Source organism: Mobula birostris, chromosome 7 (genome assembly GCF_030028105.1).
Source record: "Mobula birostris isolate sMobBir1 chromosome 7, sMobBir1.hap1, whole genome shotgun sequence".
Classification (NCBI taxonomy): Eukaryota; Metazoa; Chordata; class Chondrichthyes; order Myliobatiformes; family Myliobatidae; genus Mobula; species Mobula birostris.
In genome coordinates, this window is record NC_092376.1 from 145,810,481 (window position 1) to 145,932,376 (window position 121,896).

At 39.9% G+C, this 121,896-nt stretch overlaps 1 protein-coding gene across 1 annotated transcript; it reads left to right on the forward strand.

Moving 5' to 3' along the window:
* Positions 1–35,969: 35,969 nt before the first annotated feature.
* Positions 35,970–120,712, forward strand: LOC140200485 (polypeptide N-acetylgalactosaminyltransferase 10-like). The gene is made up of 12 exons (XM_072263880.1): positions 35,970–36,389; positions 59,815–59,920; positions 78,718–78,856; positions 85,978–86,144; positions 97,820–98,005; positions 98,625–98,808; positions 100,818–100,935; positions 105,341–105,448; positions 108,692–108,913; positions 110,160–110,276; positions 111,521–111,670; positions 117,860–120,712. The coding sequence occupies exons 1-12, from the start codon at positions 36,258–36,260 to the stop codon at positions 118,022–118,024; spliced, it is 1,794 nt and encodes a 597-aa protein (XP_072119981.1). The 5' UTR covers positions 35,970–36,257; the 3' UTR covers positions 118,025–120,712.
* Positions 120,713–121,896: the final 1,184 nt, after the last annotated feature.

A 121,896-nucleotide genomic window follows, 5' to 3' on the forward strand; every position in this document is an offset into this window, starting at 1 on the left:
GCCAAGGCTGCATCCTTTTTCCACACCTTTTTAACGTCTCCACTGAGATGATCATGAGACTGGCAATTCCAGACAGCACTGGCACTAAAATAGGAGGAAGAACCACCAGTAACTTGAGTTACGCAGGTGACACAGGCCTGCTAGCCATAACAGAAGAAGACCTACAAGCACTACTCAATAATGTTGCAAAAGTCTCTGCTGAATTTGGATTGCTGATAAATGGCAATAAACATAGAAACATAGAAAATAGGTGCAGGAGTAAGCCATTCGGCCCTTCGAGCCTGCACCGCCATTTATTATGATCATGGCTGATCATCCAACTCAGAACCCCGCCCCAGCCTTCCCTCCATACCCCTGACCCCCGTAGCCACAAGGGCCATATGTAACTCCCTCTTAAATATAGCCAATGAACTGGCCTCAACTGTTTCCTGTGGCAGAGAATTCCACAGATTCACCACTCTCTGTGTGAAGAAGTTTTTCCTAATCTCGGTCCTAAAAGGCTTCCCCTCTATCCTCAAACTGTGACCCCTCGTTCTGGACTTCCCCAAATCGGGAACAATCTTCCTGCATCTAGCCTGTCCAATCCCTTTAGGATCTTATACGTTTCAATTAGATCTCCCCTCAATCTTCTAAATTCCAACGAGTACAAGCCCAGTTCATCCAGTCTTTCTTCATATGAAAGTCCTGCCATCCCAGGAATCAATCTGGTGAACCTTCTCTGTACTCCCTCTATGGCAAGGATGTCTTTCCTCAGATTAGGGGACCAAAACTGCACACAATACTCCAGGTGTGGTCTCACCAAGGCCTTGTACAACTGCAGTAGTACCTCCCTGCTCCTGTACTCGAATCCTCTCGCTATAAATGCCAGCATACCATTCGCCTTTTTCACCGCCTGTTGTACCTGCATGCCCACTTTCAATGACTGGTGTATAATGACACCCAGGTCTCGTTGCACCTCCCCTTTTCCTAATCGGCCACCATTCAGATAATAATCTGTTTTCCTATTTTTGCCACCAAAGTGGATAACTTCACATTTATCCACATTAAATTGCATCTGCCATGAATTTGCCCACTCACCCAACCTATCCAAGTCACCCTGCATCCTCTTAGCATCCTCCTCACAGCTAACACTGCCACCCAGCTTCGTGTCATCCGCAAACTTGGAGATGCTGCATTTAATTCCCTCATCCCTCATATAAGTTATGGTGATAAGCAAAACTGCAATTCAAGCTGACGTCTACACTGGAAACGACAAGATCGAACAAGTGTCCTCCTTTAAATACCCTGGTGCAGAACTAAATGACACAAATGAATGCAGCAAGGAAATAAGGCGAAGGCTAGCAACGGCACGCACAAGCACTACCAAACTCTGGAACATCTGGAAAGATAGATCTGTGAGCACTGACACCAAGATACGCCTCCTCAAGAGTCTCGTCTGGCCAGTAACCGTATTTGGCTGTGAAACATGGACTCTCAAAGCAGCTGATGAAAAGAAGTTGACAGCATTTGAGATGTGGACATACAGACAGATCCTCAGGGTGTCATACATTGAAAGGAGATCCAACAATTTCATCCTAGAAAAAGATTGGCATGAAACTAATACTTCCGGAAACCGTTATCCAAAGGAAACTTTGCTATTTTGGACACATCTCAAGAACTGATGACACACTGGAATGCACTGTGCTTGAAGGCGGAGTGGAAGGACGCCACTCCCGAGGCAGACAGAGGACAACCTGGATCGACAACATCAAGGAGTGGACCAGCCTCACCGCCAGAGATGCAAGAGGTTTGACTGCCGACAGATCGCAGTGGAAGAAAATGGTCGCCGAGGTTCTGACAGAGTACCGAACATGATGATGATGATCTGCAGTTTGTAATGGTTTTCATTCTCCAACACTAAGATCAATTTCTTAAGTTCTCATATTTTGACAGTCACCAATTTGACCAAGGATTCAATCTCAATCATATTATTTGTCTGAAACAGTTTTTCTATCTGTTCTGCCAAGGCTTTTCGTGTTGTAGGATTGGGGCTAAATGATCATTGTGTCCTCTTTGTGCCTCAACTCTTACAAGGCTTCACCTGATGATTCCAAAACACTACTCAAATTCTCCTGTGGTCGAGTCTAAACTTAAGTCATTTAACTTCCAATCTACAGACTGAAATTACAACAAATTACTCCCCCACATGCATACAATCTTCAATTTCCACTTTGACTAGCTTCAGTTCTTTCTTATTCCTTCCTTGACTCCTGCATATAGTATGTTCCCTAATGGGCTTTATAGAGAAGTGAAATGCAGAGTAATACATTAAATGACTTCAAAATCTGATTTAGTTGCCCAAATGTGCTCGGTGATGCAGATACAGTGATGCCACATTTAAGTGCATGTGCCACAACCTGCACAGGCACCAGGTGTTGAACCAGCAGTTAATGAAGATAATGACATCACATCACTCCAATTCATGCTGCCAGTCACCTGCTCAAAACAAAGCACTCCTTAGATAGTAGAGAATTTGAAAACAAGAGAAGAATTTTAACACTAAGTTATTGCTGAATCTGGACCTATACAACCAGATGGATGGTGCATGAATAGGAATTTATGTGGCAGCAATCTTGAATTTATTTAAGTTGCAGCTCAGCTCTGAGATAACAAGCAAAAGCACGATCTTCTCACCCTCTACTCAGCAACACTGTTTATTAATTTAAGGACATTTCTTCAATTGTGCTCTGTGATTACCCTTATACTCCCACCTAACACATCCTCTAAAACCCCATGATGCCTTTGAGTGAAGAAATGAGAGTATAGGTGATAATATGGAATCTGGGGTGTTTGCAAGGTCAGATAGCCGGACTAAGGTTCTCCATTATCTTGTATTGAATGGGTAATTAAGTGAATAAGACAGGATGAGAGGTTTGGGAGCGTTGCTAAGAAACAGAGTTCTTATGCTGACATGATACAAATTAGAATTTGATGCCTTGTTGATAGGGTTGAGTTTTTTTTCTTCTGTTGAACTGTAACAGTTAAGAATCAAACAGATGCAGAACCCTAAATGTATTTATTTAAACTGAAACATTTTTTTTTCTGGACAAACATGTCTTACTTAGAAAATTCTGAACTGAATAAGGCTTGAATCTGAAATAAGCTTTTTAATCTGCTGTGTCTTATCAAATGTAGGCTGCAGTTCCTGAAGTTTCTCCTTAAAAGTTCAACTTTTCTTTTCTTTACTTTGTTCATCACTGGGCAGAATTGATTGTTTTTGTTTTCATTTCTCTTGGCCCACCAGAACAGCTGTCTTCTTTTCCATTGTTCAGTTTCTCCACTGTCTAGAATGACCATGTGTTGTTGAGTAAGGCAGATATCTCCACCAAAACACTTTCCTCAGGGAGCTTGAGCATAACAAGCCTTTGTCTTTATTTATCTTGGCCATACTAACAGTGTAACTCTGGAATTCTGATCAACTGATGTTTATAAATGACTACTTTGGCTTTTGATTTGATATCAACCTAGCAAGCTAGACTTTGGAAAGAAGCTCATAGACTTGCAACATTATTCTGTTTCACACTTTGCAGATACTGCCCATCCACTTGAGTATTTCCAATCTGTTTTGTTTTATGTTGCAATTTTACTTCTATTGTGATAGATGGACATCATTTGCTATTTGTCATTCTAAGCCTGCTAACCCGGGATATTAAGTCTATTCCTTTCTTCATTTTACTTTTTCAGACACAAAATGTAAAGAGAAAGGACGACATCACCAATTTCCAATAGGAATTCTGCCTTCATTTTGGACTGCTTCTGCTGCTAATATAGCAGGTACTAACATACTTCTGTCTCATCAAGAGCTCAAAGTCTTGTTCCTTCATTTGACCGTTATGAATTCTGTTTGTTCCGGAAAGGGAATGTGGTTTGCATGAAGCCAATCATGTCATAAAGCCAATTGCAAAAGGTATCCAAAAGGCAAATGGGACATTGGGCTTTCCATTAATCTTTTTCAGAAGAGAACATCAGTACAAGATGGGGTTGGTGTGGGGGAGTGTCAGCTCTATACAGTTGATCATAAGGCCCCATAGGAGTCTAAGAACACTACAGCACAGAAACAGGCCATTCATTCCACTTAGTCTGCGCCGAACCATTAATCTGCCTAGTCCCATTGGCCTGCACCAGGATCATAGCCTTCCATACCCCTCGTATCCATGTACCTATCTGATTTTTTCTTAAGTGTTGAAATTCACCCCGTATCCACCACTTATGTGGGCAGCTCATTCCACACTCTCTCAGTGAAGTGGGTCCCCATCATGTTCCCCATCATTTCACCTTTCACCCTTAACTCATGACCTCTAGTTGTAGTCTCACCCAACCTCAGTGGAAAAAGCCTGCTTGCATTTACCCGATCCATACCCCTCATGATTTTGTATTCTTCAGAATAACATTCCAACTCCTGTACTCAATGCATAGATTTATGAGGCCAGTGTGCCAAAAGAGTTCTTTACAACCCTATCTGCCTGTAATGCCACTTTAAAGGAATTATGGATCTGTATTCCCAGATCCCTTTGTCTACCACACTCCTCAGTGCCCGTACTCTCACTGTGTAAGTCCTACCCTAGCTGGTCCTCCCAAAGCACAACACTTCACACTTGTCTGCTTTAAATTTCATCTGCCATTTTTCAGCCCATTTTTCCAACTGGTCTCGATTACGTTTGCAAGCTTTGATAGTCTTCCTCGCTGTCCACTATCCTGGTGTCCTTGAGACAGGTCCTTCTGGCCCTTCAAGCCACACCACCCAGCAATCCCCTGATTTAATCCTAGCCTAAACACGGGGCAATTTACAATGACCAATTAACCTACCGATCGGTATGTCTTTGGACTGTGGGAGGAAACTGGAGCACCAGAGAAAACACATGTATTCATAGGAAGAACGTACAAACTCCTTATAGGCAGCAGCGGGAATTGAACTCAGTTTCATGTATTATAAAGCATTGTGCTAACCACTACACTGACATGCCTTCCCTGATCATTGATATAGATGACAAACAACAATGAAACCAGCATCACCAGTTCCTGTGGAACACCACTAGTTACAGGCCTCCAGTCAGAAAGGCAACCATCTACAACCACTCGCTGGGTTCTTCTGCAAAGCCAATGTCAAATCCAGTTTACTACCTCACCTTGAATGCCAAGCGAATTAACCTTCTTGACCAACCTCCCAAGCAGGACTTTGTCAAAGGCCTTGCTGAAGTCCATGTAGACAATATCCACTGCCTTGCCTTTATCAACTGTCCTGGTAACATCCTCAGAAACTCCTAATATTGGTCAGACATGATCTATGTTTGAATTCTCCTTCATTTGTCTGCTAGAGCAAATTCATGTCTTCTTATAGCCCTCTTAATTTCTTTCTTAAGTTCTCTTGCACTTCTTATACTCCTCAAGAACATCATTTGCTCCTGCATGCCTACACCTGCTATGCATCTCCTTCTTTTTCTTAACCAGGGCCTTAATATCTCTCAAAAACTAAGGTATCATGAACCTGTTAGCTTTGCCTTTTATTCTGACAGGAACAGACAAGCTCTGTACTCTCAAAATTTCACTTTTGAAGGCCTCCCACTAACCAAGTACACCTTTGCCAGAAAACAACTTAACCCAATCCACACTTTCCAGATCCTTTCTGATGTCATCAAAATTGGGCTTTCTCCAATTTAGAATCTCAGTCCAAGCACCAGACTTATCCATTTCCTTAATTACCTTGATACTAATGGCATTATGTTCATTAGATGTAAAGTTTCCCCCTACACAAACTATTATCACCTTCCACCTTCCCTGTCTCTTTCCCTGGTGGAGAGTTCTGTGTACTGATTAAGGAAACTTTGATGAACACATTTGACAAGCTCTTTCCAATCCAGTCTTTTTACAGTATGGGAGTCCCAGCCAACATATAATTATTATAGAGGAAGGAATTCCCCTGAATTATGTCACCTTTAAATTTTAAATATATGGCGGGTTGTGTCACAATATCTTTTGTTATTGTGATCTTGGAAGTTTGAAGGGTAATATAATTGTACAATGAGTTGATACCCTGATAAAAGCAAACCCTGGATCAAGTTCATAAGGGCAGGGAGGGAAGCAGAATCATTTGGCTACAGGAGATTAAATGTTAGCCCAAATATCTTACCACAACTATAACAAAGATGATTAATAATGTCATAGACATGTGTAAGGTATACATTCTCATTGAGTTCCATAGCAACAGGAATTCAAACATTAATGTATTAAACATTATCTATAAATATTTTTGAACGATGTTCAGTTGTGCAATTTATCAATTTTCCCTTTCATTTTCTCACCTTCTAGTTATGAAGATTTGAATCATGCTGGAGTAAACTTTTGTCGGTATTGAGAATCAGAATCAGGTTTATTATCACCGACATCTGAGTGAAATTTGTTAACAGCAGCAGCAGTTCAATGCATTGCATAATCTAGTAGAGAGAGAAAAATAATAATCATAATAATAAATAAAATAAAACATAATAATAAATAAATAAGTAAATCAATTTCGTATATTGAACAGATTATTAAAAAATGTGCAAAAACAGAAATATTGTAAATTTAAAAAGTGAGGTAGTGTCCAAAGCTTCAAAGTCCATTTAGGAATCGGATGGCTGAGGGGAAGAAGCTGTTCCTGAATTGCTGAGTGTGTGCCTTCAGGTTTCTGTATCACCTACCTGATGGTAACAATGAGAAAAGGGCATGCCCTGGGTGCTGGAGGTCTTTAATAATAGACGTTGCCTTTCTGAGACACCGCTCCCTAAAGATGTCCTGGGTACTTTGTAGGCTAGTGCCCAACATGGAGCTGACTAGATTTACAACCTTCTGCAGCTTCTTTCGGTCCTGTGCAGTAGCCCCTCCATACCAGACAGTGATGCAGCCTGTCAGAATGCTCTCCACGGTACAACTATAGATGTTTTTGAGTGTATTTGTTGACATGCCAAATCTCTTCAAACTCCTAATAAAGTATAGCCACTGTCTTGCCTTCTTTATGACTACATCAATATGTTGGGACCAGGTTAGATCCTCAGAGATCTTGACACCCAGGAACTTGAAACTGCTCACTTTCTCTCCTTCTGATACCTCTATGAGGATTGGTATGTGTTCCTTCATCTTACCCTTCCTGAAGTCCACAATCAGCTCTTTCATCTTACTGACGTTGAGTGCCAGGTTGTTGCTGCGGCACCACTCCCCTAGTTGGCACATCTCACTCCTGTACGCCCTCTCGTCAGCACCTGAGATTCTACCAACAATAGTTGTATCGTCAGCAAATTTGTATATGGCATTTGAGCTATGCCTAGCCACACAGTCATGTGTATATAGAGAGTAGAGCAATGGGCTAAGCACACACCCCTGAGGTGTGCCAGTGTTGATCGTCAGCGAGGAGGATATGTTGTCACCAATCCGCACAGACTGTGGTCTTCCAGTTAGGAAGTCGAGGATCCAATTACAGAGGGAGGTACAGAGGCCCAGGTTCTGCAACTTCTGTAAATTTTCAGTTTACAAAGCACAGTTTGTGAGATCTTGCAGGTATACCAAATGATTTATTATTTTACCCTGTCATGCTGTAGATGCACTTTTTAAAATAAATGAATGTGACTTTCCTTCCATTTCAAACAGTTGCATTAATTAAAGCATAGATGATTTCACATACAAATAGGGATTTTTTCATGTTAATTCATACTGTAAAGTTGCCAACTTATTTCCCTTTAAATATCACTATGGTGTGCTTATCATTGAATAGCTATCAGCGAGAAGTCCTGATTTCTGTGATATTCATCACGGATAACTGTGATTCTTTACTGCAGCATGCCTTGATTTTCTTCCAACCCCCAAAATTTGGAAGTCTTTATATCCAATTATTGCCACCTTCAAAATTAATTTAATGCAACAGTTTGAACTGGAAGGAAAATCACATGCATTTATTATAAAGAAGTGCATGTACAGCATGACAGGGTAAAATAATAAATCATTTGGTATATCCGCAAGATCTGGCGAACTGTGCTTTGTAAAGTGTGAAAATTTACACGAAGATTAATGTCTTTTTTATCTCCCCTGAACATTAATTTTTTCACTGGAATCAAGCAGTTCACATAATGTTCACCATGGGTAATGTCATCCTCTTTTACTCTATCACTGCACAGATTAGCACTGCAGCAGAGATGAAGACAGCTGCAGCTCATCTGAGAAGGAACTGGATTGATTTCCTTAGTGGCATCTTTAAAGCGTGGCACAGCATGTACAGGGAGACTATTGACAAAATTAACCCCAGAGGGAGAGAAAAAAACACAAAAGTTAACTTTTTAGAATCAGATTTATCTGTTCCAGGGCTCCATGGTAGTGTAGCAGTTAGCATGATACTGTTACAACTCAGAGTGTTGGATTTTGGAGTTCAGTTCTAACTCTAGTCTCCCAGGGACCGTGTGGATTTTCTCTGGGAGCTCCAGTTTCCTTCCACAGTCCAAAGATGTACCGGTTAGCAAGTTAATCGGTCCTTGTAAATTGTCCTGTGGTTAGGCTAGTGTTAAATAGGTAGTTTGCAGGGTGGCATGGCTTGTTGGGCCAGAAGAGTCTGTTCTGCGTTGTATCTCTTAATAAATAAACAAGCAAAATAAGTAGAAATGTGCATGCTTAAAGACATCAGCTCCATTTAGTTTCTTGGTGTTCCTTCATATGAATAAGTTTATTTATTTTCAAAGCTGCAGTGCAGTAACCACAAAACAGGAGGCAAGGACAATGGTAGTAATGATTATATCAACATATTTTAATGTAAGTTATATTTTCATTATTGGAAATATTATTTGCCCAAACTAGCAACTGCATCTCTTATAATAACTACACTTCAAAAGTACTTGATTTCCTGTGCTTGAGGTCACATTGGGTTCTGGAAATTGAGGGTTCTTATATATATATATAATAAGGGGCTTTCATTCTAAAAAGGAGTACTTTACATTTAATTGAGATTGGAAAAAAAAGCTAAACTTATAGTTGTTTCTAATGGGCTATCTTAACATCCCTGTCATGTCTTGTTGAGGACTATCTTGGATGATTCTTGCTTCACATGATTAAATAGAATATTGGATGCAGAATAGAGAAAAACACTGGCACTTTACTGGAAGGTGGTATTTGGTATGAAATTGTTCACCAAGTTGTGATGGTTCATCAGTTAGGATGACACACATAAAGGTTTAAATCAGAGAGTTATTTTAGAGTTGGTAATCACTGCAAAGAACCAACTAACCCCCTTGGTTTGTAACTGGAGTAAGGCATTTGATAAAGTGAATGTGAACTGAGTGCCCAGTGTCAGCTCATTGAAGGGCCTGGAGTAAATTACATTGTGGTTCAGTAGACTTCACAAGCCTGGGTTGGGGGGTGGGGGAGGGGGTTGAGGAGGGGAGGGTATCACTACCCCTTTTCCACAGGACTCAACATTAGTTTCTTCAAAAATTCAAGAGACAGAATGATGTTCATATTATATAGGGCAGGACGCAGTCTTGAATGAGTACTCTCAAAGTCCAAGTTTGCCTTTGCTTACCAAGTAGGGAACTCTTAAAGCAGCATTTCCCAGTCTGCATTCCCAAAATCCACACTGTTTTATCATTTGCAGCACTCAAATGCCTTAAATGTACCTTACAGCCATCAACCTTGCAAGACAACGCCAAACCCAAATAAATTCACAATCACTGTACTTTTTCTTGTTATTAGACCTATGATCCTTTGGTCACGTCTTTCTAGAAAGGACTCCAGTTCCTGGCATCTTGTATTAAACATGGGCTAAATTAACACTGCAGCTTAAGAATTCATTTTGAACACCTTGTAGGCTTCCATCAGTCAGGAAAAATCAACTCCATATATTGTTGAAAATTCCCAACCGTTAATCGTGTGCAGTATTGTGCAAAAGTCTAAGGCACATATACATAACTAGGGTGCCTAAGACTTTACTGTACAATACTGTACACCGGTTAAAATAGGAAGATGGTTGGGAAACAGAAATAAGAATACTTAGCTTTGTATTAGCTCTGTAGTAATAAGTGTTACTTGGTAACTGGAAAAACATAATATACAGAACTGTGCAAAAGTCAGGCTCTCTAGCTTTATATGCATTGTATAGTGCTATAACTTATGAAAAGCAAAACACATAAAATACTGGAGGAACTCAATAGATCAGGTAACATCTGTGGAGGGAAATAGACAGTTTTGGGCTGAGCCCTTCATAGAAGCTGCCTGACCTGCTGAGTTCCTCCAGCACTTTGTGTGCATTGCTCAAGGTCTCCAGCATTGCAAAATCACTTGTGTCTGATTTATAAAAATGCTCCCTAAGTATTTTATAGAAACAAACCCTTTCAACCCGCTTCATCCATGCAGATCGTGATGCCTTTCCCCGTGAGGCCTATATTTCTCTGCTCCTTTCCTACCTGGACAATCACCTTTTAAACACTGTAATGTATCTGTCTTCACCACTTCCACCGCCAGCACATTATAGATATTCACTGCCCTCTGCGTAAAAACAAAATTACCTCAAAAGTTTTCCCCTCTCACTTTCATCCTGTTTTCTCTGGTTCTAGACTCACACACCCAGGAAAATGTTTCTAATTATCTATCCTATCTACATATGTTCTTCATACTTTTGTAAACCTCTAAAAGGTCAGCCCTCACCTCTCTCATTCCAGTGAGAATAAACTCAGCTTAGCCAGTCTCTCCACAGTTCTCCATTCCAGGCAAATTCTTTTCTGCTCTCTTTATTCCTATTACATCCTTTCTGTAGTGTGTCAATGAGAAATACAATATTCTAAGTGTGGTCTAACCGATGTTTTGTACCACAGCAAGATAATTCTCCACACTTATAGTCAATAAAGACTTGAATTTATATAGTTCATATCTTGGATATCGCAGGATATCCCAAGTACTGTACACGTAATCAAGTACTCTCTTGGATGATGGTGCAGCTCTCCCTTTGTATTCCTTTAGATGTCACCATAAATTTTGTGCTCAACATGAACACGCAGTCAATTACAGATGAGAGCATGATAGCTGACTGAAACGCACTTTGATACTTTTACAATCATGACAGATTTAGATTATTGCAGCCTTCAGCAGAAAAGAACATGGTTTAAGGAATAAACACAAGAAAGTCTGCAGGTACTGGAAATCCAAAGCCACACACACAAGATGCTGGAGGAATGCAGCAGGACAGGCAGCATCTATAGAAATGAATAAACAATCGACATTTTAGGCCAAGACCCTTCTTCAGGACTGGAAAGGAAAGGAGAAGACAGCAGAATAAAAAGGTGGGGGAGGGGTGTGGAGAAGGAGGATTGCTAGAAGGTGATAGGTGGGTAGGAAAGGTATATGGCTGGAGAAGAAGGAATCTAGTAGGAGTAGATTTGAGAAAAGGAAGGAAGAGCAGACCCAGGGTGATAGGTGCGTGAGAAGGGGTAGTCAAGGATGGTTTGAAGGATTAGTGAAGAAACAGTTATTAGACAGTCCTGTTTGTTCACCTAATTTTAGGTTCAATCAAATTATAAGTGAGATTAATAAGAAGACCAGATTTTTGATGAATGTGCACTCAGGTTGCTGTGTAAAAAGTTACTTTAGAAGCTTTTAGCACTTCAGTATTTAACACTTGAGATTAAATGATTTTATTTATATAATTTTAATAATATCATTGTGACGGGGTCCTGAATTACCCCTATGAACTGTGCTCATTTACCCCTATTATCTGTGCTTTTGAAAAGAGAGAGAGAGTTATTTAACACCAACAACTTGTTTTTAAGAGAGAGAGAGAGAGACGAAGACTGCTCACAGGTTGGTTATACTTTCCTCAAGGACATCGCCAGCTTGTACATGTCTTACACAGAGAGAGGAAGGAGGAGTTATTTGAATGACAGTTGATGCTCAGCACAGGAAGATAAAATAGAAGGTCAGATGATAGACCTCAGGCACATGCTTTGGACACTGAATGAGCTTTGTTGTGCCTGGAGGAAAAGTGGGTTTTTGGAGGATCGATCAGTCGCTCTTGCAGTGAAAAGGAAAGGGGTTGACTGGTGGGGAGTTGTCCATGTGTCCACCCTCGCCTGGGTGATAGCTCCACCACAGAAAACCGATCCCCTTTGTTGTGGTCAAAGTCAGTGACTTTTAAAGGATTTCGGAGGACAACGAGAAGATCAACGGCGTCAGCTCACCTGAAGACTCAAATCTCTCCCTCTCTCTCACCATCAGTACTCAATTCAACCCCACGAACTGAACTGAACTGAACTTTACTCATCATTGTAAGACTGTATCTTTTTACCCCTAGACTTGAAGAACCTTGGTTTATCATATATATTTCCACATTTATTGATATACTCACTTATATATATAATCATTGTTAACCTGTTTGATTTATGTACATTTATATTACTGTATTGCATAGGTAATAATAAATATTATTAGTTTATAGCAATACTGGACTCCAAAGTGTTTTCCATTTCTGCTAGTTCTTTATTCCCGTCACGGGGTACGTGACATCATATTGAGTTACTTTTTAGAGCAATATACAGTACCTAGGAAAAATATGAAACTGGTTCCTGTTCATTGCAATTGTTTCTCTTTAAATAAAATGTAGACTGAATATTTTGATTTTTATACACATAATCAACAGTGAACATTTATACCTTTCAAAGACTGAAATGATCGTCCCATCCAAAACATCTTGCATTATCATCCTTTCGAACATTCATATTTTTATCATTTGCTTGGTACAGGCTGAAGTCAATTGAGATTGAAAGTGACTACATACAAACCTAGCCAGTAATTGCAAGGTCATGAAAAATCAAAGACAAAGGCGGGTATGCTGAATATCTAAAATAAAACCATAAAATGCTGAAAAGACTCAGTAAATCAAGCATTTTCTGTGGAAGCATTAAGAGTTAATATTTCACTTTGAAGACTTTTTGTGAAAGAGGGAAAACCAGTAAGTTTTAAGTTGCAGAGAATGTGAGGAGGGGTGGGTGAAATATCTCTGATAGGGCAAGGAAAGGGTGACATGGGACTTTCACCTTCTCTGCCACTTAAAATCAACTTGTTCTCTCTCTTTCCAAGTGCCCATGAAGAGTACTTTACCTGAAGCATTAATTTGAATAGTTCCCCACAGAAGTTGTTTGACCTGCTGAACTTTTCCAGAATTTTTGTTTTTTTTTAAACAGAAATTAATGACCTAAGCATGGCTATGTGCAACTAATGGGTTAAACTGTTAACTTAGCTCAGTGCTATTTTTATCTTATCACTAAACAAATTTTCTGATTGGAAAATAATGAATAACTTCAACTACATGGTATATTCCAAAGAAAGTTTTCTGCCTATTATTGCAGTACTTTCTTAATGCTTAATATTTCCTTCATGTTTCTCAGCATTTGAAACTTGCAGAAAAAGAGGAATGGCTCCTTGGGTCATTTTGGTCCATGGCAGAATTTGTAACTTACACACTTTCCACAGCATCTGTATATCCATTGGTTCATTTGGTGCTCCTACTCCCTCTCCCAAAAATTCTATCATTTTGGGTCTTGCTCATACTTATTAGCCAAGTTCTTCTTCTGGAATAATGACTTTCAAAGGTTTATAACCCTTTATGGGAAGAGATTTCTCCTCAACTGGATTACTAAAAGTTAACCTCTCATCTTCAGCTGAGGGAAACAATCTCGCAACATCTATCAAGACACCATGTGCAGATATCCCTCAAGATACACAAAATCTTAACTTTGAAGTAATTATGATGGGTAAAGAGTCCAGGATTCAGAACTAGTGCTGTCCCACTATCACCACTGGTTCTGAATCCTGAACTTCCTACCCATCAGAGTCAAAGGAACAACTTCATCAATATGCAAGCCTTGCCAGCACCATAACCTTAACATAAATAAGAAAAAAAATCTTCCTAACCATATTACTTTTTAATGTTCACTCCCTATACCAACTGATCCCCCATCAGGAGGGCTTTAGAGTTCTCCACTTCTTTCCAGATTACAGAACCAACCAGTTCCCCTCTACTGCCACTCTCCTTCATATGGCAGAACTGGTCCTCATCCTCAGTAATTTCTCCTTTGGCTCCTCCCACTTCCTTCAAACCAAAGTTGTAGCCATGGGCACCTGCAGGGGTCCCAGCCGTGCCTGCCTTTTTCTTGACTATATGGAACAGTTCATGTTCCAAGCCTACACCAGCATTGCTTCCCAACTCCTTCCTATGCTGTATCGACAACTGTATTGTTGTTGCTCTCTGCTGAGCTTGTTAACTTCATCATTTTTCCTCCAGCTTCCACCCTGACCTCAAATTTACTTGGTCCATTTCCGACACCTCTCTCCTCTTTCTTGAAATCTGTCCATCTCTGGAGAAATTTTATCTACTAATATCTTTTATAAACCTACTGAGTCACACAGTTATCTGGATGATACCTCTTTCCACCCTGTCACTTGTAAAAATGCCATCCCCTTCTCTCAGTTCCTCCGTCTCTGCCACATCTGCTCTCAGGATGAGGCTTTTCATTCCAGAACAACTAAGATGTCCTTCTTCTTCAAAGAAAGGGGCTTCCCTTCCTCCACCATCATTGTTGCCATCACCTGCATCTGTTCCATTTCGTGCACATCTCCCTCACCCAATCCTCCCGCCACCACAACATGAATATGAATCCTCTTGTCCTCATCCACTACCCCTCCAGCCTCCACATCCAGCACATAATTTTCCATCAATTCTTCCATCTCCAACAGGATTCCACCACCAAGCACATCTTTCCCTCTCCCACCCCCACCACCCCCACTTTCCACTTTCGGCAAGGATTACTCCCTAAGCGACTCCCTTGTCCAAGCGTGTCTCCCCACTGATTTCTCTCCGAGTACTTATCCTTACAAGCAGAACAAGTACCACATCTGCCCCTGCAATTCCTTCCTCACTACCATTCAGGGCCCCAAACAGTCCTTATAGGTGAGGCAACACTTCACCTGTGAGTCTGTGGGTGTCATCTACTGCCTACAGTGCTCCTGGTATGGCCTCTTGTATATCGGTGAGGCCCGATGTAGATTGGGAGACCAAAGCATTGAGTATTTTCACTCTGTCCGTTAGAAAAAGCAGGATTTCCCAGTGGCCACCCACTTCAATTCTACTTCCCATCCCATTCTGACATGTCAGTCCATGGCGTCCTCTACTGCCAGGATCAGGCCACATTCAGGTTGGAGGAGCAACACCTTATATTCCACCTGGGTAGCCTCCAACCTGATGGCGTGAACATTGAAATTTCTAGAACTTCTGGTAATTGCCCACCCCCCTCTCCTTCACCATTCCCCATTCCTGTTTCCCTCTCTCACCTTCTCTCCTTACCAGCCCATCACCAACCTCTTGTGCTCCCCCTCCCCTTCCCATTCTTCTTTGGACTTCTGTTCTCTCCAATCAGATTCCCCTTTCTTCAAACCTTTATCTCTTTCATGAATCAACCTCCCAGCTCTTTACCTGCCACCTTATACTACATCCTCCCCTCCCCCCACCTTCATAGTCTGACTCCTTTCCCATTCCTTTCTAGTCCTGATGAAGGGTCTCAGCCTGAAACACTGACTGTTTCTCTTTTCCATAGATGTTGCCTGACCTACTGAGTTCCTCTGGCATTTTGTGTGTGTTGTTTTGGATTTCCAATATCGTGTTTATACTTTTCCATTATTATTCTGATCAACAGAGAGTATAATTCTATTCTATTCAGGGCTTTAATGTTATCACCACATTGCAATCTTGAAGAATGAGACCATTTGTGAGAAGTCTATGGCCAACCATTCAACAGTGGAATCACTGTTCCCAGCTTGGTGAATCCAATAAGAGTCTTGCTCATAGTCAATTCCAGGAGCATTTGAATTCTTTTTTAGTAGTGACCAAGTAGTTTAAAATTCTTCAGTTTGGCACATTTCATAATTGCAAATAGTTTTTTTTATTTTCAGATGGAGTCTCGACACATCTGATGTTATAAGTAATAGCTGCAATGGTAAATGAATTGATTGACTTTAGAGAGAGCAATAATCATTATCAATTATCAATACTGTATTGTCATTTACTGCGAATTCCATGGAGAAGTTAAGGACTTGCTAGAATTCCAATCATTTACATTTATACCTGTACAATTATTATGGTGCAGAAGTAATTGCTTTTGAGTTGGTTTTCAGTTAAATTGTTTCTTAGCTTTACTGTTTAACCCATTGGTTATTGTCTTTATTGGTTGTGAAATAGGGTAGACTTTTTGTTATTTCAAAAATAGTAAGCCTACAAAGAATACATAAGGAAAGACAAAATAAAACCCATATTTACGTGAAGATTAACCACATTCTATCCCCATTCATGAATATAGCCATAAATAGAATATTTTGCATTGTAACTGGAAGAATGGAAAATTTATGTCCCTTTTCATTTTAAATGTTACAAAATATTAATCGTTCTGGACATGTTTCTGTTATTTTACAAATGTAATGGAAATTCAATGTTAAAATATATGTCATTGATTTAAGACAACATAATGTGGATAATAGTTTTATTAGCATGTCTAGAATGATTTAAAGTTGTAAATAAATAGATTGGTGACAGGTTGCAAGTGGGCTTTGAAACTCTAACAGTGACCAGGTGTTGAAATGGGGACTGGAGACTGCCACAGATTGGAAGAAGGAACAATAAACTGGGCAGTTTGTGGGATAGTGTTCACTTTCTGCCACTTACTGAAGCAGTCGCCAGAGACAGGTAGACATTGTGACTGCTGAGCATGCCTTCTCTCTGTGTTCCTTCCACCGTAGAATTACTATTGAGTCCCTGTACTCTTCAGTCCTCTCAGCTCCCTAGGATTGACTTATTTTCCATTTTTAACTTCATGATGAATTGAAGTTACAACCAATTCCTGGTCTGACTCCTCCCTTCTGTTTTTAGCTATGTCTTAATCCATACTTCATTTGGTTAGTTATACCATCAGAAAGGCAAACAGAATCTTACCATCTAAAAAAGGTGGCATTCTGCCATTATGCCAGTGGTATCTGAAAAAAAGTCCAGCAAGTTGTATTCATCAATTCTTTCCTCATACTCATTTTAAAAAAAAATTTCAATTCTTATCCATTTCACTGCTCTTTCGAATATGCTCCTGAAAGTCCTAATGGCTCTTTGTGTAGGGTTATTTTCCCAAATGCTATTTCACTAGCATTTCACTATTTTGGTAATCATTTCAAGTTTATGTCCTCTAAATACTGATGCATATACATGCTTTGAATACATTTTCTGTTTGACAACATGCCTTATAATTTGAACACCTATTGTAGAACTCTTTGAACATTATTTGCTCAATGGTAAGGACCTAGTATTTCTTCAGTGCTCTCTCATCAGAAGAGCCTCACATTCCAGTAATCATTTTACTGACACTCTTCTCTAATGACTTCATAACTTCAACACATTCTCTCTAAGGAACAGCCAAAATGTATACAGTTAGCAAAGATTTAATACTTTGATTTACAATTCTGTACCCTAATTTTAAAAAATTCTAGTTGCATTTGCATGTACTTTAAAATTTTTCTCCTTATTTAAAAGTATGCATATTTGTACAAATATGTTTCCTTAAAGCATTAATGATTTTTTATTCCATTTACCAATTTATCTCCTTTGCATTTTTCTTTTCTCCTTCAGCTCTACCATTGCTTTAGTAAAAATATTTCCCAAGTTCTCCATCGGTACTAATCTTTATATTCTTGATCTCAGTTAATCCTCCCACTATAAGGAGATTCTTTAAACATAAGTTAATTATTTTGAAGTGTTTTGAGTTAATATTCCAAATAGAATGTTAAATTACTCTGCTGTCACCCTGGTCTTTTGTTCCTTTTCATCCTATTCAATCTGATGATGCCACAGCCATTCCTCGTGTAATCACTGTTAATATTCTGTGTCCATTCCTTTACTAATATAAAATGTATGTCCTCCACTAAACTACTGACCCTTCTGATGTCCACGATTCATTTGTCCACACGCACAATATTGTGTCATCTGCAAAGTGGGAAAAGTTGCTTTTAATCCATTTATCAAAGTCACTTTGATTGCCCTGCCCAAGGAATGAAACCTTTGTGAACATTTCTGGGGTCATTGCTACAAAAGAAATAACAATTACTCTCTCTTCTATCTTAGAATTTAATTTCTTTTCTAATTAAATGGAATGCTAATGAGGAGATTATCACAGGACCAGCACTTCCTTAGTTAATTCCTTACCCTTCTTTGCCAATTTATGTTCCTCTCATTAGCTTCTATTGCAGATCAAGTTGCAGCTAAAAAGGAGAAATAAATTGACAATAATGACAAAATAATATGAGCTCTAACAGCCAACTTTTCCCTTTGCAAGTATACGATTTTCTTTGCACTTACAATACAAATCAGCTTTATTCCACACTAATTTTGTTTAGTCATGAATGTTTGAAGGTGTGCATCTCCTTTCAACATCTGATATGGCAAGTGGGGTGCAGATTCTCAATAAGAGTGGAAACACACCATTCATGCCATGTACAGGCATGGTGACAGAAACTTATAAGCTTTCTCTCATTCTTTTAAACTCCAATCAGTAGAAATCCAGCCTGATCATTACCTCCATCCCAGGATCAAGCCGGTGAACCTTCTCTGTTCTATTTCCAATATAAATACATCCTCCCTTAAATATGAAGAAAAGACTGTATGGAAGACTCTAGATGTGTCGGTGTCATTTATTGCATCTGGTACTCCTGTTGTGATCTCTTCTACATCGGCGAGACCCAATGCAGATTGGGAGACCGCTTCATCGAGCACCGTTGTTCAGTCCATTGCAACAGCTAGGTTCTCCTGATGGCTAGTCCTTTTGATTTTACTTCATATTCCTGCATTGACATGCCCGTCCATGGCATCCTCAACTGCCAAATTGAGGCTAGACACAGATTAGAGGAAAAGCACCTCATATTCTGCCATGATAGTCTTGAGCCCGATGGCATGAACAATGATTTCTCTAATTTCTAGAAATACTCCTTATTCCACTGGTTCCATAATTCCATCACTTTACCCATTCCAGTCTTCTCGATCTGCCCATCACCCACCTGTTTCTCTCCTCACCTCCTTCCCTCTGTTTCATGTTCCACTGACCTCTCTTATCAGAGTCCATCTTCTTCATCCTTGTGTTACTTCTACCTGGCATCCCATAGCTTCTCACATCATTCCTATGCTCTTTCCTCCCTCATCTGCCTATCACCCTTCTCTCCTGGTTCCACCTTTCACCTGCTGGCTCTTGCTCTACTCCTTACCCTCACCCTTTTATACTAGCAATAAGTCATGATAAAGGATATTGACCTGGAAACTCAACCGTTCACTTCCTTCCATAGATGCTGCATGACCTGTTCATTTTCTCCAGCATTTTGTGTGTTTTGCTCAAGATTTCCAGCATCCGCACTCTCTTACACCTCTAGATATATTTACACGTGAAATCCACAAACAATATTTAAATTATCTGATTCCAATAAATCAGTTGATGTCAGAGGTTGTTTATTATGATTGACAGAACTCAAGATCCCTAGGATTTTCATTGAAGATTCCATCAATTCTTCAATCTATATTCATTATTCTATATTCTTTATATAGGTTGAATCATAGCCATCCAGTGTTTGGAGTGTAATTTTCAATAATCAGAATTAGACTTCATTATAATTTTGGTTGACCAAAGGCATCGCTTCCTCTAAGGAACTGGAATTAATTAATTCCTGAAGACCCTCCAAAACTTATAACATAAAATAAATTATCCTATCCTAAGATAAATGATGTGAAAAGCAAGGTTCTATATCCATGTGAAACATAGTGTACAATTTTCATTTCTGAACTAGGGTGGCAGAATTAGTGAGCATATTTCATGGGTTAAATATGAAAATATAGAAATGTTTAAATCATTATTTCATGTACAATTTTTAAATTTTATTGTCAAGTCTGCACAGGCAGGCACTTTCCAGTCTCCACCCAGCTAACAGGAGCCACCTGCCACTTGTTTCCAATGCATCACCTGCAGCCTATTTATTAAACCCAATTCTCATCCACATTCCTTATTCGCCCATCAAACCAGCCAGCATTAACCAGTTGCACCTAGCCTTCAGTTAACCTGTTGGTAGCTCCCAACATTTGTCCAGAATGGGCCTTGGAAGAATAGAGACATTGGCTGATGGGGAACACTGAGCTCTTTCTAATCTAGACTGACTACTAGAACCTCACATCTATTCAAAAGATCTGTCAACTCAACCCATGTCAGGCTTCTTCAAGCACTTTAACTTCGCCATCTCCTACCTACCTGGCTCCAATTACACTAAGGCAGACAACCTGTCATGACAGTTCGACCCAGCGGAAATGGAGATTGACCCCCAGCCCATCATTCCATCCTCTCAGATCCTCACTCCAATCATCTGGGACCCTGAGAACCAGACCCACCAGCTCCTATAGCATAACCCTGCTCCAGCCGACAGGCCTGACAACCGCATGTACATGCTGGTGGCCATGCACCCTGAGGCACTCCCATGACCTCCCTCTGGTCAGCAAAGTGTACAACAGACTCAGGATTTTGGGCAGCTCTGTTCTTGGTGGCCCACCGTGACCACAGACGTACGCAGTTCATTGCTGCCTGCCCTCAATGTGCCCAGTCTAATTCCTCTGAGCTCCTGGAGCCCCTTCTGGTCCCTCAACACACGTGGTGCCACATTGCCATGGATTTCATCATGGGTTTGCCAGCTTCCGATGTTGCCACAGCAATCATGACAGTGGTGGGCTGGTTCTCCAAGGTGCACCACTTCATTGCCCTCCCCAAACCTCTGCCAGCTGCTGAGATGGCGGCCCCGGTTCTCCAACAGGTAGTTCACCTCCATGGCTTCCCTCAAGATATTGTGTCAGACTGGGACCCACAATTTGTCTCCCGCCTCTGGTGAGCCTTCTGATCCTTCCTTCGCACCGCGGTGAGTTTGTCCTCTGGCTATTATTCACAGTCCAACTGTCAGTCAGAAGGAGACTATTAGCAAGTTTCTGCAATGCTTCACTGCATCTAGCCCCTCCACATGGATGAAGTATCTGCTCTGGGCCAAGCTGTCCCACCATCTACACACCTCCTCCGCCACAGGGATGTCGCCTTTTGAAGTGCTTCATGGCTACCAACCCCTGTTGTTTCCCACGGAGGGGCCAACAGTGTAGGTCCCATCCACCTGGTTTGCCACTGTCAGAATGCTTGGAAGAAGTCTCGGAGGGCCATCTTAACTGTCAGTTGTGTCTAATGCCATCAGGCCAACCACCAGTGCTGTCGAGCCAGACAACTGCAGGCTGGGGACTGTATCTGGATGTCCACCTGAGATCGGCCCCTGCACAACAACTCCTCTCTTGGCCTGCTTTATTGGATGTCCACCTGAGATCGACCCCTGCACAACAACTCCTCTCCTGGCCAAGTTCTTGGCCTGCTTTATTGGTCCCTTCATGACTTCCCATCACATTAGTGCTTCAGGTGCCACCGTCCTTCAATATCACGCCTCTCTTCCATGTGTCCTGCCTCAAGCCCGTGGTCCATGGACCACTTAATCCATTTGAGCCTGAACCTCCAGAACCTAGGATGGTGGAAGGCGGTCCAGTGTATACAGTTCACCGGATGATGAATTCACATCATCATGGATGAAGTGTGCAGCACCTGGATGCCTGGGAAGGGTATGGCCTGGAGGAAAGGTCTTGGGTGTTGTCCAGTTTCATCTTGAATCCATCACTCATTGAGGAGTTCCACTAAATTGATCCAGTTCATCCTGGGCCATTGGGTGCTGGCCATAGGAGAAGGGTTGGTCCTGTCAGGCCTACACAGGCAGACACCTCCCAGTCTCCACCCAGCTAACGGGAGTCACCTGCCACTCATTTCCAACTCATCACCTACCATCTGTTTAAACCCAAGTCTCACCCACAGTCCTTGTTCTCCCATTGAACTGGCCAGTCACTCCTCACATTCAATTAACTTGTTGCCTTTTCTGTTCAGTATAAATTCTCCCTTGTTTTATACCCCCCTCGTGGCTTGTTATTTTGAAGTTTATTAGTTAAGTGTCATTTACTGCTAAATTGTCTCTGCTGCTTTGCTTTCGGGTCAGGCCTCCTCTATGTTTCCTGACATTTATCATTTATGGATGTCTATCTTCAGGGCACCTTTCTTTTTATATATATATATATATAAATTTAAAAAGTGTGTGTACATATACACACACATTTTTTTATTGTAATGAATTAACAAATTAACTCATCAGATTTGAAAGTAACTTCAATGTCTGTTGTTACTTACCAAAATCAAATTGGGAGTAATTTGATCTTATTGTTTGAGATATTCTGTAATGTCGTTGTATTGAAATATTAAAATTCACTCTTTCATTTTCCAAGATTCAAGATTGTTTAACGTCATTTCCTGTACAAACGTGTAAAGGAGAACGAAGTGATTGTTACTCCAGACCTGATGCAGCACAAAAAAACACAATAAGATAAAGAATACAAAAATAAAATGAAAAACGATGAATATAAATGTATAACATAGCTTGTATCCGTAGATTGATTATATGATCATAAAGTGAGGCTAGGCTGTACATCAGGTGACTGACAGGAAATAATAAGGTAGTGGTGGAGTTAGTGAATGCAGGTGTTGATCAGTTTCAGTGCTTGGGGAAATAACTTCTTTTGAATCTGATGGTCTAGGCGTGCTGCTACATCCTTCCTGATGAAAATGGGACAAACAGTCCATGAGCAAGGTGAGTGGGGTACTTCATGATGTATTGTGAACTCAGTAAATGTATTTTTCACATTCTCTCAGTGCAATGTAAATCAGAACATTTTATAATGAGAGTTGAAAAACTTTTTAAAGTTAAATGTAGTTTGCATAGCTTTTCATTTGGATAGAAGTAAAATATCTTAAAAAATATCTGTACAGGGTATCTATTGTACAAAATACTGCTGCTAAGTTGCATTAATTTTCTATATCAGCTGTCATATGGAATCAACATTAAATCAATTCAAATGAAATTCAATTTTATTTAAATTTTGAACGTTGTTTAAATTCAAACATATATTTGAATAGCACCTTTAACACCCTATGGTACTTCATTTCAGACAAAACCATCCACAAAACAATCACAAAAGCCATAAAATCAACTCAGTATGGAGAACACTGCATTAATAGAGGTCACCAACCAATTCTTGAAATGTCAGAATAGAAGAGACAGCAGCAACTTTCAAAACTCTTTTGAAATAGTTATTGCATCAGAGTTGGATGCCTGAATGTTATTCCTTCATTCAAAGAAGAAAACGTTCAATAAGTGTAGTTCTAAAGCAAAATATGCAGATAGTGGAAATACTCAGACCACATCTGTGGAGGGAAAAACAAGAGTTAATGCTTCAATTTAATGACCGTTTATCTGAGCTGTTGTGTTTCATCATAAGAATTGGCTTTTAAACACAAAATTTATCTGGTTCTGAGTTTCAATGTTTGTCCTGTTTACATTCATTGTAAAATCACCCTCATCTCGACTGATGATTTAATTGTCGACTGTTTACTCTTTTCTATAGATGCTGCCTGACCTACTGAGTTCCTCCAGCACTTTGTGTGTGTGTGTGTTGCTTGGACTTCCAGTATCTGCTGATCTTCTCCTGTTTTGTGTGTTGATGATTTAAACGTTTCCTTTCCATCAACTTGTTTTAATGGATTTCATCTGTCATTCTGATGCAAACTACTTTGAGGTCATTAGTGACCTGGAAGGTCCAGCTTCAGTGAAAGTTGCAGCACACTCACAATGCTGCCAAACTTTATGGTAAGTTTTACCCAGATCTTAGTTTTTCTTTGTTACCTGTCTTTCTCTGATTCCTTCCATTTCAAGAAAAGACTTATTATGTTAAATTCTTTGTAAGCAATGCTAAAGATTTACTGTTTACCTCACAAAATGGACAGAGAAATGAACACAGATTGACACAAGTATTACAATTGAACCATAAACATTGGCTTAGCAAGGCCTTCTCATTCTGTATTTTTCCCAGATGTCTTTTCAGATCCTTTTCCTGCACAATTTCACATATAACTGCTTGGCTAATTTTGTTCCTCAGTTTCTTAAAGCCCTGAAGTTAGGGCATTGACATCCCTTGATAAAAGTTAACAGATTATCTATTTTGCCTGGTCTTGATGCAACTTCTCAACTTTCTTTTTCTGCATGCATGTATCAATAGCAAGGCTGATTGTTGATTTAAAAGCAATGTTTTAGTCCTTACGTTTTTTCACATATCTTTTTATTTCCAATGCATGCTTCCACTAAAAAAATATTTCTGTCTTTCACAAACAGCAAAGTGAAACTATGCCACTAAGATGCATGCTTTACTCTAAGGCTTTAAATATGCAATAACTTTAAACAACTATCATATTGCCAGATTTTATTCTGAGATGAAGTTCCACACCATGTAGGCACAAAGGTTTATCATGCTCACATTGAGTATGACTGGCAGCAGTGGGCCATAAACCTGAAAAAATTGCAATGTTCAGCAACTCCAGATATTTTCTAATGTCTCTCTCTACTTGTTTTCAGATGGAAATTGGAAATACAAACACAGATCACAAATGTTTGTGATATTTTATAATCTTCACTCTTTCTCTCAGTTTTTTCTCATCTGTCCGTGATCCTAATCCTTTATTGTCAGAGTGCCAGTTAGACAAAAACAAATCACATTACCTAAATATCATTTGGATTTTCAACTGACAGAAAATCTATCATTTTGTTTGAAAAAAGCAACAGAACATGGTTTTGGTTTTCTCTTACAGTAACAGAGAGGAATGTGATCTCTCCTTACGAAGCAATTGGTGGAAGATTGAAGGAATTTAGCATATCAAAATTGTTGGATGACTACCTCTCCTCTTAATTACATACATACAGTTAAACTTACTTGCTGGACAATTCTTCAGCTACAATTTAGACATTACCTACCAGGGATTTTTCAGTAACTTCTACTACATATGTCCTAAAATAGCATTTGAGATTTTTGGATGACATAAGGTCCAGGGTACACATTTCAAGTGTTTGTTTCTGGATACCCACTAAGAGGTGCTTGGGAAGACAAAGACAACTGCACCCTCTTTTGTAGTGGGCCTGCAATTCATAAACACAAGCATTTCTGCAGGTGAGGAAAATCCAGAGTAATGCTCACAAAATGCTGCAGAGGACCTGTCCTGGGCCCAGCACATGGGTGCAATTGTAGGGAAGGTGTGGCAGCGTGTCGACTTCCAAAGATGAATAGTGGAGAGTATATTGACTAGCTGCATCATTGCCTGGTATGGAAACACCAATGCCCTTGAATGGAAGATCCCACAAAAAGTAGTGAATATGGCCCAGTAAAGCCCTCCCCACCATTGAGCAAATCAACACGAAACATTGTCGTTTCCATCATCAGGGACCCCCACCACCCAGAACATGCTCTCTTCTAGCTGCTGCTATCAGGAAGAGAGTACAGGAGCCTTAGGACTCACATTACCAGGTTCAGGAACAGCTATCACCCCTCAGCCATCATCTACCATGAACCAATGGGTGTAACTTCACTCAACTTCATTTGCCCCATTGTTTAAGTGTTCCCACAACATATTGGCTCACTTTCAAGGAACTTCATCTCATATTCTTGATAGTTATTGCTTATTTATTTATTACTATTATTTCTTTCTTTTTATATTCACACAGTTTGTTCTCTTTTGTACAGTGGTTGAACGGCCAAGTTGGTGCGGTCTTTCATTGATTCTGTTATGGTTATTATTCCATTATGGATTTATTGAGTATGCCCACAAGAAAATGAATCTCAGTGTTGTATATGGTGATATATATATATACTTTGATAATAAATTTACTTTGAACTTTGAACTCAGCAGGTCAGGCAGCATCTATGGAGAGGAATAAACAATGGAAGTTTCAGGCCACGACCCTTCACCAGGACTCACTGTTGTTACTTAAAGGCCATACCTTTTCATGTCACTGGATGAGTGGCTTCAGAACCTCCACTGTCCCCTGGTTATGAGTACATGTTTGTTTGGTTTGATGACATGAATTAGTTTTAAAAGCCACAATAAGCTGACAGTACACTTCATCGCTTAATTATAACCGAGAAGAGGGAATAAAAGTCTCATTTCTCTATTCTTGACATTTGATAAAGGTCAAAAAGATTTCTATTGGTAATATTCTAATATCCTGTAGATAGGCACCAATAATGCATAGTGATCAGCGCAGGGTGCATCTGGTAGAGCTGTTCCCTCAGAGCTCCAGTGATCTGAATTTACAGTCTATTCGAGTGGTATTTGTATGTTCTGCTGTGACAGTTTGGGTGTCCCTGGGTGTCTCGTTTTCTCCCATATCCCAAAGTCTTGAGAATTTTAAGGTTAATTGCCTGCTCTAAATTGCCAGAGTTAAATGTGGAGGGCATGAAGTGGGAATTATGTAGGATTGGCTTGAAGGGCTGAATGGCCTACTCCTGCACCTATTTTCTACGTTTCTATGTTTCTATTAATGTAAACAGCTGTGTACAGACTTGGTGAGCCGAAGGGCCTGATTCATGTTGGATGACTCCATGATTCTAATGCCAATTGCCCTGGCATATGCACTGAATTAAATAAACCTGGAAAAAAAAATCATAAAATGAAAAAGTTCTACTGAATGACACGAAATGCTATATTGAAATCTGCTGTGCATTTTAAAAAAAAGGAAGGTGTGAGTCCAATTTTAATTTTAAGCACTGAACTGGCAGATGGCAGCTTGATTTTACCTTAACCAGACAATGCAAGTGAGAGATCAGAGTCAACAAGGCCCTTGATTATAATCGGCTATTTTCCATGTTTAAAGAATGTTGACTGGCAGCTTGCCAACTGGGAGAGTTGACACGCAAATTTGAAGTCCAGTCCACAAAGAAAGAAGCACAAAATACTGAGGAGGTGTTCCTGGATTGAGTCATTTATATTAAGTGTGACATTACAGAGCAATACTATTGGTAACATGCAAACAAAAATACTTATGGCCTAGGCTATGAGGTTCCTTCAAAAATGGCAACATGAAGATACAGTGAGTGGCTTGGTGGAGTGTGAGAGTTAGTGCTAAAAAACACATGGGTTCAGTCCCCATTTTGTCTGTATGGAGTTGGTTTTCTGCTCGGTTTCCACACTTTGCTCTGGTTTCCTTCCAAGAAGTGCTGATTGGTTAATTAATTGCTGTAAGTTATACCTTACTGCAGGTTAGTGGCAAAAAAGAATCAAAACAGTATTGCATGAATGTCAGACTGTTTAAGTTGAAGAGGTACAGGGACACAAAGGTATGGAGAATGGGTTAAATGGATAGGTTTTTTGGGATCTGGCATATACCTGATGGGCTGAAGGGCCTCTTTGTATTTTGTAATAAGTAGAATGCATAAGAACATTCCCTGAAGGATTACTGTTGGGGTATATGAATTCATGTGAACAGCCATTTTCCTGTAACCTAAACTATTATTTCTGCTACTACCTGATCTCTTGAGTGTTTCTCTATTTTCCTTTCTGAGCTCCAGTACCTGCAATATTTTGCTCTTGTACCATTACTGATTTGGATCTGCTGCATTCAATATGAATATATCAGGTCTGCAGCCCACACTCTGCCCATTGGAATCTGGAAAATATGTTGAGGTCCCACAAAAGATGAAAGACTTCCAAGTTAAATATTGTCATTATGATGAATAGCCTCATTAATTTCAATCTATGCTCAAAAATCAGAATCAATTTGGGTGAATTTCATTATAATTCAGATAAAATTGGAATTTTAACAAATGTTTTTCAGGTATAGGTCTGTGTAGGGAATACATTAAATTAGAGCAGGGAGCCTAACTGGAAAATTTACCATAAGCACACCTCAATTATGTGTGCTTAGAAAGTGCACTACTCTCTCTATACTCATGAATGCATAGCTAAACTCAGCTCAAATGGCATCTATAATTTCGCAGCTAACACCACCGCTGCTGGCAGAATCTCAGATTTTGACAAGGAGTGAAACAGAGTGGCAGGTTGAGTAGTGTCATAATAGCTACCTCACACTCAACTTCAGCAAGAAGAAGGAATTGATTGTGGACTTCAGAAAGGGTAAACTGGGAGAACATGTATCAGTTCTCATTGAGGGGCTGGCAGTGGAAAGGGTGAGTAGCTCTAAGTTTGTGGTGTCAGCATCTCAGAGGATCTGTCCTGGGCCCAAAACATTAATGCAATGATGGAGATTTGGTATGACACCCACAACTCTTCATAAGTTTCTATAGAAGTATGGTGAAGAGCATTCTGACTGGTTGCATGGAGAGCAGAGTGAACAGGATTGCAAAGGGGCTCTAGAAGGCTGGAGACTCAGTCAACTCCATCACAGGCACAGTGTTCCCCGTCATCTTCAGGAGCTGGTGCACAAAAAGGCAGCATCCATCATTAAGAACACTCAACTTCTGGGCCGTACACTCTTCTCATTACTACCATCAGGGAAAAGGTACTGGAGCCTGAAGACCCACTCTCAGTGGTTCCCCTCTGTCGTCATATTTCTGAATGGCCCATGGACCTATGAACAGTACCCTATTCCTCCTTTCTTTGCGCTATTTGCACTCAGTGGCCAGTTTATTAGGTGTGCAGCTATACACCTGCTCTTTAATGCAAATATCTAATTCAGCCAATCACGTGGCAGCAAATCAAAACATAAAAGCATGCAGCCATGGTCGTGAGGTTCAGTTGTCATTTAGAGCCAATATCAGAATGAGGAGGAAATGTGATCTAAGTGACTTTGGCCATAGAATAATTGCTGGTGCCAGATGGGGTGGTTCAAGTATCTCAGAAACCGCTGATCTCTTGGGATTTTCAAGCACAATGGTCTCTAGAGCTCACAGACAATGGTGTAATAAACAAAAATAATATCCTGTGAGCGGTTGTTCTGTGGCTGAAAACACCTTGTTAATGAGAGAGACCAGAGGAAAATGGCCAGACTGGTTGAAGCTGTCAAGAAGGCAATAATAACTCGAATAACCACACGTTACAATAGTGGCAAGCAGAAGAGCATATCTCAATGTGCAACACATCAGTCCTTGAGGTGGCTGGGCTAGGTATTTCCTGTACCCAATAAAGTGAGCACTGAGTGTATTTATTTTGTAATTCAAAGTAATTTTATCTCTGCACTGTACCATTACAACAAAACAACAAATTTAATGTCATATATGACAGTGATCAAAAACCTGGTTCTGATTCAATTTCATAAATGTTTTGTAGAAAATAGCCTGTATTTTCAGCTAATCTAATACGGTGCAGCAGCCTATTGAAGTCCGGCTGCTTTTCCTGACATGTGAGCTGAAAGTTGGCATCTATGAAGAGGAAATGGTTTTCTAATACAGCAGTGGCAGGGAACCAGTTATGTATCGATAATTTTTAAATCAATTACATCCTAAACATATACAAACTACTGTTGTTGCTGTTTGCACAATTTATTAGTAATAACTTATTTCTCAAGCATTTTTCATTCAGACAATGGAGTTCAAAGTGCTTTATGATGGGATAAAGTGCAAACATGAAAATAAAAGACAAAAAGATTTTATTTAAAATCAAGCTTAAATAAATAGATTTTGAGCAGGTGTCAACTGAGTCTGACCTCTTCTCGTTATAGGTATTGAGTTTCACAGTTTAGGAGCACAATTCAAAAAAGCTGACCTGCCAGTTATCTTTTGAGTGAAATTGTTTAAGTTTAAGAGACCAGCAGACGAAGGCCAGAGAGCTTGAGCAGGATTGTCAAACAAAAGCAATTCTGTGATATACCTCAGAGCTTTAAAACAAATAAGATAACTTTAAAATCAATTCTACAAGATACAGGAAGCCAATGAAGAGTAAATATGACAGGAGTGATATGCTGTCTCTTCCTGGTTTTAGTTAAAAGTCTAGCAGGGACATACTGAGTGAGTTGAAGTTTGTTATTAGATCACTTTAGGAGGCCAGTTAAAAGTACATTGCAGTAATCTAGTCTATTCGAGATAAAGGCATGAATTGGTTTTTCAGCATCATTATGTGACAAAGTTCTGCTCTCAGTTTGTTTTACAGAGGGCAGATACAGTATACGGCTTCCTGAATCTTGACTATTTGGAGTAGCTTTTTAAATACTACCAATTTAAGTGAGACAATGAAGTTAAATAATGTGAAGATAAATTTTCTTCAGTTTTATTATAATTAACAAAGGATTAATAAGATGCACTTTTTCAGAGGGGAAAATCTTACAATGCTACATTATACAAAAACAAATAAATTGAACACTAGCATTGTTGTGAAATAATCAGTCAGTTAAATATTTTAGAAGATAGAACATGGAATGGAAAAGCAGTAAACGGAATTTTGGCCAACATGTCTCTGCTAGCCATAATGCCAACTTAAATGGCACATCAACCACATCTTGTCTATATCCCTCAATTTCTATCTGCTCATGTGTCCATCCAAATGACTTAAAACTGTTGCCATCACTTCCCTTTGGCATCACATTCCAGGTACCTACAACTTACTATGTAAAAAAAAATCTTGCCACATAAATCTCCTTTAAATATTCCCTCTCTCACTTTAAAGCAAAGTCCTCTAGTATTTGACATTTCCATCCTGGGAGAAGGACTCAGACGTCTACCTGTCTCTGCTGCTTATAATTCTATATATTTAATTCAGATCGCCCCTAACCTATCATTTCATGTAAATCCCAAAAGTGACAAATTTAAGGTAAATTTAAGGTAATCTCATTTTCAACATTATTTATTCTAAACCGAAAATGTGATGGTTTGAAATAACAACTGCATTGGTTTTGATCTTTGACATTGCATTTTTTTATTATTTAAAATAAATTAAAATTTGTGGGAGAGGAAACTTCATTTTCTTAAAAACTAAATTCATGCTGAATTACTTAATGTAATTTTCCATCTACTTTCTCAACAAGGTAAATGATTGCCAGATCACACAGTGAATCAGTAGCAAGTAACATCTTATATTGAGAGATAAGATACAGACTAAAAACAGAAATAAAAATCCTTGAAAGCATGATTTCTATGGGCAAGGAGAGAGTTTAAAACAGGCTTCTGCTGGTTTGTTCTGATTGTGTGTTCACGAAGAAGAGAGGGCTCCAAAGTTCTGCCTCCAGTGACGCTGAAGGCATCATGAATTGTGAAAAAGTGTCTTTCTCCTTGACACTGTCATTGTGAGAGTGAAAATCTTATATCTGAATTTATTTTTATTTAGAGATACAGTGCAAAACATGACCTTCCGGCCCACCGAGCCCTGCTGCCCAGTAACACACCAACATAGCCCCTAACCAAATCACAGGACAATTTACAATGAACAATTAACCTTCTAACTGGTACGTCTTTGCACTGTGGGAGGAAACTGAAGCACCCGGAGGAAACTCACATGCACACATGAAGAACGCACAAACTTTTTTACAGAGGACGCCAGTATTGAACCCTGACCTTTGATGCCCCGAGCTGTAATAGTGTTGCGCTGACCACCACACTACTGAGGCGCTTGGAAGAAGTGGATTGTGGAGGGTCACAGCGGGAGGAACATAGGTAAAGGGTCAAGTGCATCTCTAGGGATTGAGATGGCCTCTCTCCACAACAGCTAATTCCTCTTCTAGGTCTATTACAAGTTAATTTATAATACAGTTGTGTGAATGGCATTGACAAGTAACAGCTAAACATGTAGGAGTGCCAGCTGAACATGCTGCACATACTTCCATCTAAGGAGAGGTCAGCACTTTTGCCCATTTCTGCCATACAATAATACCAAGAACCTCTTTTTTCATTTACCATCCTGAGGGAGTTCTGAGCTAATTGTCCAAGTGGCATCAATGATGCAACTCAGTCCCATCTCTAAAAGAGATCTTGAAGACTGCCCCAATCCAACAATTCAAACTTCTATGTCAAGGGACTAAGCATACATGGTAGCTTCTGTCTTGCAATCCTCCGTTGCACACACCCATGAACTTGCCCTGTGCTTCAGGACAGGCTGCCATGCTGTTCCAGCATATATTCATTGTTCTGTATGATCGGATAATAATCTACTTCACTCAACCTATAAGCTTAAAAGGTATGGAAAACACTATTCTATTTAAGTTTCTGGACAGAATGTGGAGGCAAAAATCTAACAACCACTGGAGAAAAGATATGTAGCAATGGTAGAGAGCATCATGTTCTTTTGAATGGTAAATTGAATTCAACCTCAAAGTTCTCCTTATGTGTGTCCATCCAATTCTGACATCTTGAGCAGTCCTCAGGGTCGAACATGAATTGTTTCTACTCTAGCCTCGTGGGTTTTGAAATGACTCACAGGGAAACACGTGCTGCAGATGCTGAAGTTTGGAGCAACTCAGCAGGTCAGGCAGCATCTGTGGAGCAAATTGGACAGCCAAGACCCAGCATCTGTTTGGACGACCCAGGGAAGTAGGACATGGAATGGCAGATGATACTTAACTTGGATGAGTGCAAAGTGATACAGTTCAGTAAATTAAACCAGGGCAGGGTTACACAATTAAAGGTAGGGCCCGGGAAAGTGTTGTAGAACAGAAAGGATCAGGGGTGCAGGTACATAATTCCCTGAAAGTATGGTGAAGAAGGCATTTGCGATGACTGCTTTCGACTAAAGTTCTGGTCACCCAGCTACAGTAAGGAAGTCATTAAGCTGGAAAGGGTTCAGAAAAGATTCAAAAAGATGTTAGTGGGACTGGAAGGCTTGGGTTATTAGAAGAAGATGGATAGGTTTGGACTTTTTTCCCCTGAAGCATAGAAAGCTGAGGAGTGACATAAAGTGAAGATGAGCATACGGCTCACACACGAAATGCTGGTCAGGCGGCATGTACAGAGGGGAATAAACAGTCAACATTTTGGAACAAGAACCTTCATTAGGAATGGCCTTTTCCCAGGGTAGGAGTGTCCAGAAGACATGAGAGGGGAATAATTTTAAAGGAACTTGAGGGGCATCTTTTTCACACAAATCGTTGTGAGTTTATGAACTGACCTGCCAGAAAAAGCAATGGGCGCAGGTACAATTACAGTGTTCAAAAGACATTTGGACAGGTACATGGATATGAATTGTTATATGGGCCAAACACAGACAATGGGACAAGCTCAGATAGACATCTTGGAGTACATGGACATACGGGGACAAAGGACTTTTCCATGCTCCATCCCTCTATGATTCTATTCAAGACAAGCCAAAGACCAATGTTTTATTGACACTTAGTAAAAAACCTAAAGCCTCATATGTTTACATTAACAAGTCAATATTGATTTAGGGTTCAGTTTACAATCGTGATCATATGCAAATATTAAAGAATAAAATTAGAATGACCTTGATCCTGAAGTAGAGGTTATTCCGTTTCCCATTTATTCTGTAGATTAGCTTTGCTCCAGCAGGAATCTTAGTGAAGCATTCTAGCACAAGAAATACTGAGCAAGTGTTTGATACCATCTGCAGTTGAATTGGTTGTCTTGGATCTAATGATTAAGATGTGTGATGGCATGGAGTGCATACCATCATATGCATTATAGGATTGAGATGAACTTCTGAGAGTGGTCTACCTTTAAAGGATATTCCACAGGCTCTTTCAATCAACTGAGTCAGAGGCTTTAGTAAGACCAGTAAAGGCCACCGGTTGATATTTGTCCCTGAGTTACTGCTGGAGCAGTTGCATGATTTGATGTCTCTGGGCCTGAACTTGATGGAATACATAAGGATGAGGGAGGGATCTCATTGAAACCTATTGGATACTGAGAAGCACACACACAAGCTGTTGAAGAGACTCAGCAGATCAAGTAGAATCTAAGTGGGAGGGATCTAGACAACGACATTTCAGGTGAGACCCTTCATCAGGACTGGAGAAGAAAGGGGCAGAAGCCAGAATGAGAAGATGGTGCAGGGGGAGGAACACAAGTTGGCAGATGATAGGTGAAACCAGATGAGGTGGATGGGATGGGTCGGGTAGGGAGAATGATCTGAGTGTCTGGGAGAGGATAGGTAAAAGAGTAAAGGGCTGAAGAAGAAGGAATCTGATAGGAGAGGAGAGTAGACCATGGAATAAAAGGTAGGAGGTGGGGATCTGTAAGGAGGTGATGAGCTGGTGATAAGGGTTATGGAGGAGAAGAGTGAGAGGGCCACCAGAATGAGAGAAAACAAAAAAGGAGAGGGGTAAACAGAAGGCGGGTGTTTGCCAGGAGACAATTCTTTATCTTCTTGTAAGCACCCCCTCTGTTTCCCCCCATCTCCATAGATACTGTCTGATCTACTGAGTTCCTTCTGTATGTGTGTTGCTCAAGATTTCAAGCATCTGCAAAATCTTTTCTGTCTTGGATTCTGAGAGGCTTGGACAGAGTAGGTGCAGAGAGGATGTTTCCATGAGTAGGAGAGTCTAGGATTTCACGGCACGGCTCCCTTCAAATTTGAAATGAGAAGGAATTTCTTCAGCCAAAGGGTGGTGAATCTTTGGAACTCTTTGCAAAAGATGGCTGTGGAGGTCAAGCCATTGGGTGTATGTAAGGCAGAGATTGCTTGGTTCTTGATTGGCATGGGAGTTAAGGATTACAGGACGAAAGCGGAAGAATTATGTTGGAAAAAAATCTGCCATGATTGAATGGTGGAGCAGATTTGGTGGCCAAGTGGCCTAATTCAGCTCTTACATGTTATGGTCTTATCAAGACCTGTTCTTTATTCCTTTAAATGGATAGAATTCACATTGTAACCCAGAAAGAAAATATTTGGCAGCTGGTGAGAGGCCTGTGATAACTTTTCGCAATCAGACTTGCCTCATTTCTTGCAGAAAGTCAAAATTATGGCTTATATTGCTCTTCATAGATGTGGGAGGAGAGGTTGCAAATATGTGTTTTAAATTACTTCCCACTGGGCAGGGATATCTATCCTTGGGCATTTATTGCTTGTAAAGTGGTATATGTCAACTCTACAGACTTAAATATCACTCTGTTGTCAAAGCTGAGATTCCCTGACATTGAATCATCACAGGGAATGAGTCAAGACAGTTGGGAAAGGGCATATTCAAAGCACAAGATAGTGGTTAAACTTTCTGCGAGGACAAATCCCTGACTGAATGCAAAAACGCACTAATAAATTATTATGGGTCTTGGCGCGTCATTTCCTTTAATTATATCCCTCCCCCCATAAAAAGCCTGGAAACACCTTTGATACATTGAAGGCGCTACGAAAACGTAGTTGTTATTTTACATCAGCTGATTGGTGGAAGCGAGCCCCCTATCGGATATTCAAACAAATGCACTACTGTACCGTTTACAGTAGCGTACTATAAAGTTAAACAAGGATGGGACAGCCATGCTAAAATAATCCCTGTTGATTTAATGTCCGCGATTTCGCAACTGAAAGTGATTATGGTATCTACACAAATGTAGCTTTACATATACACAATTTGCTTTATGTTGCTGTTTATTATGTTGAAAAAATGCCGCTTGTTTATTTACAATCTACGAGATGGTATTAAAACTTCCAAAGAATAAAGTTTTATCTCTGCGGTAGGTAGACCTTCGGCATTCCAGGAAACCCTGCCGGTCTTCGCCTTGGCACAGAAACGCAACATTTAGTGTACTTATTTTATCTAAATGTTGAGGGTCACCCGTGGATTATAGTTTGAAAGCAATTTCTGATACAAAACTCTTCCGGAGACCGGAATCGCCGCTTAAAGGACCGGTTGCTACTGCAAACACTAAATTTGAGAATGTGAGGTTAAACCTTTCCAGTCTGGAGATGCCATGTGTGGGTTAAATGTGACAGACAACAACCCGAAACTGACACGCCGCTGTCTCCGCCTGGAGCTCACTGACACTCGGATCACTGCCTCGGAACCTCCTCCCACCAACCAGTTCTGGGGGACTCAGTCCTCAACGACGTTGGTAAGGGACAGCTCTGTCGCTGCTTTAAGGGAGAATGTGTTACACTGGATATTAAACAATGAAATTAGATAAGAAGAATTTTAAATCCAGAAGAATGGAGGCGGCTACATCGTCGCAACAATGTTTCCTGTTTGACGCGTTTCCCCCGCCCCGATGGTAGCAGTCGAGCGGAAGTCCCTGAATCAGTCAGTTGCTGCGAGGAGCTACAGGGAGAAAGTTGGCACATTATTGCTGAGTGAAAAGTCTTGTTCATTTTAGGCATTGGGAGATGAGGCGAAGGCAAAAGAGGCTTCTTCAGGCGGCTGGCTTAATCATTCTCACTGTGGTGTTCGTGCCAAACATCGGGCTATGGTCTCTTTATAAAGGGGATCAGCTAACGAGCGCAGCTGAATTGGTAAAGGTAAAACAACACACTCACGGCTACCTGTTCTTTGCTTTGTCGCCGTGTTAGTGATCAGGGTCGTGAATGGAGGTAGGGCTAAATGTTAACTTTTTCTTGCAGCCTTTAACTGTTTTACTGTTAGCCTTAACAAGCTAGCAAATATATTTTGCAACAAGAAGTCACTGACCAAAGTTATGGCTTTGTCTTCAGTGTGTTTTAAAGACTCAGCATTTTAGGTTATCGATAAACAAAATTGGAGAAGTACTTAAACATTTTTTGAAGTTTTGATCTTGAATCCAAAGGAGGGTGCTGTCAGCTGGCTCGTCTCCCGATGCACCTAGGAGGGGAAAAATGTACCTGTATGATTCATTTCCCAGATCCTGTTAAGTGTTTAATGGTAGAGCAGTGGCTTTTGAATGTTTGTCTATGACATTTTGTAAAAGGGTGCTAATGTTCTTTTAGACATTCAAAAAAACTTGATGGAATTTCATGGGATTGAAAATGAAGTGGCGTGGAATTATTGCCCTTCCTGGTTCCATCCTCTTGTCTTGTTCGGGAGTGAAATTTACTTCAGTCTCCTGAGAATTGTAACGTTGACGATATCTGAGAGCATTCAGATATCTTCTGTTTGACCCATAAGCTCAGGATATTTACCATGTGCTCTTTCTTATGCCAACACATCTCCACGTTAAGATGAAACACTCTCTCTTGCCTGAATAATTTTATCGGGTCTGAGGGGCAGGCAAGAGCTGAGGTTGATTGATTTAAAAAAAACAAAATCGTTTGGAAAGCTTGTTCTGTGAAGGAGGATCAATCTTGGTTTTATATAATAGCTTACCAAACCTTGCTGCTTTTAGTCAATTAAAAGCATTTCAACTGTGAAATAGCTGTAAGCTTAATTACATTTTATTTAATAACTAAATACATTATGTGTCTGTTCTGTATAGCGTTTTTAATGTAATAAATTGGTAATTTTTAACAGAAGTGTTAAAAATTAAACTAAGCAATATCAATTATAAGGGGATTATAGGGCAGGTGACCAGAACCTTTTCAAGGATGTAAAGTTTAAAGGAATGTCTTTAAACAAAGAAGTGAATAACATTCCAAAAAGGATTCAGTGGTATGAATGTAGTCACCAAGAATGTTGTGAATTTTGATGGAGTAATTTTGAAATAGGTCAGTGATGGGGAAGTTGCAAGACTGTGCATATTTCAGTTGCAGGAGTGGAGGAAATATCAATTTGGGGAAAAGTAACACTATGGAAAGGTTTTAAAATGAAGGTCAAGGAGGTGATGTAGATCAAAGAACATACAGAAGATTGAATAGGATGTAGTGTGAATGAGAACACTGGATGGAAGCGGGTAACAGGGATAAGATGTTGACAATCACCAAAATAGTGGTATCATTAAGCTAATTATATATATTCTAATATTGTGCCTCTAATATTAACATCTTAATTCATTATTATCGGACCACGTCGAATGGCATTTTTTTACCCTTCTCCACTATCTCCCTTCTATTGCAGGCCAAGGTTGAAGCATTGAATCTGTGGTTAGACTGAGTTTCAGGTTCAAGTAAACATTGTGTGAAATTTTACCGGTTATGGTATATTAAACCTTTAATGGAAAGCCTAGCTTAGTAAGAGCTGTCAGAAAGTTTCACAACATCCAATTTATCTTAGTGAGCCAAATAAATTAATTTCCAATTCATGGATAGGGGAGGGATTGCAGAATTAAGATATTGCAAACAAGATGAACAGACTTTTTATGTTAATAAAAAGTCAGTTTGAATTCACCTATGTAAGTTTTTGTAGTTCTGTATGAAAGGGAATAAAAGTGAGCTTATGGTGAGAGAACATCAAGATAAAACTGGTGACCGTGGAAATTAAGATGGATCTAACTTTAGACAAAAAAGTACAAAAAAGTTTTCATGCAAATTGCCATCAGCTGGTTTCTATTAATGTGCTGTATTGTAATTGAATCACAATAGAGGAGTGGACTGCTGTCATTAATACATATTGCCTTTTTATTAAGTATTTTACATTTTATCGCTTGCTGCCAATTAATTTATTATTACAAGTTCTGAAAAAATAACGATGTAAAGCCTTGACAACAGTGTAAGATTCTCAATCAGAGTACATGTGAAGTTTGCCATCTGCTAAGGAAAACAGTCATAGCATAAAGTAATCCTACTCTATGGACATAAATATAGTCAATCATTAATTACATTGTTTGCTCTTCTTTCCGATTCCATGTACCACAAGATGAATATAGAATACTAGTTTTGGTGCCATTGTAGGTGAAAGAAATTACAAACTATTGTCAAAGTATCTGGTCTTAGAAGCCCAGAGAAGAGACTTTCTTCCACTTGTACTTATTGCATGTTGATGTTTCATGATTGACCCTGCATTAATGTTTGGTTTGGGTTAGTGATGTCTCATTAGTGTATTTCACTGAAATCAGAATGTTGCCTCCCCATCCATAGCTGCCTGATTCTCCTTTGGCATTGGGGCTTAAATACCTTAGAAATAGTTCAGAGGTGTGAAGGAAAGAATCTTGGGATTCTTCAGTCTTGGTGTTTTATAGAATTCCACGTAATATTTGGATAGAAAAAAATAGATTGGGTCCAAAGGCACAGGTTGAAAGTGTGAAAGGGCAAATGTATGAAAATATCAGCAAGTGTTTCATTTCGTAGAGGGACAGCAGTAATTTAAATAACTTATTTAAATAACTGTAATAAGGAAAGAGGACCAGGTCGAGACAACAGAGACTTATGGAGAAGAGGAGTTATAAGCCGTGACTTCCCTCTCTCATTATGGACAATGTGAGATCGCTGGGTAATAAAATGGATGAGTTGACGGTGCTAGCCAGGAGTCAGAGAACATTTTGAGAGAGCAGTGTTATGTGTTTTATCGAAATGTGGCTGCACGAGGACGTACCCAACCAGAACTTTCCCATGGAGGACTTCCAGACCATTCAGGCTGACCGGAAGTGCACTGAGAGCGGTAAGCGTAAAGGAGTTGGGGGCTTGCTGTTCTGGTTAACAACGGATGGTGCAATCCGGGTCATATTACGATCGAGGAACATGTTTGTAGACCGGATATTGAACTTTTTGCTGTTGGACTCCGGCCATATTCCACCGAGATACAACACTGGGCATCACGGGAGGTTGTTCCTGCCTGTGGCCATTGAACTTTGCAGCTACTCCCGTGGAGAGTCAGACACCCTGAGCCAATAGGCTGGTCCTGGACTTATTTCCACCTGGAATAGTTTGCATATTGTTGTTTGATTGTTTGTGGTTTTTGTATTGCTATATTTATGCTCTATTCTTGGTTGGTGCAGCTGTAACAAAATCCAATTTCCCTCGGGATCAATAAAGTATGCCTGTCTATCTATCTATCTAACTACAGGCAACTCACTTTTCTCTTTGAATCAGAACTGGCTACTTCTGCTGTAAGTGAAAATGAAAAACTTTAGATGCTGGAAGATATCAACAGGTCAGGCGGCATATGCGGAAAGAAAAACAGTTGACATTTGGTGTCTGGCACATTTGGGTGGCACGGTAGTATAGTAGTATAGTGGTTTGCGCGATGCTTTACAGCTCCAGCAACCCGGGTTCAATTCCTGCAGCTGCCTGCAAGGAGTTTGTGCATTCTCCCCATGAAACACGTGTGTTCCTCTCGGTGCTACTGTTTCCTCCCACAGTCCAAAGACATTCCGGTTGGTAGGTTAATTGATTGTTGTAAATTGTCCTGTGATTAGGCTCGGATTAAATTGGATGTTAACGGGCGGTGTGGCTCAAAGGGTTGGAAGGGCCTGTTCAGCATTGTATCTTAATAAATGAATAAACTAATAATAAAACAACCAAGAAAGGGATGGACAATTTAGCTTAGATATAATTAGTTGCCAGCAAAAATATTTATGGTCATGATTCACAACTAATTTAATAAATAGCTACTTGTGGTTGAGTTGGAAGGATGAGGTAAAAATCATTAAATTGCCCTTAATCTGAACCCACTGGTGATTTGTTAATTATATATTGATTTTATTTTGCAATTCTGGTGGAACTGCTTATTTATAAACAGTTATTGATTGTCTGTTTATGGCTAATTGCAGCTAACTCAGTCAGATTGGTAGTGGAAGCTGAACCGATCCTGACTAGTAGAGTACACTGGATCCTTTTACTGCTTGATTTTGCAGACCACCACTGAGAAAACCCAGTCCACAATCTTTGGGTACAAAAATCTGCAAAGTAATTGTTATAATTTTCTTAGTATATGAAAGTCTTCCATATATCTGGGAGATTTGCTACAGTTCATTGCACAGAATTCTTTTGTAAGATTAAAAATCATTAGAAGCAGTTTTTATAGTACTGTATTGGGGATCTAGACATCTGTTTTACAGCCTATTTGGTACATTAAAACAGAATTGTGGAATATTATAACTGTAAGCAGTTTTCACAAAAGAAGTTTACAGAACAGTAGAGGCCTCACTTTCGTCTCCCTTCACCCGTAACTCAGTGAGTTCCACGCTTGTCACAATGTCGAGCTCTTCCGTCGCCTCCGTCTCTGAGCCCACTTGTTTGGCAAGGGTTCCACACCCCGTCAACTGTCTCCAACGCTCCTCCTCCTCTTGGACGCCACGCTCTGGACCTTTTCATCTTGAAGTCAGTCCTCTCTCCTCCTCCAGTCTTACGCCCTGTGAACGCACTGCTCTCTACTCTTTCCGCACCAATCCCAATCTTGCCATCAGACCTGCAGACAAAGGTGGTGCTGTTATGTGGCGCACGGACCTCTATCTTACTGATGCCAGGCAACTCTTGGACAGCTCCTGATACTTGCCTCCCAAGGACGCTGCTCCAGACCAGCGGAACACTGTCTCTGACATCATTACTGACCTCATCCACTCTGGGGAACTCCCATCCACTGCCCCCAAACTCCTATTCCGTTAGCCCGCACTGCTCGCTTCTACCTTCTACCCAAGATTCACAAACCGGACTGTCTGGGTAGTTATATTGTGTCTGCCTGCTCCTGCCCCACTGAACTCGTGTCCTTGTATTTCAGTTCCATTCTATCCCCCTTGGTTCAGTCTCTTCCCATCTACATCCACAATGCTTCTTGTGCCCTTGATCTCCTCCATAATTTTCATTTCCCTGACCCTGACTGCCTCATTTTCACCATGGATGTTCAGTCCCCATCAAGAAGGTCTCTAAGCTCTCTGCTTCTTTCTTGACAAAAGAACTAATCAATCCCCCTCCATCACCACGCTGCTCTGTCTGACAGAGCTTGGCCTCACCCTGAACAAATTTTCCTTTGGCTCCTCCCAGTGTCTCCAAACTTGAGGGGTGGCCATGGCTACTCACATGGGCCCCAGGCATGCCTGACTCTTTGTTAGCTACGTAGAACAGTCCATGTTCAAAGCCTTCCCCGGTTATACACCCCAGCTCTTCCTCCATTACATTAATGACTACCTTGGTGCTGCTCCATGCACCCATGCTGAGCTTGCCAATTTTATCAACTTTACCCCCAACTTCCACCCTGTCTTTAAATTCACTTGGTCCATCACTGACACCTCCCTCCACTTACTCGATTTCTCTCTGTCTCTATCTCTAGAAACAAACCATCAACCAACATCTTTTGTAAATCTATTGATTTGCATGGTTATATCGACTATACCTCTTCCCATCCTAATTCCTGTAAAAATGCTATTCCCTTTTCTCAGTTTCTTTGCCTCTGTTACATCCGTTTTTCCAAAACACAGATTTCCATTCCAGGATGTCCTCCTTTAAAGAACAGGGTTGCTTTCCCTTACTATTGATGCTGTCCTCACCCACACCTCCTCCATTTCCTATAGATCCTCACTCACCTCATCTTCCCACTGCCTTAATGGAGATAGAGTTCCTTTCATCTTTACCTCTCACCCCATCAACCTCCTCATCCAACACATTATCTTCCACAGCTTCTGCCATCTCCAAAAGGATCTTACCACTGAAAATTTCTTTATGTCCATCCCCCTCCCTCACCTTTGCACAGGGATTGCTCCCTCTGCGATTTCCTTGTCCATTTGGCCCTTCCCACCTGTGACCCGAGTGCAACACCTGCCCATACACCTCCTCCCTCACCTCCATTCAGGGTCCCAGGCAGTCCTTCCAGGTGAGACAACAGTTCACCTGCAAATCTGCTGGGGTTGTCTATTGTGTCCGGTGCTCCCGATGTATTTGTCAATGTGGGAGTGGAGAGCAAGTTTGTAAATTGGTGGGAGCAAAGTATGTTTGGAATGCTGAGGGTGGAGTGCCATGGGAGGGGTATGGGACACGTTGCAGAGGAGTGACAAAAGTGGGGCTGGCATGGTACAGGCACACCCAGCCCTGAGACACCAGGCAAGGTCATCTGATTCCAAACAGTTGGTTTATTGGTCTCTCTGGTGCTTCCTGTTCCCTTCCTCCACCCAACCATTATTTCCCTCTCCCTACCCCACCTTCCCACTCTCAGTCCACAATACAGACCCCTGTCAGAATCAGGTTCATCATCACTCACGCGTGTCGTTAATTTTTTTGTGTAGCAGTAGTACAGTGCAATACATAAAATTACTACAGTACTGTACAAAAGTCCTGGGCACCCTAGCTATAAATATACACAAGACTTTTGCATAGTACCGTACTTGTGCTCCTAGCAGCACGCGCAAAGCTGAAGGGACTCAGTTTGTCAGGCAGCATCTATGGCGTGAAATGGACATTTGACATTTTGGGTCAAGTTCCTTCATCAGGACTGATGAACAGTTCGACCCAAAACGTTGACTATCCAGTTCCCTCCATAGATGGCTGCCTGACCTGCTGAATTCTTCCAGCTCTTTGTGTGTTGCTTCAGATTTCCAGCATCTGCAGTCTCATCTGTCACCACTTGTACTCCTAGTTTCCCCTGTTCCATGACACTTCTGAGGGCTTTACTGTTCACTCTATAAGTACTACCCTAGTTGGATTTTCCAGTTGGAATTGCCAGTCCTCAAACCACTTGCATTGTTGATTAAGATCCCCTGTAATTTCCGATACGTTCTTCACTGTCTACAGTAGCACCTATTTCAGTCTCATCTGAAAACTTACTAACCAAGCTTTGCACATTCTCATCTGAATCATTTGTATACACAAAGAGCAACAAAGCCTCCAGTCTGAGAAATAACCTTCCACCATTGTACTTTCTTCTTGAACTCTTGCAGTTATCATCCCTGGAACTGTGCCTGAAAGGACATTTAACAATATAAGCAACTCTTCCAGTTATTCCCAGGGAGTGAATGAATGGTACCATGATGGGAAGAAGGATGGTGGGAGACTGCCTCCAGGGATCCAAGAGACCAGGACAAACTGTTGAAGAACAGTGTGTGTTGATGATATGTTTGTTGTGCAAGGGAACCTTGGAGACCCTTCAAGTATATAGCTGGCTTTTAAAAGGAAGACTCCTGAGGATGCTACTTGCCCAAGCACTTTAATTAATCTATATTAGCAGCCGTGTGACAGCAAAGTTCAAAGCAAAGTTTATTATCAGAATACATATGTGTCACCGCATACATCCCTGAGATTCTTTTTCTGCAGGCATGCTTAGCAAATCTACAGAACAGTAACTGTAAACATCAGGAATATAAGCTGAAAATGAACTGTGCAAATACAGATAATACTGTAAGTAGATAGCAATCAATAACAAGCATGAAATAACAATATAAAAGAGTCCTTAAATGAGTGTAGTTATCACCTTTTGTTCAAGAGTCTGATGGTTGAGGGGGAGTAACTGTTCCTGAGCCTAGTGATGCGAGTAATGAGGCACTTGTACCTTCTACCCGATGGCAGCAGCAAGAAAAGAACATGGTGAGGGTCTCTGATGACCAATGCTGCTTTTCTATGGCAACGTTTCATGTAGACATACTCAATGGTTACGAGAGTTTTACCCTTGATGTACTGGGCCAAATCTGCTACCTTTTGTGGAATTATCCGCTCAAAGGCACTGTTGAAAAATTAAAAACCACTGTAATCCATTTCATAAAAACAGCTCCTGTATATAATTTTAATTTAATGATACATGTACCACATCCCTATAACAGTTAATCGCTGCTGAGGGGATTTCTTTTCGCTTTTCTTTTAAGAATTATAGTTTTGTTTTCGTTCTTTATAATCTACTACCTATGGAACAATTGTATCTACTTACAGTGTTTCGAATGAGATGGCAAAAACTATTTTATGCATGAGGTAGTTGATGATAGTTCTTAGTTTTATAATTAAAACATTTGGGTTAAACATCTGAACACATTCTACCTCCTGGTTTAATGCTGGTGCAACTTTTTTTTTAAAAACCCAGTGATGTCTCCAATAGGCAGCTGTGTATCAGAGAAGTTAGGGGCATGTCTTTTACTTTTAATCCTGCTAGTGATGTTGTCTTGTAGTTATTATTCCCCCTGGTGGTAACTTTGAGCTTTGTGTAGTTCATTTGTTGCCTTAAAACTTCATACCAATTCTGCTCCCTATTCAGTATTCATTGTTGCATTGTAATGATTGTAAATTGAAGATATTTTACATTAGAATATGGATTATATCATTAAATTATTCACTAAAGCATTAATTCAAATATGGGTATGAAATGAGTACTAGCCTGCCCACTTTTAATGCCTCAAAAAGGCAGCATCCATTATTAAGGACAGTCGTCACCCAGGGCATGCACCCTTCTCATTGCTACCATACGAAGGGAAGTACAGGAGCCTGAAGAGAGACACTCAACATTTTAGGAACAGCTTCTTCCCCTCCACCATCAGATTTCTAAATGGACAATAAACTCTTTTTGTGTGACTTATTTAATTTTTTAAATATATACAGTGCCTTGTGAAAGTATTCAGCCTTTCAACCATTTCTTCACAAAAAATGAGTATTACAACCAGGGATTTTGATCAATTTAACTGAGTACTTTTACTTGTGAATTACATGCTCCTTTTTTTCACAGTAGAGCACACAAAAAACAGGGAAAATTGTAAATCATGAAAAATTTAAAATTCAAAAACTGAAATAATCATCATTTCAAAAGTATTAATTTCCCCTTTGCTCAGTACGTAGTTGAACCACGTATAGACTGCAGCTATTACAGTCAGTTGTCTTTGGATTATTCACTATTAGCTTTGCACAACATGATGGAGTAAGAAGCCTCCTTGCAAAATGCTCAAATTGTACGAGGTCAGTTTGGGAGTGGCAGTGGATAGCAATCTTGAGGTCTTGCCAGAAATGTTCAATCGGAAAATTTGAAGAATTGCTTTCTCCATATATGTTGGAAATGCTCAAAGGTTCTTTTCTGTTAGGAGAGTTACCTCCCACATTTTATGAAGCTTCTAATTCTTTAATTCTTAAAGATAAAGACCCTACTGATGGCGCTTCATATGGACCTATTTCACTATTAAATGTGGATGCTAAAATTCTTTCAAAAATAATGGCTAATCGACTGGCAAACATTCTAGCTAAAATTATTTCTCAGGACCAAACAGGTTTTATAAAAGACCATTATTCCTTCTCTAATACTCGGAGACTGTTAAATGTTATATACTCATCCCTTCCTAAGACTCCACAATGTGTTGTTTCTCTTGATGCTGAAAAGGCATTTGATAGAGTTGAATGGAAATACTTATTTAACGTTTTAGAGAAATTCAACATTGGTACTAATTTTACTAAGTGGATTAGAATGATATATAAAAGCCCTATTGCCACTGTTATTACTAATAATTGCAGATCTTTTTTTCGACTTTCGTGGAGTACGAGACAAGGATGCTGGTTAAGTCTCCTGTTATTTAGTTTGATATTGGAACCTTTGGCTATTGCACTTCATGAAGCTAAAGATATTCAAGGAATTTCCATTAATGGGACTATTCATAAGATTTCCCTTTATGCTGATGATCTCTTAGTTTATGTTTTGAATCCTGAAGAATCCATTCCTAGTTTATTGAAATTATTAAATGAATTTGGAAAGTTTTGAGGATATAAATTAAACTTTAATAAAGGAATTATTTCCTTTAAATGATTCTGCTTCTATATATGATGACATTCCTTTTAACGTTACGGACTTTTTCAAATCTTTAGGTATTATTATCACTAAAAATTATGGAGACCTTTACAGAGCTAATTTGGTTCCCTTAGTAGATTTTATGAAACAAACATTTTGTAGATGGAATCCACTTACACTTTTGTTAGCTGGCTGAATTCATGCAGTTAAAATGATGATTTTACCAAAATTTTTATATGTATTTCAAAATATTCCTTTTTTTTAACTAAGAAGTTTTTTGATCAGGTTGATTCTATTATTTCATTTTTGTTTGGAATAATTAAAGACCAAGAATTGGAAAATATCATTTACAAAAATCAAAAAAAGGATGGAGGTCTTGCTGTGCCTAATTTAAGAATGTGTTATTGGGCGGTTAATATATGTTATGTGTGTTCTTGGTTATATTGGACCGATAAAGATGAACAACCACCTTGGGTTGATTTGGAATTGAAAGCTGTGAAACAATTTTACTTAATTTCGTTATTAGGAGCCTCTTTACTTGTACAACTAGCCAAAATTTCTATTCTAAATTTATATCCTATGATTAAGCAGTCATTACGAATTTGGTACCAGTTTTGTAATTTTTTTAATCTTAAAAAATTTAACCACCTTAGTTTAATTTATCAAAACTATTTATTTAAACCTTCACTTAGTGATCCTACCTTTTTACTTTGGAGGAATAAAGGAGTTTATTCCTTCATGGATCTGTTTCAAGAAGGTTGGTTGATGTCTTTTGAGAAATTAGTAACTAAATATTCTCTCTCACACTCATATTTCTTGCAATATCTTCAGGCCAGACATTTCTTACAAGAATATTTAAGTAATTTTCCATATATACAAGATTCTGACCTGTTAGACATTATTTTAAAAATGAATCCTTCAGTGAAAGGTTTTATTGGAAAAATTTATAATTTACTATTACAACAGTATAATTATCCTTTACTTAAGATTAAGCAAGATTGAGAAAGAGAGCTTAACATGACTTTGATAACAGAGGATTGGTTGCGAATTTTGAAGTTGGTTAACTCTTCGATTTGTGCCAGTCACTCTCTAATTCAATTTACAATTGTACATCGTTACTATTTGACAAAGGAGAGACTGTCTAAAATATTTCCTGATGTTGATAGTCAGTGGGATAGATGTAAAACTGAGACGGCTACATTGACACAAATGTTTTGTTCGTGTTCTGTATTGAAACAGTTTTGGAAATCTATTTTCTCTATAATTTCTAAAGCTCTAAAAATTAATTTACGACCTAATAATCTGACAATTTTGTTTGGTATAATTCCTCAATATATTCACGGTATTTCTATATCAGACCAACATGTAATTGCATTTGTCACATTATTGGCCAGAAGGGCTATTTTATCAAAATGGAAAGATGCCTCTGCTCCCACTTTGACACAATGGTTTTCTCAGGTGATGCTATGTCTTAGTTTGGAGAAAATTAAAGTCGAACTTTTAATCCTTGATTTGATTTTGAGAAAAGGTGGGGTTCTTTTGCCTGCTACTATCATTTGATTTGAGTTAATTAAGATGGTCCCCTTCTGATTCTTGTGTAATTGGATTTGGTTGGCAGATTGATGTTTTTCTTTTATGGAAGCTTGTATGGGGTATAGCTCCGGGGTTGTGCTTCCAATAAGTTTTTTTTTCCTCATTTTTTTTTCGGTTAGTAGGGGTTTTCTTTGTTTTAGTTAGTAGGGGTTCTTTTTTCCTTTCTTTTTAAAAACAAATATAGTTTTAACATTTGGTTTTTTCTTATTATTATTGGTATACTGTTTAGCTCGGTTAATCAGTTATCCTGACGAAGGGTCTCGGCCTGAAACGTCGACTGCACCTCTTCCTAGAGATGCTGCCTGGCCTGCTGCGTTCACCAGCAACTTTGATGTGTGTTGCTTGAGTTTCCAGCATCTGCAGAATTCCTGTTGTTAATCAGTTATTTGATAATTTAACTCTTATTGTACATATTGATATGTTGATTTAATGTATTTTTTAATGTTTTTTTGTTGATTTTCAATAATAATTAATAAAAAGATTTAAAAATGAGAAATGTTCAATTGGGTTAAGGTCAGGACTCTGATTGGGGCACTCAAGGACATTGATTTTCTTCATTTGAAGCCACTCCATGGTTGCTCTGCCAGTGTGCTTTGGGTCGTTGTCTTTCTGAAAGACGGATTTCCTCCCCAGTTTAAGCTTTCTGGCAGAAGCTAACAGGTTTTTTATCCGGAATCTCCCTGTATTTAGCAGAATTAATTTTCCCCCATCAATCTTGACCAGATTTCCAATGCCTGCTGCAGAAAAGCATCCCCATAGCATGATAGTTTATTTTATGCATTGCACTGTATTCCTGCCACAAAGCATCATATTTCACTGCATATGTCAACGATAATAAACCAAATTCTGATTAATATCTAGATTTTATCATTCACCAATTATCAAACTAAATAGCAAATCTATTAGATTTTAACACATGTTAAACAATTTAAAAATTAGCAACCCCATTACCTTTTAAGAGAAAATCTGCAGATGCTGGAAATCCAAGCACCACACACAAAATGCTGGAGGAACTCAGCAGGCCAGGCAGCATCTATGGAAAGGAGTACAGTCAGCGTTCTGGGCCCTTCAGCAGGACTTTTTAAAAAAATAATTTAGTTTGAGACCCAGACATCACAGGCAAGGCCAGCATTTAACACACATCCATAATTGCCCTCGTGAAGATGATGGTAAGCTACATCCTTGAACTCCTGCAGTACTTTTCGTGAAAGCTCAATTGCTTTGGACATGTAATATATTTCCAAGACAGTATTGAGTACAATTTGGAGGACAACTTGCATATTTTGTTCTTGTTGGTAGACATCATGGGAGATGCTAACTGTCAAGCTAAGTGGTACATGCTTCATTTGCTGAAGCTGCACCCATCCCAGTAAATGGAGTGTATTCCAGCATTCTGCAGATTCATGTCTTGTGATCTGGGATATTGGGAAGTAAAACACTTAGTACAGGAGATTCAGCTCTTAATCTGTAACCACTTTAGTTGAATTGAGTTGTTAATCATTGTTGATTGTTGTTGACTCGGCGATAGTAATTCCATTCAGTGTTAAGGGTTGGTGTTTAGACTTTCATGTTGGAGATGGTCATTGCCTTGGGATATTGCTGGCAAAATTTCAGATACTGACGAGAGGGTGTACAAGAGTGGGATATATCAGCAGGTTGAGTGATGTTGCAGCACCAACTTTGCACTCAGTGACAGTAAGGACAAAGAACTGATTACGGACTTCAGAAAGGGTAAGAGGAGGAAACATGCATCAGTCCTCATAGAGGGATCGAAGTGGAAAGAGTGAGCAAGGAGAGCATTCTAACTGGCTGCATCGTTGTCTGGTGTGGGGGCGGGGAGCTACTGCAGAGGATCAAAATAAGCTGTAATCTTAGCCAGTTCTGTCATGGGCACTAACCTCCATAGCATCCAGGATATCTTCAAGGAGTGATGCCTCAAAAAGGCAGCATCCAACATTAAGGAACATCAACACCCAGGACATGTTCTTTTCTCATTGGCAGTAATGATCAGTGTCAACAATTCAGTACTTTCTAAAAGCACCTTCAAGGATTTGCAAATGTCCATATATTCCTTAGAACTGTTCAATATATTCCTTGGAACTGTCATTTTAATGGATTGCCTTTTCATATTTCTGTAATCTTTATCTTCTTTCTGTGTATCTTCTTTCTACAGTATAGTTCTGTGTTAAATTTCATTTACCGTTTATCAACCAGCCCAACTATGTCTTCTCAAATTCCTTTAATATCTTGCTCACTTAAAAGCTTAATGTGATCTGTAAATTAGCAAATGTCAAAATAGCAGTGATCTCAAATTTGCCCTTGGAGAACATCTGATTTTCCTTCCTAAACCTACAAAATAACCGATTCGCCCATCTTCTCAGATTTCTGCATTTTAAAGACAATTTTCTATTCATGTTGCTGGGAAACCCTTTAATTCCATAGATCTCAATTTTGCTAATTAGCCTTCTGTTTCAGAATTTATCCAACACCTTCTGAAAAGTTGACATTAATTGTATTCCCATTATCAATTTTCCTGATTACTGCATTCAAAAAAAATTGGATTAGTCAAACATGACTCGCCTTGTGTGACCCGTGCTGGTTCAACTTCATCCGTTCAATTTTCTTCAAGTAGTTTTAATGTCTTTGTGGATTTATTGTTTCTATAAGCTCCCACGCTACCAGACTTAAATCATAGGGCGTATACTTAGCTGATGTATGCTTGCATCCCTTTTTAAATATAGATACTATATTTAATATATTCCAGTCTTTGGCATCTCCTCTGCATCTAGGAAAGAAGGAAGAATATAGCTATCTCCAACCCACCTCCTGTCACATAACATTCCATTTGGATCATGTGACTTGCTTTCATGGCTGCTACTTTGATTTTTTGAAAAAAGTTTCTTTATGAATCTCCTCCTCACTGCCCCAATCTCTTATACTTTATATATTCCCTTTTATTGGATTCTGGCAGCATCCTCTTCCTTGGTAGAGGAATATTCATTATTATTCCAGCTCAGTGTTTGCCTCCTTGTATAGATTTACACCAATTTACATCGGTGGAGCGCAAGTGGAATAGGTCAAAAGCTTTAAGTTCCTTGGGGTCAATATCACAAATGACTTGACTTGGTCCAACCAAGCAGAGTCCACTGCCAGGAAGGCCCACCAGCGCCTTTACTTCCTGAGAAAACTAAATAAATTTGGCCTGTCCCCTAAAACCCTCACTAATTTTTATAGATGCACCGTAGAAAGCATTCTTCTAGGGTGCATCACAACCTGGTATGGAAGTTGTCCTGTCCAAGACCGGAAGAAGCTGCAGAAGATCGTGAACATGGCGCAGCACATCACACAAACCAATCTTCTGTCCTTGGACTCACTTTACACAGCACGCTATCGGAGCAGTGCTGTCAGGATAATCAAGGACCTGACCCACCCAGCCAACACACTTTTCGTCACTCTTCCCTTCAGGAGAAGGCTCAGGAGCTTGAAGAGTCGTACGGCCAGATTTGGGAACAGCTTCTTTCCAACTGTGATAAGACTGCTGAACGGATCCTGACCTGGATTTAGGCCGTACCCCCCAAATATGTGGACCTGCCTCTCGGTTTTTTTTGCACTACCTTACTTTCCATTTTTCTATTTTCTATTTATGATTTATAATTTAAATTTTTAGTCTTTGCTATCAATTTGTACTCCAGGGAGCAGGAAGCGCAGAATCAAATATCGCTGTGATGATTGTACGTTCTAGTATCAATTGTTTCCTTCCTTGCTTTCCACATGCTGTCTCTACACCTGTAGTACTTCATGCCAACAGGTAAGAGCTCACCGAGTTTAAAAAAAAAAATAAGGTGCTGACAAGCTCATTCCCCTTCAAAACAACTTATCTGTGAAAGTTGAGGACAATGACTGAATATTGTAGTCATGGATAGTAGACAGTGAGGAAATGTGCCCAGCTTCCTAAATTTAAGGATTGGGAAATGTTTTCCCTGTTGAGAAGAAGGTGTCAACAGTTTGCTTTTTCTAAAGGAGATAAACACTGGTGTGTTGCTTTTAGTGTTTGCCTCATTTAAGAGAGAACTACCAACAAGTATTATCTGAGTTCAACCTGAATCCATCTGTGGATCAGGTATAGGAAGACAGAATAAAACCAGCCATAAACCCAAAGCTCACCCATGAAGGAGTTTGCTTTTGTCTGCACACCTTTAATTAAATCTTTATGATTGGATTAATACTGCTGTCATTGACACATTACGCTTTTGGCCAATGTATTCCTCCAAACCAGATCCAGCGTGCCTCTTTCTCTGTTGGATTAAAAATGTTTTGATCAAGAAGTTTGCCTTAAAAAATATTTTGAACTTTCTTCATCCTTTGCCCTTCTATACGAACGTTGTATCATTCAACATGCAAGTTATTGAATTAACGCAATAACCACATTACAGTTCTTCTGCACATATGTCCTTTTCTGTAGACTTTTTCCTCTATTTTTCTCTTACTATTCAGTGCTGTAAGAAATTTTTGTCGAGTGACAGCTCCGTCTTTGATTTTTCATGATGATCAAATGGATTCTATACTTCTCAAGGATACCCTGTTCTTTCAGCGCTGGAATATTTCTCTTAATATTAATGCCTCATCTCTTTTTCCACTTCCCTATCTTCTCCAAACACCTTGTGTATCATCAGATATTATGTAACCATATTTCCTCTTTTCTGTTTTAGCTATGACAATTACAATACAATTCTAGATAGCAATTTGAATTTTCAGCTGCTTGACCTTATCCACATCACTTCGCATTTATGTACCTGCATTGTGAATTGTATTTGTATTGTTTTAGTGGCCTGCTTCCACCTTTTAACACTCCCTCTCCTTGCGTGTTAGTCCTCATTCCTTTTACTGCTGGTAATCACCTTCAACTCCAACCTCACCAACTCTCACCACTCCTGCAGCACCCACTCCCCCAACTCCACGTACAGCAATATATCAGCAGCTGAGATGGGAGAAACCATATGGCATGAACTGCATGCAGTGATGTGATCTACAGTGGCCAAGACTGCAACATGAAAATATCCTGCAGCTTCCCATCCTCACATTTTCCAATCTAATTACTAGTAACATTTCTCGCTGTTAGTCTTTCTGCATAACAAGTTCTCGATCCATTTTGAGCTAAAATTGCTTGATTTCACGTTTTGAATCTTCATTATTTTATTCTTACTTTCAGTTCATCAGGGAGATATTTTGCTTTGACGTGTAGGGTAGATAAATAACGAGGTCATCCAAGAAATAGATTAGAATTCTACACATAAATTGATAGATCATAGATTTTCTAAAATGACAGTGAAGACAAATTATGTATTTTCTAGGCTAAGAACATGCCACATTCCATAGGTCTGAAATTGCATTTGAAAAGTCCTCAACAGGTGCGAAAGGGTTGATTTGGAAGATTCGTTTTACTAAGATTCTGGGGAAATGTGCAAATTTTACAGGAAGAATGAGTGAAGCAAATTAAGGTGCACTGAAGGTCTAATGGGACAGGACATGGCGTTATAGATAGACTGTTGGCTTGAGCTCTGAGGCTACTTTTATTATGAAGTGAGGAGATGTATATCAAATGTGTTGAGTGATGTAAATCTTCAATGTCATAAGTAATGAACTAGTGGAATTACTGGAGATCTTGCAGGTAATAATTGGAAGCCCTCTCCTTTGAGCCTCCTTTGTATTTTTCATCAGCATCATCACTGATGTATCTCAACGCCACATCTTACCCTTCATTTGATTCCTTCAAAGTCCACTGCCAGTCCAGGGATTTCTGCTCTGATGCAGGTAATGGAGACGGTATCCCAAATGATGATTTGGCGTACAGGAAGGAGATAGAGAGCCTCGTGACATGGTGCCATGACAACAATCTTTCCCTCAATGTCAGCAAAACAAAGGCACTGGTAATTTACTTTATGATGGGGCAAGGTGCATGTGCTCTTGTTTACATCAATGGCACTGAGGTTGGGAGCGTTGAGCGATTCAAGTACCTGGGAATAAACGTCACCATTAGCCGGTCCTGGTAGAAACACGTTGGTGCCATGACCAAGAAAGCTCACCAGCACTTCTAGTTCCTCAGGAGGCTAAGGAGGCCTGTTCCTTTTGACACTCAATTTTTATCGTGACCCATCCTTTCCAGATGCACCACAGCTTGGTATGGCAACTGCTCTGCACACGACGGTAAGAAACTGTGGATACAGCAGAGCACATCATAAAGACCAGCCACCCCTCAATGGACTCTGTCTATATTTCTTGCTGCCTTGGGTAAAGAAACCAGTATAATAAGACATAAGAGCAGAATTAAACCACTTGGCTCATTGAGTCTCTCCGCCATTTCATCATGGCTGATCCAATTTTCCTCTCAGCCCCAATATCCTGCCTTCTCCCCATATCCCTTCATGCCCTGACCAATTCAGAACTTATCAACCTCCATCTTAAACACAACCAATGTCCTGGCTTCCACAGTTGCCCGTAGCAACAAATTCCACAGATTCATCATACTCTGGCTAAAGAAATTCCCTCTAATCTCTATTCTGAGGCTGTGTCCTCCAGTCCTAGACTCTCCCACCATAGGAAATATCCTCTCCACATCCCACTCTATCTAGGCCTCTCCAGGTCCCACTCTATCTAGGCCTCTCCAGGTCCCACTCTATCTAGGCCTCTCCACGTCCCACTCTATCTAGGCCTCTCCATGTCCCACTCTATCTAGGCCTCTCCATATCCACTCTATCTAGGCCTTTCAACATTTGATATGTTTCAATGAGATCACTCCTCATTCTTCTAAATTCCAGCAAGTAAAAGCCCAGAGCCATCAATCACTCCTCATTCGACAAGCCTTTCATTCCTGAATTCATTCTCATGACCCTCCTCTGAACCCCCTCCAATGTTGGCACATTGTTTCTTAGATAAGGGGCCAAAAACTGCTTATAATTCTCCGTGAGGCCTCACCAGTGCCTTGTAATGCCTCAGCATTACATCCTTGCTTTTATATTCTAGTCCTCTCAAAATTACTGCTAACATTTGCATCTACCTTCCTCACCACTGACTCAACCTGCGGGTTAACCTTTATGAAATCCCACTTGAGGATTCACAAGTTTCTTTGCACCTCGAATTTTCTCCCTATTTAGAAAATGGTCTATGCTTTTATTTCTTCTACCAAAGTGCGCAACCATACACTTCCTGACTCTGTTTTCCAATTTCTATTTCTTCGCTCATTCTTCTTATCTGTCCAAATGGTCCTGCAGCCTTCCTGCTTTCTCAACACTATCTGAGCCGCCACCTATCTTTGCATTATCCCGCAAACTTAAAAACACAAAGTCATCCATTCCATCATCCAAATCTTTGACATGCAACATAAAAAGAAGCTGTCTCAATATTGCTGAACACCACCAGTCACAGGTAGTCAACCAGAAGAGGCTCCCTTTATTCCCACTCTGCCTCCTGCCAACCAACTACTGCTTTATCCATGTTAGTATCTTTCCTGTAATTCCATGGGCTCTTATCTTGTTAAGCAGCCTCATGTGTGGCATCTTGTCAAAGGCCTTCTGAAAATCCAAGTACACAACATCCACTGATTCTCCTTTGTCTATCCTGCTTGTTATTTCAAAGAATTCTAGCAGATTTTTCAGACAAGATTTCCCCTTGATTTTTCCCTATTTGAGTATGGCCTTCAAGTACCCCGAAACCATATAAGACCATAAGACATGGGAGCAGAATTAGGCTATATGGCCCATTGAGTCTGCTCCACCATTCAATCATAGCTGATTCTTCTTTGTAAAATCTCCTCAATTGCAGTTCCCTGCCTTCTCCCCGTAACCTTTGATGCCATGTCCAATCAAGAAACTATCAATCTCTGCCTTAAATACACCCAATAACCTGACCTCCACAGCTGCATGTGGCAACAAATTCCACAAATTCAGCTCCCTTTGGCTAAAGAAATTTCTCCGCATCTCTGTCTTGAAAGGATGCCTCTCTATCCTGAGGCTGTGCCTCTTGTTCCAGACTCTCCCACCATGGGAAACATCCTTTCCACATCTACTGTGTCTAGGCCTTTCAACATTCGAAAGGTTTCAATGAGATCCCCTCTCATCCTTCTGAATTCCAGTGAGTACAGACCCAGAGCCATCAAACGTTCCTCATATGATAACCCTTTAATTCCTGGAATCATCCTTGTGAAACCTTAATAATTGACTCCCAACATCTTCCTAGCCACTGCAGTCACCCTAACTGGCTTATAATTTCCTTTCTCCTGTCTTCTTTACCTTCCTGAAGAGCAGAGTGACATTTACATCCACTCGAGACATTCCCTCTTCCTCCCCCCCTCCCCATAAGCGGTAGATACAAAAGCCTGAATGCTCATATCACCGGGCTGGTGTACTATGCTGCTGTTTCAACACTATTGAGTGGTCCCCTCCCCTAGTCAATAAGAATGGATTTTTTGACCTCACAGTCTACCTTTGCCACTCGTACTGCTCTACACTTTGTACTGTAACTCTTTATTTTGCACTCTATGATTGATCTAAAAAGCGTGGATTGGGACAGGTTGTTTGTAAACACAAAATAATCTGCAGATGCTGGGATCAAAGCAACACTCACAACACACTGGAGGAACTCAGCAGATCGGGCAGCATCCGTGGAAACGATGAGTCGACGTTTCAGGCTGGAACCCTTCGTCAGGACTGGAGAGGGAAGGGGTAGAGGCCCTTCATATATACCTCATATACCGTCTAGATAGTCTCCAGCCCCTTGGTATGAACATAGAATTTTCCAACTTCCGGTAATTCCCTTCCCCTCCCTTCCTCTATCCCTATTTCACTCTGCCCCTCCCCCAGCTGCCTATCACCTCCCTCATGGTTCCGCCTCCTTCTACTACCCATTGTTTGCCTGCCTATCACCTCCCTGCTTCCCCTCCTCCACCCCTTTGTCTTTCAAATTACTGGTTTTTCAACTGGACCTACCAGCCTTCTCCTTCCCACCCTCCCCCACCTTCTTTATAGGGCCTCTGCCCCTTCCCTCTTCAGTCCTGACGAAGGGTTCTGGCCCGAAACATCAACTCATGGTTTCCAAGGATGCTGCCCGACCTGCTGAGTTCCTCCAGCGTGCTGGGGCAGGTTGTCCTCTGGCAAGGATGTGATCGGTAAGTGGGAAGCTTTCAAACGAGAAATTTTGAGAGTGCAGAGCATGTATGTTCCTGTCAGGATTAAAGGCAAAGTGAATAGGAATAAGGAACCTTGGTTCTCAAGAGATATTGCAACTCTGATAAAGAAGAAGAGAGAGTTGTATGACATGTATAGGAAACAGGGAGTAAATAAGGTGCTTGAGGAGTATAAAAAGTGCAAGAAAATACTTAAGAAGGAAATCAGGAGGGCTAAAGGAAGACATGAGGTTGCCTTGGCAGTCAAAGTGAAGGATAATCCAAAGAGCTTTTACAGGTATATTAAGAGTAAAAGGATTGTAAGGGATAAAATTGGTCCTCTTGAAGATCAGAGTGGTCGGCTATATGCGGGACCAAAAGAAATGGGGGAGATCTTAAAAGGGTTTTTTGCGTCTGTATATACTGAGGAAATTGGCATGAAGTCTATGGAATTAAGAGAAACAAGTAGTGAGATCATGGAAACTGTACAGATCGAAAAGGAGGAGGTGCTTGCTATCTTGAGGCAAATCAAAGTAGATAAATCCCCAGGACCTGACAGGGTATTCCCTCAGACCTTGAAGGAGACTAGTGTTGAAACTACAGGGGCCCTGGCAGATATATTTAAAATGTCGGTGTCTATGGGTGAGGTGCCGGAGGATTGGAGAATGGCTCGTGTTGTTCCGTTGTTTAAAAAAGGATCGAAAAGTAATCCGGGAAATTATAGGCCGGTGAGTTTGATGTCGGTAGTGGGTAAGTTATTGGAGGGAGTACTAAGAGACAGAATCTACAAGCATTTGGATAGACAGGAACTTATTAGGGAGAGTCAACATGGCTTTGTGCATGGTAGGTCATGTTTGACCAATCTATTGGAGTTTTTCGAGGAGGTTACCTGGAAAGTGGATGAAGGGAAGGCAGTGGATGTTGTCTACATGGACTTCAGTAAGGCCTTTGACAAGGTCCTGCATGGGAGGTTAGTTAGGAAAATTCAGTCGCTAGGTATACATGGAGAGGTGGTAAATTGGATTAGACATTGGCTCGATGGAAGAAGCCAGAGAGTGGTGGTAGAGAATTGCTTCTCTGAGTGGAGGCCTGTGACTAGTGGTGTGCCACAGGGATCAGTGCTGGGTCCATTGTTATTTGTCATCTATATCAATGATCTGGATGATAATGTAGTAAATTGGATCAGCAAAGTTGCTGATGATACAAAGATTGGAGGTGTAGTGGACAGTGAGGAAGGTTTTCAAAGCTTGCAGAGGGATTTGGATCAGCTGGAAAAATGGGCTGAAAAATGGCAGATGGACTTTAATACAGACAAGTGTGAGGTATTGCATTTTGGAAGGACAAACCAAGGTAGAACATACAACTGAGGAGTGCAGTAGAACGAGGGATCTGGGAATACAGATACAAAATTCTCTAAAAGTGGCGTCACAGGTAGATAGGGTCATAAAGAGAACTTTTGGTACATTGGCCTTTATTAATCAAAGTATTGAGTATAAGAGCTGGAATGTTATGATGAGGTTGTATAAGGCATTGGTGAGGCCGAATCTGGAGTGTTGTGTTCAGTTTTGGTCACCAAATTACAGGAAGAATATTAATAAGGTTGAAAGAGTGCAGAGAAGGTTTGCAAGGATGTTGCCGGGACTTGAGAAACTCAGTTACAGAGAAAGGTTGAATAGGTTAGGACTTTATTCCCTGGAGCGTAGAAGAATGAGGGGAGATTTGATAGAGGTATATAAAATTATGATGGGTATAGATATAGTGAATGCAAGCAGGCTTTTTCCATTGAGGCTACGGGAGGAAAAAAAACCAGAGGACATGGGTTAAGGGTGAGGGGGGAAAAGTTTAACGGGAACATTAGGGGGGGCTTTTTCACACAGAGAGTGGTGGGAGTGTGGAATGAGCTGCCAGACGAGGTGATAAATGCGGGTTCTTTTTTAACATTTGAGAATAAATTGGACAGATACATGGATGGGAGGTGTATGGAGGGATATGGTCCGAGTGCAGGTCAGGTGGGACTAGGCAGAAAATGGTTCAGCACAGCCAAGAAGGGCCAAAGGACCTGTTTCTGTGCTGTAGTTTTTTTATGGTTTCTATGGTTTTACTATGTGCTGCCTCAATTGTAATGAATTGATTTGTGACAATAATACACTAGTAACAATAAGGTGCAGGGGGTGTTAGAATTAGACAATTCGGCCCACAAAGTCTGCTCGGCCATTCAATTTAATGTAACGCAGTAGGAAACCACTTCTTAACTCTTTTTTGCTTGTCTAAGTTATATAATATTCAACCTATACCTGTGCTTTTCTAATTTTATTTTTGATATAATTGCCACAAGTTTGATATTTTCCTAATACAATGCAAATATGATGGCCAGCTCTTGTTGCTTGACCAACTAGTTGCAATTTGTTAACAAGGCAAAAACAACAAATATTTACAATCTGGAAAGAAGGGAAAACTGCAGACATGGTGCGTCACTAAGGTGTTCATCTTGCAACAGATCATTGAATTTTATGTTTCATGCCAGAATTAGCTAGATCTCTTATGGGTTTTGTCATATATATTGGGTATCTAGCAATAACTTGCTAACTGAGCATATTTAAACCTACCAGTTGAATGCATCTATCAATATTATATTGCCTTGAACTAACCTTTTTCTTTTACATTTTAATAAGGGGTTACCAATCAAGCCAAGACAAGATGCCATTTTCATTGGTGAAGAGTTAAGGAAGAAAGACTGGCATGACAATAAAGCAATCATAGCAGATGCAGCAAGAATGGGTATGTACTAAGAAAACTATTCAGTTATATCGCAACCTTTGTGTTTAATTAAGTGCGTTCTCATGGCTTTGTTCACAGCAATTAGGAAAAGGTAGTTGGGAATTAAGGAAAGAGGAATTGTAGAGTTAAAAAGGACTAATAGTTGAAGACAGGTAGAATTTGGGGTTAAGGAGCAAGGCAGGGATGAAAGGAAATGAAAGCAATGTGATGGGAGAAAAACAGTCGGTATAGATCTAAAATATGACATGCTGTTGGAGATTGAAGATTGAGTGGTGAGGGAGCGAGGAATTCAAATAGAAATGGTTTTATAGTGATTAAACTTTCAAAGTTTATTTACTGTTGATTTTGAAAATAGAAAGGGCAATAGCGTAGTGGTTAGCACAATGCTTTACAGTACCAGCGACCCAGGTTCAATTCCCGCTGCTGCCTGTAACGAGTTTGCATGTTCTCCCTGTGACCATGTGGAATACTTCCGGTTTCCTCCCAGTGTCCAAAGACATACCAGTTGCTAGATTAATTGGGCATTGTAGATTATCCTGCGATTAGGAACTCAGCAGGCCAGGCAGCATTTATGGAAAACTGTTTCGGAGCTTCTTCAGGACTGGAAAGGAAGGGGGAAGATGTCTGAATAAAAAGGTGGGGAAGACCTTGAGAGTTGCGTCAGACCATTGATTGACATGTCGGAGTGGGGATTAAAATGCTTGGCGACCAGGAATTCGCACTTGAGGAAGATGGTGCAGAGGTGCTCGTTGAAGTGGTCCGCCAATTCATGACAATGTAGAGGAGGCCGCATCAGGAGCACCAGACACAATACTCACCAACGTGGTAGAGGCCGCATCGGATCTCGGCAAAAAATGTCGACTATTTACTGTTTTCCGTAAATGCTACCTGACCTGCTGAGTTCCTGCAGCGTTTTTTATGTGTTGCTTTGACTTTCCAGCATCTGCAGGCTTTCTTGTGCTTGTCCTACGGTTAGGCTAGGAGTAAATTGTGGGATTGCTAGGCGGCACAGCATGAAAGGAAGCAAGCTGGAAAAACTAGAAGTGCAACAGAAATTTGGAAAAGGAATTCTGAAAGATGCCCAAAACTAGGACTAAAACCAGGTTTGGGGATTTGGACTAACAGTTAAAATAATCTCAGCATGGCTACATGATAAACATGAAAGACCACATTTGCATGAAGGGAACATTGAAAGATTCAGATGTAGTCAATACAGTGAATTCCAGTTAATTGGGATACCTCAGGACTAGTACATTTTGGCCCATTTAAGCAGCAGCCCCAATTTGCCAAAGTTTCATGGAAGTAGTTCAAATATATTTAAAAAAAAGACAAGTTACCATTTACCTGAGTAACAATTTATGTATTTAAAAATACAGAACAGATTAGAACACTTTTAATACCACTACAGTGCTATAAAACTGTGTATTAGTTCCTAATAATTATCGACAGAGGATTTCATCCAGTGTGTGTTGGCATGACCTTTTGATTGATGGTAAATGAACAAAATCAGCACAGACAATGGACTGATTTCATATAATGCTATCGACAATTATGTTCTCCAAATCTTCATTTTCATTATAACATTCAAAATGATTGTTGATACTTTCAAATTATTCCTAGCTCCTAACTGGTTCAAGTAGTGAAATCATTTCATTTTCATTCCTGGCCATTTCTGGCATCTCCAAGCTTGAATGTTCGAAACTGCAATGAGCAAAACAGTTCTGAATTTAATTCCTGAGTATTTCTTGCCAACTATCAGTGATAAAAATCTCTGCTTTTTAAATACAAGCACACGTAGCTGATGTTAATTAAAAACTTTTTGCTCTAAGCATGATGCTATGTCTAACAGCCACACAAGTGCACGTCTGACGCTGTTCAGAAACTGTTCAGCAGCAATCTCCTGCCCCATTAAGTGGCATAGTCCCTTAAATAAATAGAGGGAATACTGGCTATTTTCTCAATTAGTTTTTGTTCTTGAAGACTTCTCTCACATAAGCGGCTGCCCCTATTAGACAATGGCCCAATTAACTGGAATCTACTGTATACTAAAACTAGTCACAACATGTTCAAGATGTAGCGATGTGCTACACACAGACCTAGAAATAATAACACGCAGTCTGTAAGTCGCACCCGAGACTCGTTTATTCAAACTTCGCGGCACTGGCTTTTAAGCAGTTCCCTTCCAGCCCTCTCCAGGCGGAAATGACGTCAGAGGTGCATTGCAAAAGTCTCTCCCTGCGCGTGGGCTATTTTGTGAGCCGGTTTCGCTTGTGTAAAAAGTGGGTCGCCATATAACAACCCCCCCCCCCAGATCCGGTGATAAACCCCCAATGTCCACAGTCTGGATCAGTCTCTGTTTGGACAGTCTGCCTCTGCGCCGCGGTGCCTGAACCTCGACCGGCTGCGCCAAGTCCACATGGGCCGGTTTGAGTCGGTCCACCGTGAAAACCTCCAATGTCCAGCAATGTGCACCAATGTCCAGAACATACGTGGACCCGTTGTTACTGATCACCTTGAAGGGCCCCTCGTACGGCCGCTGTAGCGGTACCCGGTGTGCGCCCCTTCGTATGAATACAAACTTACAGTTCTGCAGGTCTTTCGGTACGCAGGTCAGGATCTGTCCATGCTGTGAAGTCAGTACGGGGGCCAGGTTGCTGAGCCTTTCACGTAGTCTGTCCAGGACTGCTGCAGGTTATTCCTCTTGCCCCCTTGACGCTGGTATGAACTCTCCTGGGACGACCATGGGTTGCCGTACACCAGCTCGGCCGAGGAGGTGTGCAGATCCTCTTTAGGCGCTGTGCGGATTCCAAGCAGGACCCAGGGAAGCTCGTCCACCCAGTTAGGCCCTTTCAGGCGGGCCATGAGAGCCGACTTCAGGTGATGGTGGAAGCGTTCCACTAGTCCGTTCGACTGTGGGTGGTAGGCAGTTGTGTGGTGTAGCTGTGTTCCCAACAGGCTGGCCACAGCCAACCACAGGCTGGAGGTGAACTGAGCGCCTCTGTCGGAGATAATGTGGGCCAGTATCCCGAAATGTCCTACCCAGGTTGCAATCAGCGCTCGGGCGCAGGAATTGGCGGTGGTGTTGTTGAGTGGGACCGCCTCTGGCTATCTGGTGAACCAGTCTACCATAGTTAGGAGGTACCGCGCTCCTCGTGACACTGGCAGGGGCCCCACATATCCACATGAATGTGTTCGAACCTCCGGCGGGTGGGTTCGAACTGCTGCGGCGGGACTTTGGTGTGCCGCTGCACCTTGGCCATTTGGCACTGCATGCACGTTTTGGCCCATTCGCTGACCTATTTGCAAAGTCCATGCCACACAAACTTGCTGGAGACCAACTGGATAGTTATCCTGATAGATGGGTGCGCCAAGCCTTGTATGGAGTTGAAAACTCACCGCCGCCAGGCTACCGGGACGATGGGACATTGGGGCGAGGTTGGCCGGTAGCCACGTCACACAGGAGGGTCCTCTCACCTGGGCCTATGAGGAAGTCTTGCAGCTGCAAACCCGAGACTGCGGTCCTGTAGCTGGGCATCTTGTCATCTGCCTGCTGTGCCTCTGCCAGTGCTACATAGTCCACCCCCTGGGATAGGGCCTGGATAGCTGGTCTGGAGAGTGCGTCCGCCACGACGTTGTCCTTTCCCGAGACATGCCGGATGTCCGTCACGTACTCGGAGATGTAAGACAGATGTCGCTGCTGGGGGGCTGACCAGAGATCGGACAACTTCGTGAATGCGAAAGTCAACGGTTTGTAGCCTGTGAACGCGGTGAACGGCCTACCTTCTAAGAAGTACCTGAAATGCCAGATTGCCAGATATAGTGCCAACAGCTCCCAGTCGAAGGCACTGTACTTGAGTTCGGGTGGCCGTAGGTGCCTGCTGAAGAACGCCAGGGGTTGCCAGCGCCCCTCAATGAGCTGCTCCAGCACCCCACTGACTTCTGTGTTGGATGTATCCACTGTGAGGGCGCACCAGCATCATGGCGTCTGCCAAGGTTTCCTTGGCTTTAATGAAAGCGGCCGCGGCCTCTTCATCCCAAGTAATGTCCTTGCCTTTACCCGACATGAGGGTGAACAAAGGGCGCATGACGCGGGCTGCTGAGGGGGGGGAAGCAGTGGTAGAAATTCACCATACCAATGAACTCCTGCAGGCCTTTGACTGTGTTGGGCCAGGTGAAGTGACGGATCTCGTCTACCTTGGCAGGTAGAGGTGTTGCCCCATCTTTGGTAATCCTGTGGCCCAGGAAGTCGATGGTGCCGAGTCTGAACTGACATTTGGCTGGGTTGATCGTGAGGCCGAAATCACTCAGGCGGGAGTAGAGCTGGCAGAGGTGGGACAGATGCTCCTGACGACTACTGCTGGCTGTGAGGATGTCGTCCAAATAGATGAACGCAAAGTCCAGGTCGCGTCCCACCACATCCATTAGTCGCTGGAACGTCTGTGCGGCATTCTTCAGGCCGAACGGCATTCGGAGGAATTCAAACAGGCCAAACGGGGTGATGAGTGCTGTTTTGGGGATGTCTTCAGGGTGTACAGGTTTCCCCCGCCATCCGAAGGTAAAGCGTTCCTATGAAATGGTTCTTAAGCCAAAATGTCGTAAAGTGAAGAAGCAATTACTATTTATTTATATGGGAAAATTTTGTGAGCGTTCCAAAATAACAGTGACATATAGTAAAAGCAGGAATGATATGATAAATACACTGCCTATATAAAGTAGAAATACTTTTCCACAATCATTGCCCGCACTGTTATCTGTAGCAAAAATCTCACACAAGTGCCGTTGGCAAAAACACGGCGCAAGGTTGCATCGCCTCTGATCTGGACCAACAGTTACGTGTCGGGTGGCACCTAATTAATTAGCATGTTTATCTCAGCTTCTTTCTTAAAGATGTACTGTGTACCTCCCGGCTACCGCTGCATTCTCCGCGAATCGGTATCTGTCCGCGGCCTGTGGGTTGGGGTGGTGGGACACTGGGGTGTCATCTCGTCGTCGTCTGTTTCCATTAGGGCAGGCAGCTCATCTTCTCCTATGACTGCCCGCCTCGATGTCGAAGGTCAAGGTTCGTCGTCTGCTGTGGCTGATGTGGAAGGCTTGCTTGACTGCTGAGCCTCGCGCATTTTTCTATCATACAGTTCTTTGTAAGCACTCAAACCATCCTGCAAATATCCCCTAAAGCTACGTACCCTTTCAAGAATAAAGGCGTACTTTATCATCGCAGCAAAAATCTCAAGTAGCTGCTTCACGTTCATTTCGCTACTGCATTCGGTTTTGATTGTTATCCTTTCCTCTTCCAATTGCAACAGCTCTTCATCTATCAATTCTTGGTTATGGGATGCCAAAACCTCAACATCATCTTCGTCAGCTTCCACAAGCCAAACTCACGTTTTCCATACTTTGTTCACCACAATCAAAACGCTTAATTATGTCTAGTTTTATGCTAAGTGTAACACCCTTACAAGCTCTTTCAGGCTTTTCCGACACCTTAGAACTCATCTTGCAAACGGCTGCTCACAGGCATGTGTTAAAGCAATGCCGGCGAGAATGCCGTTCCGAATCTGGGGAAGAGCGGCTGCTCGGGGCGCACGCTGCGTTTTATCACGCGTTGATTTTTTTTCGTAACAGTGAAAACACCTTCTGTTAGCGAAAACAGTGAACTAATGTAGGTCTTTTGTAACAGTGAGGTTTCATAAAGCGAACGTTCGAAAAGCGGGGGACACCTGTACCGGGATTTGATGGTACCCCCAGACGAGGTCTACTTTGGAAAAGATGCTTGCCCCATGCAGGTTTGCTGCAAAGTCCTGTATGTGCGGCATGGGGTAGCGGTCTGGAGTTGTAGCCTCGTTCAGTCTGCGGTAGTTGCCTCATGGTCTCCAGCCCCCCGCTGCTTTGGGCACCATGTGCAAGGGGGAGGCCCATGGGCTGTCGGACCGCCATACGATCCCCAATTCCTCCATCTTCTTGAACTCCCCCTTCGCCAGGCGGAGCCTTCATGCGCGGGCATGGAGGGGTGGTCCCTGGGTCGGAATGTGGTGCTGTACTCCGTGTCCGGGCATGGCTGCCGTGAACTGCAGTGCCAGAACCGATGGAAAGTCCGCTAGGATTCTGGTGAATTCATTGTCAGACGGCGTGATGGAGTCCAGGTGTGGGGCCGGCAACTTGGCTTCGCCCAGGGAGAACATCTGGAAAGTCTTGGCATGGACCAGTCTTTTCCCTTGCAAGTTGACCAGCAGGCTGTGGGCTTGCAAGAAGTCCACCCCCAGGAGTGGTTGGGCCATGGTGGCCAGTGTGAAGTCCCACGTGAACTGGCTGGCGCCGAACTGTAGCTGCACTGTGTGGGTGCCATAGGTCCATATCGTGCTGCCGTTTGCGGCCCTCAGGGTGGGTCCCGTCGCCCTGTTGCGGGTGTCATACCCCGTCGGGGGTAAGACGCTGATCTCCACTCCGGTGTTGACCAAGAAGCAGCGTCCCGACTGCTTGTCCCAGACGTACAGGAGGCTGTCCTGGTGGCCAGCTGCCATTGCCATTAGCAGCGGCTGGCCCTGGCGTTTCCCGGGAACTTGCAGGGCGGGCGACAACAGCGGGCTTCTGTGCCCCACCGCTGGTGGTAGAGACACCACTGTTCATTGGCCTCCTCACTCCTTCCTCTGGGTTGTGTGCGCTCCGATGCTGGGCCTACTGTGGCCTGCTGTTGGGCGCGTGGCTTGGTAATCTGTCCGATGGACGCCCCGCTCTCCCTCTTGGCTTTCCACAGCACGTCTGCCCAGGCCGCCACCATCCAGGGGTCACTGAAATCTGCGTCGGCCAGCAGCAGATGTATGTCCTTGAACAGTTGTTCTAGGAATGCCTGCTCAAACATGAGGCAGAGCTTGTGTCCTTCAGCCAGGGCCAGCATCTGGTTCATTAATGATGACGGCGGTCTGTCTCCCAAACCATCCAGGTGCAGCAAGTGGGCTCCTCGCTCATGCCTTGAGGGGCCAAAGGTCTCTCAGAGCAGCGCTTTGAATGCTGCATATTTGCCTTCTTCGGCGGGGGTGACTGTATGAAATCCCCAACCCGTGCGGCTGTCTCCTGGTCAAGGGAGCTCACCACGTAATAGTAACGCGTGGAATTCGAAGGTATCTGCCGAATCTGGAACTGGGCTCTGCTTGGTCAAACCACATGCGTGGTCGCAGCGTCCAGAAAGTTGGCAGTTTTAGCGAAACTGCGTGAACAGATGAAGGGCTGATCATCTTTGGCCCAAATCCCGTTTGGACCGTCGGGGTCACCAGTGTAGCGATGTGCCACACACAGAGCTAGAAATAACGACACGCAGTCTGTAAATCGCACTCGAGACTCGTTTATTCAAACTTCGCGGCACTGGCTTTTAAGCAGTTCCCTTCCAGCCCTCTCTGGGTGGAAATAACGTCAGAGGTGCATTACAAAAGTCTCTGCCCGCGCGCGGGCTATTTGATGAGCCAGTTTGCTTGTGTAGAAAGTGGGTCGCCACAAAGTAATATTTCCAAAATTTGCTAAACAATGTAAAGTTTAAAAAAAACAGTCATAGTAACTAATCTACATTATCTGCTAACCTATTCATTACTGAAAAGTAATATGGTTGATGGCTTAATTTATCAAATGATAACTCACTGTTCATGGTTAAATTGGAAAGCTCCATATAAACCTTGATTTTAAATATTTGTGTTGAAATGTCAAAATTTAAAATTAGTCTGAATTCTTAAGATAAAACAGCACATGCAAGCTATTTTTAAACCTACTTAAAATACACTATGTTGTTGCCAGTAATTAATAAATAAGTGTCTGGGTGTGTATTTTTTAAACTTCTGGAAAAAATGGAAAAGAGAGCTAGTCCCAGTAATAGTAATGAATCTACTTGCTGGTGTAAAAATGAATTTGGTTCACTGTTGCCCCTGAGAGAAGGAATTATATCTTGCTTACATCTGCCTCCAGAATCACCAATGCTGACTTTTAACTGGCTCCTCAGTATAGAGGTAACTATGTGTTTTAAATCTCTACGTCCAAGGAAAAACTAAAATGTCACTGACAAGATGGTTAAATGTGCTATAATAATGTGCTTTTCACATTGGGCTCATTTGCTCGTTATTATAATTTGAGCTAATTGATAGATTTTTTCCACGATCTAATTGTAAATGTTTCGTTATATTTTCTTTCCTTGCTGGCAGTTTGATGTTTATTTTTAGAAGCTTTTTGTATGACACATGGCTCCGGGTTTGTATACCTAATGGGTTCTTTTTTTTTCTCACTTTTTCTGCTTAGTAGGTTTTTTTGTTATCACAAATTGTTTTTTCAATCTTTAAGATAATGTCTTTTTTGAGACATTGTAAGTGTTGTTACTTCAATGTACTTGTGTTATTTCTTTTGTATAATATAACAATAAAAAGATTTGAAAAGAATAATGTGCTTTCCAGTAGCACCTACTGGCCATTGCTATCAGGTTTAGTAATACAGGCAGCACTTTGTGTAAAAATATTTGCTTCCATTGTAAGTCGTTCATTTCAAATTAAACATTTGTTAAGCTTTAATAACCTCTGTTGTTAAAGTAACGGTTAGAGGAGTATTGCCCATTCATCTCACTATTAACTTTTAAAAGTTATATCCTGCCTTGCTTGTTCATACAGACGTTGCAGGATGGCTATTTGGTCCAAGTGCAAATATAGAACACTCTTAATGACCTTAATAATTTTGTTGCTTCCCGAAACTTCCCTTCAGGTGGTGATAGAATATACAATGAAAATGTAAACTATGATGGAGGGGGTAAAACTCTTCTGGTTCCTCACCCCCCCACCACACCCCAAAAAGGCAAAACAAAGATTAAAGTTTAGCCTGTGATTCTGTTAGTATGTCAACTATGGATCAATATTGTAGCCATTTAGATGGTGGGATAGAAAACCACAGAGATATATAGCATTTGATGAGATGCTGCATCAAAAGTCCATGCAGAAAACAAAAGCTTGTGACAAAAGTGGTAACTTTTTGCCACGGATAGAAAATTTGCTGGCCAGCAGGAGACAACATAGACAAAAATGGGTTCACACACAAGGAGATGAAGGAACTCTGAGTGCCAGGCAGCATCAATGGAGGAAAATTGACAGTTAACATTTTGGGTTGAAACTCAACAGGATTTTGGGGGGAAAATCGACGACATAGCCAGAATAAAAAGGTGGTGTGGGAGAGGGGCGGAGCTAGAACTGGCTGATGATTGATGGATCCAGGTGAGAAGGATGATAGGCAGATGACGGGCGGGGGGGGAGTAGGAGTGATGTAATAAGGATAAGTGGGTCATCTGTTGCAGGAAATGGTGCTGGGTCCATAACTATTAAACATATATTATCAATGATTTTTAAGATATCTGACATCAGAAAAATAGGATGCAAAGCAAGTTGGGAGGTAGTCATAAGGAGACTTAACAGTGATATATGTGGATTAATGAGTGTGCAGAGATCTGAGAAATGAGTGTAAAGTGGGGCAGGAAGTGAGGGGCACTAGATTGCCGAGCTGCAGAAGGACCTGTTTGTCCATGATTCACGAAAGGCTAGAATGCAGGTTCAATTGGCAAGAAACCTAACAAATCTATATATTGTAGGGGAGTTGCATACAAAAGCAAGGAGGTTATGCTTCTGTTATATAGACCACAAATGCAGTTACAGAGCATTCATTCCCTCTGCTGTATGTATTTCAGCCACCAGTGTCATGACTGGATGAAAATACTTGTGACCTCAGAATGAGCGGCTGTCAGCAAGAACCATGCTGTCAGTGACTCTTTGGCATATGGGGAAGTTGTCTCACTGCCAGAACCACTTTGGAGGAGCCCTTTAGTCCTCAGTAGAGTGCATTGTGAGATTTATCATGGAATTTTACTTCTTGTACAATATTGCTGTTGTAAATCATTTCAAAAGTAAAGCCATCCAGAAAGATGTGTATACAACTAATTGAAGACCGATAATGGTTATGTCAGTCACAATTTGCTATGCTAATAATAAAAGGTTTGGAATGTTGATGCAGGCTGTTGAAGAACTTAAATTTAATTAAATCTGGAATAAGAACCCTAAAATCGGTTATGGTGACCATAACCAATGCAAGACTAAATCTGCCCTTGTTGTGTTTGTGATTTGCAGCCTTCAACTGGTTTGGCGCATATGTGATTTGATACCCATCAATACGATTAACTTTCAACAGTTTGAAGTAGTCAAACATGGCATTTGTTTCAAGAGGGAGTTAGCGACATACAGGTTTCCCCCGCCATCTGAAGGCAGAGCGTTCCTATGAAACGGTTCGTAAGCCGAAATGTCGTAAAGCGAAGAAGCAATTACCATTTATTTATATGGGAAAAATTTGTGAGCGTTCGCAGACCCAAGAATAACCTACCAAATCATGCCAAATAACACACAAAACCTAAAATAACAGTAACATATAGTAAAAGCAGGAATGATATGATAAATACACAGCAGAAAAAGTAGAAATACTTTTCCACAATCATTGCCGGCACAGATCTCCGTAGCGAAAATCTCATGCAAGCGCCGTCGGCAGAAAAACTCACGCAAGCCCTCTCCAGTAACCTTTAAGCTATGAAGCTGCCAAATCATACCAAATAACACGTAAAAATACACAGCCGATATAAAGTAGAAATAGTGTATGTACAGTGTAGTATCACTTACCGGAATCAGGACAGTGCAGAGCACACTGATGATGCTGTGTTAGGCTGAGTCGTTGCAGGCTGGGTGGTGCAGTGGCCCCCACCCTCCAGGCCGCTGACTGATACATTGCCGCGAAGCACGCAGGGGTCCAGTGGTAGCCGGGACGCACCCAGCACCTCTTTAAGAAAAAAGCTGAAATAAACATGCTAATTAATTACGTGCTGCCCGACACGTAATTGTCGGCCCAGCTCAGTGCCGATTGCCGATTGCATCGCCTCTGATCTGGGCTGACAATTACGTGTGGGGCGGCACTTAATTAATTAGCATGTTTATCTGGGCTTTTTTCTTAAAGATGTGCTGTGTGCCTCCCGGCTACTGCTGCATTTTCTGTGAATTGGTACAGTATCTGTCCGGGGCCTGGGTGGTGGGACACAGGGGTGTCATCTCATCGTCGATCAGGGCAGGCAGCTCATCTCCTATGACTGCCCGCCTCGATGTCGAAGGTCGAGATTCGTCGTCTGCTGTGGCTGATGTGGAAGGCTTGCTTGGCTGCTGAGCCGCGCGCATTTTTCTCTCATACAGTTCTTCGTAAGGACTCAAAGAATCTTGCAAGTATCCCCTAAACCTACGTACCCTTTCAAAATTAAAGTCATACTTTATCATTACTCATTGGTTTCGATTGTTATCCTTTCCTCTTCCAATTGCATCAGCTCTTCATTTATCAGTTCTTGGTTATGGGATGCCAAAACCTCTTCAACATCATCTTCGTCAGCTTCCACAAGCCAAACTCATTTTGTCCTTGCTTCGTTCACCATGATCTTAATTATGTCTAGTTTTACGCTAAGTGTAACACCCTTACAAGCTCTTGCAGGCTTTTCCGACATCATAGAACTCATCTTGCAAACGATTGCTCACAGGCTCGCGTTAAAGCAACGCTGGTGAGAATGCCGTTCCGAATCTAGGGAGAGCGGCTGCTCGAGGCGCGCGCTGCTTTTTATCACGCACTGATTTTTTTTGCGCGCTGAATTTTTTATCGTGCGCTGAATTTTTTTCGTAACAGTGAAAACACCTTCTGAAAGCCAAAACAGGGTACTAATGTAGGTCTTCCGTAACAGTGAGGTTTTGTAAAGCGAACGTTCGAAAAGCAGGGGACACCTGTATCAGAAAGAGAATTATGTAAGAGGACATTCAAATATAATGGCCTTGGCATTGATAGTGGGAGCTCCCTCAGAAATGGCTTCTTTGTAATAGCCAGCATCACCTTCATGTGCATTGGAAGATGCACGTGAGTCGGTTTGTGTTTGATCTGGTGTATTCTGTTTGTCCTGGTAAGCAGAGGATGTGTGACTGAGTGTTGTCATCTGTTTGGGTGTCATGAGATCACAGCTGAACTGTTGCCATGCACAAGCCTGATTCAGAACTGAGACATACAAATGTGCTACTTGTATAATGAGGATGTGAACCGTTTCTGCCAGATAAAATTCTATATTGATGAGGTTTATCTTAGTTACTGAGTGATGGGTTTGTGGCTGAGGCTTGTACTGGATACACAGAATGCACTTAAATATTTCTGGACATTGACCATATGCATATACTCTTTGCAGTTCAGTGAATTTCTGATTCCACCATTATTAAGTCACTGAGGTTACTGATATTAACTGGTGTTGATTTTTTAAAGACTTTTTCCATTGGCCACCTGCCCTTTCAAATCCTCTGCTGCAGCTGAAAGAAGTTCCTGTGGTCAGCTGCTTTCTCTTTCTCAGGACTGTTCCATATTGTTAACGGCATCTGTTCCTGCCACAGTACAACCCCCCCTTTTACAAGTTGCAAGTTAGCTTTAATCAGTGCAGACTATACTTGTGTTGGTTACCTGCTGATGTATGTTGCTAATAAATGATCCAGCAAATGCTGGCTGCAGGCAGGAGAGGTAGGCATTCTCTGTGTTTGGTCGTGAATTATGCATTAATGTACGGTACTTGTATCTTTACTGTAGCTAATTTAACTCCCTCGATCTAATTATGTCATTATCCCTAGTTGCTTCATTGACATATTGAGTCAGAAAACAGTCATCATTTGAATCAATAGGTTTTTTAGCAAAATATCTTACACAGTAGAAAATATCTAGAGGGTACATGTAAACTGCTGTGTCAGGGGATTGCACCTTAAAACCTCTATTCTGTACTCTATGTAGGATGACTCATTGAAATGAGCAATAATCTTTTATTATTGTTTAAAGCAAGTCAATAGTTCAACAGCAAAATGCACCAGTAACAAAGGAGAGACATCTTAACAATACAGTATGAGAAAAATGCCCGTAAATCTGAACATTAGCAAAACATGTTCCACTTTGAAGTGCATGTAGTGATTATAGAATGGTGTTATAGAACAGACTATATGTCTATCTCTATAAAAGTCTTTAATGAATTGCAAGAAATATAATGCTATGTCTAAAGCATGCAGATGTCTAGATGTATAGAGAAAACTTTCCAACTTTTAAATTGACAATTCAACAAATTGTTCTTTGATCAGCAGGAGCAGGTAAGGAGGTAAGTATTTCTTAGCCCTGAGTGACCAGCTTTGGGAGTTGCTGGTGTGGAATTACTTGGCTTTGGCTGGCAGCTTAGGCAAAAATTGCATTGAGAAGCTCCTTGCAGGTAGGTGCTTTCCTGATATTCGTGCTGGCATCTAACAGATCAGAAGTACAGAATGTACTGGAGACAGGTTGCAGAGACACCTGGGTTGCTGGACTCTACTCTGTCCCTGAACTTGGTTCCCAATGTCCTAAGCTTAGTGGCCTGATGCACTTCATATCTTATGGCGACGATGGTTGGCATGTGTAATTCAGCTGCCTATATGGACGAAGGATATAAGTTTGTGATTTGTTTTAAATTTAATTAATATTAACATTTTATTCTACATCAGCTAAATGCCCTAAATCTTTTTCAGCTGTTTAATTATCTCTGTTTGTCAGAGATGCTGATTTAAAAGGTTATCGTGAAGATCTGCAGGAGATCCTTAGATTCTTTTGCCTGAGGCTGTTCACCCCCTGCTTAACCTTGCAGACCCATAGGATCTCAAATTATTAGTTAGACTGTAGGGATCACATAGCATGAGTCGTGACCAACATTAGATGCGATCTGTTTCAATCTAATAAATGATTGGATATTTTGAAACTTGTTTCTCAGATTGATTTGGTGAGGGAAAGTAGATTTTGAGATACAGTACACTGTATAGGAAACAGAATTAGGATTGAGTATTGTGACTTGGGATATGACAAGAATGTTCCACATGCATTAGTTTTTGACCTTTTAATGAACTGTATGAATAAATAGAGATGTAATGGGTTGTGTAAATGGTATTAAGAAATTCTTTCTTTTTTTTCAATCTTTTTATTAGTTTCATAAAATACAAACGTAACATGTTTTAGTATTAAGAAATTCTAAATGCATATAAATCTAATATCTGTTTAATGCTTTATAATATAATGCATTAGGCATGATAAGGAATCTCTTTTGTGCAATAACCTTGTCATGGCAATTTGCCCAACAGGAATTAAGTAATGATAGGAACTGCAATGACTGGATGAATCAATATTTCCTATGGGAGACTACTGGAGCAAGAGTAAATAACAGTGCTGACCACATCCTGTTGTAGAAAGTTAAAATAAACAGAACAATTTAGATACTGAAACTATATATTAGAAAATTTAATGAAATTCAAGATTACTTTAATTGTACATTTCTAATCAGTGTGCAACCTTTGGTATATTTACATTTGACAGGTATCAAAGGGAAGAATGAAACCTCGAAAATAATTTGTAGCACAATACAGAGTTTTGAGAGAAAAAATAGAAAGAAGGAATGATCTTTAGTGCTAAAGTGAGAAACTGAAATAGATCTCATTTAAAGTATTGAAAATATTAAGTAAAATAAAAGGATTTATCTGAGCTTTAAACCACATCTGCAGCATGGGGAACTGGGTTTAAGAAACAAGCTAAAAAGCTTACCAAAGAGAGCACGTTTTTTTTTAAATGCAAGGTGCGATTAGGAAAGTGCTTTCCAGTTGTTGTGGGTGGATGTAAAATGTTTCAGGAGAGTGAGATGCTTTTGGTTGTATCATTCATTTTTGTTAAATTATAAACAAGCTGACGTTCTTTCCAGGATGAAATTCTCTTTCAATATAGCCATGTCCTTGAGGGAAATCTGAATTGCTTCATCTTTACCTGTATTATCTCTGGAACTTCCTGTATTTGCGGTTCGTCCATTAAATTGAACATTTTTAAAATTCCAGCAGATTTTTTTTGAAGCAATACCTGTATATTAAAACTGTAAGACCTTAGCAAATGTTTGTCCCATGGATCTTGTACACTAAATCTAGAATATCTCTGTCGCAGGGTTCCCAGCCTGGGGTTCATGACCCCTTGGTTAATGGTAAGTGTCCATGGCATAAAATATGTTTCGGAAACATGTCTCTATGGTAATTCTACAGAATTTTGATTCATCTGATGACTTAATAATGAGTCTAGTCTTGAGAGAAAAGTATTCTAAAAAGTGAAAGGGATAAGAGAACAATGAGGTCAAAATTTCTTGGTGCAATTATTCATGGAGAGATTTTGAAACTAAATTTTTGAAATATTTATCATTTACCCTGTATCCTTTGTATTTTATTGAAGTTCTTTACATAAACTGAAAATGGGAAGACAGTAGCAAAAAATGTATATAAGGGGGTTTCGTCTATTACTGCAAGGCTAATTAAAATGTCTTCTTTGTTATGTTATACTGGGGAATGCTTCTTTGTTATGTTAAATGCTGGGAAAGTCTCTAGCTAGACATTTGCTTGGGTTAATACAGACAGCAGGGTGCTATTAACCAATTGGGATAGTTGTCATGATCTTGGTGTACCTGGGAGATTTGTATGTGCGGGATTTTGGGGCAGAAGGCAGGAGAGCGAGACAGGGGATGGACCAGGTGCTGTGATGTCTGCTAACGGGGTCAGACCCCAAGGAGGGCGTTCGGCGAGGAGATGGAGACGGACTCGTGTGGAGCGTCTGGTCGACCACCGTTGTTGGTCCCAGGCGGCCGGTCGAAGTGGTCCGAGAGGGTCGCAGGGTGAAGAAGAAGGTTCTTGAGCTCCAACTGTTTTGTGCATAAAGAGATTGAACTTTGATAAGTGTGGCACCCTTTATTTTCCTTTTATATTTTATTCTCTATTAATTATATGGTTCCAGTAATATCTATAGACTGTAAATCATTTAATCGTATCTGGTGTATTGTTTGTTATTTGGGCGGGGTGGGGTACATCACACAGCATCCACACAAACTAATTACTCAGTTTGGCGGGGCCGAAGGTTGTTTCCCTAGATGACAGCGAGCCAAGCGACCCTGAGGGTGGCCAGGGGCCTACATGTATGATAATTCCACATTTACACCCTTCAAAACTTGTCTCTGAGGAAATTAGAGGGATAGGTTTAACATTCACTTGCTGAATTTGTTCTTCTTGGTGGGAGACGATGTAGGTTTGGGCGGTGTTATTGGACTAGCCAAGGTAAATAATGGCAGTAAACATGGGGATGTGTTCTGCTGTTCCAGTTGATGAAAGGGTGTAGTCATTCCCTTGTCTGTGGTCTATCTATTGATATTGCTATATTGTGACCAAAAGAATGTTTTCAAAAGTAAAATAAATTGGCTATATATAAGTTGACGATGAACAACTTTTGGAGTATGTTAGACCTCAGTTAAATCATAAGACTGTGCTTATTAAGCAGAAGCTTTAATCCAAGTAATTTTAAATACTGAGTCATGTAGCTGTACAGCACAGAACTGGGACCTTCGGCCCATCTTATCCATGCTGACCTTTTAGCCCATCTATATTAATCCCATTTGTCCACATTAGCATTATCCTTCAATGCCTTTCTTGTTTAAATGTCTCTCTAAATGCCTCTTAAACATAGTCATTGTATCTCATTCCATCACCACCTCTGGCAGCACATTCCAGATATCAACCACTCTGTGCATAAAGAAATTTTACCCCTCAGAGCCTCTTTAAAATCCCTTCTTGTCTTAACCCAATGCCTTTTTCCAATACCCTTGCCACGAAAATAAAAGATTTTGACTATCTGTCCTTCTCATTATATACATCCCTTATGTCACAATTCAGCCACCTTGGCTCCAGGGAAAGCAAACCCAGCCCATCCAATCTCTCCTCACAACTGAAGTTCTCCAATCCAAGTAACAGCCTAGTGAATCATCATTATGTCCTCTCCAGCACTGTCAAATCTTTCCTATCGTGTAATGCCCAGAATTCATACAGTGCTCCAAGTATGGCCTAACCAGTGTTTTGTAAACTTGTAACAAAATATCCCAGCTCTTACATTTTACATTTGCACCAATGAAGACTAGCATCTTGTATGTCCTTACCACGCTATCTAGTTGTTTTCCCACACTCAGAGATATGGACTTGAGAACTTTGTTCATTAACTTTCTTTAGTGTCCCACCTTTTCATTCAAGATTGTTTAATGTCATTTCCTGTACACAAATGTAAGTACTTACTGCCCATTACGCCACTGGTGTTTAGGGCAGCAGTGAAGGTCACCTGGAGGAACGGTGGACCACTCTTAGTCCGACCTCTGCCCTTTGACGTTTTTGGCATGGGTGACCCTACCATGAGCCAAAGCATAAAGCCCTGACTCCAGCCTACATAGCTCTCTGGATCATTGAGGCACGCAAGCCTCCAATCCCAATGACAATGTGGTGGTCCCCTTGGAGGACAAGTGCAAGGAGAATGAAATAAGTGTTGTTCCGATGCAGCACAAGTGAACCAAAAAAAAAACTCAATTGTACAGTCGGCCCTCCTTATCCGCGAGGAATTGGTTCTGGGACCCCTCGTGGATATCAAAAAATGCAGATGCTCAAGTCCCTTATTCAACCTGGTTCAATGTGGTGGATCTTCGGACCCAGTGGAACCCCGGACCTTATTTAACCTGTCTCAGTGCGGTGGGCATTAGGATCCGGCGGCGGAGCTCTGAATCCGCCGTGTTTCTGTTCATGAAAATAATCATGATCGCGATTTAAAATAAAGTAGAAATAATAAAGCCATCAGAAAGAGGTGAAACACCATCGGTCATTGGAAAAGCGTTAGGCTACAGTTGGTCAACGATTGGAACAATTTTAAAGGATAAAATGAGAAAGGCCCTGCCCGATTAAAGCAACAATTATTACGCAGCAACGTAGTGGTTTAATTTTGGGGTTTTGGGTTTTTGATCTTCCACATCAACCCGGCAGGGATGGACAGTGCGCTCAGGAGCGATCTGTCACTGGATCGAACCTGGGAACTTCCATTCCCGAGCCTGGTGCTGAAACATATGTTTCTTAGGTATTTTATATGCATAGAAAGGTAAAATATATACTACATACTAAGACAAACGTTTGACTAACTGACGCTAAATAATATCGGATGTACCTGTTTCGACTTAATTAGTAAGAGAACTTCCGGTTTTATTCCGATCCCGATCCACGATAACCTACGCACATCCTCCCGTATACTTTTAAGTCATCTCTAGATTACTTATAATACCTAATACAATGTAAATGCTATGTAAAATAGTTGTAATAATGCATTCTTTTGGGAATAATGACAAGAAAAAAAGTCTGTACAAACAACAAGTGCTGGAGCACTTCCAGGTTTTCTCGATTCGCGGTTTGTTGAATTCGCGCATGCGGAACTCCCGGATAAGGAGGGCCGACTGTAATACTGGAAAAAACACATATAAAACATGAGATAGCTTATATACGTTGATTTAAAAAGTGACGTAAGGTGTCTCACGGGGAAACATTTAGTGGTGGAGTTAGTGGGTGGAGATGTTGATCAGTCTTGCTGCTTGGAGGATTTAACTGTTTTTGAGGCTGGTGGTCCTGGTATGGATGCTACATAGCCTCCTCCCTGATGAAAGTGTAACAAACAGTCCATGTGCAAGGTGTGTGGGTTCCTTCATGACGTTACTGGCCCTCTTCTGGCACCATTCTGTACATATGTTATTGATGGTGGGTAGGCTGGTGCCAGTGATGATGTCTACCCCTCTTTGACTTCAAAAAATGCATCACCAGGCACTTGAGTTTTAGTATTTTTCCTTTGCTCTATCCTATTAGGGTTTGGAGAACAAGGGAAACCTGTTCCAATGTCTGATGAAGATAAAACTGATAAAGCATATAGCGAAAATGGTTTCAATATCTACGTGAGTAATAAGATCTCTCTGAATCGGAGTCTCCCTGACATTCGCCATCCAAAGTAAGTAACCTAACTAGGCTGAAATAGGCTGGTTAATTGACGGTCAGTTGTTTGAAATTTCATGACCTCATCCTTTTGCTGAGATCTTTGTACTGTTGTGGTCCTGTTGCGACCCTTAGCACCTGCCTGGCATGGATAGTCACTAATATTCTAGAATGGAGGTGACCACTTGGTACTTCTATGGCAATAATTTACAAAGTGGTCTTGCACCTCTTGGATAAATACTTTTGATGCTCTGGCCGCAAAATATGGTTTAAAGATTGTTTTTTACTTGTGTTTCTGTTTCAAACTCACTTGGACATTACTGAACCAGGAAATGTGACTTTTATATGGCATTTAAATAAAAATTGTTATATTTTGTGTATCAATATTAATAAAACTATTAAAATAGATTTATCACAAAAATAAACATGTTTAACCTGTGTCTAGTTCACCATTTGAGCAATCCAGTTTTTAAATAACCATCTTTTATAAGTTTTTTTTGAGTTATTTGGTCAACACAATTGCTGTATAGTGTTTTAGTAAATGGAAAAAAAAATCTAACATTCTCTATTAAATGTCCACCAGTTTTAAGAGCCAAAATTAAGATGCAATTCATGGAAACTTGCCATGTTGATTGGTTCGCTTTGAGTGTGTGACTAGTTTAATGGCATCTCACTGATTTCCACTGTTTTTGTAAAAATTAGCCCAAAGGTTCGCGGAAAATTAATTTGCACAGAATATAATTAGTACTTAAGATTCCTCAATCATTATGCTAATTTGGCCATATTTTGGAAAATTTAAGCTGGAAGAACATTAGAGTGTAGCAGAGGCTGCTGATCAGTATTGCAAACTGTTCAAAAATATTTAACCTGCACTTTGCTGATTCAAAGACTTAAAGCCAAAGCAGTTTCCAGAAAACCTGTTTAACACCTTGTTAATCACTTAATTGTACTTATGCTTTTAAAAAGCTCTGATGATTTCAGGCAAATTATGTCTAGTCTCAATGAGCTATTTGTACCTCATTTAATAGCCATTACCTTAATAATGTACTCTTTGCAGTTGCGGGCAGTTAAGTGAAGAATCTGAGAGTAAGTGAGAAAGTGATGTTTCAATTGTGCAGAACTCTTCTGTCATGATATCCAGTTTCATCTGAATTACTGTTTTGTTGACATCATATCAATATCACAGACAGAACATTGATCTAAAGGCTGACAGAGTAGAGAATTCATATAATCATACATTATATTTAATTGGTACTTAAATATTTAAAAACATACCAAAGTTTTTCATAAGAGTAAAATTTTAAATTTCATGTTAACTTATTTTTTTCTGTTCAACTCTTTCTTTACAATCCCCTTTCCTTTTTTTTTAAATTTCCTTTTTCATACATGATTAATGTCTAATTTTTGTTTCCCATCTGGTGGAAGCGGGAACAGATTGAGTGTACTTCTTGACAGATGGAATCTTCTCCAGGGATCATACAGCCTGAAAGCATTTGACCAATGAGTATGTATGAAGATGAAAAAGAAAGCCATCACATGCCTCAGACTCTGCGTGTGTTTTATGAATTGTGACTGATGATAGAAGAGGCTTGATGTTTCTCATTCCACTTGTTGAATCTGCTGATTCTCTTTTGATGGTCAAGTACAAAATCAGAACAAGCCTCCAGTTAAGGGCCTGAAAACACTTGGCAGGCATCTCTCAGCTTTTTGGTCATTCCTTTGCAGTTTGCCACAGATTGGCCATTAGGCTTTAAGGAACATCTTCAAGGAAGAGAGAAGAGTAGATGTCTGGATCTTGAGGTCCAGACTGCATGGAACAGCCACCAATGATGAGCAGTTAAAATTTTGGAAAGCAGCAGCTATCAGACTTTGAGTAGAATGATCTTTGAATCAAAATCAGGTTTATTATCACTGACATAGCTGTGATAATTCTTGTTCTCTAGCAGCAGTTACAGTGCAAGGCATAAAAAAAATACTGTAAGTTACAAAAATAGAGAAATAGTGCAAGGTGGTGTTCATGAGTTCAGAAATCTGATGGTGGAGGGGAAGAAGCTATTCCCTGTAAGTTGAGAGTGGGTCTTCAAGCTCTTGTACCTCCTCCCAAATGGTAGCAGTGTGAAGAGGACATGTAGTAATGAGAAGATGGTAAGGGTGCTGAATAACGGGTGTCGCCTTCTTAAGGTACTGCCTTTTAAAGATGCCTCAGTGGTGGGGACGGTTGTTTCTTTTGATAGAACTGTCTAAGTCTGCGCCACTTTGCAGCTTCTTTCAACCCTGCGCAATGGAGCATCCCCCACTAGGCTATGATGCATGTACCTCCATTTGCCCTCCTTACCTGTATCGTCTTTGCTTCCAAGCACCATTTGTCTTCACACATAATTTTATGTCACCATAAAAGTGGGAGTTATTATTTTTTTTAAACTAAATATCAAGGTTGATTGTGAATAGTTGAGAATAAGGTACTAATTATGGGCTACCTCACTAGTTACTGTCTGCCAACCAGAGGAACTGCTTCTTCCCATTTTTTTTTTTTCTAACTATTAACCAGCTCTCAACCATGTAGGTTTATCACTCCCATATGTTCTAAACTAATTTAGAGGCCTGTTATGTGGGACCTTACTGAATGCAAATTCACCCCATCTACTAATTGCTCCTCACCTACTCCACAAGATATCCCTCAAAGCACTCCATTAAATTAATCATACATTATTTTGTTTTCCTTAATCTACATTGATTTTGTTCAAACATCATTATTTTCAAAGTAAGAACTTCAATAATTCTTGTGGTTATGGGATCTTCTGAAGAGATGTTATAGTGACTTGTAGAGGCACAGTGCAAAAGCAAGGAAGTCACAGTATTTTGTAATTCACTGATTAGGTCTCAGTTGTGGAACTATCATGGGCCTAACACAGACTTATTTGTAAGAAGAAGCAGATAGGGAGGCAGATTCTGGAGAGGTGCAATAAAAAAGGGATTTTTGTGATGGGTGATTTTAACTTTTTTAATATTGACTGGCATCTCCTTAGAGTAAAGGGTTTAGATGGGGTAGAGTTTATTAGGTGTGTTCAGGAAGGTTTCCTGATGGAATATGTAGATAAACCAACTTGAGGAGAGGCTCCACTTGATCTGGTTTTGGAAACTGAACCTGGTCAGGTGTCAGATCTCTCAGTGGGAGAGCATTTTGGAGGTGGTGATTGCAACTCTATCTCCTTTACCATGGTGCTAGAGAGGGAAAGGAGCAGACAATTTGGGAAAACATTTAATTGGGGTAGGGGAAAATGTGCTATTAGGCAAGAACTTGGGAACAAAATGGAAGCAGATGTTCTCAGGGAAATGCACAGCAGAAATGTGGCAAATGTTCAGGGAAAATTTGCATGGCTTTCTGCATAGGTATGTTCCATTGAGGGAACGGATGGTAGGGTAAAATAATAAAACAAAGGATGTAGAAAATCTAGTTAAGAAGAAAAGTAAATGAAAGGTTCAAGAAACTAGGTACTGCTAGAGTTCTAGAAAATTACAAGGGTGCCAGGAAGGAGCTCAAGAATGAAAATGGGAGAGCTAGAAGGGGCCATTGGGGCCTTGGCAAGCAGGATTAAGGAAAACCCCAAGGTATTCTACAAGTATGTGAAGAGCAAATGGATGAGCCCTGTGAGAATAGGACCAAACAGGTGCAATAGTGAAAACGTGCATAGAGCCAGAGGAGGTAACGGAGGTACTTAATGAATACTTTGCTTCAGTATTCACCAGGGAAAGCGACCTCGGTAATTGTGGGGACGGCTTGCAGTGGACTGAAGCACTTGAGTGTATAGATATTAAGAAAGAGGATGTGCTGCAGCTTTTGAAAAGTAATAAGTTAGATAAATTGCTGGGACTGGAGGAGATCTATCCCAGGCTACTGTGGGAAGTGAGGGAGGAGATTGCTGAGCCTCTGACTATGATCTTTGCATCATCAATAGGGACAGAAGAAGTACCCAGAGGATTGGAAAGTTGCAAATATTGTTCCCTTGTTTAAGAAAGGGAGTAGAGGTAACCCAGGAAATTATAGACCATTGAGTCTTACTTCCGTAGTGGGGAAGTTGTTTGAGAAATCCTGAGAGGCAGGATTTATAAACATTTGGAGAGACATAATCTGATTAGGAATGGTCAGCATGGCTTTGTCAAGGGCAGGTCGTGCCTTACGAGCCTGTTTGAATTCTTTGAGGATGTAACAAAACACATTGAAGGTAGAGCAGTGGATGTATTGTATATGGATTTCAGTAAGGTATTTGAGAAGGTTCCCCATGCAAGGCTCATTCAGAAAGTAATGAGGCACAAGATCCAAGCAGACCTTGCTTTGTGGACCTAGAACTGGCTTGCCACAAAAGGCAAAGGGTAGTTGTAGATTGTTCATATTCTGCATGGAGGACAGTTATCAGTGGTGTTCCACGGGGATCTGTTCTGGACCCTCTCCTCTTGTGATTTTTTTTTTAATATAAGTGTCCTGGATGAAGAGGTTGAAGGGTGGGTTAGTAAGTTTGCTGATGACACAAAAGTTAGGAGTGTTGTGGATTGTTTGGAGGGTTGTCAGAGGTTATAGCACGACATTGATAGGATGCAGAACGGGGCTGAGAAGTGGCAGATGGAGTTCAATCCAGATAAGTGTGAAGTGGTTCATTTCGGTAGGTCAAATTTGAAGACTGAATATAATATTAATGGTAAGATTCTTGGCAGCATGGGGACTCAGTGAGATCTTGGGGTCAGTGTCTGTAGGATACTCAAAGCTGCTACACAGGTTGACAGTGTTGTTAAGAAGGCGTATGATGTGTTGGCATTCATCAACCATGGATTGAGTTCCAGAACTGTGAGGTAATGTTACAGCTATATAAGACCTTGGTTAGACCCCACTTGGAGTACTGTGTTCAGTTCTGGTCACCTCACTACAGGAAAGATGTGGTTGTTATAGAGAAGGTGCAGAGGAGATTTACAATGGCTAACACAAGGGGGCATAGTTTTAAGGTGTTTGGAAGTAGGTACAAGGGAGAATATCAGAGGTAAGTTTTTCACACAGAGAGTGGTGGGCGCGTGGAATGCACTGCCAGTGAAGGTGGTAGAGGCAGATACAATAGGGTCTTTTAAAAGACTTCTAGAGTCTCTTACATGGAGCTTAGAAAAATAAGAGCGCTATGTGGTAGGGAAATTCTAGGCAGTTTCTGGAGTAGATTACATAGTTGACACAACATTGTGGGCCGGAGGGCCTGTAATGTGTTGTAGATTTCTATGTTCTAAGCGCTGATGGTGTTACGGTTGTCTTTATTGCAGTGTGATAAAATGATAGGCTTGCACTTGTATAGAACTTCGATGCTTTTGTCCATTAGTGTGGCACCTTAAATACTTCTGAAGTATCTAACCGTAAGTCATAGGATCATAATTAGGTCATTCAGCCCATCGAGTCTGTTCTACCATTCTGTCATGACTGATTTATTATCCCCCTCAAACCCATTCTCCTGCTTTCTTCCCATAACCTTTGATGCCTTTGCTAAGCAAGAACCCATCAACCTCTGCTTTAAATACGCCAAATGACTTGACCTCCACAGCCATCTATGGTAATGAATTCCATAGATTCACCAACCCTCTAGCTAAAGAAATTCCCTTTCTTAGACAAGGGGCCCAAAACTGCTTGCAATACTCCGTCTAACCAATGCTTTATAAAGCCTCAGCATTACAAAGCCTTGTTTTTAGTCACTTGTTGTAACCAGCAACATGCTAATGACAATGTGTAATTTAATAATGTTGATTGAAAGGTGATTATAACCAAGGCAGTGAGGTTCTTCATTCAAGATGGTTCAATGTGATTTTTCACATCCACTAGAGATGCAAGATGGAGTCTGGTTTAACACCAAAAATTGTATCTTCAGCAGTGAAGTTTTGTCTTTGCATTATACTGAAATGTCAACCTTGATTTTATCTCATGTTTCTAGTGTGATATTTGAATGCTCTGATTCATATTCAACATTCCAACCCAACTGAGCTTCAGCTGACCTATAATGCATTTGTGGCATTTAATATAGTTGTTATTTTTAGTGCATTGTGCTAGTTAGCATACATGGCTGCCTGTAGTTTTCAACAGCATCATAAGACGGTTTCATGTAGTAGAAGTGGAGATACAGCATATAATGTGAAACCTTATCAGTCCCTGATTTAGTTTTGACAGTGCTACCAGATTTTTCTGCCAGAGAGAACTGTGAAAACAGTGCCATCTACTGCTTTCCAGGTTGAGGAGGACAGATTCTTGGTCTATAGCGGAGTCAATGATTATGGCGATTGTGCAGGGAAGTGAAGGTCAGACTAGAAGTGAGTTAATTGGACAGTGGAGCAGGTTGGATGGGCAGATGGCATACTGCTACTCCTGTTCCTTCTGTTCTTCATCACTGATTAAAGCAGTCTTTGGCCTGACCATCTGGCTGCTGTAGGATGATTGCTGTTTGCTGACAAGAGATGAAATATTAGACCAATTATTAAGAATTTCTTTCCTCTAATTATGTATGAGAGTTTCTCAAATTGGGCCACTTCTAGGTGCCTAGTTCATGTGGACCAGCAGGACTCTGCTTCCACCATTATTTACGTGCCATGCACCAACAGGAACTCAAACATGATTACCCAATGTTGAATCCAAGTGGTTATTACAGTAACCTAATACTTCAGTCAGAATGGTTGAAGTGTTTATTGATAAACATGTTGAGAAAGTTGATAAAACTGCAAATCAAAGTTATGAATTTAGGAAAAAAAAGTTTTTAAACTGGCCTGTATTTTCAAGCAATAATTTTTGGGCTTTTTTTTTGGTAAATATTTTATTCATGGGTTGCTGGTGTCATTTGTCTAATAAAATTATTTCCTTGTTCATTCTGAACTGGATTTGAGATAATTATGTTGAGCCAACTTAAGTTACTGTAGTTTGTGTGGTAAAGTTACCCTCTCAGAAACATGAGGTAGAGTCACCTGGATTGTACTCACTAATAATGATACAATGGCATATTTTTCAAATTAGCATCATATGTGAATTTGAGGAGATCTTGGAGCTGGTGGTGTTTCTGTGAGTCTGTTGTCACTGAACTCAGTGGTAAGGTTCTGCAGTAATTATGTGCCTTTTTTAATTAACAGCTGCAGGAAGAAATTGTATATGGAGAAACTTCCAAATACCAGTGTCATTATACCAGTCCACAATGAAGGCTGGTCCTCGCTTCTTCGAACTGTGCACAGTGTCCTTAATCGCTCACCACCTGAGCTTATTGGAGAAATCATACTTGTAGATGACTTCAGTGATAGAGGTAAAGTGTTTTTATTTAAACAATTATTAAGGACAGATTGTAACTTTTTAATTGTGTTTTGTGAAAGAAACTAAAGCTTGTCATTTTGAGTTCATAGCTCCCTCCCACCACCACTTCTTCTCAGTCTCTAGAGTAGTATTTGAACACTTTATAGTGAGCCAATAAATATGTAACTAAAATTAGCTCAGCATAAATACAGCTGGTTCCTGTTCTGTATTATAAATAATGAAAAAGTAATTGAATAATATGAAGAGCTGCTACAGATTTGCTGATGTTTGTTATAGGAGCTGCTTTGCTCAGACTGTTCTGCTGGCAGTTTTCTGTAATCTTTCCTGAGTAATACAGTTATCAAAACTAAGCAACAGATGATAACTGAGACTAATATTTTGGCAAGTTAAATCTGTTGAGAATTTTTTATTGCAATAAACTTTAACGTGATAAATTCCAGTGTATATTTGAAAACTACAGTTTAAAACAAAATTGTCACAACATGCTGGAGGAACTCAGCAGGCCGGGCAGCATCCGTGGAAACGATCAGTCAACGTTTCGGGCCGGAACCCTTCGTCAGGACTGTAGGGGTAAGGGGCAAAGGCCCTATAAAGAAGGTGAGGGGTGGGTGGGAAGGAGAAGGCTGGTAGGTTCCAGGTGAAAAACCAGTAAGGGGAAAGATAAAGGGGTGGGGGAAGGGAGGCAGAAAGGGTCAAGAAGGAATAGGGGAAAACACTAGTAGAAGGAGGCAGAGCCATGAGGGAGGTGATAGGCAGCTGGGGGAGGGGGCAGAGTGAAATAGGGATAGGGGAAGGGAGGGGGAGGGAATTACCAGAAGTTGGAGAATTCTATGCTCATACCAAGGGGCTGGAGACTACTTAGACGATATATGACTCCTCCAACCTGAGTTTAGCCTCATCATGGCAGTAGAGGAGGGCATGTATGGACATATCTGAATGGGAATGGGAAGCAGAGTTGAAGTGGGCGGCTACCGGGAAATCTTGTCTGTTGGTCCTCTAATAACTTGACTTGGCACTGTCACTGTTTCTTCATCACTGGATTTAAATCGTGAAGTTTCCTCTGTTACAACATAATGTGAATGCAGTAATTTAAGAAAACCACACTCTTTGAGGACTACTAAGGATGACCATTAAATGCTGTCGACTACTGTGGCACTCACAATGAATTAAAATAGCTTGCACAGATATAAGGTGCTCTCTGCCCCTATAATCTCAACCATGTGTAAAGGAAATGCAATAGTTTGCTTCGCAGCCACCTTGGATTTCATTAAAAAAATAAGATTTGAGGCTGTGTGTCTGAGCGTGGGAGCGTAGATGTTACCAGCTTGTATATTATTATCCTGTTTCTTTTTGATTTTTTTCCTTTACTTTTCCTTCTTTTGCCATAGAAATTAAAATGAAAGAGGAAGTAAAGACAGATAATAAAGACCAGGCACATAATAGAACGGATAACAAAAATGAAGAAGAATGGATGCAAATTAAAGATTAACTTTATTTGTTACATATACATCGAAACATACGCTGAAATGCATTGTTTGTGTCAACGACCAGCACAGTCTGAGGATTGTGCTGGGGACTGCCTGCAAATGTCACCACATGTTTGATGCCAACACGACATGCCCTAACCCTAACATTAACAGTAGTCTAAATAATTTGCAGTTGAAGGAAGTAAGGATGGGGGAAAGCAAAGGCTCAGCCTATAACTTTTCAGTGTCTTCTTGGAAGTAGAGAATTGCTGATGCTGTGTCCCAGTTCCAAAAACGGTTTCATCGTCTCTCTGTTTAAATTCGTGTGATGAAGGAACAAAGGATAGCCAATGGTTATTTAGGTGATGACCTATATAAGCACATCCAAAAGCTGTTCAACTAGTATGGCATAATTGATCAGGTTTAATTTTTAAATCTGAACCCAAATTAAAGGGACGGTGTTGAAAGGGACAAGGAACTGAGCAAGGATCTCACAACAAAGAACAGCAGTGAACAGCTGGGTGTCAAAGTCTATGGAAGGAAGTTAGGAGAATGTGGTTGAGAGGGAACAATAAATCAGCCATGATTGAATTGTAGAGCAGACCTGATGGGCTGAATGGCCCAATTCTGCTCCTGTGTCTTGTGGCCTGAAGTCCTAGACTTCCCTCCCTAGCAACGTGTATTTTACCCCACACCTCCAGAACTGCAGTGGTTTAGGAAGGAATCATAGCCTTCTTAAGGGGAATTAGGAATGGGTAATCAAATGCCAGCTCAGCCTGTGAATCCAACATCTCTAAAATGAATAAGAATAGTGTTGCTTGAGAATTGGTACTGAGTTTCCTTTTGGTATATTGCAATGATCTGCGCATGACCATATAGGCCATCACTGCAAGTATGAAGATTTAAGCAATGTGGAGAATGGAGACCGATCTCAGAGGGCTAAGTGGAGACTGAGGAAAGGGTAGATGAATGGCAAAGAAAACTTGACACAAAAGAAGAAGGTTGTGCTTTTTGATAGACAAAATATGGGGAAAAAATACATTACATGCAAACGCAGAAAAGCGATGTTGACCATTTACAAATCTCAGTATAGGACTGAGCTGGATTATTGGATCCAAATCAGAGAACTACCCTTCAGCAATGACATTGGGTCTTGTGGGGAGGGCAGAGGAAAATTACTGACAAAATGGAGTCTCCAGTTACTTGGAGCAATAAGATGTTTTTGAAATGGGTAGTACTGGGGGAGAGATAATGGGTGTGTTGAAAATCAAGAAGCATTTTCATAAAATAAATTTGGGGGGGTCAGTAGTTTCTGAAAGAAAAAATTGGTAGTCAGTAGAGTTAACGTGATTGGCAAAAGAAGTAAAGACGATGAGGAAGACTTCTCAATCAGAAAGTTGATGTAATTTAGGATATACTGGCTAAAATGGTGGTGGAAGATTGTTCAATAATAACATTCAAAGCATTGTGGAATAACACTTGAACATATGCAAGACATTAGGGAAACAAATCTAAGTGGGATAGCTCTTTGAAAGCAGGCAATGCAGCCATAATGGGCTGAATAAACTTCATGCTGTATGATCCTTGGGATATTTTTATTAGTATGTATTTATCCTGGAATAATGATTTTGTAGTTTGCTGTTTTAACAATTTTCTTTTCAAAGCTTTTATGGTGTTCATGTACTTTTAAATGCCCTTTGATTTTAACTCTAGTCATTATACATTGCATTTCTGAAGACTATTTGTGCCAGCCATATTATGATCAATTCTCTTGTTGCTTTATCTTTCAAGCAGACAATCAGTAAATAGGTAGTCATCCATGAAATCTACAATTTAATGGCCTATTCAGAGAAAATTGTGATGTTTGGATATGTCTGAAATGGTTCTGCAGTTTTTCATTATTTTCTATTACAATTTTTTTTGTTTAAGATGCTGAAAATCTGAAATAAAAACAGAAAAACACTTGATGTACTTCGAAGGGTCATTTCTGCTTTTGTCTTAGCAGAGGCTTCCTGATCTGCTAAGTATTATATTAAACGTCTTTTTAACTTGGAAAATCTGTCTGACTGTTTCAGTCTTTCCAAATTATTTTATTTTTATATGTACAGTACTGTGCAAAGGTCTTGGGCGTGTATATATATAGAGAGCTAGGGTGCCTAAGACCTCTGCACAGTACTGTAGCAATTTCATGTATTGCACTGTACTACTGCAAAAAAAACAAATGTCATGACATATGTGAGTTATGATAAACCTGATTCTGATAGGGTCTCTATTGTGCATTGAGTGTGGGAAGGGGGCATGGAGAGGGGAATTGTGGTTGGGAAAAGAGGAAGGGAGAGGGGAGGGAGCAGGAAGCACCAGAGGGGTATTCTGTAATGATCAATAAACCAATTGCCTGGAATTGTGACCTTGCCTGGTGTCCCAGGGCAGGCAGTGTCTGCACCTGCGCCAACCACCACACCCTCCACTCCTGGCATTCCTTCTCTACCACCTGTCCCACATCCCTCCTGCATTCCACCATCCTTTGCACTTGCCAACTTTACAAACTCACTCTCTGCTCCACCCTGAAAAACCCTATGTGCCTAAGACTTTTACACAGTACTGTTCATTAACTTTTAGTTCCATGTTAACATTTAATTTTAGGTCGTAATGCTCTAAACTACAAAGATCAAATGTAAAAATGATGGAATTTGCAAAAATATTTACAGCTATGATGCAGGATAGATATAGAATGAACGTCAAAAAATGCAAAACCATTTTATAATACATTGTATGTATTTTAAGATCTAAAATTTCTCATGTTATGCTGTCATCAGAATTTACTTTTTGCCTGAATGAGAGTCAGAAGATTTTTGAAGCTGGAATTCTGAAATGGAAGTAGAAATTGCTGGGACTACTCAGCAGGCTAGGCAAGTTAGTTTTAATTTGTGAGAAAGTGGAGGAGTGATGATTAGACAGTGGGAATATCTCTGAGAGGATGAGGTCAGGTTTGTTGTATGATATGCTATTTATGAAGCCTTCTGGTTGTAGTTTAATAAGAGCTGTTAGAGAGAAAACGACTGCAAAACAGGTCTGTTTATTCCTGCTCTCTGTTTGTATCAAATCTGACCAGTTGGTTATCCATGTGTGATATTAACTCAGCTTTTTTTCTCTGTGAGGACACTTCTTGATCTGTTAGGAATTTCTAGCATTTTCCTTTTAGTTCCTGTTCTTTACAATGACTCTGACTTGCATTTAGTAGCTATTATATGCCCCTTTGATTTTTCCTTCTCTAATTTTCCTCGTGTTCTGCCAACGAGATTACTTCATGTAGTGTATCACCATGGCAACACTGTCCACACCCTAGCAGAGACATTCCTGTTGACCCCTTTTCAATTTTAAATTAATATGTATTTTCATATTTCTAGTTGGACCTGAAATATTACTTTCATTTCCCCTTTTATTGTCTGTCCTGCTGAATATTTCAGGCCAATTTCATTATTATTTACTATCCATGACTGATTGAGATATCTATAGATCTCTGGAGATATTAATGGACTGGATGTTTCAACTGTTGGATGAACCAGCGTCACTGTTTTAAAAAATTGCATTACTCATTTTATGCAGAAATGAGACACTCTCTGAGGATCTTGAATCTTTGGAACTAGTGGTAAAGTATTTGAAAGGAAAGGAAGAGAGAGGCTGACTTGATAGACAAGGAGTAAAAAGTTACATAGGTAGGCAACAATGTGTTGAGGTTACAATCACTCGAACCATGACCTGATTGAATGGCAAAGCAGGCTCAAGGAGCTATGCAACCGATTTCTGATCTTAATAGATAAATTTAAAAAATGTTCACTTAATACTCTGTAGACTGTCCTTAAGCATGGCTATAAGAAATTACAGCCTGTTTATGTCTGTATTTTGCTTACATTTCAGATAAACTGAACCAACCATGTTCTGAATCCTGGAGCAACACACAAAGTGCTGGAGGAACTCAGCAGGCCAGGCAGCATTTGAGTCTAGTTGAAGGATCTAGAAACATGTACTATTTCCTTCCATTGATGCTGCCTGCCCTGCTGGATTTTTACCCGTACTTTGTATGTTGCTCCAGATTTCAGCAGCTGCAGTCTCCTGTGACTCCATGCTCTGTGTTAGGTTTTGCAACTCCAGAACAGGAAAACACGAGTGCCAGGAATGAGAGTCTTAACTTTTTTTAAACTTGAAGCAAGGCACGTGCGCATCATGTGGTGGAGTCATGACGTATGCAGTTCACATATTTTTCCATATACCCCATAATGAGTTATTTCAATGAACAATAATGCGAAATCAAACAATATATTTACAATATTACTCAAATATTACTGTAATATAAAATACACAATGCTCTGGATCCTATATCAACTGGTAAGCAGTGCCATCAGCTAAAATAATACATCGTGAGTGTAAGTATCATTTTGCTGATGCGTTCAGTGAGTAGAGGAGTTCGAGTCAAGAGCAACTGAGAAAGAAGGTGGATTTCTTGAGCTTGGAGGATTTGGTACTTTAGTCTGTCAGGTTTAAGTGTGGTGGGAAAAGAACTGGAAACTAATTGGTGGGGGTGGAACACTGTAGGGAGAGGGTAGGATCCTGATTGACTTCTGATCGGTAGTTGTGGTCAGGCCAATGAACAGTGTTCGTGGTGTATGCATTTGCGAGGTGAATGTACCCATGGGCTAGGGAACATTTGTGGGCTTCAAATAGCAAAGCTCATCAAGGACTATATATATAGAATCTAAAATGATCATTCATATAGATCTGTCCAAGTGTTAGATTTCATGCCCTCTTGATATGAGAGCCAGATCCTCCAAATTTCATTGGAGCAGGCCTCCTGTTCATTGTAGTCACATCATGCCAACAAAACTGAATTTTGTGGAAGCTGTGTCTAAAAATGTGTTGTACACTGTATAATCACTGCATTTGTCCAGCTTCTTATGCATGAGGACTTAGATGTAATTTACAATAGGCACGCAATCACTTTTAGATGATACATTTTACTTTAAAAATCTGTGCTTAGCTTGCACAAACTTTGTACCATACATTAAAATACAAACCATGGCTTTAATATCTTTCTGCATCTCTTGGGGTAAAAAGTAAATACTAGACAAATATTTTGAGACAATCGTCCGTTAGATTTAAGTGTCATCTTACAAAGAAATTTCCACAAAGAATGACAGATTCTGTTGATCTTTTTTTGAAAGGTTATGTTGCTATTTAACTGTGTCTAAGAAGCAACATGTTTCCCATGATGGGGGAGTCTAGTATGAGAGGGCATGACTTAAGGATTGAAGGGCACCCTTTCAGAACAGAAATGCGAAGAAATTTTTTTAGTCAGAGGGTGGTGAATCTATGGAATTTGTTGCCACGGGCAGCAGTGGAGGCCAAGTCATTGGGTGCATTTAAGGCAGAGATTGATAGGTATCTGAGTAGCCAGGGCATCAAAGGTTATGGTGAGAAGGCAGGGGAGTGGGACTAAATAGGAGAAAATGGATCAGCTCATGATAAAATGGCGGAGCAGACTCGATGGGCTGAATGGCCTACTTCTGCTCCTTTGTCTTATGGTCTTATGTTTTATTTAATTAAATGATTTACCCCTAGTGAAGGACAAAGAATGCATTAAAGAACCTGTGTCCATTATTTAGGACTCCCAGCACCCAGGCCACGCCCTTTTCTCACTGTTACCATCAGGAAGGAGGTACACACTCAGTGATTCAGGAACAGCTTCTTCCCCTCCACCACCCGATTCCTAAATGAACATTGAATCTTTGGACACTACCTCACTTTTCTTTAATAGACAATATTTCTGTTTTTGCATGTTTTTTAAAAATCTATTCAATATACATAATCATGTTTCTTTATTATTATTTTTTCTCTCTCTCTCTGCTAGATTACATATTGCATTGAACTGCTGCTGCTAAGTTAACAAACTGCACGTCACATGCTGGTGATAATAAACCTGATTCTGATTATGTCATTCCCTTTGTCTTCATCACTCCAAAGAAAACAGTATTAGCCTATCCAATCTATCCTGGACACTTTAGCCCTGCAATCCAGGAAACATTCTTGTTCATCTTTCCCGGACCCTCTCTAGTTTAATTGCATCCTTCCTCTAACGTGAATTGCACCCAAAATTTTCAAGTGCAATCTAGCCAACTTTTTGTACAATTGTAACATGACATCCCACCTCTAACATTTTGGCTGAAATAGGTCATCAGCTAGACTACTTTTTGTTTACTTGGCTGAATTGATGAGCCATTAGACATTTTGAAAAATAAAGAAAATAGGTGTACTGTATAGATTTTGGGAGATCACATCATTAAAGGGGCAGTGGAAGGAAGGGTAAGCAACTTCAAGTTCCTGGTTTCAACATCTCGGAGGATGAATCTTGGGCCCAGCCCACAGATGCATTCATGAAGAAGTCACAGTAGTGACTTTACTTCAAGAGTTTGGGATTTTGCATATTATCAAAGGCTATTGCAAATTTCTACAGATGTGTGGGTGAGAGCATTCTGTTCACGGCACAGGCTGATACGGAGCCTCCAATGCACAGGACGACAAGGTGGTTGTAAAGGCTTGTAGATTCTGCCATTTCTATCACAGGCTCAACCTTCCCCATCATTGCAGTAATCTTCAAGAGATGTGCCTCAAGGTAGTGGCATTCATCATGAAGGATCCTCAACATCAGGGACATGCTCTCTTCTCGTTACTACCATTGGGGAGGAGGTACTGGAGCCGTCTTCCCATCTGCCATCAGATTTCTGAATGGTCCATGAACACTGCCTTATTATTCCTCTTTTGCGGTATTTAATATAAAGTGATAATAAAACTGATTCTGAATGTGAACATCATGAACAGTTAATAAGCCTGATCACCCCGGACACTTTTGAGTGAAGGAATGAGTCTTGTCCAGTTGTTTGTGTGGTTCTTTGAATCCAGCTTACTGTCTGTTATGAGGCAGCACTTGTGGTGGTCCAAGCTAAATGCTGGGAGCTCATAGTGCAAAACTTGAGCCACATTGGAATAAATTAAGATGTATCCAATTGGCCAATGATCTGTGAATAACTAAACATATGCTATAATTTGCAAATTCAATGTAGAAAGTTTCAGTAAATGAGATCAAAGAGACATCTTTTAATGCTTTGTTGGGAAGTAGTTGTCATTGGCAGTGCTGTACTGTTCATCTCCGACTTCTCATGAACTGAGGAAGCAATTAAGAATCAGTGATAGTGGGGACTGGAATACCAGGAAGGGCAGACAAATAAAGATGACAGATTTCTTTCACTAAAACTGATGGATTTTTAATGATAGCTCAGGGTTTTATGATTATCATTATTTAGTTTGGACTTTAAAAAAATCCACTTTTTCAAAACTTGCAATGATATTCAGTCGTTGGCAGGAATTGAAGATGTATCTCTGGATCAGTGGTCTAGATTCCCAGGTGGTATATCTGTGACCCAACATCAAGGCTGAGGCACCGACAAAGTAATTGCAAGACAACTAAAACTCAATAGGTTGCATAACCCTTTTTAATAACTGATATGCTTTCCAAAGTTTTAATTACACCACTTGATGTCAGCAGTTAACTGAAACCAAGGAAAGAAGATATGAGCATTAATTTTGTTATTCTGTAATACATGCTGAGGAAAATCAATTGTAAAATGTGCTTTGAAAATCATTTTTATACTGACAATTTTGACAACAGTATTTTGGCATTAATATTGGATTTAATATCTGTCAATATAAGTTTGAGGTTCATACTATAAAGTGAGGTGATGGAACTTCAGAGACAATTTGATAACGCTGGTCTTCCATATAGACTCCTTGCACCCATAAATTCCAGTTTTGTTGTGCAGTACAGTGGTACAGAGATTCACGTTGCTGTGTTAGACCATAAGATGTAGGGGCAGAATTGAGCCATTTGACCCATTTCTACCATTCTATCATGGCTGATTTATTATCTCTCTCAACCCCATTCTCTTGCCTTCTCCCTGTAACCTTTGTCCTGACTGAACAAGAACCTATCAATCTTTGCTTTGAATATACTCAATGAACTCGGCCTTCACAGCTGTCCATGGCAATGAATTCCAAAGATTCACCACCTTCCGGCTAAAGAAATTCCCCCCCATCTCTGTTCTAAATGGATGTTCCACTATTCAGAGACTGTGCTCGACTCACCTGTTATAGGAAACGTCCACTCTATCTAGGCTTTTCAATATTCAAAGTGTTTCAGTGAGATTCCCCTCCCCCCCCATTCTTCTAAACTCCAGTGAGTACAAGCACAAAGCTATCAAAAGCTACTTATATGTTAACCCTTTCTTTTCTGGAATCATTCTCGTGAACCTCCTCTGGAATTGCTTTTCTTAGATAAGGGGCCCAAAACAGCTCTCAATATTCCAAGTATGGTCTGGCCAATGCCTTATAAAGCCTCAGAAATACATCCTTGCTCTTATATTCTAGTCTTCTCAAACTGAATGCATTGCATCACATTGCATTGCATTTGCCTACCTACCATCGACTCAACCTGCAAGTTAACCTTAGGGGAATCCTGCACAAGAACTCACAAGTTTCTTTGCACTTCATTTAAAAAATTTTCTCTCCATTTAGAAAATAGTCTATCCCCTTATTTGTTCTACCAAAGTGTATGACCATACACTTCCCTACATGATATTCCAGTTGCCACTTCTTTTCCTACTCTCCTAATCTGACCAATTCCTTCCCTGCTTCTTCAACACTACCTGCAACTCCACCTATCTTCGTATCGTCCACAAATTTGGCCACAAAGCTGTCAATCCTGTCATCCAAATCATTGACCTATAATGTGAGAAGAAACGGTCCCAACACCAACCCTGCAGAACACAACTAGTCACCAAAAGCTAACCAGAAAAGCGACCCCCCCCATTCCCACTCTTTGCCTCCTGCCAGTCAGCCAATTTTCCATCCATGCTAGTATCTTTCCTGGAATTTCATGGGCTCTTATTTATGTTAAGCAGCCTCACGTGTGGCAGTTTGTCAAAATCCAAGTAAACAACATCCACTGTATCTCTTTTGTCTATCTTGTCTGTTATTTCCTCAAAGATTTCCAGCAGATTTGTCAAGCAAGATTTTCCCTTAAGGAAACCATGCTGACTTTGGCTATTTTTATCATGTGCCTCCAAGCACCCTGAAATCTCATCCTTAATAATGAACTTCCAAAATCTTCCCCTGGTACTCTCAAATTGCAGATTCTGACACCAGGTTCAAGCCTGATCTTGGGAGCCTGGTTAGCTTGTGGAGTTTGCTTGTTCCCTTGTGATTGTTTCCCTGTTTCCTTCCACATGCCAAAGACTTGCTGGGTAGCAGATGAAATGGCCATTCTAAATTGTAACTAGTATTGGTGGGTGGTAAGAAAATTGGGGCTGGGATGAGTGATAAAATGTGATTGAAACTGGATAACTGATAGTCATTGTGGATACATTTGGTTGATTCTAAATCAAACACTTGTCTTCGAGAATAATTAATTTGACATTTAAGCTTGTATTGTAAATTGTAGCGATTGCGATGATTTAAAAAAATTAATGGAATCATTCTATTCTTTGTGGAAATTTAATTAATTTTGACATGACCATTGAAAAATTAACTACATTTTCAGTTCAAAATGCTTTGCAATCTTTAATTTATGTCAAGAAAGTGGAACAGTTTACATCATCCATAGTGTGATTCACTGGTGCTTGGACAATGATTTGAAGTTTGAAAGGCCAGATCTACTAAAGGCCACTAGCATTTACAATGGTAACTACCAGCACTTATGGGCCTGCCTTATGAGTAGATGGGTAAATGGGTGAGGTTACCTGCTTGTTTTCCATTCACCTTCTCAGCATTCAAACGGGGAACGTTGTGGCAGCATTGAATTCCCATTAAAATTCTGTGTCACAGTGGATATCAGCAGTGCTTTTTGTCAACAGAATGATTCTAATAGTGATTGAGTGCTCTTGTAGGGTGGAGAGTAAACAGTTATTGGAGATTGGAGGTGAATTCAGAATTTGGGTACATTCTGGATTTTGCTATTGAATAGTATATATATAAAAAATGGAAATGCATTACCACTGAATCTGCCCAGTTTGACTTTGCATCAGTATCCTCCAGTTATTTTGAAAGAATGCATACAATTTCCTCTGCACTTATTTGCATTTTATTTTTCAAACAGAACATTTGAAAAAGCGGCTGGAGGAATATCTGGCACAGTTTCCGAAAGTCAGAATTATGCGAACTAAAAAGCGAGAGGGTTTAATTCGCACACGACTGCTGGGGGCCTCAGCAGCAACTTCAGACGTATTAACTTTCTTGGATTCTCACTGTGAAGCCAATGTTAATTGGCTGCCCCCGTTGCTTGGTAAGAAATTTGTACATTCTGAGCAGGTAATAAATGAAGATTGGTATTTGATTGCGATCTCATATTCACTAGTTGTAGCTCTAAATAGAGTCTAGTTTGTGCACTTTTGAATAAAAAGCTTTTGTATAGCATGTGTGTTGCTGCTTTTGTTAAAATAGGATCAGTACATTAAAATAATATCACTATTTTAAAAAAAGGAAAGTCAATAATCATGGAGAATGGATTAGAAGAAAAGTTCTAAAGTGTTGATTCAAATTGCTAGCAACTTTAGTTTGATGTATGCCTTCCTTCTCCTTGAAGTTCTGCTGGAGAACAGAAAAGTTAACTGTTGAAATCATATCACAATTGTTGATCTTCGTTATGTGAGAATCATGTTTGAAAAGTATGATGGCTTTATTTATTACATGGCCGATCAACACTGTTCATACTTAAAGAGAATAGTAGGTTACTGGTAACACACACAAAATGCTGGTGGAACGTTACCGGTTTTCACTTCATCGATTTCCTTCAATTATACTTAGAATAAACTTTTTTTTTTCATTGAATACACGTGTTTATTCAGTTATTTTCTTTGAAAAATAAGTTTTAATTTGAAATATTATTCTCTTCAATTTTTCAGATAGAATTGCTCAGAACCGCAAAACAATTGTGTGTCCCATGATTGACGTTATTCACCATGACCATTTTGGATATAGTACTCAGGCTGGTGATGCTATGCGAGGAGCATTTGACTGGGAAATGTATTATAAACGTATTCCCATTCCACCAGAATTACGTAAACCTGATCCAAGTGACCCCTTTGAGTAAGTTTGAGATGTTGATCATCCACAAGGATAGGGAAATTGTGGTAGTTAAATGAATAATCTTTGAGATCCTTTTAACTTATTTTACTTTTAATCAAAATCTAGTGCTTTTTTTCCTTCCTGCACCTTTCTTTATTATGTAGACTGTGCTAAAACATTATTTTAAAACAGTAATTGCAAATTCAAGTAACTATTGTTCTTATTTTATTAATTCTGCCTTCCATATGCGACCCAATCGGAGTTCTTTGGGAGAGCATGGATGTTTCCTCTGTCTTTAACACTCCTATGCAATGCCACACCAGGTTGCCTTTGCCTCCCGCCTGACTGCAACCCACTGGTGGCAGGTTTCTTTCACTCTGCAACACAGCCCTCCATCCTAACATTGTGTATTCTTTGTAGATTAAGATTCTAAGATGCTGTAACGCCGAATCAAGCACAATGATGCATTGTGCTCATTTTCACCTTCGTCCGCTTTATCCATTCATGGCTTCCTACTCCTGCTTCACTAGCTCCCGTGACATTGGTTGCAGGGGAGTAATGGGAGAGGGAAAAACCAGGAATGGGAGCCTCCTCACCACAACAGGTACAAACATAAGCTGTCAACAAGCCACATTTTCAGGAATAGAATAGTATTCTTGCTGATCAAGGGGTTTATGTTTGATTATGTTTGAAGGGATTTGGGTTTGAGGATAGGACATGCCCTCTTATTGCTGCAATCAGGAAGGAGGTACAGAATTCTGAAGTCACACACTCAATGATTCAGGGACAGCTTCTTCCCCTCTGCCATCTGATTTCTGAATGGATATTGAACCCGTGAATTTACTCACTACTGTACTTCTTTTATTTCCATTTTTTTGCACTACTTATTTAAAGCTGCAGGGGGTGGCAGGGAAAGAGATGTACCAGGGCTAAGGGAGCAAAACATCATGAGGGGTGGTCTGCGGCTGATGACCCAGGGGCATTGTTGGAGGTGTGGCAGGCTGCAACGCCATGCAGGAAATAACATCTTCCTGTAAATTTCATTGAACTATATTATTTTTTACTGTATTTCATTTTTTAAATCATCTATTATCATGTATTACATTGTACTGCTGCCTCAGAGTTAACAAATTTCATGGTAAGTGCCGTGATTTTAAACCTGATTCTGATCCATGGAAAGGGCCTGGATTTATGAGGTAGATACATTTCAAAATTGCAAAGCAAGCAGATTTCTTGGTACCTCAGTGGTCCCTCTCCTCCAACTTGTTATGAAAGGGATCTCTTCCAGCCTGGTGATCTTTCTGTGCTTATTGTGCACTCTGTAACAGCATTGCAGTGTCATTTAGGCAATGGGTGTGTGTGCTTTAGTGAGAGTGAGTGCGATTCAGCAGCAGTATAAATGACTAGTACTTAATAGTAAGTACAGTAGAACTCATTATATTCAAGATAGATCTTTCATTGTTGTGGATATTACTTTTGGAGCAGAGGATATGAGCCGATTCTCCTCTTAGTGCTTGCCCAAATGAGCTTACTGCACATCCACCTTATCCTGTTGACATGAATACTGCTTTCTTTCTCCTTTTCAAGTATTGTATATGTCTGTTCAACAGCAATCCGTTTTATTTTGAATCTCCTTTGCAATTTCTGTCCCTGTCCATCTCATGTTTTCAAACCCTTGTTTGGTTTTTTAGTTTCTAAATCCTTCTCTCCCAGACAGAAGTGAATTACCCAAGAGGGCTATTGTGGCTTAGTTACTAAATACATTTAACACAGATGTAGATTAGACTTGCAGGTATTAAGCAAAGAGAGGATATTGAGTTAATGTGGAAAACAGACACTGAGGTAAAAGGTCGGCCATGACCTTATTGAATGGCAGACAGAAAAAATAAGTGGCCTATTCCTCTTTTTCTGTTTCACTTCTTTCCCCTTCATGATTTGCATTCTTGTCTGAAATTGTATTATGTCTATTTACATATTTCTATAGAAATGATCTAAATTAAATGCATTAAATCTATTTTTAATCTTTCCAGATCACCTGTTATGGCTGGTGGTTTGTTTGCTGTTGACAGAAAATGGTTCTGGGAATTGGGTGGATATGACACAGGTTTGGATATTTGGGGCGGAGAACAGTATGAAATATCATTCAAGGTAAGCTGTATACCATGATTTATGAATGTATTTGTAATGATTAATTGATTATGATGCAGTTCCATTCAACAAAAGGTCTTTTTTCAGCATGGCTAAATTTCAATCTTTAATCCAAAAAGGTTTAGAACTTGTATTCAAAAATTACATAATTTTCCCCCAAATATTGATATTTGTGCATTGAGTTACAATGTTAGCTTTATCCCTGAAATCATCTGTTTATTTTCATTTAAATTACACAGCACTCAAATGGAATTTGTATAATTGAAATATACAACAACTGGACATTGTGAATTATCATGAACAACAAATAAAATCACTGAATGTTTACAACATAGGAAGAAACCATTCAGACCATTGCTTCCAAGTTGTGACTCTTCCAGAGAAACCTGGTTCGTTGTTTATAGCCTTGGAGAAGGACAAATTTATCTGATTTCCTGAAGACCAGAGTGGAACCTGCCTCAATTGTGTTTGCAATTTCCAAACATGTAACTAAAAAAACACTTTATCACAGCTCGGTTAATTCCTATCTCTTTTATGTTTATACCACTGACACCTAGTCTTTGACCCCTCCACCAATGAGAACAGCCTCCCATTATCTACTTGTAAAGACCCCTTATCTTTTACATTCTATCAGATTTCTCCTTGGCGTTCTATTCTACAAAGAAGACAGGCCCAGTCTCTCCAATCTACTTTGTAACAATTGTCTCTCAACCAAGGAGCTGATCTTGTACATCTCTTGTCTGCTGCCTCAGTATCCTTCCAATGATGAGGTGATGAGAATTAAGCACAATAATCTAGCTGTGTCCAGCTTAGTTTTTTTTATAATGGTTCAGAGTGACCTATTCGTTGCTTCTATTGGTAAACCCCATAATTGTGTGTACTTTTTTCTTAATCAATCTGCATTGGCACTTAGAATAACTTGAGTGCCAAATTGAGTTCAGATCCCTCTGCTCTTGTACTTCACTATCCACTTTAAATGTAATCTGACGCATGCCAGCCCACTGTATCAAATTATTCTATATCTTGCTGCAATTTTTGCCATTCTCTTTGCAGTTCTCAGTACTGCCACGTTCTATATCATCTGCAAATTCAGCAACTGTGGCTCGCACCCCCAAATCTAGATCATTAATAAAGATGAAGAGAAAACAATGTCCCTAACATTAGTCTCATGGGAACATCACCATACATCTTTGCTCATTCCAGAGAAACAACTATTCAGTTTGCAGTTTGTTGCTCAGTCAACTTGGTACCATGCTATCTGTAGTGTTTTATAACTCCAAAACATTAAAACTAATTGAAAGGAAAAGAGCCAGGAATAACTCATGTGTGTTCTTAGTTTTAACTTTAAACAAGCTGCACACGTATAACATGGTGTCATTATGACGTATGCCACTTAAGTACTTTTACATATAACCTGTAATGAATTATTTAAACAAACAAAGAATGATTAATCAACAACATATTTACAATATTACTGAAATACTAAATACACAACACTCCTTGCTGCTTAGCTACCTTTCCTGACAAGGAGGTTCACTCTGCTCGGCAGGTGAGACTTGTGGCTGTGAAATAATCTCAGGTTCTGAGGCCTCCTCTGTGGAGTTTGCAGGAAATGTCTCTGGAACTGCGAGAAGTGATTCTGACAGTTCTGGAGTTAATCTTCTGGATGTGTTGGCATCCCAAACATTGCAAGACAAGCTTCGCTGGACGATGTGGAATAGAGTGTTTGACGTCACCATTTCCTTTATCTTTTGGAGAGCCACCTCACATTGCTTTGTCCATTGCCATTTCTACCCAATCTGAAGAAATGAGTTCAAGAGGACGAGCACCGTAGCCAGGTTCAGCAGGAACCTGTTAGAGTAATTGACAAATCCTCAAAGCTCCACAACTATGACATGTCCTTTGGCCTTGGGGCATCCACCACTGCTTGAATTTTCTCAGCACACTTGTGTAATCTTTGTTTGTCAATGTGTGACCACAGTAAGTGGTGCTTGGTTCAAAGAGTTCACATTTGTTGCGTTGTGCTCTGAGCTCCTAATATTCGAATCTTTTTAACACTGTTTTGAGATTTTGGGGATGTTCCTTGTTATCCTTACCGGTAACAATGATATCCAGGTAACACTGCATGCCTCGGCAGCCTTGCAGCACAGTTAAGGACTCCCCTTCCTTTTGATTCTGCTTATGAAACCTAAAGCATTCTGCAATCAGCAATACAGAATCATAGAAGTGCAATCAACAGTTCTAAATGTTCCTGCATTGCTTTCACAATATCAGCAGAACTCGTTTTGGCTAGTTTGGTTGGCACAGCCAAACCTCTAAACAAACTGTGTGCCTTTAAATGCAATGCATTCAGCAGAGTTGGCACTCACTTCTCATTGGCAATTTTTTTTTTGCTTAAAAATATTGCTCAATTTGCTCTGTATACATATTCCAGTTATATTTTGCGCAATCAAATGCATCAGTCCTTCCGTGGTAGCCAGCCATTTCTGCTCTTTCTTTATTTATGATTATTATGAACCAGTACTCACTGACTCACTGTTCATGAACTTGTGAATTAATGTTTCCTGCTTTTTTTTTTCACCTCTAATGTTTTGCTGCATTTTTAATTAACTCTCAACATCTCTAGATTCAAAGCCAGTAGTTTAGCTCTTTTGCTACTGATTCCCAATAATTAGAAAAAGGCATGACATATGTAGATACGATAGATTGCAAGAACTATTGTGGGGTGTGTCCAAAACAAGAGGATATAAGCTTAAGAAGAGTAGGAGGTTTAGAAGGGATCAGTGGGAGAAGTTTTTGTTTACACAGAGTGGTTGATATCTAGAACATGCTGCCGGAGACAAAGGCATATTAGGCTACAGGCTCAATGCAGGCAAAATGGGAATAGTGTAGGTAAATACCCTGGTCAGTATTGATATGGTGGGGCAGAAGATCCATTTCTATACTGTGTTACTCTGCCTCTGTAATAGACATGGAATTTAGATCCACTAGATGGTGACCTGTTTTTGTCCTGTAACATGTATGCAACTATGTGATAACTCATTGCAATAGACCGTTATAAAAAAGGTATAAATAGATTTACAAGATTTGAAGTGTTGGCCTTGCATTTGGATTATTATTAACATTTCCAAATTCTCTATGGCAGTGCGTTAGTTACACTGCTGACTTTTATTTCCTGGTGTTCCTTTTACAAATGTTTTCTCTGTGAGTTAATAGGTGAGCCAAGTGATGAAGCTGTATAATGTATATGCCAAAAGGTGTGTCATTCATTTTATTACAGTTGCACGGAACTCATTGACTGGGGTGAATCAAGGGCAACCTTAGAGGCACAACAGTTTCAGTTATCACATTTCATACGCTCCATGGTAGTCTTTCCATTGGGTTCTGAACATATGCAACAACTGCTTCTGTAATCTTCAAGGCTTTCAAACTACTGACTTATGTGTAACAAGAAATTTACCAATGTTAAAGGTTCAAAGGTTCATTTATTATCAAAGCATGTATCCCTATACGACTCTGAAATTTGTATTCTCCGGATAGCCATGAAACAAAGAAAGAACATGAAAGTCATTCAGAGAAAAACATCAACCTCCTCCCCACCACCCCGTACAAAAAAGAATGACATCCCGATCATCAATGCCCAAACCCCCACACAAAATGGAACAGGAACATCGACCCCTTAAAAAAAAACAATCCTTCCTCCAAAAATCTAACAGAACACTAACAGAACATCAATTCCCAAACACCCTCCCTTGCACAACAAAATGGAAAAGGAACTGGCGATTTTAAAAAAAAGCACTGAACATAAAAACCGTAAGTCTGAAAAAAGTCCACTGTCTATAAATGCAGTAGTCCAATCCATAAACGCTAAACCACAATACCATCCTTCAGTAGCATTGTGACTAATCCTCCTTGGTCTTTCGACTCTTTTCCCTTCCTCAATCAGCATGTTCCCTGACCTATTGCCTTTCGACTTTTTCCTGGCAGTGCCAAGTCCATTCAATGCACATTTTCAAATTTTAATCATGTGTTCCCTTCTAATTTTCCCGATGCTTTACATCATCTCACACATACTTTATGAATTCTTCTCTACTTCCTCTACTCATCTTTTTAATAATCAATTGCTAAAATAATGTCAGAATATATAACTTATAGGAATTTTGTTAATTCTGTAGGTCCAAATGCCATTAACCCTCAGTACATCATCATCTGAAGACCATATTTTGCACTAATCCACTTTATAAATGGTCCTGGATGATGGGGGAAAAAAATTAAAATATCTTTAATTCTTGAAGTAGAATTCATCAATGAGATTATAATTGAAGTGCTGAAGGTCTGCATTATGCATATGGTTTCATCTTGGCTAATGTTTGATTTACACATTTTAATGTGAATGGGGTTTTAGGTGTGGATGTGTGGTGGACTGATGGAGGACATTCCTTGCTCCAGAGTAGGGCACATCTACAGAAAGTACGTTCCCTACACCTTTCCAGGTGGAGGTGGCTTGCCTCGAGTAAGTGATTTCTCTTTACATTACATTATTTTTGATTTTTAACATTCCTTCCTAAAGAAAGCCCATGTATATGATGGTTTAACGCCAAATTGATATTTCAATTATCAATTGATTAAATATATTGGTAAGCTTGCTTAATATTTTGGAAGAAGATAGAAATTCAGTGCAAAATAAAAGGTAATCTCCCGGTGTCAGAAGGTTCAAATAATTAAAGATAATTAAAATAATTAAAGTATCTTTTATCAGGTTGAAGTGTCTCAACCCGAAATGGCAACTACTGTGTTTCCTTCCACAGTTGCTGCCTGACCTGCTAAAATTCTTCCAAGCTATCTTTTATTTTCAGTCCAGTATTGTTGAATATCGGCATGAAGAGTAACTAGATCTAACATAGGGAAGAGTGTATATCTGTAGACAGAATGGGATGAAAGGTGGGTAAAGTTAGTGATGTTAGCAAGGGAATTTTAAATTTGAAATGTGTGGCTTCATTAACAAAATTTGAAAAGCATGGGTTTAAGAGAAAACTTAGCAAAAGTTCTTAAAAGAACATAAACACAAGAGATTCTGCAGCTGCTGGAAATCCAGAGTAACACACACAATCTAGCAATCTGGAAAAATCTAGCAGGTAAGGTAGGGGAGGAATAAACCGTCAACATTTTGGGCTGAGACCCTTCATCAGAACTCACTCTGTTGAAGGACTCAGTCAGAGGACTGTTTAATCCTCTCCGTAGATGTTGCCTGATTGACTGAGTTCCTCCAGCATTTTGTGTGTGTTACTCTTAAGATAACAAATCGTTATGCAAAAGGTGGTATGAATGTGGACTTTTTTCCATAAACAATAGCAGAATCTGTTTTTTGTTAAATAATACATAGGTCCTTGCATGAGATTATGACATAGGAAATACACCAGGAATTGATTCACAGCCCTTGAGTCTATTTTGCCTTGACTGATCTGGTATCTAATTTCCTGCCTCATTCCTCTGTTAGCCAAATTTGAATCTTAGAGTTGACTATACAACCTTGAAAATTTTTAACTGTTTTTGAAAATGTTTATGAAATTTAAATAGGAGAGTGAAATCAACTTGTTAAGTTGAGAGGAAAATTTAATGGACCTCATCTCCACTTCAGTGCTGAAACACAATGATCCCGTACTGTGAATGTATCACACCAGGAAGGAAAGTGGGGAAAATAGGATTTGAGAAAAGAAAAACTGTTGATGTGCTCGTTGGTTTTACTCGCATCAAAAACATTTATTGTTGATGTTACACATTTCACTATCGGTTTCATTCCCTTGCCTAGCTTCATTACTTTATCTTATAATTTGCAATGAATTTACAGGTTGGAACATATTATTAAAACAGTAAAATGCACTTTCTTTGGCTATTGGAACAAAAGGTGGGCATAAATTGCAGCCTCCTACTATTTGTCCTGAAAGCAAACTACTAACAACAGATTGTTTCTACTTTTTGCCTGTACATAAAAAAAATAGCAACTATAAATATTTTTTGTTTATCTTATTGTCATCCAGTTCAGTAAGATCATACTGAGTCAGAAGGAAGTGCCCTACTTGGCACCAGAATCTTTTGGTCTTACACTGTATATCACTGCATTGCATAAAGGAGGTGTGAATAAGCTATGAAAAGTCATTGACTTATCCCCAGCAAGTCACACATAAGTCTTCACGGTAGCATAGTGGTTAGCACAGCGCTTCACAGTTCAGGTGACCAGGGTTCAATTCTTGCTGCTGCCTGTAAGAGGTTTTGTGTGTTCTCTCCATAACTGTGTGGGTTTCTTCCAGGTGCTCTGGCTTCCTTCCACAGTCCAAAGGTGTACCAGTTGGTAGGATAATTGGTCATTGTAAATTGTCCCATGATTAGACTAGGATAAAATTGGGGGATTTCTGCGCAGCATAGCTTGAAGGGCCTATTCCGCACTGTATCTCAAAAAATAAACAAATAAATACTTTATACTTTATTGTCACCAAACAATTGATACTAGAACGTACAATCATCATAGTGATATTTGATTCTGCGCTTCCCGCTCCCTGGATTACTGGAATAGTCCACTTGTATAAGTATGGAGTGCAGTGGAAATAGGGTTGAATGGGTGGTGTAGGCATCCTAGAACTGAGATTTCCATTGTTACCTGATTTTCCATTGTTACTTGATATGGCTCATGTGTGATTTCTGATTGAAAGGGTCCAATAATCCATTTATTTTAAAGGAACAGTTTGTAAAGGACAGAAATTGCTGAGCTTTCCAGTAATATTGACATGATGTGAATGAATTAAATATGAAGTTGTGTTCTTGATGGGAACTGCAAAATCCAATTTCCCTTATCATGCCACTAGAATTATAGATCCTGTGAAAATGTGGGGTATGTGAAGTATTGAGTACATGCTGTGTAGTTGAGAGAATTAAGCAATGAATTTAACCTCGTACAAATCTTTCTCCAAGGCATTTACGGTATCGAGTGTTATCCAGTATAATTGTGTAAAATGGACCCAGTAAGAAAAAGAGGGCAATTGGATGTCTGTGACTAGTGTTGTTCACTTTGGTGCTGGGAGCTAGAGCTGGTTTGTAATATTTCGTAACAAATGATTTGGATGTGGATGTCCAAAGACATGATCAGTAAGCTTGCAGGTGATATAAATATTGGTGGATTTGTTGCCAGTGGGGAGGGTAGTCTTAGAGTACGGGATGTCATCATTGAGTTGGTGGAATAACAAATGTTTTGCCTTGATAAATGTGAAGTGATACATTTTGAAAGCATTGATATAACTTAAAAATTTGGTACTAAAGCCAAATTTGTTGATTAATTTTAAAACTATCGTGAGCCAAATGGTCTACTCCTGATTCAAATGTTCCTTGGATTTTCTAAGCTGCCCATAAAATAAGGAAAATTTGAAGGTTTTTGTGATAAATCTGTAATGTTTAGAAACAATAGTCCTTGAACTCCAAACATTTGCCAATTCAAACCAATAAAAATTCTGGAACTGAAAAAGGTGCTTGAAATCCTAAAGTAAGAAAGAAAATGACCAGCAGGTCAGACAGTATCTCTGAAAAGAGAAACTGATGAAAGCCTCAGACATGAAACATTAACTGTTTCTTTCTTTACAGATGCTGCCTGATCTGCTGAATGTTTCCAGCTTTCTCTATGTTGTTTCAGAAGCTACACAAACATTTTTTTGCAAATAGACTTTTTGTTAAACATGCCAATATTTCAGAAGCTGTGTTTGGATTACAGAATTTGAAAAGGGTTGCTGAAGTCTGGATGGATGAATATGCTGAGCACCTCTATCAGCGAAGACCAGAATTCAGACATATCGCTGCTGGTGATGTGAATCAGCAGAAAGAACTGCGGAATTCCCTGAATTGCAAAAGCTTTAAGTGGTTCATGACTGAAGTGGCATGGGATTTGCCAATGTACTACCCACCCGTGGAACCTCCAGCTGGAGCATGGGGTGAGGTGAGTTGGCTGAAATTTGTATATAAAAAAGATATATCTACATTTACCTGAGAGTGTTGGCAAGTAGTTGAAGTATTTGAAATTCCACATTGCCACTTCATTGGTACCTAGTATTCCAGTAAATGAAAACTTGACAACTATGACTTCAGCTTGCAGTTCTATAGTGGAAACTTTTAACCTGAACAGATGATAACGTCAGCAGCAACACATCAGTATGGTATACTGATAAAAGAGCAGTTGTGGTGAACTGAACGTGTACAGCTGAAGGGAATTCAAACCTTGGCAAGGAAAGCCACCGTAAAACTGAATCATCATGCCATAGACAGTGAAGTCTATTAGGCAGCAAATGTTAATAGACCAAAGAGAAAATCTGCAGATGCTGGAAATGCAAACAACACACACAAAACGTTGGAGGAGCTCAGCAGGCAGGCAGCGCCTACGGAAAAAAGTAACAGTCGATATTTCGGTCTGCGACCCTTCGGCAGGACTGGAGGAAAAAAAAGATGAGGAGTAGATTTACAAGGTGGGGGAGGGGAGAGAGAAGCACAAGGTGATAGGTGACTGGGAAGTTGATCGGTAAAAGAGATACAGGGTAGGAGAAGGGGGAGTCTGATAGGAGAGAAGAGAAGGCCATGGAAGAATGAAGAGGGAGGAGGAGCACCAGAGGGAGGCGATGGGCAGGCAAGGAGATAGGGTGAGAAAGGGAAAAGGGGATGGGGAATGTTGAAGATGGGGGCATTACTGGAAGTTCGAGAAATCGATGTTAAGAGAATTTTTTTTTGATTTTCCTAGGGTAAGGGATACTTAAAGTAAGGTTGCTGAGTTAAAAGGGGAAGGCCATGAACTTGTCACATGAAATTGTTTCATCAACAGATGAGAATGGAGCTAAAGTGAGAAAAATAAAGATATATTTAAAAAATTAGGCAAGGGTGATTTTTCTGGTGGTTCAACTAGCTGGCAGCATGGAAGGAGTTAAAACTATTAAGAATTGAAAATTGTTAAAAATAAATTTCAACAATTTAAAGAGGCAAAGTAAAAGTAGTAAGCAACAATTGAAAGGACGTAGGTTCCACTAAGTCACAGATACCTATGCCAGCATATGACAACCCCAGTCTTGTGAAAAGCTCAGATGCCAGAAAAAAAATACAAAATACAATTTTAACACAATTTCTGCTGAAAATGACATCCTGTTTTGAAATCATTACAAAGGTAAATTTTGTAATTTACATGACACATTTTTCATCAGATTCGCAATGTTGGCACTGGACTGTGTGTGGATAGTAAACATGGGTCATCTGGCACACAGCTGAAACTAGATGTATGTATCAAAGATGGTGAAGATGGACCATGGTCTCATGAACAGGCGAGTATTTCAACTTCATAAAAGACCAGGTAGAAATAATAATGCTGTTTATAATTCTATTTCTTAGTTTCCACTTCCCTTTGCTTCTGCCTGGTAAACCTTTTATTCTTTTGTTTCTTGTAATCTATCTTTCCACTGAAGCTTCACTGTCATTCTGTTGATGGGATTGAACTGCAGGTTGACATTGAATATAATAGGAGCCACTAAGATTTGCAGGCTGCATTTTTAAAGAACACTGTGTCAAAGGACACTGAAGCTGTCTACAAGAAGGGTCAGAGCCGTCTCTATTTCCTGAGGAGACCGAGGTCCTTCAACATCTGCCGGACGATGCTGAGGATGTTCTACGAGTCTGTGGTGGCCAGTGCTATCATGTTTGCTGTTGTGTGCTGGGGCAGCAGGCTGAGGGTAGCAGACACCAACAGAATCAACAAACTTATTCGTAAGGCCAGTGATGTTGTGGGGATGGAACTGGACTCTGTCACGGTGGTGTCTGAAAAGAGGATGTTGTCTAAGTTGCATGCCATCTTGGTCAATGTCTCCCATCCACTACATAATGTACTGGGTGGGCACAGGAGTACATTCAACCAGAGACTCATTGCACCGAGATGCAGCACAGAGCGTCATAGGAAGTCATTCCTGCCTGTGGCCATCAAACTTTACAACTCCTCCCTTGGAGGGTCAGACACCCTGTGTCGATAGGCTGGTCCTGGACTTATTTCACAATTTACTGGCATAATTTACATATTACTATTTAACTATTTATGGTTCTATTACTATTTATTATTTATGGTGCAACTGTAACGAAAACCAATTTCCCCCAGGATCAATAAAGTATGACTATGACTAAATGACATTTTAATGGAAAATATGCCTCTGCCTCTTTTCTACTTCCGATTACTTGTGGCCTGCCATTTTCACGTGGTCCCTTCCCATTACTCATTCACTTTCACAGGGAATGTAAGTGTAAGCTTTGTATTCACATCAGAAATAATCTGTCATTTTTGTGTGTCCAAGTTACTATGCACCATCTCTTTTCGGGCCATACCACTCAGGGACTTTTGCTAATATTATAGAATTACCTTGTGACTCTATGTGCCATCATGGTGTTGCGTTGTGACTGTATGTACTGTGTTTTGTACCTTGGCCTCAGAGGAATGCTGTTTTGTTTAGCTGTATACATGTGTATGGTTGAATGTCAATAAAACTTGAACTAATTTTGTAACTATTTCTGAATACTGTATCAGATATTCACATTGGGTTGGCGAGAAGATATTCGTCCTGGAGATACCTTGCACACTAGAAAATATTGTTTTGATGCAATTTCACATAACAGCCAAGTAACACTCTTTGACTGTCATGGAATGAAAGGAAACCAGTTGTGGAAGTATAAAAAGGTGAGAGAGACAATTTAATAGTAATAGTTACAGTTTATAATTCTTTTCTATTATGTTAAAAATAATTAAGTTTAATGTAAATAAAAGCAGCTGAAAATCAAAAATATAGTTGAAGAATTTCAGATGGTTATCTCTAGCAAATAGTATATTCATCAAACCTAAATTCAGTGCTATAATTCATTACTGTACTATTCTTCCAAGCAAACTCAACTCCAAACTCTTAGATCTGGGACTTAACACCAACAGACTACAGTCAGTAGGGAGAGGCAGCAATGCCTCTGCCATGATTATCCTCAGCATTGATGCCCCATAAGGTTGCGTCCACAGCTCCCTACTCTTAACTCCCTGTACACTCTTGACTGCATGGCCAGGTTTAGCTGTAACTCCATTTACAAGTTTACAGATGATACCACCATAGTGGCCAAATCTCAAGCAAGATTAGTTGGAATAAAGGAAGAGAAAGAGGGGATTGGGGCATGCTGTCAATGTCAGCAAAAAAAAAAAACAAAAGACCCAATCATCGACTTCAGGAATCATGTTTTATGCTGAGATTGAGATGGTTGAAAGTTTCAAGTTCTAAGGGCTGAAAATTTCCAATCGTCTATCGTAGTCCAACCACGTAGCTAGCATAGCCAAGAAAACACAATAGTGCTTCTTCAGAGACATAAGAAATTTGGCACATCTCCTTTGATCCTCCCCCATTTTTTAAAAATTGATGCACCATAGAAAGCATCCTATCTGAATGCATCACAGCTCAGAATGGCAGCTACTCTGACCAAAACTGCAAGAAACTGAAGAGAGTTGTTACACAGCTCAGCGAGCATGGAAATCAGCCTTCCTTCCGTGGACTCTTTCTACACTTCTTGCTGCCTCAGTAGAGGAAGCAACATAATCAGAGACTCCACCCATACTCGATATTCTTTCTTCTCCCTTACCCCTACAGATACAAAAGCTTGAAAACACATCACCAGGCTCAGGACGGTGACTATTGAACATTACCCTAGTACAATGAGATAGACTCTTGACTTTGGAATTACCTTGTTATGGCCTTGCACCTTTTGGTCTACCTGAACTGCACTTTTCCTGTGCTACCTCGATGCACAGTTGTATTGAAATATCTGTATGGGTGGTATACAGTACAAAGTTTTTTCACTGTCACTTCGTACATATGAAATAATAAAATGTTTTATTAATTTACTAAAGGGATCTGTGCCTGATTAACTCAAAAATTATTTTAAAAGACAGCAGCTCACTCCAGAAAATGTGTAACATATTTGAGGCAAGACTGGTCAAGACTGTAGAATATGTATATGTTATTTGATATGACATTTGAAAATTTGTTACACTATAGGAAAGCTTAGAGGACTTTGGATTACAGGGTGTAATAAATAGATTGCCGCCAGGATCAGTACTTGGCTCTCAGCTGCGTACAAACTGATCCAGTAACTTAAATTTGGGTACCATTAAAGTAACTAAGTTTGGAATTATCATTATGGGTCTTAATATCTTATGTCTCAAGCATTATATTATGAAGTGGAAGTTGTGTCTTCATAATTGCACACAGCGGAGAAGCATTCAGGATGGAACTGAGAACCTCAAGGACAAGGACATGTAACAGGAATATAGAGAGACCCTGAACAGATAGTAGAAGGAACATCCAGCTTATAAACTACCCATCCACAGTCCTTGTCAGTAGTGACCTCTGTTGTAATCTGAAATATTGGATCTATATGACTTTTCAGTCTTGCTTGCAACAATCTATTAGGTAGGAAAATGTATAATTGTGGTTGATTTAAAAAAAATAATAATTGGTAAGAAATACTTCTAAAATTCAATTCCATGTAAATAGTGGTCAGGATTACACTAATGCATTTTTTTTCAGAATCTGGGAAGCCAGTCTTGCTAGCCCAGGTTTCTTGTAACTCAGCAAAGCCCTGAACAACAGTATAGCTTTTAGTATCTTCATAGAATGATCTGAATGAACCGCTACAAGCTCAACCCCCCCCCCCCAAATTGCTTAATGTGTAAAATTCTTTGTCAGCCAGCAAACTACTCCCACAGCATTGCTTATTATTTAACACTTGCTAAGTTTGTAAATTTTTAAAATGCAAATGCTTAAAAACAGCAATTTAGCTACCCTTGCCCACTGTCATTCTTCCCATTCATACAATTGCGATATTACACAGGATCTTAACACAATCTGGCTTCTTCCCCCTTTCTTTCCAGTCCTGATGAAGGGTCTTGGTCCAAAACATCGAACTGTTTATTCCTTTCCATAGATGCGGCCTGGCCTGCTAAGTTCCTCCAGCATTTTGTCTGTTAAACTAAAAACAATTTCACCATTTGAAATGCCAGGGAATTTTAGCAACATCGTGCTCTGTGTTGGACTCCATGGGGAGTATTAGAATGGAAATGAGAAATGGTCTTTAAGTGCAAGACTTTCACAGAAAAATCAAAACCTTTCTTCTTCAGTCTTCCATTATTTGAGTTCCATTGAGTCACCTAAAATTGTTGTTATGCCAAAAACTGGTTTAAAGGACTTTCTACACTATATTGAATAGCTGAGTATTAATTTTATATCCAGCTGACCCTTGGTGGTCCACTTCCATTCTCAGTTGTGAGACTTCAGTAAGGCAGACATTCTGCTATGAACTGTTGCAAAGACTTCACATTTTTAATAAGTAATAAGTAATTTCATAGATGGAACTCTAAGGTTTAACCAAACAGGAATGGCAAAGTTGGCTTTAAGAATTGTTTTATTTATAAATAGATTATATCAGCATTAAAATCAGGAGCAAAATCAAGCCCCTTTTCCCTTGAGCACAGTCCATCACTTGATAGATTATATCTGACCCTGACTAACCTTAATTCCACATTCCACTTTATCCACGGGAATGTTCTTCCCTTATTTATCATGTTTATATCTACCTCTCACTTAAAAACATTTAAGTGAGAGGTAGATATACCCTTTGAAGAAAGTTCCAAGAACATCGGCGGGGAGGGAGGAGGAGTGGAGAATGTCTCATCAAATAGGTAATTTGTTAACATAGACAAATCCTGTATCAAACAGTAGTTTAAGGGATTTCATTAAGGCCTTTTTCATGTTTTGCTTATTGGAAAATTGCAATGTTAAGTTTTAAGGACATTCAGAACTTCAGATATAAGAGCCAGTGCTCATGCATTGAGCATGTTCCAACATTCAGTAAGATCTTGGCTGAAGAACTTCAGCTGTAGTTTCTCTATCCCATGATACTATCTTAAACAGGGTAGAGTGCTGAGTCTCTGCAATTCTTTACCTCTGGCAGCTGCGGAGGCCAAGTATTTATGTATATTAAAGACAGAGGTTGATAGATTCTTGATTGGTCAGGGTATGAAGGGATACAGGAAGAAGCAGGGGATTGGCGCTGAGAGCAAAATCGGATCAGCCACGATGAAATGCTGGAGCAGACTCAATGGGCGAATGGACTAATTCTGCTCCTATATCTAATGGTCTTACAGTCTAAATAAACTGATTAACCAAGCATTCAGTGTACTTAGGAGTAGAAAATCCCAAAAGTTTGTACACAGAATGAAATTTCTAATCTGTCCTAATTGACCGGTCCCGAGACTGTGCCCCTTAGTTTTACAGTCTCCAAATCCTCAGAATGATTTTAAACAGTAAGATTGCCTCTCAACCCTCCAAACTGGAAAATAAAGGCTAATTTATTTCAATTTCTCCTCATAGGGCAGTCCACTCATTTCAGCAAAGAGTCTCCTGAAGCTAAGTTACATTCTTCCCAAAGCAAGAATGTGCTTCCTTGGCAAATCAGGTTAAAAATCAGCAGAATACCCTAGTACAGTCTCTTTAGAATACTGTATAACTGCATTATGGCCTCCTTACCATTTTATTCCAACCCTTTTGCAATTAAGGCTCATTTGGATCCTTAATTATTGCTGTACACATATTAATTTTTTTGTGATGAGTATTTAAAGAGTAGCAAATACCATATATAGTCACAGGAATTTCAATTTTGGAAAATATTGTTTTTTTTCTTCATTATCTTACCACAACAAATAATTTCATATTCCTTATTTTGTAATACATTACCAAAATCACTTAAAAGTCTTGATTCCCTTGCAGCCTCATTCCATCCTCTTCACAGCTTACTTTCCAATACAGCTTTGTATCATCAAACTTGATTCTTTTTAGGCAGATCCTCTACATCAAAGTGACTTACTTCCAGCATGGTTTTGTAGGTTCTCAGATATCTAATGTGGATACCTGTGGCTAGTCGCTGGGTATCTACTTTTAGCAAAGTTTTTTTTTGTTTATGCATGTTAATTTCAAGTTAATCAGGAAATAATATCATAGTGCCAATGTGCAGCACCACATAGCCTGTATGTGTAGCTTTGTATTTTACAGAATTAAGGCACATTCCTTCAGCTTTAGAAAACTGCCCAGTGATTTCACTTTTCACCCTATGCTGTTTCATAATCCAGATACTAAGAATCCATAATAGGAAGATACTTGCTTGCAAGTCCACAATTTAACACTAAGTGGTGCAATTTGCTGATGTTACAATTTTGTCTGTGGTAGGCCACTATATCTGAACTTGCTTATTTGTTAATACCTTTGTTAAAATGAATTGGATAGCTGACTGTTAATAAGTCTTTCATATTTCAACTTGTAATATGACTGAACTTCTGTTTTCAGGGAAAAGAAAACTTCCCTGCTATCTTGTACTTCATCAGAGACACATGATTCTTTTTCAAATGAATTCTGCTTGATTAAGACAGTTGAAATTTTTCCACACACTATAATTTACCACAGAGAGAAAGTTTAGATTATTTTCTGTTAATATTTAGAATAAGGTTTAGATTACAAAATGTCGAGAGAAATAGCAGGCCCCTTAATGCAAGCCAATTTTCCAAAACAAAATTCAGTTCACACAACACAAATTTAAAAAAAAAATTAATAAATATACAGAGATAGCTTATAACAGCAATGTTAACCTTGGAAGATATGTGAAGTTACAACTACAGTCACTCTTTGACTTAAAAATTGCATTTCTGTTTGCCCTTTTCTCCCTCTAGTTTTAGTGGTCTAGGTTTTCTTGAGAAACTTTGGTAGGCATACTTATCTTTCAGGAACTCTGGTATTCCAAGGCAACTATTCTCAAATGTGGATATTCTAGGCTTCCTGCAAAATTCCCTAAAATGTCAGTTTAGCAGTAGGGCATCCATTTTCCTGCTATTTTCTAACAGTTTTCTTGGGAAATCTTGCAAAATACTTCTGAATTAAAAGGAAGTTACTATGAAATTGATCATTATCCTCAAATTTAACTAGGTGCTTTTTGTGTGTTTTCAGTGATTTTTAAGTAGAGTACTTAAAAATAGCTTAAACCAATTTATTTTGAAATTTAGTAACTCCTTTGCTTTCTGAAGATCAATGACTAGAATTTCTCGCCAACTCTAACTGAGAAGATTCAAAGGGATTTCTCAGCCCAGTGTAACTACTGGGGAATCTCTGTAAAATGGAATTGTGCTCCAGGTCTTCTTACAGAGTCAAGCAATGGAGAGATTTGATATTCAAACTTCTTGTTCTGCCAGTATGTTTCAGACACCCATTTTGACAACATTTGACTGAAATTCTGATTAGACAGAAAGGAAACAGCAAAAACCAGACCTTTTGTATTCTGTGACAGGCAAAGGAGTGAACAGAAAATTTAGGGCAAATACTTTTCAAAACAAATATGGAGCAGCTGTTTCACCCAAAGCAAAAACTCTTTGGTTTTTCAGTATATATCTGACTTTACATATATATCTCTTTCTGCCATACCACCACAATCTCCCCCGGACAACAGTTTAGTAGATTGTTTAACTGTTAAGACAAATTTGTGCTCAACCATATTATTGAGAAACTAGTTTTATGAAGTTGTGGATGCAGCTAAGTACATCATAGGTATTACCTGCCCCTCTGTTGGCTCTGGCTGTACTTCTTGCTGCCTTAGTAAATTTTTTGTACGTCTTACCCATGATCTTGAGCACTAGGCTCTGGATTTTATTTTTCCATAGCTCAGAGAAGTTAATTTAAGAAAAAAAGAGTAAAGCAGTTCGGCAAGAACAAATCTTATAGGTGTGTAATTGCTTTAATGTTACTGGTACAAAAATAACTTATCCTTATCTTTTGTTTTTTCATCTGTTTCCTAGGGCAAGATTTTGTACCATCCAGTCAGTAATAGCTGTATGGACTGCAGTGCAAAAGACAAAATTATTTTTATGAACATCTGTAATCCTTTGTCTCCCACACAACAATGGCTATTTGAAAATATAAATGCAACAGTCTTGGAAAAAGTGAACATCAAAGATTTGTAGTGAATAGAAAAATACTCTATATATAAATTATTCATTTTTATTACGGATGTTTCTAAGGGTTTTATAGTGAAATCAAGGTTTTTTTTTATAATGGCTTTTTGGAAGGTTTAATCTCAGGAAAGAACTGGTACAAGTAGGTATTTATTAATGGTGATATCACATACACACCTGCTGTGAACCAGTGCTTGAATGCTGAAATATTAAAACTTGAGCCAATTTCTAGTGCCTTGCAAGTGAAAAGCAGAGCCTGTGAATTTGACAGTGATTCAGATCATATTCTGGTAATTAGCTTTCTCATTATTTAATGATTTAATTTCTTAATTGAGTAAAACAAGTTATTTTGTAAATTCATGCAAGTAGTTACATAGATTAATTGACATATTATTTAAAAGCAAACTATGGGGTGAAAACTAAACTTGATTGCAAATGTTTTCTAATTAGATAAAAAGGCTATTTAATTTTATCAATACAATGTGGTATGCTGTGATTTCAAAAGTCATTTGATAATATACCATAATAGTTTATCCACAATTTAATTTATTTACCCTAATTCCTTGATACTTTTGAAGGAACACTATTGAAATGATATTAAATGTTTTATGGTGCCTACTTGTATATATTCTGGGAGAGGACATTCAAATCAAATTCACAATATTGATATCTACATATAATTATATAATATCAGGATTTAAAGTTTAATTAATTCTTTTTACTTTGCACTTTAGCAATTTTTTTAATGTTACCAACCTTGATGGTAGAAATGACAATAATTAGAGTGTGTAAAAATCTATTTTAAATGCCAGTAACAAAATTTCGTTAATCCCAGAGAGATATTACATAGATGATTTATTTTAGCCTTTAATGGTTAAGCATAATTTTGCATTCCGTTCAAGATGATACCGTTCAGTAATGTAGAACCTTTCAAGCATATTGCAGAATGTCAGGGGAAGTGCCATTGGAATAACATAGTCAATGAATTAGGGTTAACTATATCGATAGGATTATGTATATTTTCTATTAATAATTTTAAGAAAAATATTCCCATTGAGAGCATAATTAATGAATTAAATTATTGAATTCAGAACTCCCTATACAATTTTTTTGTGTTTCTCCAAGGAAGAAGTACTTTTTTCATAAGTAAGCAAAAAACAAAGAAAAAATACTGTAGAAGCTGGAAACCTAAAACAAAAATGGAAAAGACTGGAAATACTCAGCAGATCAGGGTTCATCTGCAGGAAGAGAAACAGCGTTGGCATTTCAGGCCAGAGACCCTTTGTTAGAACTGATAAAAGTTGTGACACAGAGTCTCTAATCTGAAACTTTTTCTTCCAACAGTTGTAACGTGACCTGCCGAGTAAATCCAGCATTTTATGTTACTTGTATAATGTTTTCCCAAATGAAAAGGGTAAACATCAGGTGGTAAAAGATAATTTAAACTCATTATTTATACTCATACTTGAACGGATGAACCAACTCCTATCATACTTCTCATTGTCCTAACAATATGGTCTAGTTCATTATCCTACACATTTGTAGTCAGAAATGTTGCAATGTTTTCCTACCCCTGATACACTGTAAGTATTTTTTATGGTTTATGTAATGGCTGTTGCTTTTATTATCAAGGCTTGCATTTATTATTTGCCCCCCAAAGCAATTGAGAAGGGGATGAACCACAGCCATTAATTGTCACAGTATTTTGTGAAGCTTTTCCTACATTACAGTTAGTTAAGGATTTTTGACTCTTAAATTCTATTTGCTCTTGTAAACTATTTTTTTATATGGCACTTGTTTTCGGAGCTCCTTACCAGCAGAATCTGCTTTTTGCAACAGCTGAATCTGGCATAATGGTATCCTAAAAGTTAAATGGTAAGCAATTGTGTTTTAATCTTGGCTTGTATAAATATTTTTGATTTGTATATTGCTCATAAAGATCATTTTTTGTAAGCAGCATGTGAATAAGCTTTTAGTACATTGTTGGGTGGAATGCTTTTCTGGGAAATCAGTCATTTCGTGTACCACTGACACGTAAAATTCCTGTTTTGTATGTATCAAGACCAACTATCTTGTACAGCTATTGAGAGAATATGTAAATATGGAAAATGTATATTTGATATATTCTGTTTATAAGGGCACTTATAATACATTGTATTGCAAAAAGTTGAAAAGTATGTGACTTGACCATTTTCAGCCCAGGGTGACACCTGCACATCCTTCTGTATCCTGGAAATACATCACCTCTTCTATGCTGCGTCTTGTTCAGAAACCACTTCTACTCCTTTGAGAAGACATTTCACATTCGGGACAATGTCCTCATTGAACAAATGGCTTTTGCACTTCAAGCTCTAAAGGCTGGATATCCTGTTATAACTATAATGATGACAAAGAATGTTGGTAAAATCCCATCCTAAAATTTGGTTACTCAAGTGACTTTTGTACATGTCTACTTTAGAAATAATGTGATTATTTATACAACTAATCAGTTGCAAGTAAATAGTTTGGGTCATGTGCTTGGAAGAAATTCACCTGAATATGGTAGAGAAAGCAATGAAAATCATATCGATGTACAGCAATAAAATAATTTGGCAGTTGTTAAAAATAAAGTAGAATTTATACTGGTTTACACTCTGGCTGACCTGTGATAATTTGATTAGCTTGGGATGAAGTGTGAAGTAAGACTGTTGGACCATTTCTTTATTTTAGTTTTTAAAAACATTCTATATTAAAAATGAAATACCCCATTATAAAAATGAATTGTTAGATGATTACTGAAAAAATTTTGGTTTAAATTTATTTCTAGGTAAGTACTGTAGTTGACAGAAAGGCTGGTGCTTTGTGTTGATCTTGAAATCTTACTGGATACGGATGCTGTGATCTTGACTGTGAACTTGTTCACAAACTTAAATGTACATTTCCATCAGCTCCAGTGCTTTTTTTTTTAACTATACGATGATACTGTACATACCCTATTATCATTGGAAATATATTACCTAAAGCAGTGTGGGCATCCTTTATCACTGCAAAGTTCATAAAGATGGTTCATCACCTCACAAAATGCATGAACAACACACACAAGGAAAGGCAGCAATCTCCATATTCCACAGAACTGAAAGAAAGAAAATTTTTCATATTTAAACTTTATTTTCCTTCTGAAACAATCTGTTCAAAGTATTTCCATCATCATAGTTCAAATTGATTCAGTTATTATAATTTAGAATAATCTCAATTTATGGAAATTAAGCTCTGTTTTGCAATTTTTTTTTTCTGTCTTTTCCATTAACCTTACAACACTGATATCACCTTAGTCCCTAAATAATATTGGAGATTAACCTGAGACAAACCTGTGGTGAGTAATGCCAGATTTAAAAAGTGAGCAGGGCCTATCAGGACTTACAGCTAAGCTTGAGATCATTTGTGTTATTGGGCATTTGGCAAGGGCCAATCAAAAGAAGTATAGTTTACATGGAGCGGCAATTGTGTGAGTAGGACAGGATTAGAGTGGTGAACTGAGGCTTTGGCAAAAAAGGTTTCTGTCAAGTTTCCCTTTCCAGACCTACCATGGACAAGCCACAGCGACCAGTGGTACAGAGTCTGTCTACGTGGCTCAGAAATGAAGGAGGGGAGAGAAGAGGACAGCAGTAGTGATAGGGGAATAGACAGGAGATTCTGTGGACACAATAGAGAAAGCTGGATGATATTTGCCTCCCTGGTGCGTCCGGGTCATCTCAGATCGGGTCCACAGAATTCTTATTTCATCTGCAGGAGGGAAGGAGAGTAGCCTGAAGTTGTGGTACACATTGGAACCAATGCCATAGGTAGGAAAAGGAATGAGGTCCTGAGGAGTGACTATAGGGATTGAGGTAGGAAGCTAAACA

Bases quoted from the DNA above. Each gene is read 5' to 3' on its own strand.
- LOC140200485 (XM_072263880.1), top strand. From the start codon at position 36,258: ATGAGGCGAAGGCAAAAGAGGCTTCTTCAGGCGGCTGGCTTAATCATT. The intron at 36,390-59,814 runs GTAAAACAACAC...CATTTTAATAAG, and splicing joins GCGCAGCTGAATTGGTAAAG to GGGTTACCAATCAAGCCAAG. The intron at 59,921-78,717 runs GTATGTACTAAG...CTATCCTATTAG, and splicing joins AGCAGATGCAGCAAGAATGG to GGTTTGGAGAACAAGGGAAA.